The sequence below is a fragment of the Pristis pectinata genome, chromosome 32, assembly GCF_009764475.1.
Source record: "Pristis pectinata isolate sPriPec2 chromosome 32, sPriPec2.1.pri, whole genome shotgun sequence".
Classification (NCBI taxonomy): domain Eukaryota; kingdom Metazoa; phylum Chordata; class Chondrichthyes; order Rhinopristiformes; family Pristidae; genus Pristis; species Pristis pectinata.
In genome coordinates, this window is record NC_067436.1 from 18,200,193 (window position 1) to 18,344,371 (window position 144,179).

Here is a 144,179-nt window from a genome sequence, read left to right on the forward strand (position 1 = left end):
ATTGGGACATCTGGAGGTGAGATAAAAGTATTTCATGGACAATGAATTTAGTTCTGAAGTGTGGTCACTTGTAGGGAGCCGTGTGGTGACTGTGCTTAAGGGGAGTTGTTCTGCCTAAAGCCAGTGCTAAGGCTGGGCCTTACCTGGGTGCCCCGATGCAATTCCTGCTTTCCAGACTTGGCAGCTGTCCCTGGGCAGCTCCGGTGGACCCTCAAGGAGTCCCAACAGGACAGTGCGACTTCCCATAGGTTCTGAGCTCTCCAGGTGGGAATCTGTCCCTGACACTGTGCTGGATTAAACCTGGGGCAAGTACGGCAGCCCCATTCAACGAATGGGGTCAACAGTCCCAGAAGAAAGGTGACTTTATTTGTTATGTAAATTAACATTTAAAAACATAAAGTTAAATTTTTGTAGCAATACTTCTGCGAATTTCTTTTGCACGTCACGGGTGTAACTGTCAAGAGATGTCCACAAGCATTTGATTGCCCCAACTGCACTAAAAGCTCCCAACAGGCAGAGTCTGGGTGGGTGGGTGGCTCCTGCTATTCCCTGTAATAGCTTGGTGGGGCCTTTAACATCCACCTGAGAACCCAGGTCTTGATTTCATGTCCCATCCAAGGACAGCCCCTCCAACAATGCTGCACACTCCCAGATTCCTGTACTTAAGTTCCTGGGGTGGGCCTTGATTCTATAAACTTCTGTTGTGAGAATACCTTCCTCTACCAACATCTTGGATAGACAGATAAATTACACCTTAGTGTATATGACAATAAACTAATAACATTTCTTGTTTGCATGGAGCTCACAGAGTAAACAGTATATGTGGTAATAAATAGTGACAAGTGCCAAACAGCAGAATGCCGCAAAGATTGTAGTGCAAAAAAGTAATAATGTGACAATAGCTCTGTGTTTAATTGGCGTCTGGGTGAAAACATTCTTCCTCAAGTTCCTTCCAAGTTTTCTCTTTCTATGTACATCTTGGAACAGGAGGGGGTGAAGAAAGTGGACGCCCCTGAACTGTGAGCACCTCTCGAAGGCTACTGACTATTACTGATGCCATTAATCTGGTTTTCAAGTCACTGTGGCAGTTGCATTATAGAGACGGCAGAGGGTGTGCAATGCTGAAATACTGTTTGAGTAACAGTATTTACAGCTTTTAAACCTGCTGGAGCTTTAACTTTGGATATTTGACCTCAGGGTGCATCATAATTTCCAACACTGTTGGAGCTGCAGGTTAGTAATTGATCTTCATTACATTTCAGCCAAGGGACTTTTTTTTTGTTCTAATTGTGTTCTTTCTTCTCTAATTTTGTATAATTTATGGTTAATTTGTATTTTTCTTGTGAATGTTGTGTCTCTACTGCTATGTGATGCTGCTGCAAGTAAGTTTTTCATTGCACTTGTGCATATGACAATAAGCTTGACTTTGAGAGCAACAGGCTTTCCAACGTAAATAGGATGGCTTTGAAATTTAAGACAAAATCTGTTTTTCCTTCAGCTCTTAGTTCTGGAAGTCACAGTTCCTCATGATGTAGGCGGTAACTACTCAGCCCATTGAATTTATGTTGACTTTCAGAACATGCCCATCAGTCCCATTCCCTCACTTAGCTCCTTGTAACCTATTTCTCTCTCATGTACCCATCAATTTCCTGCCTGATAGACCAGGACGGAAATGCATCAAATCTCATTGTTATGTGTAAATAGCTTTGCATCTAAAATAATTTGTAAATCGTGATATGTATTTAATGCTACCAACTTTAGTCAAATATTAATGAGTAAGTAGCAACTATGTTCAGGTAAGTGATCCACCTCGGCTTCCTGCTGAGGTTCTCACCCTCACAGGAGCCAGGCTCCAGTCAATTCCATGAGAGCACTGGAGGCAGTAAAGCTGAGGGCATGAGACAACACAAGAAAAAAGGAGCAGGAGTAGGCCACCTTGCCCCTCAAACCTGACCCGCCATTCAATGTGATCACATTTGAGCTATGCTGGCCTCTTCTGTACCAGTTCCCCATAACCCTCAATTCTTCAGTCTTTCAAATATTTATCTTTCTCCACCTTAAATATCTAATGACCTGGCCTCCCCACCCTCTGGGGCAGAGAATTGCAGTGATTTACTACCCTCAGAGAAGAAGGTTCTATGTACCTCAGCTTTGAATGACTGACTCCCTATTTTGTAACTATGTCCCCTTGCTTGTGACTTCCCCATTACTGAAAACATCTCCACATCTATCCTGTCTGTCCCCGTTAAGATATTGTATGTTTGAATAAGGTCACCCTTCGTTCCTCTGAACTTCAATATCCCAGCTGTAGCACCGAAGACCCAGGCTCAGAACTAGCTGTGGCTCCAGTCTAAAGCTGTTGCAGCAGTTACAACACTAGCTTCCATCCAACAATGGGTCAGGCAGCCCACACATGCATCAAATCTGTGTTGATGAACACAGCTTTTTGTCTAATGTAATTAGTAAATTGCAATGTGTATTTAATGTTGTCGGCTTTAATCATAATTAAGATGGAGTTGTGTCAGGTTCCCCTCATCCTCGCCTTTCATCCCACCAGCCTCTGCATCAAGCACATCGTCCTTCATCATTTACACCAGCCGCAGTGAGTTCCCACTATTAGCCACATCTTCTCCCCATCCCTTTCCCACCCACTGCAGCAACCACTGATTTCCTGGTCTTCTTATCCCTCCCCACCCAACCCTCTTTGACCCCTGGCACTTTTCCCCTGTAACCACTGGAGGTGTAACACTTGTCCCTACACCACCTCCCTCACTACCATTCAGGGACCTAAACAGCCTTTCCAGATAAGGCAAAGGCTTACAACGTCGTATACTGCACTCGGTACTCCCGATGTGACCTCTATATCAACGAGACCAAATACAGATTGGGCAACCAATTCACAGAGCACCTGTGCTCTGTCCACAGTGGACATCCCGAGCTCCCAGTTGCATGACGTTTCAAATTTCCTTCACGTTCCCACGCCAACCTGTCCATCCTTGGCCTTCTCCATTGCCAGGGTGAGGCCCAATGCAAACTAGAGGAACAACACCTCATATTCTGTCTGGGCAGTTTGCAACCCAATGGTACAAACACTGAATTTTCCAACTTCAAGTAACCCTCATCTCTGGCTCTTCATATCACAGCTATCGTTCCTGTTCCTAACCTCATTGTAAGAATCACATCAAGGCTCCTACAATCTTCACCCTCTTGCTGGGCATCTGAACTCCAAGCTCAGGGTCACTGCAGACACAGTCTAAAACAGGAAAAGCTGGAGACGCTCAGCAGGTCAGACAGCAGTTGAGGAGAGACAAACAGGGTTATGTTGCAGGACCTTTCATCACAACTGGGTCCACCACATTTGCTGTTATTATTTTGGATTTACAGCAGCTGCAGATTTTAATTTTTCTATCAGCTCTTGGGAACCTATTTAAATTTTGCAGAAAATTCCAAGAAGTCCACACAAAAAGCAGCAAACCTAACTCTGGAGCACAAGCTGGTCCAACCTCCTGGACAGAACAAATTGATCAACCTCAAAAACAGAGAGTTGCAAGAACTCAGCCAGCCAAGTAGCATCCATGGAAAGAGGAACGAGTCAACCAGGCCTGGATAGAGTGGATGTGGAGAGGATGCTTCCATCAGTAAGAGTGTCTAGGATCCAAAGGACACAGCTTCAGAATAAAGGAATGTCCCTTTCAAACTGGGATGAGGAATTTCTTCAGCTGGGGTGGGGGTGGGGGGGTGAATCAGTGGAATTCGTTGCCACAAAGGGCTTTGGAGGCCAACTCACTGGGTGTATTTAAGACAGAGATTGATAGACTCTTGATTGGTAAGGGGGTTAAGGATTATGGGAAGAAGGCAGGAGAATAGGGTTGGAGAGAAAAAAAAAATCAGCCGTGATTGAATAGCAGAGCAGACTCAATGGGCCGAATGGGCTGATTCTGCTCCTGTATCACAGTTTTGGGTCAGTGACCCTTCCTCAGGAGAGCCTGTTCTGAGGAAAGGTTGCTGACCAATTTCTCTTTCCACAGATGCTGCTTGACTGGCTGAGTTCTTCCAACTTTCTGTTTTGGCTTCAGATTCCAACATCTGTAGTTTGATTTATTTTCCAAAAGGATCAACTTTCAGTCTTTCTACTGCAGTTCTGGCTCCTGACACAGGATGGCAGCAACGCTACAGCACAGCCACTCAGCCCATGATCTGACCTGAGTTCTTGCCTGGAGGTTGTTGCAATGAATTGAAGTTGAACCACTGTAATTGCCATTTTTAATGCTTTTCACAGCTTTTAAATAAGAACCATGGCCAAGGGCACAGTAAGTGAAAGTATGAGATTAATATTTGGAAGCATTTTCAGAGCTATGAAGTCAGAGATTTAACATGGAACAGTACAGCACGGGAACAGGCCCTTCAGCCCACGAGGTCAGTGCTGACCTTGATGCCAATCTGAACTAATCCCATCTGCCTGCACATGGTCTGTATCTTATTCCCTGCCTGTCACGTGCCTGTCTAAATGCCTCTTAAATGTTGCTATTGTATCTGCTTCCACCACTTCTTCCTGGCAGCATGTCCCAAGCACCTACCACTGTTTCTAAAAAAAACTTGCCTCACACATCTCAAACTTTCCCTCTCTCACTTAAACCTATAGTATTTGACATTTCCATTCTGGGGAAAAAGACTATCGACCTTATCTATGCCTTTCAAAATGTTATAAACTTCTACCAGGCGGCCCCTCAGCCTCCGACGCTCCAGAGAAAACAATCCAAGTGTTTCCAACCTCTCCTTATAGCTAACTCTCTCTAATCCAGGCCGCATCCTGGCGAACATCTTCTGCACCCTCTCCAAAGCCTCCACGTCCTTCCTGTAATGTGGTGACCAGAACTACACACAATACTCCAACTGTGGCCTAACCAAAGTTTTGTACAGCTGTAACATAACTTGTCAACTTTTATACTCAGTGCCCTGACCGATGAAGGCAAATATGCTGTACACGTTCTTTACCACCCTATCCACTTGTTCAGAGAGCTAGAACTTGCATCCCAAGACACTTCTATACATCAGTGCTCCTAAGGGTCTTTCCATTTACTGTGTACTTTCCTCTTGCATTTGACCTCCCAAAATGCATCACCTCACACTTGTCTGGATTAAACTTCATCTGCTATTTCTCCCCCCCATTTCCAACTGATCTATACCTGCTGTATCCTCAGTACCCACGGCTCCACCAATTTTTGTGTCATCTGCAAAGTTACTAATCAGACCACTTGCATTTTCATCCAAATCATTTATATCATCTGAAACAATAGAGAACCCAGCACTGATCCCTGTAGAACATCACTGGTCACAGACTACACTTTGACTTCTATGAGCAAGTCAATTTTGCATCCAACCTAGCAACTTACCCTGGATCCCATGGATCAGCCTACCATGAGAACCTTGTCAAATGCTTTACTGAAGTCCATGTAGACAATATCCACTGCCCTGCCCTCATCAGTCACCTTTGTCACTTCCTCAAAAAAAAACTCAAGTCAAATTTGTGAGACCTAACCTCTCGTGCACAAAGCCATGCTGACTGTCCCTCACAAGTCCATGCTTTTCCAAGTATGGGTAAATCTTGTCCCCAAGAATCTTCACCAGTAATTTCCCTACCACTGACGTAAGGCTCGCCAGCATATAATTCCCTGATGCCCTTCTTAAACAAAGGAACAACATCAGCTTTTCTCCAGTCTTCTGGCATCTCACCTGTGGCTAGAGAGGACACAAAGATCTGTCAAGGCCCCTGAGATCTTTTTTGTCACCTCAGTATCCTAGGATAGATTCCATCAAGCCCTGGGGACATCATTCTTAATGTTTTTCAAATCACACAATACCTCTTTTTTAATATTGACCTATGCTAGAATATCAACAAACCCAAGTCCTCCTCCTTGGTGAATATTGATCTGAAGTACTTTTCAGGATGTCACTCACTTCCTCTGGTTCCAGGCAGAATTTCCCTCCTTTGTCCTTGGGAAACCTACCCTTTCCCCAGCTACCTCTTATGTATAAACTGCCTTGGGATCCTCCTTAATCTTACTTGCCAAGGACATCTCATGTCCCCTTTTAGCCCTCCTAATTTATTAAGTTCTTTCCTCCTTCCTCAAATCTGTAGCTGACACACACAAATGGAGCTTGCAGCCAGGGATGGGGTGTCAGTGATTAAACTGATTTCATCCATGGGGCATGGGGGGGGGGGGTGGGGGAAGAGAAGGGAGTAACAATCATAACAATCATTTTAAATTAACTCTGCTACTGCTCCTCCTGCCAACACCACGGCTTGCCCTTTAATATACAAAGTACAAATCGAGCAGGAATGGGCTGCTTAGCCCCATGGACACTGCTATTTGATGAGATCAGTGCTGATTGGACAGTCACCCACAGCCCCTATCCCTGCTCATCAAGAATCTACTACCTGTGCCTTAAAAATATTCAAAGCCTCTGCTTCCCCTGCCCTTTGAGGAAGTTGGTTCTAAAGATTCAACCCTCAGAAAAAAGTGGGCCACCCTTTATTTTTAAACAGTGACCCCCCTGTTCTTGATTCTCCCACAAGAGAAAACAGTCTCCACTCCCACCCTGTCGAAACTCCTCATGATTCACTCAAGTCTCTTCTCCCTCTTCTGAACTCCAGCAGATACAAGACTAGCCTGTCTAACCTTCTGTCCGAAGACTGACAGCACATTCCAGGTATCAAACCAGTAAACCAGCTTCCAACACACATCCTTCCATTAAAGAGACCCAATGCTCTACGTAACTGCAGCATAACCACAATTCCTCTCACACTAGAACCTAGAACAGTACAGCACAGCACAGGAACAGGCCCTTTGGCCCACGATGTTGCACCAAACTAATTAAGCTAATGACAACTAATAACTTCTGCCTGCGTATGGTCCATATCCCTCTGTTTTCTGCCTGTTTAAGAGCCTCTTAAATGCCTCTATCCTATCTGTTTCCACCACTATCCGCGTGGGCTGGGGTGCGGACGGGCAGAGACATTCTAACCTTAGCTGATACATGAATAAAAACAGGCAGTTTTTTTAAATAAAAAAATTTAAAACTGACAGAAAGGCAGCGAAACCTCACAGTTTATTCTGTTATTTTTTAATAAAAATGAAACCAATAAAACTATGTACATTTTCATACATGCAGTTACAAACACAGACAGTTAAAAGCTTCTAAAATGTAAAACAACGGCACAATTGATTGGCGGTTGGGGGAGCGAGGGGGGGAGAGGTGGGGGTGGCACCAAGCACCCTCCTTTTAGCTGGGTTTGTAGGTGTGTTTGTACATGGGGTGGCTGTTCTGACTGACCCTCTGTCCGGTAACCAGGCTCTGGATGACCCACTCCTGTGAGACCACGGGCACAGCCAGTGACTCCGCACACTTCAGCAGTGATGGGGGGCAGGAGAGGTCGGTCACCACGATGTCAAAGATTCCCAGCGGGACGTCTGCAAGGTCAGAGGAAGAGAAACATCCAGTCAACAAAACACAGTCAGCCTCAACACCGCAGCAGGTGACTGCAAGCTGGGTTCTGTCCCGAAATTCACGGTGGGGCGACCTCTGAACTCAGGTCATCCCGAGCAAGGGCAGCACCCTGGGCAACAGGTGCTGAACTGTGGAAGTAGCACTAGGCTGGCTGAGCAACACGGAGAGGGAGCTTCACCCTGTGTCTGACCCCGGGAGCGCGTGATGGGACGGTGCGGAGGGAGCTTCACTCTACGTCTGACCCCAGGAGTGTGTGATGGGACGGTGTGGAGGGAGCTTCACCCTATGTCTGACCCCGGGAGTGTGTGACGGGACGGTGCAGAGGGAGCTTCACCCTGTGTCCGACCCTGGGAGTGTGTGATGGGACAGTGTAGAGGGAGCTTCACTCCGTGTCTGACCCCAGGAGTGTGTGATGGGACAGTGTAGAGGGAGCTTCACTCTGTGTCTGACCCCGGGAGTGTGTGACGGGACGGTGTGGAGGGAGCTTCACCCTGTGTCCGACCCTGGGAGTGTGTGACAGGACGGTGTGGAGGGAGCTTCACCCTGTGTCCGACCCTGGGAGTGTGTGACGGGACGGTGCGGAGGGAGCTTCACCATGTCTGACCCCGGGAGTGTGTGACGGGACGGTGCGGAGGGAGCTTCACCCTGTGTCCGACCCTGGGAGTGTGTGATGGGACAGTGTAGAGGGAGCTTCACCCTGTGTCCGACCCCGGGAGTGTGTGACGGGACAGTGCGCAGGGAGCTTCACCCTGTGTCCGACCCTGGGAGTGTGTGATGGGACAGTGTAGAGGGAGCTTCACTCCGTGTCTGACCCCGGGAGTGTGTGACGGGATGGTGCGGAGGAAGCTTCACCCTGTGTCTGACCCCGGGATTGTGTGACGGGACGGTGCGGAGGGAGCTTCACCCTGTGTCCGACCCTGGGAGTGTGTGATGGGACGGTGCGGAGGGAGCTTCACTCCGTGTCTGACCCTGTATCCGGGTAGTGTGTGACCCTGAAACTCAGCATCAACACAGCTTCCAAACCCCAACTCCTCCCCTCCCAGGGGCAGTGCAGCCCGCCGTCGGCCAAACTCTCACCCTTGCCGTGTGCGGTGGGGTTGTGCTGTCGGACTGATGTCGCCCCTCCCATCATCAGGATCTCCGGCCACAGGCTGAGGAAGTTCTCCTGTTGATCCGAAACCAGCAGCATCTTCATGTTCTTGAACGGGGTGGTCCGCGGGTGCCTGTGGAATTAGGGAGAAGGGGCAGGGTGAATGAATGGGTGTGGATTATATACTGGTGAAGAAGGTTTTTTTTCCCTTGCAGACCTGCTAGGCCGAGGGTGGTGGGAGATGAGGTGGTACAGGCTGCTACCACAAGGGGACGGGAAAGTACTGGGGTAAATGTTATGTTAGGTTTTTGAAGGATATAAAAAGGAACAACTTCTTGGTGCAAATTGAAATCTTCCCTTAGGGTGGCTCGCGACCCGTGCTAAGACACAGAGAGAAGGCTGTCGGACTCCTGAGCTTCCCTCCAGCATTATAAAAATTGATTGGTTGATGTATTGTTTCTTTTAGCCCTTTTTTCTTTTCTTTTTCACCTTTTTATTAATTTTCAAATTAATACAGATTAATATATAACATCAATGATTATACATGTGATACAAAGAGATCGGGAGGGCAATCATGACCTATATAATCATAAAGAATAAAAAATATACTCTAGACCCCACAGTCTACTAGTAAACAAATATAATACAAAAAAAATCAAAAGGGAAGGAAAAAAATTTATTGTATAATTAAAAAACCCAAATCAAAAAAAAATTATAAATAATAAATCGAACCAACTAAAAAAAATTTCAAAAGAGAAAAAAACTGGACTGATATTCCTCGATGAAAAAAAAGAGCATTGTTATGTCGTCAACTCCGATCCTCTAAATTCAAAGGTTATTGAAAAGGGATCTATATCATATGAAAACATTGAATAAATGGACTCCAAACTTCCTCAAATTTAAGCGAAGGATCAACAGTGCCACTCCTAATTTTTCTAAGTTTAAACATGATATAGTTTGAGAAAACCATTGAAAAGTAGTGGGGGGGTATTGGATCCTTCCACTGAAACAAAATGGATCGCTTGGCCATTAATGTGATGCAATCATACGGCAAGCAGAAGCAGATAAGTGGCCAGATTCCATCCTTGGTAGCCCAAAAATTGTAGTGATAGGGTGAGGTTGTAAATCAATATTCAATACAGTTGAAATAATGTTAAAAATGTCTTTCCAATATTTTTCCAGAAGAGGGCAGGACCAAAACATATGTGTCAGGGAAGCCACCTTCGACTTACATCTGTCACATATAGGATTTATATGGAGATAAAAACAGGCTAGCTTATCCTAAGACATATGGGTCCTGTAAACCACCTTAAACTGTATCGAAGAGTGTCTGGCACACACTGAAGATGTGTTAACTAATTGAAGAACTTTCTTCCATGTCTCTGTGGGTAAAAGTATCTGGATTTCTCTTTCCCATTCATTCTTAATGGACATATTTTCATAACTAGATCATAAATTATTGCTATCAAGCCCTTCTGACAGGGGTTAAAACCTAAAACTTTTTCCATAATTTCAATTTTATATGGAGTCGGAAAAGAAGGTATAGTAACTTTTAAAAAATTTCTAACATGTAAATATCGAAAAAAGCATGATCTAGGCAAATTGTATTTATTCGACAACTGTTGAAAAGATAAAAACCAGTTATCAATGAATAAATCACGAGAGCATGTTATTCCCTTCATTTTCCATAAAGAAAAAGCTAAGTCAATTCTAGATGGTTGAAAGAAAAAATGGGACTTGATAAATTAAATTTGTTCAATCCAAAAAATTTACGAAATTGAAACCATATTTGTATTGTATGTTTAACTATTGGGTTCGTCAAATGTTTACTCAATTTAGTAAGTGCAAAAGGGAGTGAGGCTCCTAAAATAGAAACTAATGAAAATCCTTGTACTGATTCATACTCAAGGTATACCCATTTGGGACATTGAATTACACCTAAATCTTGTGCCCAAAAAATTAAATATCTGATATTAATCGCCCAGTAACATAAAGTTAGGCAAAGCCATACCACCATCCTTTTTTAATTTTTGTAAATATTTCTTACTTAACCTTGGGTTTTTATTCTGCCAGATATATGAAAGAATTTTAGAATCAATAGTGTCAAAAAAAGATTTCAGGATGAAAGTTGGAATCGCCTGAAATAGATATAGAAATTTTGGTAAAATATTCATCTTAACCGCATTAATTCGGCCTACCAATGACAGAGATAATGGGGACCATTTAGTAAATAATTGTTTAACGTGATCAACTAAAAGTAGCAAGTTAACTTTAAACAAGTCCTTGTGCTTCTTGTAATTTTAACACCCAAATACATAAAATAGTCAGTTACTAATCTAAATGGTAATTGCCTATAAATTAGGGTTTGCATATTTAATGGGAAAAGTTCACTCTTATTAAGATTTAATCTATAACCAGAAAAAACACCAAACTGAGCAAGCAGTGATAATACTGCGGGGATAGATTCCTCCAGGTTAGAAATATAAAGTAACAGGTCATCTGCATATAGAGATATCTTATGAATCCCCTGTCCATGAGTAATACCAAATATGTTAGACCTTTTTTTTTATTATAGTGGTTAGTGAGTAGTCTATATATAATCCTAATAAAGTAGTTTTGAATAACCTTTAATATGTGTATAGTGTTTCCTTTGTTTGTGAATACCTCTTGCTGCTGAATCAGGAAAGAAGGAATGAATTTTAAAATATTTTTGTTACAGTGCGAGAGAGGGGGCAGAGAGAGAGAGGGGGGGCAGAGAGAGAGAGGGAGAGAGAGGGGGGGAAAGGGAGAGAGAGAGAGGGGGGGAAGGGAGAGAGAGAGAGGGGGGGAAGGGAGAGAGAGAGAGAGAGAGAGAGCAGGAGAGAACGCACAAGGGAGCACACGAGAGGGGGATTAGAACGGAGAGTAGATGTGTCAGCTGGGAGTGGAAGATTAAGACCAGACAAAGATTTAAATTGCTTTGATTAGGTTTGAGGTGTTGCCAAATGTCCCGGAACACCTGAGGGAGGTTTAGCCGAGGCACAATACGCAGGCTGCATTAGAAGGTTACTGGGTGGGTTTGCTCGGTCTCAGTGAACATCAGCGAGTACAATTTCTACTGAACAGGAGAGTAAACACGTCCTCTCACCACTCCAGGATGCGGTCTGCCTCGACGCTGTACCCAGCAGGGAGCATGTAGTTCTTGTAAGGCTGCAGCTGATTCGACAGGCAGCTGTCACGCACCCACAGGTTGGACACACATGGCACTCCGCTGGCAATACACAGGAAGTACTTCTTCGTTCGACAATGCTGGTCTGCGATCAGCACACACTGGTAGGCAGCCTTACACTGAAACACAACAGGCAACGAAAATCTAAACAGCCCCGCCGCTGTGGAAATAAAACACAAAAGCTCTGCAAACACTCAGCAGGTCAGGCAGCATCTGTGGAGAGGGAAACAGAGTCAAAGTGACTCCGGGTGGCGGACCGGTTGAGTGTAGACAACAAATGGAGAAGTTGGGTTGCAGGAGAAGAGTTCGAATGCTGGGGTGCAGCCCTGGGCTGGGAATTCTCATCCCTGTGCCAGACCCGCCTGCATTTGTGTTTGAGTAAAAACAGCACCGTAACTCCCCACCAAACCGGACAGTCTAGTCGTGGGGAGAGGGACAAGGATAGGGTCACATCGCACCGAAACAGGCCTCTCGGCCATCGAGTCTAGTCTGACCAACCAACCACAAACACCAATCCCATTTTACTCTCCCCACATTCCCATCAACTCCCCCCAGATTTTACCCCTCACCTACACACTGGGGCAACACACAGCAGCCAATTAACCTACCAACCTGCACGCCTTTGGGGTGTGGGAGGAAACTGGAGCAGATGTGTGCGGCAAGTGGTGTTTTATTTTTAAAATACACAGAGAGCGGTGGGTGCCTGGAATGTGCTGCCAGGAGTGGTGGTGGAGGCAGATACAATAGAGGTGTTTAAGAGGTTTTTAGACAGGCACATGAATGCGCAGAGAATGGAGGGATGTGGACCACGTGCAGGCAGAAGGGATTAGTTTAATTAGGCATCATGAGCTTAATTAGTTTGGCACAACATTGTGGGCCAAAGGGCCTGTTCCTGTGCTGTGCTGTTTTATGTTCAGCTGGGGGAAACCCATGTGGTCACAGGGAGAATGTGCAAATTCTACACAGTGCCGGAGGTTGGGATCGAACCTGGGTCGCTGAAGCTGGGAGGCAGAGGCTCTACCCATCGTGCTGCCCACTACCCATTGGTCAATGCTTTGTGACTCCACTCCAGGGCTGGCAACACCAAGTCACAGGTTTAAACCCCACCGCAGCAGATTGACTGTAAAACTAAAGGGAAGAGAGGGGTTTAAGAGAGGAACCCCAGAGCTCTGGCACTGCTAACGTGATCATTCCGATTAAAGCTGATGAAAAGAATGGGTCTCTCTGTGGCAGGGCCGAGAGGTGTTGGGTTGCCGCATCGTCCTGTTTGCCTTGTGGTCTGGGGGAAGGAGATGTGCAAATCCAGCCTAGTGTAGCCTGAAGGTAATGCCAGGCCAACAGCTGACTTTGTAGAGACCGAGTTCAGAGGCAATGTTCCTCCTGGCTGGAGAGTCCTAGAAACAGCGTTGCAGTCTCAGAACAGGACTGAGATGTGGAGGAAACCCTTGACCAAGAGAGTGGTGAACTGTTGGAATTCTCTCCCCAGGGGGTTCAAAAAACACAATCGACAGATTTCCGGACATTACAGGAATCAAGGGATATGGGGATAAGGCAGGAAAACCCGGGTAGGTGGTCAGCTATGACCCTGTGGACTAGGCTTGAGGGGCCGAGTGGCCTCCTCCTGCAGTTTCTTATAAGGGGCGGCCACAGAGGGCAGCCTCACCAGTGATACGCACGCACCCCGAGTGGGAGCAGAGGTGCTCGAGCTGCGGAGGGGAGGGGGGTACGGGGTCAGGGAATGAAGGGTGTTCAGTTCACCCACTGAGGGAGAGGGTTCACACTCCCCCTCTCTCCAACCAGCGCCTCACCGGGGCGTGACATTGCCAGGTGCTGAGGCCAACAGAGCAGTGGAGGTGGTGTGAGAGGTCACTCAAAGAGATTACTAGATAAGCATATGGAGAAATTTAAAATAGAGGGATATGTGGGAGGAAGGGGTTAGATAGTGTTAGGTGAGGTTTAAAGGTCAGCACAACATTGTGGGCCGAAGGGCCTGTATTGTGCTGTACTGTTCTATGTTCAAAGCCCAAACACACTATCACAACATGTAGGTTTTAGGGAGCGAGAGGTGGAGGGGTTTGAGGAGGAAATGAGGTGAGTTGGGGGACAGTTTAAAGGAGACATGCTGGATGGGATAAAGAGTGGTGGGTGCCTGGAACGGGCTGCCAGGGGTGGTGGTGGAGGCAGATACGACAGTGGTTCTAAGAGGCTGTTAGGTAGACACATGAATACGCAGGGAATGGAGGGAGATGGATCACGTGCAGGCAGAAGGGATTCTGTTTCATTCGGCACGGACACTGTGGGCTGAAGGGCCTGTTCCTGTCCTATGGTCCATGAAACGTCAGCCCGAGCACTCCCATCACACTTGGCAGAGCCCTGCTCGCTCCGCTCCCTCCCGTGTCGGATTCTGGCCAGCAGTGAGGTCCTCTACATCGCTGGGCCCCTCTCACCTGGGCTTCGTTGAAATCCTGGAGGATGTATCCCCCACCGGCTCGGAGCTGTGACTCTGTGTACTGCTTATTGTAGGCTGCAGTCTCCACGTACTCTAGGGTCAAACAGTGACATAGTAAGATCCCAGCCCATCATCCAGCATAGAGAAGACCATGGTGTCTTATTATACTCTTCCCATTCACTCTCCCACCGTTACCCTCTTCTCCCCGCCCCACCCCCCAGACCCCCCCTCACCATAATGCCCTCTCCCCAGCACTCGCCCCCGCACCTCCCCCTTTCTGAACCAATTCCCTTTCAACTTCTCAACCAATCACCTCTTTCACATCCCCTCCCGGTGGGGCTGCCACGTTCTTGGACCCTTAGCTCTACCTCTTCCGTTATTGTCACTTCAACATTTCGTCTGGCACTACTTCAGTGTGCGCCACCCCCCCGCACCGCCGCCGCGCCCCACACCGCCACCCCCTGCACCACCGTCCCGCACCATTCTGCTGTTACCGTGCCCGTTGCTGTATTTATTGCAACACGCAAAGGCGCTGGAGGAACCCGGTGGGTCAGGCAGCATCTGTGGAGGGAAATGGACAGTCGACGTTTCGGATCGGGACCCTTCATCGGGACTGCCGCAACAGGTTTGATCACAGCCTGTTCCCTCCCACCCCTTACAGCAGACTCTTCACCGAGCAATGCCAATAGTCCCAAATCTTGCACCCCAACCTGATGCCCTGCAAATCTTTCCATTTACAATATTTATCCACTTTGTTTTTGAATGCAATGTGGAGTTACTTTAAATGCATTATGTGTTCGTACATTATTTCTTCATGGAGTTACACAGCACGGAAACAAGCCCTTTGGCCCGACTCATCCATGCCCACCTGCCCACCAAGGTGCCTTCCTCAGCTGGTCCCATTTGCCTGCATTTAGCCCAGTCCTGAGGGTCTCGACCTGAAACGTCGACTGTCCATCTCCCTCCACAGATGCTGCCCGACCCACTGAGTTCCTCCAGCAGTTTGTGTGTTGCTCCAGATTCCAGTGTCTGCAGTCTCGTCTTCATTTCGCTGTATTTATTATTACTATGTACACCGTTTACTCTGTGAGCTTTGCGTGAGCAAGGAATTTCATTGCACCCTGGTTTATGTGACAATAAACTAATCCGAATCCCAATTTCTAAGCCCTCCCCTTCTCCTGTTCTCATCTCCGAGATCCCCCTAGTCCACTCCCAAATTCTCCCTTCTCCCGTGTTCCCCCCCCTCCCTGTGTTCCACCATGCACCCCATACTCTGCCCTGTCCGCTCCCCCCAACTGTGTACCCCTGGCTGCTCTGCATTCTACCCTCTCCCTCCTCCCCACATTCTTCTCCCCAGAGCCTGTACCCCTCCCTACACCCGCTCAGGGACTGGATTGGGGGGGGGAGGGGGGGGCGGGAGAGAGAGAGAGAGAAAGAGTTCCACTTACCCTCATCCTCCTCACTGCTGAGCGTTCCGTCGCGCTGGGCGGGTTTGTTCGTCTGCCGATCGGACTCGGTTGCCGCAGTGAGGATGAAGGCGTAGCCCACGAAAAGGGTGGGGCTTTTCGGCAGGGGGCCGTGCTGCACTTCCACTGAGGGGCCAGAGCCGCTGGACACATCCCCCTCCGAGGGGCTGGCAAACCCGCTCGGTTTCGAGCTCCCTGCGGGACCGACACCACAGCTCAGACACTCCCACAGAGCCCATGGCACAGAAACAGGCCCTTCGGCCCAACTCGTCCATGCTGACCAAGATTCCCATCTTGGCCAGTCCCATTTGCCCGCATTGGGCCGTAACCCGCTAAACCTTTCCTATCCATGTACCTGTCCAAATGTCTCTTAAATGTCATTATTGTACCTGCCTCAATGACTCTCTCTGGCAGCTTGATCCACATATGCACCACCCTCCAGCTCTCACCCCTCACCCTCTGCAATCCCACTGCTCCTCGGGGTGTGCTGCTTCTCCAGAATTCTCCCCTGGATCCATTCGGAACTGTCTCTCTCTCCCCCTTTGGCCAATAGCAAGATATCTTGCCCATGTCCACCCAATCCAACCCTTTCATTACCTTGCAGGCCTTCCATGTACTGCTGCCCAGGAAGCTTCTCAGTTCTGGCCAGATGTCCTTTCTCCATAAACAGGAAACCTGAAGCAGTAAGAAAAGGCCACTCGGCCCCTCAAACTACTCCATCATTCAGCAGGATCGGCTGCCTTGAGCCCACCCTTCCACCTGATCTCAGCGTCCCTCAGTCCCACTTCGTGTCCAAACCTCAGCCCTGATTGAACACAGCAGGGAAGGAGCCCAAAGATTCACGGCCCTCAGAAAAGAACATTCTTCTCACCTCAGTCCCACCTGGGCAAGCCCACAATCACTGAGTCATGCAGCAGAGAAACAGGCCATTCGGCCCCACCATGTCCACACTGACCAGTGGACCATCCACATTAACCCTCCATGGACTCTGATTATGCTGGCTGCTTCACCAAGGAAGCGAGAGGTATAGACAAAGACCCCACCCAGCCGGGTCATTCTCTCTTCTCTCCCATCAGGCAGAAGATACAGGAGCCTGAGGGCGCATACCACCAGGCTCAAGGACAGCTTCTATCCCGCTGTTATAATGGTTCCCTTATACGATAAGATAGACTCTTGACCTCACAATTTACCTTGTTATGACCTTGTATCTTATTGTCTACCTGCACTGCACTTCCCTGTAGCTGTGACAATTTACTCTGTATTCTGTTATTGTGTTACCCTGTACTACCTCAATGCACTGTGTAATGAATTGACCTGTACGATCGGTATGCAAAAGTTCTTCCACTATACCTCGGTACAAGTGACAATAATAAACCAATACTTGGCCTGTGACCTTCTCTGCCTGGGTGATTCAAGTGCCCATCTACACACTTCTTAAACACTGTCAGGGACTCTGCTGCCACCTCTCTCTGGCAGTGTGTTCCAGGTACTCCCCGCTCTCTGGCTGGAAAGGGTCCCCCTCAGATCCCCTCTTACCCTAAATCCACGTCCTCTAGTTCTATTCACCCCCGATAAGGGATTAGGTTTTGTGCAGCCTACCCTATCTACACCCCTCATAATTTTATATTCATCATTCAGGATCCCTCTTAACCTTCTCCTCTCCAGGAAGAACTGACCCAGCCGCTCCTCGTAACTAAACACTTCATCCCAGGGAACGTCCTGGTGAGTGTCCTCCGCACCCTCTCCTCTGCAATCACATCCTTCCCCATCCCGTGACCATGCCTCTGGCTCACGGTTCCCTGCTCAGAGAAGGCAGCTCAGCGGAATCAGAATTATCATCACTGACATATGATGTGAAATGTGTTGTCCTGCAGCAGCAGTACAGTGTAAAGACAAAATCTATAAATTACAAAAATAAACAAATAGTGCAAAAAAAAAGGAATAATGTCAGTATCCTGGGACAACCTCTGATATTGGATCACGTGACGAGCAACTGGACGGTTTTTTTGGATTGGATGCGTTTTGGACAACTACAAAAATTGGATGACTAATCAACAGGGAAACATGGGGAAGAGCAGAGGAGGGAGCCTAACTGGCAAGCTCCTCCAAAGGGCTGGCACAGGCTAGATGGGCCGAACGTTTTACCCTTCTGTGACAGTTCCCACAAACCCAGCTGGACTGCCGAACATCGAGGGCTGTTACCAGATTTCCCGGAGCCTGGCTTGCGTCCGCGTTTTGCCGGTGACCGTTCTTCGTCCGAGCTGAGGAGCTTCCTCTTCCCCGAGAGAGGTGGGGCCCGGGGGCTCTCCGCCTGCTTCCTGGTCGGGGTGCTCGCCCCGACGTTACTCCGTCGCTTTCTCTTCCCCTCCACCAGGTTATCTGTGGGCGCAAGTTCAATCTCCCGTTACTGCAAGCCGGGCAAACACAGACATGCCACCAAGAACCATCTGCATTCACGTAGCATCCGGCAGAAACCGACCAGGCCACAGGGCGAGACATTGGCACAGGTCACCAGTGTTTCAAGGAAGGCAGGGCTGCTGAGATCAAGGGAGGGGGTTCCAAAGCTCAGACCGGGGCAGACGAGGATAGAAAGATTAATACCAGGTCACAAAAACAAACTGCTGGAGGAACTCAGTGGGTCAGGCAGCGTCTGTGGAGGGAAATGGACGGTCAACGTTTTAGGTCGAGACCCTTCATCAGAAAAAACAGACATGTCACCAACATCCACAGACATGACGTCAGATGTGGTGTCTCAACCCAAAACGTCAACTGTTTATTTCCCTCCACAGATGCTGCCTGACCCGTTGAGTTCCTCCAGCATTTCGTGTGTGTTGCTCCAGATTCCAGCATGTGTAGAATCTCTTGTATCTCTGCAGGTCGAGCAGCATCGGTGGAGGCAGAGAGTGGTTGACGTATTGGGTTAGACCCTGCATCAGGACTGAGAACGTAGAGGGGAGATAGCCGGTATAAAGAGGTGAGAGGGAGGGGCAAGGCAGGGGCTGGTGGGTGATAGGTGGAAACTGCCCATCTCCCCTCTACACGCTCAGTCCTGAAGCAGGGTCTCCATCTGAAATGTCGACCATCCCTCTGCCTCCACAGACGCTGCCTGACCCGCTGAGTTCCTCCAGCAGTTTGTTCTTTGCTCCAGATTCCAGTGTCTGCAGTCTCTTGTGTCTCCATAACACTGGGTTATACCTCAAGTGGAGGAGCGCAGAGATTTGGGAGATCCGGATCCAAGGGAAATAACCGGGGATCAGGACACAAATCTAACAGTAACCATAGATTAACATTTATATCACAACACATGCACTATAAACATACGCAAATCTAGAGGAAGAAGAAAACAAGCAATTGTAAAACAGTAGTTAGCCTTCAGCCAGGGATCGGTTAGAGCACAGAGGCCTTGGGAGGAATATGAAGATTTAGCAATGACGGGAAGGGAGAGGGTTAACGGAAGATGCAAGAGTGATCAGCGTCACCAAGTGTTTCTGTTGGGTGGTTATGGGGACTGTTACCACTGCAGAGTGGGGCAGTAACCGGGGCCACACACTAAAGTTCAGTGAGTCTCCAAGGTGAGAAGTTGTTTAGATCTGGGACTTGCTGTCTGAAAGGACGGTGGGAGCAGATTCAACTGGAGCTTTCAAGCAGGGAAGAGCCGGTAACTTTGTCCGCAGAGTCGAAATGTCTAATAGTAGAGAGCATGCATATAAGGGGAGAGGGGTCAAGTTTGAAGGAGATGTGCGGGGCACTTTTTTGTAAACACAGAGAGTGGTGGGTGCCTGGAATGCGCTGCCAGGGGTGGGGGTGGAGGCAGATATAATAGAAGCGTTTAAGAGGCTCTTAGATAGGCACATGAATGTGCAGAGAATGGAGGGATATGAGCATTGTGCAGGCAGAAGGGACTAGTTTAGTTAGGCGTTTTAATTAGTTCAGCACAACATCATGGTCCGAAGACCCTGTTCCTGTGCTGTACTGTTCTATGTTCTGGGTCTAACCTTGCAAACCTAATCCAGTACGGGCAGTAAAGGTGTTTTCACCAAACGTTAGCAGCTGATGGCACTAGACATGCAGGGGCCATGGTGGCCGCTCCCTCTCAGATGGTACCTCCCCTCTTCTCTCCAAGGGATTTCACTCACCGCCAACTGAAGAGATGGGGCAGTGCCAAGTGCTCCCCAAGCCTGGCCAAGACATCCAGCCCCTGTAGCAACCTGCCCCGCATCAGGGCCAAGGGTTCAAGGACGTGCCTTGCCCACAATTCCCACTGCCAGTTCAATAGCCAGAGAGCAGTGACAAGACAGCACAATGGTGGGTGGTCAGTAAAACAGTGGTTAGGCTTCAGCCAGAGAGGAATGTGAAGATGCAGCAGTGACTGGAAGGGAGAGGGTTAACGGAAGATGCAAGAGTGAGCAGCGTTACCAGGTGCTTCTGTCGGGTGGTTATGGGGAGACTGTTGCCACTGGAGAGTAGGGCACTAACTGAGGGATCAGTGAGTCTCCGAGGTGAGACATTGCCCGTAGGTGTACAGAGAGTGTGGAGGGAGCAGTGCTGGGGTGATATTCCCCGCTTACCCAAGCTGATGTCGGCTGCCATAGCCAGGGTGTGTACTGGGCTCGCAGGGGTCGAGGCCGAACTGCTCCCGTAAGCGGTTGCCCTGCTCCAGCGAGAGGATGACCGCCATTCGCTTGTACCACTTCTGCACACCGTCCTTCTCGATGCAGTAGAAGAACTCGTCGGGCTCCTTCCGGTGGGCCCTCACAATACCTGCGGGTGACAGCGGGTCAGAGCGAGGGGTCTCTGCGAAAGTGGCATCGGCCTTTCACCCAATGGGCCGGAGTGCGGTGGGGTCTCGCTCACTTCCACTGACCCACACATCGTCCGAAGCCTTCACCCAACAAAAGCTCACCCTCACCCTGCGCAGTATCTCCCCCCACCCCCTCAAGAGCCTTCCCTTCCGTTCCCTCCTCCCCTCCCCACCTCCCAGACTTGCTCCATCTCCAACTTGCCCCCACTTCTGATGGTTATTGACCATGAGCCTCCTTTCTCCCTCCTCAGATGCTGCCTGACCCCAGAGTGTTTCTAGCACTTTCTGCTGCCACTCCCAGATTTCCAGCCCCTGAAGTTTTTTTCTCCCCCTTGACTTTGTAAATCCAAATGCCCTGAAGGTTTCAATACCATTTCCTGCTCAGGAGACTGAAGAAATTTGGCACGTCCCCTTTCACACTCACCAACTTTTATTGATGCACCATAGAAAGCATCCTATCCAGATGCACCACGGCTTGGTACGGCAACTGCTCTGCCCGGGACTGCAAGAAACTGCAGAGAGTTGTGGACAAGCCCAACACATCACAGAAACCAGCCTCCCCTCCATGGATTCTGTCTTTACCTCTCACTGTCTTGGTGTAGCAGCCAGCATAATCAAAGACCCCACCCACCCGGGTCATTCTCTCTTCTCTCCTCTCCCATCAGGCAGAAGATACAGGAGCCTGAGGGCACACACCACCAGGCTCAAGGACAGCTTCTATCCCACTGTGATAAGGCTATTGAACGGTTCCCTTATACGATGAGATGGACTCTTGACCTCTACCTTGTTGTGATCTTGCACCTTATTGTCTACCTGCACTGCACTTCCCTGTAGCTGTGATACTTTACTCTGTATTCTGTTATTGTTTTTACCTGTACTACCTCAATGCACTCTGTACTAATGCAATGTAACTGCACTGTGTAATGAATTGACCTGTACGATTGGTTTGCAAGACAAGTTCTTCCACTGTACCTCGGTACAAGTAACAATAATAAACCAATACCAAAAATTTCCTGCTAAGCCAAACCAAATGGGCTGTGGTGAGATTCAAACTGGCGCTCCCTGCCTCGGACTCCACCGACGTACCTGCGCTGAAGTACTCGTCGTCAGACAGGGCCGTCACCTCGGTCTCCACGGGGATGGGGTCACACAGCAGGATGTCCTTGCCCGGCACTTCGCACTCGTAGCCGTCGTCGAACAGCACCTTGTACTTGCCGTCACCTGAGTCCCGGGTGATGGTCCCCGAGTAGAAGTAGCCGTTGGAGGACCACTTGGCCACCACCCGCAGCCCCACGAAGCTGCTGCTCTGGGAGGCTGGGAGCTTGGGCTCAGCGGGCGACAGGGCCTGGAGGGGGGGGGATCTCGGGGGAGCCTGAGCGGGGCAGAGGGGGGGCGGTGGCCTTGTCAGGGGGCCGGGCCGCGATGCGGGTGTACTGCTCCTCCTCCGGGGACGTGGCGCTGGACACATCCTCCCCCCGCGCACGGTGCAGGGTGTGCATCATCTCCCGGGGGGAGAACGGAGGGAGGGCAGGGGGCAGGAGGGGGGATGGAGGGAGAGGGAGGGGGCAGGAGGGGGCACAGGGAGGGTGAGTGGGCACGATGGACAGAGGGAGGGTGAGGGGGACAGGGAGAGGGAGGAGGCACAGGGGGAGACGGAGGGTGAGGGAGGGGTTATGGGGGAGGGGTTATGGAGGGAGGGGGGATGAGGGCGGACAGAGGGAGAGGGAGGGGACAGGAGGGAGCATGAGGGGGACGGAGGGAGGGGGGGCACGAGGGGATGGGGGGAATGGAGGGAGAGGGAGGGGGGACCAAGGCAGGAGGGGGCGTGAGGGGGAGCGAAAGGAGACAGAGGGAGAGGGAGGCGGCGCAGAGCGAGAGGGCAGGAAGGGATGCGAGGGGGAGTGAGATGGAGGGAGCACAGAGGGAGGGGGCACAAGGGGGTCGGAGGGAGTGGGAGGGGGGTTTTGGAGGTGGTGGAGGGTGAGAGGGGTAGGAATGGTGCGGGTGGAGAGAATGGATACAACAAGAGTAAAAGGAACGAATGGAACTGAACACTTCTCCCTCCCACTCCCCCCAGTGCCACCACCTCCAACGTTCCATCATTCCCCCTCCCTCCTGAGCTGCCTGTGAGAACCTCAGTGGCCGGGATATTTTGGGAACTGGTTTCCTTGTCTGTGGGGCTTGGGCCTTGACAGTTCCCCTCTGTATCCCCGTGTCAGCCCAGTGGGCAGCTGTACTGAGGCAGTGATTAGGGCTGTGCCGGTGGGTTCAAGAACTGAATGGGTGAAGGGAAGTCGCTGTTCCTGAACCTGGTGGTGTGGGACTTCAGGCTTCTGTACCTCCTGCCCGATGGGAGCTGCGAGAAGATGGCACGGCCCGGATGGTGGGGGTCACAACCGTGAACTGAACCACCCTGCCTGGGACTGGAGGGAGCCGGAGACACACAGCGCAGCAAGCCGTGCACAGTAAAACTCCGATAATCCGCTATCCCACGATTCAGAAACCCCAGGTGGTTCAGCATCCAGCTCACAGGTAATGTCCACCTCCCTGCAAACTCACTGGGTTCACCGGAACCTTTATTGGAGGACTGCATGACTGTGTAACATCTATAGTGAACGTTGGGAATTGCATCCAATTGTCTGGAAAACCAGCTCACTGGGCACCACCGGGATTATCGGAGTTTTATTGAGGTTGATGGGGTGGGGAAGGCTTGTGGTTGGACGGAAGGCAGAAGGGGACCGTGTTCACTGGAAACATAGGAGAAATCAGCCAGGTGGCTGCTCGAGTCTGCTCGGCAATTCTACGAGACCTTCACTGATCCTGCATCTCGTCACTGTGGAGGAAAACAGTGCAGAGACAGGCCCTCCGCCCCACCCACTGTGTACAACCAGCAACCTCCCATTTACACCAACCCTACGTTCATCCCATTTTTTAAAACTGCCCCCCACACAGTCTCATCAACTCCCCCAGATTCTACCCCTCACCTACACCCTAGGGGCAATTTAAAGTGGTGCATCTTTGGGATGTGGGAGGAAACTGGAGCACCTGTGGTGGGGGGAACACATGCCGTCACAAGGAGAACATGCAGACTCCGCATGCAGACAGCACCGGAGGTCAGGATTGAACCTGGGTTACTGGAGCTGTGAGAAACTGGCACTACCTGCTGCGACAGTGCACCACCCATTTCCCCACGCTCCCCCCATTATCTTGGATGCTTTTCGCATCTAGAAATTTATCCATTTCCTTAACTGTATCCAGCACTTTGTTTTCCACAGCCCTCTTGTGTTGGAGAACTCCACAGCTTCACCCCCCTCTGGGTGAGGACATTGCTCCCCATCTCAATGTTAAATTCCCATCCGGTATCCCGAGACTGTGACCCCTGGTTCTCCACCCTCCATACAGGTGAAACATCCTCCCCACATCCAGCCCGCCTAGCCCTGACAGGATTTTGAGAGTGTAGATCGAATTGAGACTCGAGTGAAAATAAACCTCGTGAGTTGATGCCCCTTCGTATAGCAGACCCAACATCCCAGGAATTGGTCCGTGAGCCCAGCTTGCTGGCTCACTTTGTTACGGGAAGGATGGGACAGCGGAGGGGAGGGGAGGGGAGGTTTACAAGGCTGTTGCCTGGGCTGGAGGAACTGACCTGAGGAGAGACAAAGGGGGAGTGAATGGAGGGGTGTGAGCACCTTGAGTGGCCTGGACGGTTGGAGAGGAAGACCCAGGAAAGGTCACAATGAGGAGACACAGATTTACCGCCACTGTTGGAAAACATAGTGATGGGCTCCAATCCCGGGGCTCAGAAGGGCTGTGGAGACAGAAAGCCTCGCCTGGGGGACGGTTTGTGCTGGAATGCACCGCCAGAGGTGATGGGAGAGGTTGAAACAATGGGGACATTTAAGAGACTCTTAGATAGACACATGGATGTAAGAGAAATGGAGGATTATGGGATGTGTGGGAGAGGAGGGTTAAGCTTGATCAGTGAGTAGGTTTATATAGGTCGGCACAACATTGTGGGCTGAAGGGCCTGTACTGTGCTGTAGTGTTCTATTTATCTATTCTATACTGACTGACTGACAGGTTTACACAGCAACGGGTAGGGGAACTCAGTGGGTCGAGCAGCATCTGCGGGGGGGGGGGGGGGGGGGGGGGGGGGGGGGAGGAATTTTTGCTGTTTCGGGATGGAGGGTTTCAACCCAAAACGTTGACAGTTCCGTTCCCCTCCACAGACACTGCTCGACCCACTGAGTTCCTCCGGCACATCGTCTGTTGCTCCAGGTTCCAGCATCTGCCGTCTCTGGTGTCTCCCCGTTTTACTCCAGGTCTACAGACTGAGAGGAAGCAGAGGGTGTGGTGGGAGGCTAGTTTCCATTGGAGGTCTGTGGCCAGTGGTGTTCTGGAGGGACTGGTGCTGGGACTGCTGCTGTTTGTGATGTACAGCAGCAACTTGAAATGTGAATGTTGGAGATGTGAGCAGTAAATCTGCAGATGACACGGGCGTGGGTGGTGTTTTGGGCGGAAAGGATGTCCAGGATATAGATTGGAAGGCGGGCGGATGGAATCTAATCCCAACAAGTGTGAGGTGATGCATTTTGAGAAGTCAAATAGGAGTTGGACACATGCAGTAAATGATAGGGTGGTAAGGAATGTTAATGAGCAGAGGGACCTAGGAGTCTGATTCCATAGTTCCCTGGAAGTGCCAACACAGGTAGACACGGTGGTGAAGGCAGCATGTGGCAAGCTTGCCTTCACAGGTCGGGGCACGGAGTATAAATGCTGGGACGTTATGTTGCAACTTTACAAAACACTGGTTGGACCACACATGGAGCACTGTGTGTGGTTCTGGTCACCACACTGTGGGAAGGGTGTGGTCACGCTGGAGAGAGTGCAGAGGGGATTCACCAGGATGTTGCCTGGATTGGAGGGCTTTAGTGATGGGGAGGGACTGGACAGGCTGGGCTTGTTTTTCCTGGAGCAAAGGCGGCGGAGGGGTGACCTGACAGAGGTGTACAAGACAGTGAGAGACAGAGACAGTCAGAATCCTTTTCCCATGGTGGGATGTCAAAAACAAGAGGGCTTGGGTTTAAGGTGAGAGGAAGGAGTTTCAAAGAGGACCCGAGGGGTAAGTTTACACCAAGAGTTGTTGGTATCTGGAACACACTGCCAGAGGAGGTGGTGGAGTCAGATACAGTCACTGTGTTTAAGAGATATTTAGACAGGCTGTTAGATAGGCAAGGTATAGAGGATATGGTCCTAATGCGGGCAAGTGGGATTAGTGTATATGGTCAGCATGGACTTGATGGGCTGAAGGGCCTGTTTCTGTGCTGCACAAAGTCGGTGAGTCCTGGGGAGTGGGACATATCTGAAAAGCTTTCCTTTGGCTGGCAGGGAGATGATGGAACGAATGGACTACCATGAAACTAGGACTGATCTCCCAGGAATTTTCACCAGCCCCACTCACCTCCCAACTGTCGACCGGATAGGGGGCCGCCCCCTCTTCCCTCTGCCTCGGGGAGCTGGGCTTCGTGGTGTCGGTCTGGTGTTCACAGAGGTCTCGTCGCTCTCTGCCACGCCGGACAGCGGATGTTTAGAAGGTGACCAGTTGTGGGCTCCAACTCTCCGCGGGCTGACGTTAAACCCAGAAAAAAATAACACAGATCAAAAGTTCGGATGTAAATCATGAGCCAATCTAACCTGGAAACGTGGTCACCAACAATCGGACAGACAATGGAAGTCCCGACCACGCCAGGTCTGAGTTGGACATCAGACACTCGGGTATGAACCTGACATCCAGCTCTGGGAGACACAGAGAACAACCTGAGGCACAGGCCCAAGCTGGTGCAAGGCATAAATGATGCCACACTGCAGGGCACACACTAGCGAGACTGAGAACCACGGGGGTTTCACTCTGTGTAACTTGTACCATCCCTGCCCCAGGAGTGTGTGATGGGACGGTGTGGAGGGAGCTTCACCCTGTGTCTGACCCAAGCAGTCCCAATGCCAGATGTTACGAAGGTCTGGAGAGGTTGATCTGAGAGTCAGGGAATGGGGCTGTTGTTCCACGAACCCACCAGTGACCCGCGGACCCCATCGCTCGGCAACACGGGTGCCCCCACCTGAGCTTGGTCTGAGCGCCTCTGCCCACTGGCACGACAAACTCCCGGGGATCCGCCCCTCCGTTCCTCCCCCGTGTGGTGCCGGCACCCCTGCCCCGCTCGTGTGCCAGGGGTGCCCCGCTCCCGCTGCTACTGCTACTGTGTGCCAGGGACACGATGCTGCTCGCTCCGCTGGAGGCACGCAGCAGGCTGGAGGCCTTTGAGGAGAAGGAGCTGATATCCGCCAGGTCTCCCGAGGTCATGGAGCCGGTGGCCCGGGAGGGGGAGACCTCGTTCTCGTACTCCCGACTTTCCAGCACTGGATCCTCGCTCTCCTGAAACAAAACAGACAGCACACTGACACAACGGGTCGACGTTCCCACGGTTGGGAGATGAGGCTTGTGGTTCGTGGAACCTCGGGGCCAACCTCCTCCCAGTCACAAGGTCCACATGAAGAAGTGCGCCCAAGGATCCAACTGCGCACTGCAGAGAGCCCAGGGTGTGCCTCAGTATCCAACAGGCTGTGCCGAGGGAGCACTGCACTGCCCGCTAACGCTGGCTGTTAAACCGAGGCCCCTTTCTGCTTTCACAGATGTTGCAACGACATTACCTCAAAGGGTCCACCTTCCTCTTCCCAAGCCCAGCGTCCCAGCCAATGTCCAATTAGTGCCACCACACCCCTCCCACGGGGGCACTCCCTCCTCCCCGCCCCTCCCTCCCGCCAGGAGCACTCCCTCCCCGCCACATCTCCCAATCCCCCTCCCACGGGGGCACTCCCTCCTCCCCGCCCCTCCCTCCCGCAGGGAGCACTCCCTCCCCGCCACATCTCCCAATCCCCCTCCCACGGGGGGCACTCCCTCCACACTGCCCCCTTCCCTCCCCAGGGAGGGCTTCCTCACCTCCACCGCCACTCCCCCATCCATCCCACAGGGGGAACTCCCTCTGCACTGCCTCCTCCCCTCCCCTCCTGCAGGGAGCGCTCCATCAGCTCCACACTGCCCCTCCCCCTCCATTCCCATTGGGGGCACTCCCTCCCCTTCCCCTCAGGGTGCTCCCCCCACATCGCCACTCCCCCTCCCACGGGGGCACTCCCTCTGCACTGCCCCCTCCCCTCCCTAGGGAGCACTCCCTCACCTCCACACCGCCCCTCCCCCATCCATCCCACAGGGTGCACTCCCTCCCCTTCTCCTCAGGGTGCTCCCTCCGCACTGCCCCCTCCACTCCGACCGAGGTGCCTACCTGAGCCAATCCCGCTTCCCTGCCTTTGGCCCATATCCCTCTAAACCCTTCCTACCCATGGACCTGTCCAAGTGTCTTTTAAACACTGTAATTGTACCAGCCTCTACCGTGTCCTCCAGCAGCTCGTTCCACACACCCTCCTCCCTCTGTATGGAAAAAGTTGCCCCTCAGGTCCCCTTTTAAATCTTCCCCCTCTCACCTTAAACCTGCGCCCTCTAGTTTTAGACTCTCCAACCCTGGGAAAAAGACTAACTACTTACCCTTTCTATGCCCCTCATAGAACAGTACAGCACAGGCCCTTCAGCCTGTGCTGAGCACAATTCCAAATTAAACTAATTCCTTCTGCCTGCCCATAATCCATATCCCTCCATTCCCTGCACATTCAGGAGTCCATCTGAAAGCCTCTTGAACGCCTCGGTCGTATCTGCCACCACCACCTCCCCTGGCAACCCACTCCAGGCACCCACCCACCCTGTGTAAAAATACTTGCCTCATGATTTTATAAACCCTTCAAGCCGTGGGACAGAGTCACAATGCAGGGACGTCCATGAAGGACAGAAATGGGCAGGAATTTCTTCCCTTGGAAAGTTGGGAAGGTGGGGAATTCTCTCCCGGAGACCATCAGTGCTCCGGCATCGAGGTTTCGAAGCAGGGAGCGATAGAGACCCATGGGACGGAGCATCACATACTGGGTGGTCCAATTCCCAAGTGCCCCGCTGCTACTTACTCTCCCGGTCCCTCAGACCTGAGGAGCCTGTGAGTTCCCGTCAGCCTCAGCGAGCGGCATCTCCCACCCCTCCCTCCTCAATACTAACCCTCCACGCACAGCCCTCCCCCATTCTTCACCTCTGTCACCTTCCGGTCCACTTCCTTCCCGTCCACGTAGAAAACGTCGGTGATGACCCGCGTTATCATGGTCCGCACCTCCCTGATGGTCCGGACGTGTCTGCGCAGGAGGCGACCGGCTGGGGGAGCAGGTAGCTCGAAATCCTCCTCCTCCTTCACCAGTGTTTTGGGTGGCGAGGGGGAGAGATCAGAGGTTTAATGAAACTAAGAACTGAGGCAGACGCAGGGCAATGCCCAGAGCAAAAACCCACCTGGTTAAAACTCCAGGGCCACCAGGAACTAGTTTGGAGACAGAATTATTTTCAGCATAATAGTGTGTAATGGTTGCAACAAACTAAGGGAACGTTCAAAGTGCAACAGCAGAGTTACTGCTGTTGGAGGGACGGCTTTGATCTTACCTAGGGAGGGGCTTTGGGGGGGGGGGTGGGGGGGTGGAGTCGGTGGCCCGGGGTACGAGAGTTATCAACAACTTTGTTGAAGTATTCATAAAGCAGCCGGCAGAGCTGCTGCCTCACTGCGCCAGAGAGCCGGGTTCGATCCTGACCTCGGGTGCTGCCGCTGTGGAGTTTGCATGTTCTCCCCATCACCACATGGGTTCCCCCCGAGGTGTTCCGGTTCCCTCCCACACCCCACCCTTGGAAGGTTAATTGGCTGCAGTAAATTGCCCCTAGTGTGAGTGAGTGGCAAAATGAATCAAAGGGGGCAGTTGAGCATGAGAGAGCGAGAGAGAGAAATCTCTGGGCAACAGGGATATAAAGAGGGGGGAATGGAACTGATGGGATTGCTCCTCCTGGATCTGGCATGAACTCGATGGGCTGAATGGCTTTCCACATGTTCACAAGATAACTTGGGCCCCATTTACTCTCTGCTGCAGAAGTCAGATGTGGTCAAAATCTGAAGCAACAAACGATCTGCTGGAGGAACTCAGCAAGTTGAGCAGCATCCGTGGGGGGGCGAGAGGGGGAAGGAAGAACTATTGACATTTCGGGTCGAGACCCTGCATCGGGATGTTTCTTCCCCCCCACGGATGCTGCTCGAGCCGCTGAGTTCCTCCAGCAGATCGTTTGTTGCTCCGGGTTCCAGTGCCTGTGGTGCCCTGCGACCCCAGGGTGACAGTCTGAAGCTGACGGACAGCCTCCGTACCTGACTGTGAAGTGACTCCGTGTCTCGATCATCTGCTCCCTGCTTCACGTGGTAGGACGTGCTCCTCGATCGCATGTGAGGTTTCCCAGGCGACTCCTCAGTCTGCACCATGGCGTCCCGGGACAGGAGCTTGGCACGTCCCTCCTGGGATGAGGGGCCGATGCCGGCAGCAGTCTGGGTGCCTGTGTGCATGACGGTGAGGTCCAGGGGGCTCCAGGGGTGCCTGTCCCCGTGCGGAACCTGCCCGCCCACTTTGCCCTCAGCCGTTGCTGGGATGTCCGATATCTCCATCTCGTCCTTGAGCGCAGCCGAGGTGACCTCGTGGATCTCCAAAGCTCCCTCTCCCTTCCCTTTTCCTGCCGCTGCCTCTTGGCCGCAGCCGTCCAACTCCATGACCTCTTCCTCGCTCTCCCCCGGACTCCTGGCTGAAGGCTTGCCGGTGCTGGGGTCCGGCATGGACTCCTCGGGAGTCTCCCCGACCTCCTCCTCCTCCCCATCCGGGGGAGTCTGGGTGACGAGGACCCGACCCTGGGAACGTTGCTTGGCCCGCTGATGCCGCTGCCAGGTCACGCGCTCCCTGCAAAGTTCCTCGGATTCTTCCTCGGTGCTTGGGAGGGAGTACACGTCGCTGCTGGGAAAGAGATGGCGTACAGTCACCAGCAGAAGCCAATGGAGGGGGGAGTCTCACAGCACAAGACAGCACTCCGTGGAAACCTGCCACCCATCACCTTCGGAAGGGCAGTCACACCGGAGACGGTGTTGGAAGTGGAGGAGGGTGGTCTCAGGCTACGAGACGGTCAGTGAACAGACCAATGGCAGATGGGGTTTAATCCTGTGAAGTGCGAGGTGATGCACTTTGGGAAGGCAAATAAGGGTCAGACAGACACACCAAATGGTAGGGGCCCAGGGAGTATTGAGGAGCAGAGAGACCTTGGTGTACAAGTCCAAGGATCCCTGAAGGCATCAGCTCATGTAGACAAGGTGATGAAGGCAGCATATAGATATATACCTTCTTTAACCGGGATACTGAATGTAAGAGCAGGTACAACTTTATAAAACATTGATAATGCCATAAGCTGGAACACTGTGTGCAGTTCTGGTCACCACACTATAGGAAGGAGGTGACTGCACTGAGAGGGTGCAGAGGAGATTCCCCAGGATGTTGCTTGGGCCAAGGTATTGTTAGGAGGGGGGACTGGATAGGCTGGGTTTGTTTCCTATGAGCAGAGGAGGCTGGGGTGGGGGGTGGAGGAGGGGAGGGGGGGAAGAGATACCCTATAGAGGCGTACAGAATTGTGACAGGTATAGATTGGAGGAACTCAGCAGGCCAGGCAGCATCCGTGGAGAAAAGCACCTGAAGAAGGGTCCTGACCCGAAACGTTGACCGCCTGCTTTTCTCCACAGATGCTGCCTGGTCTGCTGAGTTCCTCCAGCACCAGTGTGTTTTTCATCCAGATTCCAGCATCTGCAGTCCTTAGTTTCTCACAGATTGGAGGAACATCTCTCCATAGCAAGGATATTTAAAACCAGAGGGCATGGGAGATTTAAAGAGGATTTTTACAAAAAAAACTTTTCACACAGAAGTCATTGGAGTTTGGAATGACCTGCCTGAGGGGTGGTAGAGGGAGGGACTCTCACAACGTTTAACAGGCACCTAGACGAGCACCTGAATCACCAAGACACAGAAGGCCACAGACCAAGTGCTGGTGGACGGCTTTAGTGTAGATGGGTATGTGATGGTCAGCACAGAGATGTTTGTGTGCTGCACGTCTCTACGTTAGTTAGCACCGGCAAGGTGGTTTGTGAAGAGCTGAGTTTAAATGCCGGCAGTTGCTGCGATCTGGAACACATTGCCTGAAAGCAGATTCAACAGGAACTTTCAGCATGATAAGCATTAGAGAAAGGAACATGGAAAAGGCAGGGGACTGGGATTAACCTTTCAAAGAGGCAGGAGGAGGAAAGAAACTCTGTCGTAATAGAGCGTGAGACAGGACTGGCTGTCTAGAGCAGATCTGGGAGTTGCTACTGATCTGGGGAAGGTGCAGAGAGGGCAGGAGAAAACATTCACAGTCCCTGTGCAGGCAGTGTTCATGTGTAAAGACAGGAGGGGGCAACAGGCCAGGTACTACTGATCAAAGGGCTCCTGCACAACGTCAGGCTTGGGTAGTATTCTCTCCAGATTGGCCAGACCAAACCCGGACCAGTCTCCGTCTCCTAGAGTCAACAGCGAAGATTCACTGAATCCCTGGCTGAGATTACAAGGAGAAATCAAACAAGACTTACAGCTGTACAAGACGTTGGGGAGACCGCACTTGGAGCACTGTGCGCAGTTCTGGTCACCCGGCTATAGGAAGGGTGTCATTAAGCTGGAAAGGGTGCAGAAAAGATTCACGGGGGATGTTACAGGGACTGGAGGGCTTGAGTTGTGAGAGGCTGAAACTTTTTTCCCTGGAGTGTAGGAGGCTGAGGGGTGACCTAATAGAGGTTTAACAAATCATGAGCAGCGCAGATATGGTGAATGGCCGCAGTCATTTTCCCCAGGGGAGGGGAGTCTATAACTAGAGGGCACAGGTTTAAGGTGAGAGGGGAAAGATTTAATGGGGACCTGAGGGGCACATCTTTCACACAGAGGGTGGTGGGTGTATGGAATGAGCTGCCGGAGGGAGCGGTTGAGGCAGGTACCATTATAATGTTTATAAGTCATTTGGACAGGTACATGGATAGGTGAGGTTTAGGAGGACACTCCAGGGAAATGGACCTGGCTCAAGTAGACAACTTGGTTGGCATGGATAAGTTGGGCTGAAGGGCCTGTTTCCGTGCTGTACAATTCTATGACTGTCTGAAGCTCACTGAAGTTTAGAAGACGATGAGGTTCTGGGGCAGTCTGACGGGGTAGACACCAGGAGGCTGTTTCCTCAGGTTGATGAGGCTGGAACAAGGTGCACTCCCTCAGAAGGGCTTGGGTACTTATTACCGAGATGGAGGGGTGGGGGGGGGGGGGGGGGGGGGGGGGGGGGGGAGAAGGTGGAGGGGAGGTTTCTTTAAGCAGGAGGGGTCGTGGTGCACGAAAGCAGGGAGAGGAAACTGCGGTGTTGGCTGGAGAACCCTGACCCAGAGGCAGGAAGCAGCGGGAGACACCAGCCCCCACACCGACTCAACAGAAAGAAATTACCGAAAGGGGACGGCGGACTCTTCTTGTGCCCTCGCCTCAGTCTCTCGCCTCGCCTCACACACCCGACTGAACACCGACTGGCTCTTCGCAGCACTGCGAGCAAAGGGATCGCTGAGAGTTAGATGCGGCCAAGCGGTGTTGCCCAGTCACCCCAAGCGCGCTGCAGGCACCCACACCAACCCCACGTTAACCCACTGACGGCACTTGAGAGGTAGCAGGGTATCTACAGAAAATGGAAGGCTACTGGCCCTCTTATGTTGGTTGATCCAAGTCAGAATTTGGTAGATTCAAGTTTCACTCCAGACACTCAAACACAGGACCAAGGTTGACACTGCACTGCAGGACTGAGGGAGTGCTGCCTTGTCAGAGGAGCCAGGCTTCCAATGATCAAGGCCCAGTCTGCGCTCTCTGATGGACACAAGAGGTCCCAGGCCACTGTTGAAAGAAGAACAGAGGCCTATTGGCCGAAATTTATTCTCAATCAACATCACAAACAGATGTTCTGGACCCATTGCAGCTTCTGCGATCTTGACTCTGTAGCCCACAACCGTGATTGCACGTCAAAAGAACAGAACTGGCTGCTAACACTTTGGGATGTCCCGAGGTTGTGGAAGGTTGCTATGGAGATGTGGGTCGTTGTTAAATACAGAGCAAAGGAGCGACTTGTTCTGACTGGGGACAGTCCAACTGCGGCCTGTGTTTCTGTATCACAGGCATCGAGAGGCACACGTACGACGTGCGGATGCCAAGGTAACAGGATGAGCAAGATCTCTCCCAAAGAGCCGGCGTCCTGTTCAGAGCACAATCTAGATGGCAGTGTGGGGAGAGGACAGATACCTCCCAGCAAGGCACCACTCCCTCCACACTGCAAGGGCTTGTGTTTGTGCTCTGAGGAATCGAGTGTGGTGGGTGGGGAACTCCTGACAGAAAAATACCAGTGCCCCCATCTCCACAACCAGAGAAACAGGTGGTGCCTAGGGGTCTTGATGGGGTGGATGTGAAGAAGACACCACTCTCATAGGAGAATCCAGGATGGTCACTCACAGGCGAATGTAAAATCCACTCTCTCAGGCATCATTTGGAACTCTTTCCCTCAGAAGCAGAGTCTTCAAGTGTTTTTAAGGCAGAAGTACATTGATTCTCCGTAAGAGGGTGCAAAGGTTATCAGGGATAGGTAGCCACGCTGAGCTGCAGTTACAGTCACAATGGCCACGATCTCAGCGAATGGTGCAGCAGACTAGAGGGGCCGAGTGGCCTATTCCTGCTTCTAATTTGTACGCTTGTACGAGAGGCACCAAAGGAGGCAAGGCTGAGGTCTTGAGGAGGCCATTACAATAAGGCGAAAGATATTTTGGGTGGGGAGTAGTATTGTCATTCCCAGGTGGAAGTGACAATAAAATTCCCAGCATCTGCATTATTTTGCTTCCACACAGGTGCTGCCTGGCCTGTTGAACATTTATTTGGAAAGACATTACATAGAACAGTCAGCACAGTACAGGCCCTTCAGCCCATGATGTTGTGCTGACCGATGTAAACCTACTCCACAATCAATCTAACCCTTCCCTCCTACACAGCCCATAACCCTCCATTTTTCTTACATCCATGTACCTATCCAAGAGTCTTTTAAATGTTCCTATGGTATTAGCCTCTACCACCACCCCTGGCAGTATGTTCCAGGCACCCACCACCCTCTGTGTAAAAAACCTACCTCTGACATCTCTCCTAAACTTTCCTCCACTCACCTTAAATGGATCTCCTCCGGTATTGACCACTGCCAACCTGGGGAAAAGGTGCTGGCTGTCCACTCTATCTATGCCCTTTATACACCTCTATCAAGTCACCTCTCATCCTGTGTCGCTCCAAAGAGAAAAGCCCTAGCTTGCTTACCCTTTCCTCACAGGACATGTTCTCTTATTCAGGCAGAATCCTGGCAAATCTCCTCTGCACCCTCTCTAAAGCTTCCACATCCTTCCTATAATGAGGTGACCAGAACTGAACACAATACTCTGTGGTCTAACCAGAGTTTTATAGAGCTGCAACATTACCCTGCGGTTCTTGAACTCAATCCCCTGACTAATGAAGGCCAGCACACCATACGCCTTCTTAACCACCCTATCAACTTGCTCGGGAACTTTAAGGAATCTATGGACTTGGACCCCAAGATCCCTCTGTTCCTCCACACTGCTAAGAATCCTGCCATTAACCTTGTACTCTGCCTTAAAGTTTGTTCTTCCAGAGTGTATCACTTCACACTTGTCCGGATTGAACTCCATCTGCCACTTCTCTGCCCAACTCTGCATCCTGTCTATATCCCGTTGCAACCTACAACAACTTTCTACACTATCCACAGCACCTCCAACCTTTGTGTCATCTGCAAACTTACTAACCCACCCCTCCACTTCCTCATCCAAGTCATTTATAAAAATTACAAAGAGCAGGGACCCCAGAACAGATCCCTGCAGAACACCACTAGTCACCAACCTCCAGGCAGAATACTCTCCAACTATCTCTGCCTTCTGTGGGCAAACCAATTCCAAATCTACGCAGGCAATGGACCCCAATGGTCCTCCATGGACCCCATGCCTCATGACTTTCTGGATGAGCCTACCATGGGGAACCTTGTCAAACGCCTTACTGAAGTCCACATACACCACATCCACCACTCTACCTTCATCAGTTTGTTTTGTCACCTCCTTGCAAATATCAATTAGGCTCGTGAGGCATGACCTGCCCTTCACAAAGCCATGTTGACTATCCCCGATAAGACTATACTTCTCCAAATGCTCGTTACTCCTGTCCCTAAGAATCCAATAGTTTACCCACCACTGATGCAAGACTCACTGGTCTATAATTCCCAGGATTATCCCTATTACCCTTCTTGAACAATGGAACAACATTTACCATCCTCCAATCCTCCAGTACAGGAAGGATGCAAAGATCGTTGTCAACGCCCAGCAATCTCTTCCCTCGCTTCCCGCAGTAACCTTGGGTATATCCCGTCCAGCTCCGGGGACATCCTAATGTTTTCCAGAAGCTCCAACACTAACTCTTTCTTCTCAACATGCTCCAGCACATTAGCCTGTTCTACGCTGACCTCACATCCATCAACGTCCCTCTCCCTGGTGAACACTGAAGCAAAGTGTTCATTAAGGACCTCCCCTACCTCCTCCACCTCCAGGCACACATTTCCCCCTTTATCCCTGAGCGGTCCTACCCTCGCCCTAGTCATCCTCCTGTTATTCACATATGTGTAGAACATCTGGGGTTTTTCCCAATCCTACTCACCAAGGCCTTATCATGTCCCCTTCTAACTCTCCTAAGTCCCTTCTTAAGCCCCCTCCTGGCTGCCTTATCATTCTCAAGAGCCCTGTCTAATTTTTGCTCCCTAAACCTTAAGTATGTTTCCTTCTTCCTCTTGCTTAAACCTCCCACCTCTCTTGTTAACCATGGTTCCTTCACCCAACCATCCTTTCCCTGTCTCAGTGGGACAAACCTATCCAAAACCCCATGCAAGTGGTCCCTAAACAACCTCCATGTTTCTGCTATTTCCCGAGAGTATCTGTTGCCAATTTGCACTCCCAAGTTCCTGCCTAATACCATTGTAATTAGCCCTCCCCCAATTAAATGCTTTCCCATATCGTTCTATGATACTTGATTCTATTTAAAAACAAAATGGATACAGAGGCACCGGAGAGGGAGAAAAGCAGATCGACAAGGACGATGACAGACTTGAGAGGTTTGGAGACTCAGGGAAGAACGAACAGGCCATGACTCCTTCCCTTGGAGAGAGACAGCAGAGGGCTGGCCTATTGTGAAAGGTTCCTTGGGGCAGGAGACATATCCACTCAAGGGTGACCAGTAGTAATAAGACACGTTTGCTAACAATTCCCATTGGGGATTCAGGAAAACCTTCTTTACACAGAAGGAGCAGAGAAGGTGGAACTATGTCCCACAGAGGCAGAAATGGAAGGGACAGCTGGACAAACACACACAGGAGAGGATTTCTGGGAAGGGTGGGGGAGAAGGGGGAAGAGCTGGCGAAGGAACTCGTGTGGAGTAGAGACACCAGCACAGAGCAGGAGGGCCAAATGGCCCACTTCCATAACTGATCTGATAGGTTAACCCCACGTTCTCCTGCGTGGGTGCGGGTCGATCAGAGAATGTTTCCAGCTTTTGCTGTTGCTTCAGAGTTCCAACATCTGCAGATGTTGAGCTCCTTCTGTGCTGTGAACTCCACCCCACAGATAGATCACTTTCAAGAAACCCGATTTGGATATGCAGAGCAATGAAAAGTGAAGCAAATAAACTCTTTGGGTACAGGCCCAGAACTGTCACAACACAAAGATTCCCCTCTCAAAACAAAACAAAAAGCATCTGCAGCAAATTCAGAACTCATTGTCTGTGCAGAGGATGGTGAGGAGCGAGACGGAGGTACAACAGAGCGGTTATTGTTCTGCAAGATTAGGGGGTGGAATCAGAGTCATGGTTACCTGGCAACCACATCAGCAGCAGACGTTGGTTCTCCGGACAACACGGGCTCTGTCAGAGGAAACGCAAGGGAACAGTATTAAACCAAAGAATACTGTGACTCAGAAATTACACACTGACTCATCTCTTTGGTATGAGAATGGCGAGGGGGAGGGGAGGTGCAGAGAGAGGAGGGACAGGGGGGAAGGGGGGTGCAGAGAGAGGACAGGGAGGGTGTGCAGAGAGAGGATTGGAAGGGGGTACAGAGAGAGTACGGGGAGGGGGTGGGTGCAGAGAGAGGACGGGGGTAGAGCGGGGTGCAGAGGGGAGAGAATGGAGAGAAAAGAGGGTGCAGAGAGACAGAGAAAGTGGGGTGCAGAGAGAGGAGAAAGAAAGGGGGGGTGCAGAGAAGTGCGGGAAAAGATGGGGAGGGAAACAGGAGACAGGAAAAGGCTGACAAAACCTGGGGGAGAAACGCGGGGTCTGAAGGCATCAGGAACACTGTCGTCCCTACGGGCTGCAAGTAGAAAACCAGTTCCAGAAAACAGCGAGCTGTGCACATCGAGAGGACGAACAGTCAGCTCTCGCACATTAATATTTCACAGGCAGATACAAATCACCAGCTGGAACCCCATAACACACAGGCAGCTCCCCCTCACCAGCCTGGGAGGGCAGGTGCCGAGGTTTCTCTCCTGATGAGACAGGCTCCTGACCCCTCCCTGTTACCATTGGGCACACTCAAAGTGACAGAATTAAACCTCCCTCAGACTAGAAGAAACGGATGGAAGGTGCCAACATCGTTGGGCATAGATAGGGGGGACAATCAGTCTTTTTCCCAGGGTAGAAATGTCAAATACTAGAGGACATGCATTTAAGATAAGAGGGGGAAAGTTTAGGAGATGTGCAGGGCAGGTTTTGTTTTTAAACACACAGAGTGGTGGGTGCCTGGAACAAGCTGCCATTAGTAGTGGTGGAAGCAGATACAACAGTGGTGTTCAAGAGGCTGTTAGATACACACATGAATATGCAGGGGATGGAGGGATGTGGATCATGTGCAGGCAGAAGGGATTTAATTTAATTTGGCATCGTGTTCAGTGCAGACATTGTGGGCTGCAGGGCCTGTTCTGTGCGGTACTGTTCTATCATGTCTGTGATATCCAATTCCCACCAACACCCCAAACCCTACAACTTGTGTATCTGCATGTGTTGCAGGCTGGTGTTTGCACACATGCAAGTTTATTGTGCTTGTAAATGCGAATACAACAGTGGCCATATGAATGTAAAGGCTGGTGCCTAAGCAGACAACATGTCCCTACACACAGTCACACACGTCCCTCTGTGTACAAGGGGCCCGGGACTGGGAGACTGGTCACCACAAGCCACCTTGTGTTGTACACCACACAGCGTTTGTTCCCTTCAGGGACAGAGGGACAGGAATGCCACGATGGGTGAACGTCCACCAACGCTCCTCGCTCCAGTCTTACTTTCCAGACTGAAGAGTCCCGAGTGGTCTCCCTCCTCGTGAACGGGGGTCTCCAGCCTCATCCGCAGGCAGAGTTTGCTGTCGACCGCTAAGACAGAGAGAGACTCCGGGCTCGAGGAGCCCCGCTGGCTTTCGTCTGCCATTACGTCGCTGGTTGCCATGGTGTTCCCCGGCGTGACATCGCTGGTTTCCATGGGACGGGCTTCAAGCTCTGCACAGCAAAGAGAAAAGGTTCTGATCTTAGTGAGATTAATGGATCAGTAGTTCCCGAGGTAAAATCTGGGCCAACCCATTGGTTCCTGAAATGAAGGATTTCAGCCACAAGGGTAGGCTGGAGAAGGTGGGATTGTCCCGACTGTGCTTGGAGGCCAAGAGGAGACTTGACAGAGGTTGGCAGGGTCCAGGTAGGTACACAGGGAGATACTGTCCCAGTTTCTAGTGTACTAAAGACAGAAAGGTCAAGATGGGGGTGGGGGTGGGAAGGGAGATTTTTAATTAAAATAAAACAGTGGTTGCACTTAAGAATTCACCTCCTGCAGGGAAGGTGGGAACAGAGTTAATTGGGTCTTTCAAAGGGAAATGGATAGACAGAGGAATGCAAGTTGCAGGGATTTGGGAAAAGAGGTGGGGACTGGGTCAATGGGAATGTTCTACCAGGATCCAGCACAGAGCTGACGGAGCGAACAGTCTCCCTACGGACTGTAATGATTCCAAGATTGTCGGTATTAATGTCAATCGGGACCCACAGTACTGTCGCCCTCAAGCCTAACCTCAAACTACGTGAACTATCAAGGGGGCTGGACCCTCACCTCCAACCCACAGGTGCATAGGTGAGGGGGTGCTGCACAGTCAGAGGTACCGTCAGCTGGATGGAGGCCCCTTCTGTGTAGATATAGAAGGTATTACTTTGGGAAAGAGCAGGGAACTCGTCCCTGGTACCTGGCCCTCAACCAACAGATGATCAGGTCATTATCACACCGGTATTTATGGGATCTTGCTATGCTGCATGTGGCAACAGTAGCCGCACTTCAAAGATCTGAAGCACATGCTGTGCCCTCTGCAAGATGAAAAAGCACGGATCAACTTGAAGGAAAACTGGATAAAGACAGGTAGGAAAAAGGCACAGAGGGATTGGGAAGTGGGGTAGGGGGGAGGAGATGGAGAGGAGGGGCAGCAGACACACCAGCTCAGAGCAGCTGGGCTGAATGGCCGGCTTCCTCGCTGCGAGCAATCGGCGAACCTACCGATCGGAGTGCTGTGTCGAGGACCTTGCTTCAACTTGCCTACGAGAGGTGGGGTGGTGCCACTGATGGGCTGGATGACATCATCTTCCTTTGGGAGCGTGAAGTGGAACGGAATTTCTGGAGCAGGGAAGTGGGGCGGGGGGAGGTGGGAAGAGGAACACAGAGCAACGGGAAAAGGAACATTAATTTAACAGGAGAAAATGGGCGAAGAGAGCCAGTGACAGCAACACCCCCCAAACATCTTCCTCCATGGAGTCACGGAATGTTAAGTGTGTACGGAGACCATTCAGCCAACCTGGCTTTTCCTGGCTCCTTGATTGAGCTCCCCAGCTCTTTCCGCACAGCCCCACAAACATTCCCATTCCTCTACTTATTCACTTCATTTGATGTTGACAAATCTCCGACTGCACACAGTCTTTTTCCCAGGGTTGGGGAATCATAAAACTATAGGGCAGAGGTTTAAGGTGAGAGGGGAAAGGTTTAAAAGGGACCTGAGGGGCAACTTCTTCGCACACAGAGGGTGATGTGCACGTGGAGGTAGTTGAGGCAGGTACAATAACAACACTGAGAAGACGTTTGGACAGGTACATGGATAGGAAAGGTTTAGAGGGATATGGGCTAAAGGCAAGCAAATGGGACTAACTTAGGTGGGCATCTTGGTCAGCACGGATGAATTGGGCCAAAGGGCCTGTTTCTGTGCTGTATGACTCTGTTGGAGACACTCTCCTCCAGTGAGCCAGCCTTGGGAGGCCAATCCAAACTCAATACTCAAATGCTCGCAGCCTCACATCAAGCAACCCTCACCCTTTCCCAAATAACCTTGCCGAGTCTAGGGTCCAGACACCCGAAGCACAGTTGGCTCATTACTTAACTATTTTTGTTTATATTAACAAAAATGGATTTTTAAAAAACATTGACGTCAAATCAGAATGTGGCTGACGTCAGCAGCCAATCCCATTGGGGTAGGCCTCAAACTTGGTGCCTACCACCCCCCAACTCCACTACCTACTCCGGCTCTCGCCCCTCCCTCCCCTCCCTCTCGGGCATCCAGCTCCAATGTTTCAGTGGAAGAAGGACATTCAGAACTATCGATGGGGTGGGGGGGGGGGGGGGTTTAAGAGCAGACACTCTAGGAAGCTGGGACATCTCAATTTTAACCCACCAACCAGGTGGGAACCCATGGGATTGGGATTAACGCAGGTTTTACAACCCAGTCAATAAGATGGGGCAGTTCCCAGTTCCAAGCCTGTCCGATTCCCGAGAGGAGCTGAGATAACGTCACCCCTTCAGCACCACATAGGCACCCAAGCCACCATCATCTCACCACATCCCTTTCCTTGGTTGAAAAGCAAAAAAACACAATCCTGAAAATCTGCAATAAGAACATAAAATGCAGGAAATACTCAGAAGGTCAGGCAGTATCTGTGGAGAGAGGCTACAGTCTCCGCTTCAGGTCAAAGGCTTCATCAGAACTAGCCATGTGAGAAGACAAGAATGTGTTACACTCCACAGAACAGGCATGAACAGAGGAGAGGGGATGCCTCCGGTGGGGTGGAGACCCAGGGTGACACAATTCCTTCTTGGTGCCGTCCTGGGGGGGGGGGGGGGGGGGGGGGGGGGGCGGGGAGCAGTGGGGGGTGAATGCTTGTTAAAACAGCCCATCAGCTGGAGGAGAGTAGCCAGTGAGAGACGAATGAAGGCAGCTCGAGAGAACAAACATCGCGCTGGAGCAGTGAGGCACAGAACGCAGCAGTCGCTGGGAATCTGAGCTCAAAGAGGACGGTGGGGAAAGATCTACTGGGAATGGTCGTCACCTGATCTACCGACTACCCTGGCCATTTTCTGTTTTGTTCCACCTTTCTTGCTGCCGGACTTGCTGAGTTCCCAGCAGTCTCCTTTACTTCAGATTCCCAGCGGCTGCATTCTGTATCCCACTGTTCCAGTACATCACTCGGTTTTCCTGCTCCTGTTCATCTCCTGCTACTTACATTCCCCCCGATCTCCTTAACTACACCCCCCCCCCACATCTACTTACACTCCTCACAATTACACCCCCTCCCGACATACTTACATTCCCCCAATCTCCTTAACTACACTCCCCCCATAAGATCATTGTGATAAACTCTCCGAGAAGGCAATGAACACACCAGGACACACTTAGAGTCACGGGTTGTACAGCACAGAAAAAGGCCCTTCAGCCCATCTGTGTCCATGCCGACCAAGATGTACACTCAAGCTAATCCCACTTCCCAGAACTCGGCCCATATCTCTTTAAACTCTTGTCATCCATATACCCGTCCACATACTTCTTCAATGTATCTGATGTACCTGCCTCACCCACTTCCTCTGGCAGCTGGTCCATACATCTACCACCCGCTGTGTAAAAGAGTTGCCTCTCAGTTCTCAATAAACCTTTCACCTCTGACCTTAAAACTATGTCCTCTAGTTTTCGATTCCCCAACCCTGGAAAATAAAACACTCACTCTATTTTTGCCCTTCATGATTTTATACACCTCTCTGAGATCACCCCACCAATGCTCCAAGGAGTCAAGGCCCAGCCTGTCGAACCTCTCCCTATAACTCAGTCCCTTGAGTCCTGGCAACAACCTTGTAAATTATTCTTGCACTCTTTCCAGTTAAATCACATCCTTCCTATAACAGGGCGACCAAAACTGAACACAATACTCCAAGTGTCGCCTCACCAACATCTTGTACAATCACAACATAACCTCCCAACTTCTATGTTCAGACTGAAGGCCAGCATGCCAAAAGCCTTCTTCACTGCCCTGTCTACCTGCAACTCCACTTTAAGGAAACCATGCACCCGTACTTCAAGGTCCCTCCGTTCTACAACACTTGCTCTCCACTTCTACACTTAGTCTGCACCCCATCACTGCCAGTCCTTCTGTTCTCCCCAACCCACCCCATCCTCTGCAACCTAATACATTTGTTTTCTCATCCCTCCCAGGTTTTACAGAAGCAGAAAGATGGATTCTTCCTCTAGCTTCTTCAGAAGTGGCTTGCATATTAAAGCCAAGCTTTGCTTCACCACTTCGAGGTCCATCACCAGAGGGGGACATACAGACGTCTTCATTACAAATAAACCATTCTGAAACATGCACGTTACAAACCACAAAGGGACCAGGGTGTGCACCCAGTGTTGCTGGCAGAAACCTCACCTCAGGTGGCTGGAGGTACATCCGATTCATGCCAAGGCAGAGGGTGAGGTTTCAGCTCCATCTCCTCCAGTCAGATACCTGACAACATGGGCTCCCACTCAAAGCTGCAGCAATGGATGTTTCTCCTTCTCCACATCCCAAAGTGAGGAGCTTGGAGGGGTGGGGATGGTGGGGGAGCAGAAACAAGGGGGCTGATATTGGTCCCTTTCACTTTTCCATGCCCACCTACAATTTCCATGCAGCACCCACCCACAAGTTCCCACCAGCCCTCCCACCCACAGGACCGCCTTACTGGGGCTGGGGGAGGTGGTGGGACCTCTGCTTCCACCAGAAGTTCTCAAAGCAAATCCATTCCTCCAGGTTACAACAGCCATGCCACCATAGAGCTGGAGTGTCTCAAGTTACCCACCACCAGAGCCATCCAAGAGGCTCTTCACCGACTGTTCCGACTGAACCTCTTCAGCTCCCTGTTTCTGGATTCGCCCACCTGGCTCTCCCTCACTTTCTTCCTTTGGGGTCGACGGGTCAACCCGACTGGGCCGTGGCAGTTCCTCAGTGGCCTTCCGGTGGTTCTGGGCTCCCACATTCTTTGGCTCTTGATGCGCACTCCCTGCACTCTGGCTGCCCAACTTCAAGGTGCCCTGATCTTCTGCCTGCACCTTCACCACCAGTTCCGCATGGAGATCCCTCCTGGGGTCTGTTGCCTCAGCATCTCCTACACCCAGCGGCTGGCAGTCGCCAGAGGCACCTTCCTGTCGTCCTGAAGGCACTGTGCGGATACCCGGCGAGGTCTCCAAAATCTGGTGGGACACACTGTCCCGCTCCTCTCCCTTGTTTGGATTCACACCAAGGACAACACAGCTTCCTGAAGAGGCTTCCTCCCCAGAGTGAGGACTACCTTTCTGCCTTTCGGAACCTGTAGCTAGAGACTGGGAGCTTTCTGAATTGGCAGCACGCGTCCTCCCTTGATGGGAGATTCCTATTAGCACGATGTTAGCTAATTCACTGGTCTCCTCCTCCATGGGTTCATCTTCCTTAGGTTGGCTCTCTTTGTTGATGGTTCCAGATTGCATTTGGCTTTGGGAAACCTGAAGGTTCCCAGAGTCTTCTTGGGCCCCTCCATCAGCTTCCCCTTTTGGAAGAACTTTAATGCCATGATCGGCAGGACGTGGGTGGTCCCATTTCTCGCTCTGGGGCACAGAGCCCTCCTCTACCTCATCCATTGGTGTCTCGTTAACAATCCCTTCTTTTGCCATTAGTATGTCCCTGGGCAAATCCGCCCCCTGCACGGAAGGACGGCCAGGCACGCCTTGAGACCGAGGCATCGGTGGGGCTGGGTGATGAGGTCCCTCTGACCTCTCAGACTCTTCACTTGTTCTCAGTTCCTTTGCATCACCTTTCTCTCTGGATTCAACACCAGGTCCTCCAAAGGCATCTCCACCAGGAACACCGGAGGCCTTTGCTTGGCTTTCCCCAGTTAATCGCGGGTGAAGATTCTGGGTTTCCTCCAACTGATCTTCCACGACGATTTCTGTGACGATTCCCTCAACCTGTGTCCCCTCGCTGTCCTCCAGAGCAGCATCTTCATCCGTTTCCATGGGCTGTGTCCACTGGCTGGTGGACAACTTCAGCTCAAATGCTTCCCCTGCTCCTTCGTCCGGCTTCCCGGATCCCAAAGCCTCGCTCTCCTTCGATTCCGATTGCTCCTTCGATCCCACATCTCCCTCCTCTCCCACGGGTACCTTTGACTGACACTCCACTTGAGCTTGTGTGGATTTACTCCCTCTGTCTCTGCTGGCATTTTCTTTCAGACTTGGAGTGGGCATAAAAATATCCTTTAAAAAAAATTGAGAAAAGATTTGTAGTTAGACGAATAAATCAACATCTTGGGGAGATCTTATCTGATGCCCAAATACAGCACAAAGCAGTAGAGGCAAAACTAAACGGAATCTTGCGGGATTCCTTTTTCTCAGTGGTCAGGGAAGATCCAACATCCATTCAGATCTGGAATTCTTTTCCCCCCCAAAGGACGTGGATGCAAGAGGGGATTGAGGCGGATGGATTGTCTCTGGAAAAAGGAGCACGGAGCAATGGTGGGTAACTGGAAGTGTGGGGATAAGCAGCCATAATCTGTGAAGAGAGTTAATTCTTCATCAGAGCTGGAACGCGAGAAAACGTTGCACTAAAATTAACTTGTTTCCCCCATTGTACCTCTCTACACTAATCCCAATTCCCCACATTAGGTCTGTAACCTCCTGCGCTTTGTCTAGATGCTTCTTAAATGTTCCAAGAGTCTCTGTCTGCACCTCCCCTCAGGCAGTGTGTTCTAGATTCCAACCTTCTATCCTGCTGTTGTAAGGCTATTGAACGGTCACCCAGTACAATAAGATGGACTCTTGACCTCACAATCTACCTTGTTATGACCCTGCACCTTAATGTCTAACCTGCACTGCACTTTCTCTGTACTATAACAATCTGCTCTCTGTTATTGTTTTACCTTAAACTATCTCAATATTATAATGAACGGTATGCAAGACAGGTTTTTCACTGTAGCTCAGTACACGTTACAATAATAAACTAATTTACCATCCTGTGTGTGAAAAATATCCTCCTCAGATCCCCTCTGAACATCTCACCTCTCACCTTCAACATGTGCCCTCTTGTGTGAAAGATTTTCACCATCTACCCCCCTCATTCTATACACTTTATCAGGCCCCTCAGCCTCCTCCACTCTAGGGAGAACAGAACCCCTGTGATGTGAGATGGGACAGTTGCCCGGGAAGCACAGGTTCCCGGCATTTGCACAGATTCACAGCCCTGTCCCTCATTGCTCCAGAGCTCCTGGCGAAGGCCAACATATTGTTCCGTTTAGAACACAGCAGAGCAACAGGCCCTTCAGCCCACAATGTTGTGCCGAACTAATTAAACGCGAAACTAATCCCTTCTGCCTGCACGATGTCCATATCCCTCCATCCTCTGCACATTCATGTGTCTATCTAAGAGCCTCTTAAACGCCCCTATCGTATCTGCCTCCACCCCACCCCTAGCAGCACATTCCAGGCACCCACCACTCTGTGTAAAAAAAAAACTTGCCCCACACATCTCCTTTGAATTTACCCCCCTCACCTTAAATGCATGCCCTCTGGTATTAGACATTTCGACCCTGGGGAAAAAAAAACAGCTGTCTACTCTATCTATGCCCCTCAATCTTAAAACTTCTATCAGGTCTCCCCTCAGCCTCCACTGCTCCAGAGAAAACCACCCAAATTTGTCCTCTCTCTCCTTATAGCACCTGCCCTCTAATCCAAGCAGCATCTGGTAAACTGGTAAAATTTTACCATCTTGGTAAGATAGTTGGAACTGGTATTTAATAGCCTAAGAATTCTTTTAAAAGGCTTGCATTTTTATGTGCCTTTCACATCCCTTTCAGGACAGTCCAACACTCTCCAGATGAATGAATTGAGGCCACTGTTATGATGTGGGAAACAGCTTATAGTCTGTGTTCAGTAAGCCCCCACAGCTATGAGATAATGATCAGCTGGGCTGTGTAACAGGGTAAGGTATCCTACATCTCGAGGAGAGAAACCATCCCTACAGCAGTCTGCAGACTCACGTGAGATAAGTCAGGCAGCGTTGGCACGGGAACCAGCTGGCTGGCAGTGAACACAGGAGCTGCGGCCGACACTGGGGTAGATGCCTGTGGTTGAAGAGGAGTTGGCTCACTCTGGTCCACAGGCTGGTCCATTTCCATTAGCTCCTCCCCCTCACATGGTGGCTTTCCTGATTGGTTGGCGTCTGCGAGTGGCACAGTTGTATCCATTGGCTCCTCCCCTAGAAACGTCAGAGCAAACATTTATCGCAGCTGTTCATGGCTCCTAAATACTCCTGTTCTCTGATTATACTGAGAACCTTTAAAAGTGGAAGTTTTAAATTTCAGATCACATGAGCATTCCTTGCACTCTCACTTAAAGAATCCTGACTGGTTGCAGAGGCCTGGTGTGCCAATTCTAACACACAGGAATGCAAGAAGCTGCAGAGAGTAGTGGACACAGCCCTCCCCACCACTGACGCATCTACAGGAAGCACTGCCTCAAGAAGGCGACGTCTATCGTCAAGGATCCCCGCCACGCAGGTCATGCCCTCTTCTCACAACTACCATCGGGCAAGAGGTACAGAAGCCTGAAGTCCCACATCACCAGGTTCAGGAACAGCTACTTTCCCACAACCATCAGGTTCTTAAACCGACTTGCACAACCCTAACCCTACCTCAGCAACAGAACAATATGGACCACGTCCTGCACTACCGTGGACTTGTCTCTGTGTATTTTTTTTTGCACTGGGGTCTTGTCTTGGCACATTTTATTTTCTCTCTCTTCGTTCTCTTGTATAATTTATATCCTGTGATTGTCTGTACCTACGTGCCTGTGGTGCTGCTGCAAGCAAGGTTTTCACTGTACCTGTACCTCACCATACTTAGGCAGATGACAAGTAACTTGACTTGACTAATACTGTCCCTGCCCTGGGAGTGTTTCACAGGATAGTGTACAGGGAGCTACAGACTGTACCTAACCCATCTGTTTTTACAGTAAAACAGCTCTAATTGGTACTCAGGATACACTCCAGCCCCCCAAGGCGCCCACCAATTGCCGATGGCCTCGTGCAAGCCAGCGGACATTGTGCTCCCTCTCCAGGGTCATCCAGGGACAAAGGTGAATGCAGGAGAGAGGCATGGGCACTCAGGATGGATATCCCCACCTTAGATGTGTGAATAGCCATCTCCTCCAGGCCCAGAATGACGAGCAGGTCCACCTGCCCCTCTCACCTTAAACCTATGCCCTCCAGCTTTGGATTCCTCTACTGTGGGCAACAGACTGTGACCATCCAGTCTTACATCACCGCAGGACTCCTCTCCCTTTCCCACTCTATTTCCTCCCTCGAGCCCTGTCATTGTTTTGTCAGTAATGCTGCAACCAGGATGCTCACAGCTGGCGAACCACTCGCCCACTCCATCCTTTCGGTGAACCTGCCTCCCTGAAAGACTCACAGCCCTGATCCCAAACTGTCCGGCCCCTTCAGCTCCCTCCTCGGGGCAGCCACCCAGTTTATAAGAGATGTTCTTCCTTTCAAGAATCAAAATTCTCTTCTTCCCCTCTTTCTCACTAGGAAGAGCACAAAGCACCAGGCTCGAGGTCAGCTTCTATCCTGCTGGTATCAGATCTCTTGAACGGACCTCTCATTTGCAAAAAGATGAACTTTTGAACTCCCCGTCGTGGCCCTTGCACCTTACTGTCTCCCTGCACTGCCCTTTCTCTGTTACTGCAACACTATATTCTGCATTCTGTTTACTACCTTGACATAATTATGCATGGAATGATCTGTTTGGATAGCACACAAAACAAAGGCTCTTCACTGTATCTCGGTACAGGTGACAATAATAAACCAATTACCAACACCAACAGCCTCCCCAAACAGCGCTCCAGCTTCTCTCCGCTCCAGTCTCCAACAGGCTAAGTTGCAGCAGTTCCAGCACCGATCACCTATGCTCCAAATCAATCAGTGCGGTCCCTGCCCTGGGATTGTGTGAGGGGATGGTGTAGGCAGAGCTTTACTCGGTATTTAACCTGCATTGCCCCAGCTCTGGCAGTGTTACGTGGAACAGTGTAGAGGGAGTTTTATTGTATATTTATCCTCATCTCTGCCCAGGGAGCTTTAACCTGTACCTAACCTGTGCTGCCCCTGCCCCAGGTGTATGATGGAAACAGTGTGGGGGAACCTTATTCTGTATCTAACCCATCCACACCGTAACTATGCTATTCAATCGTAACCACTTCTTATGGTAGGGAGGTCAATATTCTCAACACTTTCCAAGTTCCCAAAAGGATTTATAACTAATTTATGGTTTTGGATTCTCTGGCAAGTGGAAACATGTTGTGATCAAGTGTAAGACGAAATAAAAATAGAACTGAATAAAACGTACAAAGAAAGGAATTTTTCTGCAGGTCCATGGGCCAGAGCAGGGGTTGGGACTAACAGGGGGACCCTACCAAAGGACCATCAGAGACAAAGGCTGAATGGCTGCCATTTGCGATGTATCAATGTATGATAGTCAGGGATAGAATGGACGATGGGCCGAAAGGCCTCCTTCCGTGCCATCACGTCCCAGGCCAGCCTGACAAAGACCACTGTCCGGGTGACACAGCACTAACGGGCAGACTTCACCGCCATTACCTGACTCACCGCCCTGCTCGGTGGGGCTGCTGGGAACAATGATGGGCGTTGGTCCAAACGTCTCTTGTGAGGGGTCAATGATGTCGGAAGAGCTTCTGTAAGAAGAGAGACACATTATACAAGGATATCACAATGGAACAGTGCATGGCAGAGGTTCATCACTGCAGCCTCTCTCTCTGCCCCCGCACTCATCAGCCCATCCAGCCTGCTCCGCCAGTCAATTACAGAGGCTAATCCAAGACACACATTCCTGTCCATTCCCAAAACCAATTTGCTTTGTTCGCTGTAATGTGCAGTTCGGAACATCAGAGGGACAAGTGTCTGCGTGGTCACAACACAACCTCACACAACACGATCACACACCGTTGGTGGCACACACCATCCCTTCATGCATCCCTGCCCCAAATCTCACACACCTTTCCCCACACAGTTTTATGTACCGAGCCACAGTGCAGAGCTCTCTCAGTCCTGCCCTGAAGGGTCAGGCCAAGGTAATGTGCTCGAGTCTCGTAGCCAAACCTGCAACAAGAACTCATTTCACTCTCAGTAAACCTGCACCCAACTAAACATTAACCTGAGCTTCCATCCCAGCAAGCTGTGAGGAACCAGAGGGGCTTAAATGAACTTGTGAAACAGGCTTAAGGAAATGTTGGAGGAGCTATCCACAGAGTTAGAAAGGATGGAAGGTAACCAGATCACACAATACCCTGTTTTAGTTGGGATTTAACCATTTCCTTCCATGAACCCCTGCCGTCTGGCTGTTGGCTGACTAACAAATCCACAGGGCAGCAATAACCATAGTTTCAAAAGGAGACAAGATGCTGCAAAAATCTGGTGCAACAACCAATCTGCTGGAGGAACTCAGCAGGTTAGGCAGCACCTGTGGGGGAAATGGACAGTCAACATTTCGAGTCGAGACCCTTCACCTGGACTGGATTTGAGTACAGATGAAAAGTTTTCAACCTGAAACTGTCCATTTCCCTCCACGGATGCTGCCTAACCCACTGAGTTCCTCCAGCATCTTGTTTTTTGCTCCATAGTTTCAACAAGTCTGGATAAAGCCCTTGAAAATTTAAAAACTTGGATCTTTCCTGGAGTGAAACCCCTCTAACGTCTCTTCAAAATACCCCGACCACACATGCATGACAGCCGTGAAAACATCAAACAGGGTGACATTCCCTTAAGAGAACAATAAACTAATTTACTGACACAAGTGTAAGAGACAATTTCACAACGAGCAAAGAAACGGTACAATTGCAAGTGGGTGTGGAGGTCGGGGGGGAGATGGTGTCAAACAAACCGTCACAGGTGTGTTTGTCTAGCAGAAAACGAGGAAGGATTAGGGCAAACCGTGCCAATTTGCAATGGAACAGTGGAGTGCGGTGATCACCTGCACAGGTGCAAGGCGTTCCTTCAAGTGAATGTCAGAGTGAGCTGTGCTCTGAGACAAAGTTAGAGAGAACTACAAGGCAGCTGACGTTACACTTACAGTTAAGAGTTAAAGATTGTTAGAGAACTGTGGTCATATTACTCCACGACATTTCATAACCTCATGCTGTATAATCTTTCGTAGTTTATTGTAACATTTGGTTCTAGTATTTAAGATGCTTCTATGTTATTTGTAGCATTTATTCAGTCATAATAAACTTAAGAGAGTTCTGGGCTGTGGTGCTCTGAGCCTTGACTGGTTTTACCCCAGCCAAACAGAGAAATAAGGGCAGGCACGGTAGTGTAGCGGTCAGTGTAACGCTATTACAGTGTCAGCGACCCGGGTTCAATTCTAGCTGCTGTCTGTAAGGAGTTTGTACATTCTCCCTGTGACTGTGTGGGTTTCCTCCAGGTGCTCCAGTTTCCTCCCACATTCCAAAGACGTACAGGTTAGGAAGTTGTGGGCATGCTATGTTGGCGCCAGAAGCGTGGCGACACTTGTGGCTGCCCCCAGAACATTCTACACAAAGATGTGTTTCGATGTACATGTGACTAATAAAGGAATTTTAATCTAAATAAGATAACAACAGTAAAGAGTTGGGCTTGAACTGATGCTTATGTTAACACAGAACCTACGTGAAGCAACTTTAACTATGTGATCTCACAGAGACACCATCTCATAAAAACCACAATCAGTATATACATCTAACTTCCAAGTCACTCATTAGAAAATATAATTCAGAAAAGCTGTTCTAAACTGTAACAATAACCCACAGATTCCCCCTTTAAAGACCAGTCAGAATCTACCCCAGTGCCTTCAAGCGACAGGCAGGCGGGGATCCTCCAGCTGATCACCCAGTCTGTGCCAAGCAAGTTAACCCAACATAGCATGAGCACACCTCACTGCAAGTCAATGTTCAGTTACTCTGCCACATCGAACAGCACAGCCAAATGCCACACAGCCTGAACCTTAGAAGATTGCGAGGTGATGATTGAAACACAAGATCCTGAGGGGACGTTGGGAAGGGCGAACGTGGAGAAGACGTTTCCTCTTGTGGGAGAAACTAGAACTATGAAGATCAGTTTAAAACAATAACAGGTTGCCCACTTAAGGCAGATAAGGTGATTTTCTTTTCTCTCAGAGGGTCACAAGTCCTTTAAAATCTCTTCCTCACAGGACAGTGGAAGCAGGGTCTTTAAGGCAGAGAAAGACATCTTGTTGACTAACAAAGGGGTGAAAGGTAATTGGGGGGTAGTTAGCAGTCACGCGGAGTTGAACAAACAGTTACATCAGCCACGATCTGACTGATGCCAGAGCAGGCTCAAGGCGCTGAATGGCCTGTTATTTCTTACCTGGCCTCACGCCCAAGGAATAACATTGGAATGTGGAGATCAACACCATGCAGTAGGAGACCACGTCTGATAAAAGAAGGGGACAAGCTGAGATAGAAACCGAGGGATGTATTCAGTCAAGGGGGGATGCGAATGCCTGGTGTAATCCGAGATGGCCCTTTTCGCACATGAAGAGACAGCCCAGAGCAACAACACCTGGTGACGGGTTACATGTCTGCTGCTGTCACCTGCGCTCCATACTCCCGGCCCTCGTTTCAGCACAGCCGCTGAGGGTGGTCCCAAAAACCAGCCACGCAGGGAAGTCGGCAACCTAATCCCAGTCTGCACTGCAGAATAAACAGCGCGTGTCACTGAGCAAGCTGGGTCGTACAGCAACACAGGCAGGGAAATAAAAATCATCACGATCTGAAACTTGAAGCCACCTGGCAATGGGATTGCACAGAATTCTGCTTCTTAAGAGACCACTAACTGCCTTCAGAGGCTGAAGCAACCAGTGACCGCCATGCTGTGGTACCGGTTGATCACCTTGGTCCTGCCCCCGGCCTTTGCCGCCAAGATCCACCAGCAGAAGCAGCTGGTGGATATCTTCAGGGGCAGGAGGAAGCACTGGAATGGGAATATTATCATCACATGTACCAAGGTACATTGATAAACCTGTCCTGCATACAGATCAATTGAGGCAGTACAAGGGAAAACAATACAGAATGTAGAATAAAGCGTCACAGCTACAGAGAAAGTGCAGTGCAGGTAGACAATAAGGTGCAAGGTCATAACGAGGTAGATTGTGAGGTTAAGAGTCCATCTTATCGTGCCAGGGAACCGTTCAATAGTCTTACATAACAGTGGGATAGAAGCTGTCCTTGAGCCTGGTGGTACGCGCTTTCAGGCTTTTGTATCTTCTTCCCGATGGGAGAGGGAAGAAGAGAGAATGTCTGGGGTGGGTGGGGTCTTTGATTATGCTGGCTGCTTTACCATGGCAGTGAGCAGTGTAGACAGGGTCCAGGGAGGGGAGGCTGGTGTCCGTGATGCGCTGATCTGTATCCACAACTCTCTGCAGTTTCTTGCAGGTCCCGGGCAGAGCAGTTGCCGTACCAAGCCGTGATGTATCCGGATAGGATGCTTTCTATGGTGAATCTATTTCCTCGCCCTTGTCTGCCACCTGGACATGCTGTGGTGGGGAGGTCCCCAGTGGCGGTCTCTCCATGCAGGAAACCTTCCCCTTTATATCGGGGGCCTGGCTGGATGGTGTTGCACAGAGCAGGGACGTGCAACAGATTTTTAAAGTTGGTTCACAAACTCCCAGTTCTATGTACATACTGAGTGTGAGAGGTTGTAGCCTCTCTGAGTGTTTGAAGGGGCTGCTCCTCAAGTTCTGGTTGCACTTCAGCCCAACTCTCCTGACCTTCGGGCATCCGGCGCAGAGGGGGGTGGGTGGGTGGGTCGGGGGAACCTCCTCGTCGCTCTGCTCCTGGCCAAGGTGGCCATTTACAGGCCTAGGCAGGAGGCCCTCAAGGGTTCCGAAGTGGATTGCCTGCCCCTCTTCCGAGGATATGTCCGTGCCCAGGTGTCCCTGGAGAGAGGACACACACCACAGGGACCAGAGTGCACCCTGGACAAGGATGGTTGTGTTTTAATTTGAATTTTGTAAATGTTCTGTAAATAAACTTAAAAAAAGAGTCATTGTCAGCTTTGTTCATTCCTAGGAAGCAGTCCCTTTGGACACCAACTCCATTTTATCAATGATCAGTCCACACACACACACACACACACACACACACACACACACACACAGTAAACCCCAACTGAAGAGCTGAGAGCCCAGGGATGAGACAGTCTTCCCAAGACCTCCGGACCCATCCCACCGCACACTCGGCCACAGGGTGCCAGTGTTCCTGGTGTCTCTGCTAGCCGCCATCTTCAGAAGGAAACTAAAAGAGCACTCAAGAAGCGGTGTGGGTTTCTGAACCATGGCAATCTGTGATCTACCACAAGATCTGGTTTCAACTCAGCCAGCTGTTGGGATCCGATTGCACTGCCAATTCAGCAGGGAAGAAATTCCCGTGGCAACTTTGAAGAGAGCAACTGCATGAATACTTGACAGAAAATATTTACAGGGATAACAGGGAAAGAGCAGGGAAGTGGGACTGACCAAATACTCCTTCCACAGGTCTGGCACAAGAATGGATGTGACTAAACCCTTGCATGTACCTGGAGGCTAGGTGATAGCCAGTTCTCTTTCATCACTCCGCAAGCTTCCTCACACGGTCTGAAGCATTACCCAAGGAAACACTGCTCTAAGCAACCACAGCATTCCATCGGAATCAAGTCGTGAATTTGAACAGGCAGGGGGGAGTGAGGGGTTTGGTGCAACAGGGTTAGAGGGTTAAAGAGTTGAGAATATACCATCTTTGATTAGCTTCTGGTCTGTGTATCCCCCTCCAGCTCTCTGAAATCTCCTTTCTTACCCCCAACCTTGCTTGTGTCAAGTTTTGGTCTAAGGCACTTCTTGTAGATCAGAGGGGGAATTACACAGCTCGGACAAATGGGCAGCTCGAGGTCACCACCAATGTGATGTGAATCCAGAAGTGAAGCGGAGGGATGGTGGGGTGAGAGGGAGATGGAGTTGCAGGGCTGGAGGAAGCTCCAGACATGGAAGGAGGAACAAAGACCATCAGGGGAAGAATTTTAAAAACAAGGTGCTGATAAACCAGGAGTGTATAGTAGGGCAGTGAGTACAGGGATAAAAGGTGAATGGGGCTTGGTGCTGGTTAGGACGCAGACAGGGTAGTGGGTGCCTCAGGCTGACAGAGTGTCGATAGAAGGATTCGAGAACGAGGACAGAACGATTAAGCCGGTGGCAAGGTTGGACATCGACCAGATGTGGGGATCACAGTAGCATCAGTGCGTGTCTAACCGGATTACCACCTCACTTACTCTGAGAGACTCTCCTGTGCCTGCGTCTGGTGCCCAGAGAGGTGCAGAACCTGGAGGTGATCGACTCCGGCAGCCAAAACACACTTATTTCCCACCAGAGTTTCTGCACTGGGGCCTGAGAGCAAGAAAGACAGGAAGAGTTTAAGAGACGAGCTGTAAATCTGCACCAGGACAGTAATTGTGCAGCAAACAGCTCGAGCAAACCCGAAGAGGCAAAGGAAGCAATGGTTCATCTCACGTTTCAGTTCAAGGGGCCCCGTGGGGAAAGGAGCCTTGCACAGTAATCCCCAAATCCCTCAACTGTTCTCATTAACCTAACCTCTGCTGGAATTGTCACAGGTTCATTACAGTTCCAAAACAGCCCATGTGTCCTGGTGCTCCTGGTTCCCCTCCAGCCTGCTCCACCAATCCCCTGTCACCATTTCCTTCTATTTCTTTCTTTATCCAGCTTCCCTTCAACTCCAATGCTGTTGTTCATCTTGACTACTCCCTCTGGCAATGAGGTTAACGTTCCTGTCAACCTCTGGGGAAGGACGTTTCTCCCCAATTCCCAATCAGATGTATTGGAGCCAGTCTTACATTAACAGCTCCTTACTCTGCTCCCACCCAAAAGTGGGAACGTCTTTTCCTAGTCTATCCCACAACTTCCAACTCCAGGGACGAGAGAGCGGTCCGCTGGGCTAAATGGATGCAGGGCTTCGAATCCCGGATGTACCCACTCCTCACTGGCAGAAGACGCACCTGATCGGGTCGTCGCGAGCATGTCCTCTTGCGTGGAGACGATCTGGGAATGTTCAGGGTCAGGGTTAGGCGAGTTCTCCTCGATCCGGAGACCACGAGGCATCAGGAAGTGGACCACCACCTCCTTTCCGGCTCCCAGCTTCTCCTGCCAGGAAGGTGCAGGCACGCTCGATATGACCTCCGACCTGCAAAGTATTATGAGTTAAGCCTGGGTTGACCAGCAAGGTCAGAGGTCAGGGCATCTCTCCCTTCTGATAATTTGGTAGCAGCATTGTAGGAAACTGCAAATGTTGATGGGATTGGCAGACAGGTACATGTGAATCCAACAATCAATCAAGCAAAGCATCACCAACTGTACTCAGCTAACATCTTCAACAAGCAAAGGTATCAGGTCCCCTTAACTCCCATGCTGTTGCTCACCTTAATCATTCCCTCTGGGAATGAGATTCACATTCCCATCAATCCAAGTGGGACCTAGGAGTACAAGTGCATAGCTTGTTGAATGTGGCATCACAGGTAGACAGGGTGGTGAAAAAGGCATTTGGCACACTGGCCTTCATCAGTCAGGGCACTGAGTACAGGAGTTAGGACATTATATGTTGCAGTTGTACAAGTCGTTGGTAAGGCTGCACTTGGAGCACTGTGTACAGTTTTGGTCGCCCTGTTATAGGAAAGACGTGGTTAAACTGGAAGAGCGCAGAAAAGATTTACGAGGCTGTTGCCAGGACTCGAAGGACTGAGTTACAGGGAGAGGTTGGCCGGGCAAGGTCTTTATTCCTTGGAGCATAGGAGAATGAGGGGTGACCTTACAGAAGTGTTTAAAATTATGAGAAGCACAGATAAAATGGATGGTAACAGTCTTTTCCCCAGGGTAGGGGAGTCCAAAACTGGGGGGGGGGAGGGGGAGATTTAAAAGGGACTTGAGGGGTAAGTTTTTCCACGGAGAGGGTGGTGAGTATATGGAACGAGCTGCCAGAGGAAGTGGGTGAGGCAGGTACAACAGTATCATTTAAGAGGCACTTGGATAGGTACATGGAGGAGCGGGGCTTGGAGGGATATGGGCCAAATGCAGGAAATTATTACCAGCTGGGTTGGCACCGTGGTCGGCATGGACTGGTTGGGCCGAAGGGCTTGTATCCGTGCTGTAGCGTTGAACACACACTGTTGCCCTATGTCAATTAGGCCAGGTGACCAAAAGTTTGGTCAGAGAGGTGTTTTGAGGAGCATGGGATAGAGATGGAAAGGATTAGGGAGGGGATCTCAGAGCTCGGGACCCAGACAGCCAAAGGCTTGACTGCCAGCCGAGGAGCCATTAGACTCGAGGACGACCAGAGGTTGTTACTGGAGGAGCGGAGAGATCTGGGAAGGTTGCAGGGCTGGAGATTAGAGGTAAGGAGGGGACAATACCATCAGGGGGAAGAACTTTAAGAGCAAAGTTCTGGTTAAGGAGCCCACTGTAGGATGGTGAAGGCAGAGGTGAAGGGTGAACAGGGCTTGGTACCAGCCAAGGGCACGGGCAAGGTACTGGATGGTCTTAGGCCAGGGGAGTGTAGAATGAGGGAGGCTGGCTAAGCACAGTGGGACAGTCGGATCAACAGGCAGCAGAGGGGCTGATGAGCTAGGGCAGGACACAAGAGAAGTAGCCCACTCAGCCCCTCAAGCTGCCCTCACCATTCAATATGATCATGGCTGATCCACCTCATGCCTCATCTCGTCCCTCTGTGCCTGGTCCCCACAGCCTGATCTTCAAACATTTATCTACTTCCCCCTTAAATACCCCCACTAATCCAGGCTCCACCATGCTCTGGGGAAGAGAATTCTGGAGATTTACCACCCTCTGAGAGAAGTTTCTAAGCACCTAGGTTTTAAATGACGGCCTCTAATCTTGTAACCACGTCTTCCTCATTTGAGATTCTCCCACTAGTGAAACATTTTGCCATCCACCCTCTTGTGCCCCCGAAAGATCCCGCATGAGATCACCCCTCTTCCTTCGCAACCCCAAAGAACATTCCTTCAGCCACTGGCAGGAGCCGGGTCAGGAGATATCATAGGCCAAAGATGACCCTCAGGGTCATCCAGTCTCAGACCATGGGCGACGTTTACAGCCTCCCCCCCCCCCCCCCGCAGCATCTCAAAGGCAGCACAAGAATAAGGAGCTTGCATTGCCATAGCACCGGTTACAACCTCAGCATACCCCAGAGATGACTTGAAGAACAGTCGCTGCCAAGTCCCAGAAAGAGCATCTGCCAGTTTTATGCACAGCAAGACCCCACTCCAGGCAAATGAGGTAGATGACCAGGTGATGTGCTTCGGTGACGTGGGTGGAGGGGAAAATTCTGGACCCAGACATTGGAAAGAATGGCCTGCTTGCCTTCAAAATAACGGCTGAGGCATCTTGCCCACCAATAACCCCCATCCCAACACCACCATGACAGCTGACCAGACCTTGGCTCAATGGCTGATCTAAAAGACAGTGTCTCCAACAGTGTGGCTCTCCCTCAGCACAGCTCTCGCCACTGTGAGAGCCTGGTGTATGTGTGCTCGAGTCGCTGCAGTGAGTGCTGACTCAGGAGGCAGTCACTGCCCATCAGTGAAAACACCCAAGGTGGGGTTGATGAGCTCTCTTTGAACCACCAGAGTTCCTTCACAAAAATTGACAGGGAGAGACTCAAGAGCCCTGTCCCAGGGACGGTGCTGGATGAACGTGGGACCATACAGAGACCAGGGGCCACAAGCCCATTTCCCACTCACTGGGATCTGAGAATCTGTTCCCTAATCTGATGATCTGCCTTTGGTTCAAAATCCATTTCAAGCAAAGTTGCCCATCTGGTGCTTACACTCAGAACGTAGCAAAGCATTGACAATGCTGCTTCTGTCGCCTTGGTTACACACAACACAACCACTGACATCACACATTACAATACGCAAGTAAAAGAACACAGCAGTAAACGCAGCCCAGTCCATCACGCAAACTAGACTCCCCTCCACTGACTGTCTACACTTCCCGCTGCCTCTCCCAACGTAATCAAGGACCCCTCCCACTCCAGTCACTCTCTTCTCCCCCCTCCCATCGGGCAGAAGATACAAGAGCTTGAGGACACGTACCAGCAGGCTCAAGGACAGCTTCTATCCCACTGTTATCAAACTCTTGAACGACCTCTCATATGCTATAGATTGAAAGATCAAGAGCTCATGTACCTCATCACGGCCCCTGCATTTTACTTTGTCCACCTGCACTGCACTTTCTCTACAACTGTAACACTATATTCTGCATTCTATTTTCCTTTGTACTACCTCGATGTACTTACGTATGGAATGATCTGTCTGGATGGCAAGCAAACAAAAGCTTTTCACTGTATCTCGGTACACGTGACAATAATAAACCAATTCCAATTTGGCCCCTCTTGCCTGCAACAATGCCCTCAGTCCCATTTCTCCACATTTCCTTGTAACCCACCCTCTCTCACGTTTATAATCTCCCCCGCCAGCCCCACCCCGCTCGATTCTCCGATCACCCACCTGACATTAACTTACAGTGGCTAATCAACAGACCAGCACGTCCTTGGGAGAACGTGCAAACTCCACACAGACAGCACCCAAGGTCAGGATTGAACCTTGGTCTCCAGAGCTGAAATCCCACATCCCATAAATCTTTTGTGTGCCCACTCTAGGAACTTCACATCCTTCCTACAGTGTGATCAGAATTCCCCGCTGAGGTCTAACCCGTGTATGGTCAGTACTACTTCCCTGCATTTGCCCACACATTGTTACCCCATCAACCTACCTACCTCTCAGGAGGGTGTCCAGCCACAGTCCCAGCTAAGGGCTGGTCAACCGGGAGGTCCAAGGCAGCCCCAGTGTCCACAGCTGTAAGGAATCAGGAGACAGCAGGGTTAAAGGCCTGGTGTTTGGTGGGATCCTACTCTACTCTAGAGGAGTGCACAGGCCTACTGCCCCCCAACCCACTTTCAGAGGGCTCTCCCACAGACAGAACCCTGGTCAGAGACCACAAGGGTAATCCCTGTACAAGGAAAAAACCCCACGTGGTCAGGTTTCCCACCAGTGGTCACACTCCCCCAGAGGGATGCTCTGAAGGAAGCAAACTAGCATCCCCTCCATCGACCCCATCCACACTTCCCACTGCCTCGGGAAAGCAGCCAACATAACCAAGGACCCCTCCCACTCCCATCATTCTCTCTTCTCCCCTTGGGCAGAAGATACAAAAGCTGGAGAACATGTACCACCAGACTCAAAGGCAGCTTCTACCCTGCTGTTATCAAACTCTTGAATGGACCTTTCACACACTAAAGGTTAAGTTCTTGATCTCCCGATCTACCTCAATGTGGCCCTTGCACTTTATTTGTTTACCTGCATTGCACTTCCTCTCTAGCTGCTACACTATATTCTGCAATCTGTTTTCTTTTTACTACCTTGATGTACTTATATATGGCACAATCTGCCTGGTTGACATGCAAAGAAGATTTTTTTTCACTTCATTTCGGCAGACATGACAATAGTGAATGGATACAAACCCTTGCCAGTGTCTGTGACAGCCAAGAGCAGGTCACTCTCTCCTCCCACAGCATTACAGGGTTGCCTCCCCCACCCCAGCACTAGAGGAGATGCTCTCTCCCATTCCACTTGCTCATAAGCAGTGACAAGACCCAAGCCCCTAGCAGAAGGGCTGTGGTCTGGTCCTGGAGAGTCCACCTGTCGAAGGACCTCCCACCCAAACCTATCAAACGCAACAGCGGGGTCACCTGGGCTGACGCAGGGATGAGTTCAACTGGTGACATGAATGGCAGCGGAAACACCAATCACTGCTCTACACAGACATCAGCTGAGATCTCAGAACAACAGCCCATTGTTCTGGCACTCCCTCAGCTCCACCCCACCCTATAGGATATCACCCCCCCAAACCCAGCCTCCCTCAAGGCAGCACTCCCTCAGCACAGCACTGGAGTGTCACCATGTAACTTGTGGTCAAAGTCCCATAAATATGAAAACATGAACTGGCAAATGATCTGCTGGAGGAACTCAGCGGGTCGAGCAGTATCTGTTTGGAGGGGTCAGGAATCGTCAGGGTTTCAGGTCCAAGCCCTGCATCCGGACAGATCAGAGAGGGGAGATGGCCGGTATAGAAAGGAGATGGGGAGTGGTGAGACAGGAGCCAGAGGTGGACAGAGGGGGTGAGTGGAGGGGAAAAGACAAGGGGCAGATTGCATCAGGTAGGGGAGGGGAGAGGAGGGGGTGGAGTTGAGAGCGAGAGGCAGGTGGAGCAACACACACAAAATGCTGGAGGGACTCAGCGGGTCAGGCAGCACCTACGGAGGGAAATGGACAGTCGACGTTTCGGGCCGAGACCCTTCATCAGGACTGGGAAAGAAGAGGGCAGAAGCCGGAATAAAAGAGTGGGGGGAGGGCGAGGATCACGAGTTGGCAGGTGATAGGTGAGTTCAGGTGAGAGGGGGAAGGTAGGTAGGTGGGTGGGGGAGGGGGAGAGGTGGGAATGATGCGAGAACCTTGGAGGTGACAGGTGGAAGAGGCAAAGGGCCGAACATGATGGACTCAGAGGAGAGGACAGTGGACCATGGAATAGAGGGAAGGAGGAGAGGAACCAGAGGGCCAGAGGGAGGAAGGTGTTGGGTGAGGGACAGGGGAAAGAGAAGGGGTAAAGGGGCCAGAGGGATGGGAAACCAAAGGTGGGGGGTGGGAAAAACAGATGGTGGTTACTGGGTTAGAGAAAGTGATGTTGATGAGGTCAGGTTGGAGACTACCGAGGCGGAACATGAGGTGTTGGATGATAGATGGAGGCAGACAAAGAAATCAAAATCAGAGGCAGATGGAGTGAGGTGGGAGGAGGGGAGGGTGAAGGTTGGAGGGTGAGGCTTTAAAGACAGCGACAGATATTGAAAAGACTGTAAGAATTGATCCCGAGTAACCCCGTGATCGTTCAGTTGGCCACCTCTTACCGGGGTCGGGCTCCTTGCTGGGAGGGTCGGCGTCTACGTTCACCTCCTCCGGGTGACGCTCGCCCCCACCCGCTTCGTTGGTGGTGACGTCGGGATCAACATCCTGACTGTCAGACAGTTCCAGTGGTCCCAAACCTGCCTGAGAGGAGCCTAAATAAAAGACATGGCAAAGATCACAGAGCGAGGAAAGTCAAATGGTTCATCCAAGTTTATCCACCCTTATGAAGACCCGGGCTTCACATTTTGGGTCACTTGCTATGGCAAAGCCAGTGTTTATTGTCCTTCCCTCATCCCCTTTGAGAAGCTGGTGGTGAGCTCCTGCCTTGAACCACTGCAGTCTGTGTATTAAAGGTGCTCCCAGTGCGGCTGGGGAGGCAGTTCCTTGGTTTAGGTGAAGGTACGGCGATATACTTCCTCAGCTGGACAGTATGGGGTTTGGGAAGGTACTTGCAGGTAGTTGTAGACAGTCAAGAGAGAAAGAAAGAGTTAAGTAGAAGAATTGGAAACAGAGAGACCTGGTCAGCATGGAACGGGACTGCGTGAAGTGGGGTCACCGAGCACGCTAACAAACTTCTGCAGACGCACTGTTGAAAGTATCCCAACTGGTTGCATCATGGTCTGGTACGGCAATTTGAATGCACAGGAATGCAAAAAGCTGCAGAGAGCAGTGGACTCAGCCCAATATATCACGGGCACATCCCTCCCCACCATCGGTAGTATCTACATGAGATAAAAATCGCCACGATCCGGGCCGTGCCATCTTCTCACAGCTATCATCAGCCAGGAGGTACAGAAGCCTGAAGTCCCACACCACCAGGTACAAGAACAGCTACTTCCCTTCAACTGTTCAGTTCTTAAACCAACCAGCATAACTCTAATCACTACCTCAGTATAGCGACACTATAACCACTTGGCACTACAATGGACTTTGCTTTTATTTGTTCTAATTTGTTCTAATTGTGTTCTTTCTTGTATAATTTATGCTTAATTTGTTTTTCTCGTGAATGCTGCTGATCTGATGCTCTGTGCCTGTGATGCTGCTGCAAGTAAATCTTTCATTGCACCTGTGCACACATGGACTTGTGCACATGACAATCAATCAAAACCGGTTAGTGTCTGTGTGGGAGCAGAGCTGAGATGGCTTTAGAGCCCTGAGAACATCCCACTATCCCTGAACACAGGAAAACAGATACAGATATTGATATGTGCACAAACATTTTGGGATACTGTGTACCAGGAACAGTCCGGTAAATTGTACCGATAACTGCAGACCAGCAGCTGAGGTGATTATGGAAGCCAGTGGGAATTTAAAAGAATTAAAAAAAACAAGCAATTTAGAATGGGTTTATTATTGTCACATGTACTGAAGTACAGTGAAAAACTTGTCTTGCATACCGATCGTACAGGTCAATTCATTACACAGTGCATTGTGGTAGTACAGGGTAAAACAATACAGAATAAAGTGTTACAGTTACAGAGAAAGTGCAGTGCAGGCAGACAATAAGGTGCAAGGTCATAAGGAGGTAGATTGTGAGGTCAAGAGTCCATCTTATCGTACTAGGGAACCATTCAACAGTCTTATAACAGTGGGATAGAAGCTGTCCTCGAGCCTGGTGGTATGTGCTCTCAGGCTTTTGTATCTTCTTCCCGATGGGAGGGGCAGAAGAGAGAATGTCCAGGGTGGGTGGGGTCTTTGATTATGCTGGCTGCTTTACCGAGGCAGCGAGAAGTATGGACTGAGTCCATGGAGGGGAGGCTGGTTTCTGTGATGTGCTGAGCTGTGTCCACAACTCTCTGCAGTTTCTTGCTGTCCTGGGCAGAGCAGTTGCTATACCAAGCTGTGACACATCCAGATAGGATGCTTTCCATGATGCATCGACAAAAATTGGTGAGGGTCAAAGTGCACATGCCAAATTTCTTTAGCCTCCTGAGGAAGTAGAGGCGTTGGTGAGCTTTCTTGGCCGTGGCGTCTACGTGGTTGGACTTATAAGACGTAAAATTAAAGCAATGTCTGGAAGATATGTGAAAACATGTATAAAGGATGCCTCATAAGATAACCAGCTGTAATTACTCCGGAGATCGACAACAGCAGAGTCCCTGATTCGGAGAACTCACCGCATCAAACCCAACCAGGTTCATCAGAGGCAGTAATATCTAGATACAAGTAGTCGGGGTTTGCAAGTAAAGAGTTGTGTAATCAGAGAGTTAATGAGTGTAGTTTGAAACTACGTGGTGATTCTTTGAGTTATCTGAACTAACCACGATTAATAAAGTATACTTGTCAGGCAAAGTCATTGTCTGGTGTGTTTCATCTTGCGTTTCATCTTGTGTTGTATTTAATTGGCAATATTTGGTGTCCCTGGTGGGGTTTGATAAGAAGTGCTTCTAAAGCTGAACCACCCTTGTAAATTATTTAAATCTGTAGCAAATGCTGGGTTAGTCACACCACGGCTACCTGCCCCAGTAACGGCCACGAGCATCAGACGACAACGGAAGCTGAGGAATCATGGTGGATTAGTTCCTGCAAGACGACTTAAATATAAAATGGATAGAAACCTCGGTTAAGGATGGCCTGTCAAGGACAGGATCCCTGGGGGAGGTGCTCTGGGAACAGGTTCAAGTTACGAGGACAAAAGAGCCAAAGAATTAAGTAAATCAATGCCGTTGTATGTGTGTAACTAGAATGTGCAAAGAAGATTTATGAAATTGTAAAGTAGATTTACGAGGATGTTGCCAGAACTTGAGGGCCTGTGTTATAAGGAGAGGTTGGGCAGGCTAGGACTTTATTCCTTGGAGAGAGAAGACTGAGGGGTGACCTTATAAAGGTTATAAGATCATGAGGGGCACTGATAGGGTGAATGCACACAGTCTTTCTCCCCAGAGTAAGAAAGTCAAAAACTAGAGGGTGTAGTTCTAAGGTGAGAGGGGAAAAGATTTAAAAGGGACACTAGTGGCAAATTCTTCATGCAGAAAGTGGTGCATATGTGGAACGAGCTGCCGAAGGAAGTGGTTGAGGCAGGTACAGTAACAACATTTAAAAGACACTTGGACAGGTACATGGATAGGAAAGGTTCAGGGGAATATTGGCTACATATGGGCAAATGGGACTGGCTTAGATGGGTATCTTGGTCAGCATGGACCAATTGGGCCGAAGGGCCTGTCTCCATACTGTGTGACTCTAATTAGAAGTTAAAGAAGAAGGAATTAACAAGCTGAAGCAACAATTAGGAAAAAGTCAGGATGAGAGTTCAAAGTATAAACCCTGCTGGGAGCAGGAGGAATGATAGTGCATAGCAGGGAGATGAATGTATTGTATTCGAGTCAGCTTCAGGCTCAAGTAGAGAGACAGTCTCAAGAGGAACAGCTATCAGTGATAAAACAAAACGAATTAGAGGAAAATAAAACAATTAGAAGATAAATGTAATGATTTGTAAGCAGCAGGACAAGTCCTCCATAAGAATCATCAGGCTGAAAGAGAGAAATGGGTTGATCATTCTAAATGGCATCAGAAAAATGAAACAACAGCTTAGCCTCCAGAGGGGATTCACGTGTGCCTATTCTACAAAGACAGGGAAGACTGGAAATGGAATTGGTTTATTATTGTCAATTGTACCGAGGTGCAGTGAAAAACTTGTCTTGCACACTGTTCATACAGTTCAATTCATTACACAGTGCATTGAGGTAGTACAAGGTAAACAATACAGAATAAAGTGTAACAGCTACAGGGAAAGTGCAGTGCAGGGAGACAATAAGGTGCAAGGTCATAACGAGGTAGACTGTCCATTTTATCGTACTAGGGAACAGTTCAATAGCCTTATAACAGCAAGATAGAAGCTGTCCTTGAGCCTGGTGTTAAGTGCTTTCAGGTTTTTGTGTCTTCTGCCCAATGGGAGTGGGGAGAAGAGAGAATGCACGGGGTGGATGAGGTCTTTGATTATATTGTGATGTACAATGTCATAGAGCCATAGGGCCATAGAGTCTTACAGAATGGAAACTGGCCCTTCGACCCAACTCGTCCATGCCGACTGTGTTGCCCAGTGAGCTGGTCTCATCTGCCCATGTCTGGTGCTGTGACAGATGAGACAGCGAGTGGGTTTGGTCAGGATGAGGGTTATGAACATCTGGAGCCACTCTAACAGTATCAGGGTCCCGCTCAGACACCACCCACGTTGCCAGTAGCTGCATCGCAGCCTCAGCAGTTCCCACTACCTAGATAAATCTCTCGGTGACAACCACAACATTCCCCGATGCTGAGAAGGAGCAGCATGTTATGAGACCCCATTTTCAGTAACACAACTAGTGGAGATAGCAAAGGAAGACCCTGTCTTTGAGCTATACTGAAATCTACACGAATTATTGGATGCTGTGCACAGACAGCGAGTGCTACATGGGCTCAACGATGGGGAGGAGGTAAAATCGATAATGCCTTGTCTTAGTTAGCTGTGTTTTCTGCCTTATCCAACCCTCAGAACATGGGTGGAGGCTCCCAAGACGACATGAAAAATGCAGTTTTAGCATTTATGGTATTTAACAGGGGAAACTCAGTGACAGGGTTAAACAGGTGTAAACAGTGAAAGGGGGAGCATCCCACAGCACTTACAAACGGCTTGTGGCTTCAGTCTGAGGAAATTTATGGTCCACATTTAAACAGAAGAAGTTTATCGGAGGTAGAGAGATGGTGCTGGACTCATACTTTAATCTCACTTCAACTGAAGTGTTCCAACAGCCTTGTGATCATTTTGACTCCATTGACAAGACCCACAACAAGGCACAGGTATTGTGTGGAAAGTTCCGAGTGTGGGAGAAGGAAGTGCAGGAGTCAGGTTCGAAATCAGGGAAGGGTTCAGGAGCAGCCAGAATGTTTCCCCTTCGAGAAAATACATTGTGTAGAGAAATGAAGGTCCGGTAGAGGGCAACAGAGAGGTCACGGAAGGGGAAACATCACAACGCTGGAGTACTGCTTCAGTAAAGCAGCCAGCATAATCAAAGACCCCACACACACAGGGCATTCTCTCTTCTCCCCCCTCCCATCGGGCAGAAGATACAAAAGCCTGAACGCACGTACCACCAGGCTCAAGGTCAGCTTCTATCCCACTGTTGTAAGACTATTGAACGGTTCCCTAGTACGATAAGATGGACTCTTGTCCTCACAATCTACCTCATCATGGCCTTGCACCCTATTGTCTGCCTGCACTGCACTTTCTCTGTAACCGTAACACTATACTCTGCATTCTGTTATTGTTTTCCTTTCTACTACCTCGATGTACTGATGTGATGAAATGATCTGTATGGATGGCATGCAAAACAAAGTTTTTCACTATACCTCGGTACATGAGACAAAATAAACCAATTACACCTTCACCCTATCTAGATTGGTAGTGGGGGCTAACACCATAGTATGGTACCCAAATCCACTGCTTCAACTGTGATAATCTGGGTCTTTATGCCCAGAATTGTATGAAAAATAGGTTTTATAATCTCCAGCACTGTCAGCGTGGAGTTTGCACGCTCTCCCTGTGACCCTGTGGGTTTCCCCCGGGTGCTCCGGTTTCCTCCCACATCCCAAAGACATGCGGGTTGGCAGGTTAACTGGCCTCTAAATTGCCCATGGTGAGTCAATGAGGGGTAGAATCTGAGGGAGTTGATGACAATTAAAAAAAGTGGAATTAATGTAGGATTAGCGTAAATGGGTAGTTAATGGTTGGTGCGGACTCTATGGGCCGAAAGGCCTGTTTCGGAGAAGTATGACTCTATGACAGAGGTGGGGTGGAAAATTAAAGTGGGCCACCTTGTGCGACCAATGAATATAATATCTACAGAGACACTCAGAGCCCGACACAGGCCCTTGGTCACTTCCACACCCATCGTTAATACCCAACATCTACCTTCAACGCTGACGGAGTTGGTCGTGAGTTCTGTGACTTCAGCTTCTCTCTCGCGTGGGCTGGTGCAGGTGTTCCGAGCACTGCTGAAGCAACAGGCAGGACAAATAATGAGGTATGCACACGTCTGTATGATGTAACTATTCCCTGACAACATTGGAGACACAGCAAAACAAAATGTGCACACAGCAAGATCCCACAAGCAGGTATTTCTGTAAATCGGGCAAGGCACCAGCTATAACCACTCCTAGTTGTTCTTAAAAATCGCACTCCACCAAGTAGGTTGTTGGCAACTCATCTTCACCATGGCAACTCCCATCAACCGAAGCCCTTCTCTACTCACCCTGTACCTGGAGAACTCTGCACTGTATGCCGGGCGGTGGGAAGTCAATGTCCACTAGTGCTGGGGACATCTGGGAAGGTAGGAGTCAAGTGAAATGAAGGTTGGATCCCGACCTCTAGTGCTGTCCATGCGGAGTTTGCACGTTCTCCCTGTGACCGTGTGGGTTTCCCCCAGGTACTCCGATTTCTTCCCACTTCCCAAAGACGTGCAGGTCAGTAGGTTAACCGACTGCTGTAACCCACCCCTGGTGTGTAGGTGTTGGCCAGGAGGAGTCAGTGTATTATGTATATACGGAGTGTGAGAGGTTGCAGCCTCTATTTGAGTTTCTGAAGGGGCTGCTCTCCTCAAGTTTTGGCTGCATTTCAGCCCCATCTTCAGTCACCCAGTGCAGAGGGGGGGTGGGTCGCTCAGGGGATCTCCTGGTCAGTTTGCTCCTGGGCCTAGCCAAGGTGGCCATTCATGAGTCTGGGCGGTGGGCAGTCAAGGGTTCTGCCCGAGCCGATTGCCTGCCCCGCTTCCAGGGTTACGTCCCTGCCCGTGTCCCCCTGGAGGAGGAGCACGCGGTATCCACAGGTACAATGGGGGAGTTTCGGGACCGGTGACACCTCAGGAGCTCAAGTGCACTCTGGATAGCAATGACTGTTATAATCTGAAACTGTAGATAGTGTGTATCATGAAGTCCTGTAATGTTGTATTAATGTATTCTTGTAATCACCGAATAAACCACCTTTGGAAAGGGAATAAAAAGTGTGATAGAATCTGGGGGGAATTTATGGGAATGTGTGGAGAAAATGTTACTGGGAATGAGATTGCTCTGAGCCAGCATACGCTCGATGGGCCGAACTGTCTGAATTGTCTAAAGTGGCAGAGGTTCCTCTCCAGAATGCCCTTTCTCGTTACAATCCTTTACCATCACAAGTCTGGTCTCCAGCCCTCTGAAGCCTCCAAAGTGTCAGTCACCTCGATAAGATGGCGTCACCTACCTGGTCTGTCCATTTGGCCGCGGCTGGTCTTCAGCTGAGGAGGCGGACCGCTCATCTGAGCTGTGACCTGTCGCTGTCTCCATGGCACCCACAACTGTAGATGGGAGAAGAGGGTTGATCACACACGCACACCGCCTTGCACGCACCACCCTCGCCCCATCCACTACTAGCAGCCGTCCCGAAGTGACTGCTCAGTACAAGCTGAGGCTCCTCAAACAACCTCACAAATACACAGCGGCAACGTTCTCCGTGGCAGTTTAACCCCTGCTCCACCAGCTCTCACCATTGCCGTGTGATTCTCTCTGTCCCGCCTGCTCCTCACTGCCTCCTGTTGAGCCTTTGGCTGCCGACTGGCCAGTGATCAGCTCCTGAAAGACACAACACAGCAGCAGCTACGAATCTGAGTGACACAACTCAACTCCAGCCTCTCCTGCAACCCAGTAACCTGAACACCCCCGTCTTTCGGGAACAAATCCAATTGGGAACTCAGGAGAAACTCTGTTACTGAGAGAACAGGGAGGATGTGGAACAGATTGTCATGGGGATGGTTAACATGGGTGTGTTTAAGGGGAAACTGGATAAACAGGAGGGAGAAAGGAATAGAGGGATACGATGAAGGGGCAAGAAGTGTTGAGGAGAGGTGCCAAATGATCTACCTCTATGTTCCAAATTCAATGTAAAAGATATTTGAACACAAGTATTAAATGAGACAGAGAACTTAGACCTTGTGCATAGTCACAGCTCTCAGCAACAATTCCAAGTGCTTAAGGTTCAATGAATCTTGGAAAAGACTGCACAAACTTCAACAAGGAGTATCATGTTCAGTTTTGGTCACCCTGCTATAGGATAAGTGTTATTAAACTGGAAAAAGTGCAGAAAAGATTTATAAAGATGTTGCCAGGACTTGAGGGACTGAGTTATAGGGAGAGGTTGGACAGGTTAGGGTTGTATTCCTTGGAGTGAATGCACTCAGACTTTTTCCCAGGGTTGGGGAAATCAAGAACTAAAGGGCATAGGTTTAAGGTGAGAGGGAAGAGATTTAATAGGAATTTGAGGGGCAATTTTTTGTTTTACACAAAGAGTGGTGGTATGTATGTGGAACGAACTACCAGAGGAATTGGTTGAGGCAGGTACAATAACAACTTTTAAAAGATAGTTAGAAAGGTACATGGATTGGGAAGGTTTAGAAGATTATGGCCAAACGCTGGCAAATGGGACTAGCTTGGATGCGGCATCTTGGTCGGTGTGGACCAGTTGGTCGGTTGGCCTGTTTCTGTGCTGTATGACTCTATGACTGAGGGCTGCCATTGGGATGAAGTGGAGGATAGTGAGACTAGTGAAGGGTGAAGATCTGGGTTTTCTCACCAGGACGGGGCTCTGAGTGGGAGCCTGCAGATTCGACAGGCACCTGGCTTGTAGGTGACGGTAACTCCGCTCTGGGTCATCCTCCGACAGCACACTCTCCGGCTGGGAGTCTTCCACTATCAAGCACGGGGTGTCCTGCTGTGAGAAGTCTGCCTCCAGCTGTGTCCCGTTAGGGTCCATGTGATGTACTGCAGTGAAGCACAACACATAAATACAGGTAATCGGGCACAGGGCGATCCAGTGACAGCACGCACACACCTATGCACACACTTTCTCTCTCAGAATCCAAGAGAGCCATAATGAATCAGGGTTAGAGGCACAGAATGCAGACATTAAATGCGGCCAATACTATTTACATTATTAAATCCTGATTTCACAGGCACACTTCCATAATGCGTTGATTTTCTATTACTTGAAACTAAAAGGCAAAGATTACAGCTGATTGGAGTGAGCTTCTCTGCAGTACTGAGGTGCTGCAACCTGGTGATGCCACCACAGGTGTGGAGGAGTAATTATAGCGTGACAGGTTTACATACGATATTACCATTATAACTGATTTAGGAATCGGTAAAAGGCAAAGGTGCTGCACAAGTAGGACAAAACCTAACAAGCACCAAAAGGTTTTCTAACCAGGAGGCAGATGGAAACTTGCAATTTTTCTAAAACTAGAGGATTTAAGGTGAGCGGGGAAAGATTTAAAGGGGACCTGGGGGGAAAGTATTTTTCCCCCCTACACAGTGGCGAGTGTGTGGAACGAGCTGCCAGAGGGAGTGGTAGAGGTGGATACAATTACAATGTTTAAAAGACATTTGGTTAGAAAAGGTTTACATGGTTACATGGTTAGAAAAGGTTTAGAGGGATACAAGTCAAACGCAGGCAAATGGGACTAGCTCGGATAGACATCTTGGTTGGCATGGACTAGTTGGACCGAAGGGCCTGTTTCCCTGCCGTACAACTCTATGACTCAATGAATATAGTGCTGACATTGCAATAATACACGTATTTCCTACCAGATAAAACTACAAAAATCATACATCATTTAGGAGATAGGCTTAGATAAAGAAGGCCATATAGCCCATCTGATATCCTTTGACCATGATAACTGCATTTCTATAGCAACCTTCATAACCTCAGGATGTCCTGATTAAACTTTGCAGCCAATTAAGCTGCTCCTTGAAGTGTAGTGACAATTATAATGTACAAAATGCTGCACCTAAACTCAATGTGGTAACATCCTGATAACATTGGTTGGATGGGAGATTGCCAGCGGGTAGAACTCCACTGCTCTTCTTTGGAACAGTGACACGAGACTCTTTAAACAGCATTCATGACATCTTCATTGTATCTGACAGGCAGCACCTCCAATGGTGCAGCACTCACACAGCACTGAAGAGAAAATGTCAACCTGGATTAGCTTTTCGTAACTTCGATGCTCTCCCGACGACATTTGAAAATAAGGCCTTCCCTTTGATAATCACACAGGCACTCTTAGCCCATTATCCACATCAATTATTTGACATGCTGATTAAGAACCAGAATACCCTCAAGACAGAGTCTTTATGTTACTAAGACATAACCTGCCTGCTCTCCTGGGCTCACAGCACTGTGTGCCAAACATACAGAGCATCTCTCAGTCCAGCAACACCTCACCTGCTGGGGGAAGGTGGTTCCCACGCAATGGGTTGAGGGAATTGGATCTCCAGTGATAACCTTGCACATGTTCTTCATTCTTCTCCCAGAGAAATAATCAGGGGAAACTATTTTGTAGCAGATTTCTCATGGGAATCACATTGCCAGGATTCAGATTAAACTGAACATCAGAAAAACTGCAGATGCTGGAAACCTTAAACAAAAACAGAAAATGCTGGAAAAACACAGCACATCAGTCCTAACAAAGGGTCACGGACCCAAAACATTGACGGTTTCTCTTTCCACAGGGGCTGCCTGACCTGCTGAATTTTCCCAGCTTTTTTCTGTTTCTACTGAAGGTTACAGTGGTCTGTCAGCAGGGATAGGAAGCAACTATATGCAGGCACACAAAAGCTTTGCAAAACGACGGGATGGCGCACCGTCACGAGTTATAAGCCACCGTTGATCCAGCAGAACATGCTAACAAGCCCTAGGTGTGGCTACAGACTGTACCAGCCAGACACACTAATTTTACTAAACAAATATCTTCCCACTGTTCAGCAATCAAGGAAAGGAAGTACTCCCAACAAATTAAATAAAACATGTTATAGCCTAAATGTTCTTTAACATAATTTTACCAGCCAATGCACAGACAGGTTAAAGTTCTTGCACACAGACTCTTTCAAATATGCCTCGGGTGATCACAGGTACAACACCAGAAGAATTAACCAGCAGTGGCATGACTGAAACAGCATCACTTGTCAATTGCCTCTGGAGAATTTGCCAAAAAAAAACTTTTCCTTTGCACCTTCCTCATCCTCAGTGTCGCAAAATGCTCACTAGCCAATGTAGTGTGGGCACTGCTTAATGTTGGAAACGTTCACTCACAGCAAGATCCCATGAGCAGATAATGAACAAGCAGAGTAGCAAAGTGGAGACACAGAAGAGTGCAGATGCTGGAATCTGGAGAAACACACAAAACGCTGGAGGAACTCAGCATCTACGGAGGGAAAGGTACCCAGGATGGACACATGGCTGTGGCAAATTAGTAAGTTGGTTTATTATTGTCACATGTACTGAAGTGCAGTGAAAAAAATTGTCTTGCATACCGTCCTTACAGATCAATTCATTGTAACAGTGCATGGAGGTAGTACAAGGGAAAACAATAACAGAATGCAGAAAAAGTGTTACAGCTACAGAGAAAGTGCAGAGCAGGCAGACAATAAGGTGCAAGGTCACAACTAGGTAGATTGTGAGGTCAAGAGTCCATCTCATCATACTAGGGAACCATTCAATAGTGAGTCTGGGTGAGCACATGGTCAAAGAGCAGCAGAGATCATAGAGAGGGTTTCACAGAACAGGGGTAAACACTGGCTAGGGCACCACGGATAACTCCCAGCCCTTCTTTGAAACAGTGCCATTGGATCAAAGAGCACTGAGAGACGACACATCTGACGTAAAGCGCCAGAGCGTCAGTTTGAATTTCAGCCCAAGTACCCACAGCCTGCTGGTTAAACTAGAATACAACCACTCGGTCATGGGTGCCAACTCATCAGACCAGGATGCGATGGAGGTGGGGGAGTTTGGAACGGGGGTGGGGTTGGGAGGAGTGACAGAGGAAGCCCCATTTTGTTTGGACTGTGGTCTTTTCGCATTGTTTCTACATTTGCTGAGGCTGAAGTCAGACAAATCAGATATGTGGACCTGAGTAGATTCTTCCCCTCTCCCTGGGTGCTCCGGTTTCCTCCCACATCCCAAGTACGTGCAGGTTGGTAGGCTCATTGGTTGTTGTATATTACCCCAAGTATAGGTGAGTGGTAAGGAATCAGGGGGGGAGTTGATGGAAATGTACAAGGGTATATGTTGCAAAGAAATAAGTGGGGGAATAGGATTGATGTGGGTGTGAGCACAGACTTGATGGGCCAAATGGTCCCCTTCTAAGTCACAAGGAAGAATGATTAAGAGGGGACACATCTGCTCAGGTCCTGGGGCACAGTAAAAACATCATGAGATGCGGTACATTGACCAAATCTGGAACACACTGGCAGGGATTGTAGTAGAGGCAGTTTCAATGATACCATTCGAAAGGGACATGGTCAAGTACATGAGGTAAATGACCTGCTGGACTACTGGAAGTGGGACCATCTGGGTTGACCTTGGATGGAGCCAGTATGGACCAGATGGACCAACAGTGCTGTGACCTTTGTGATTCCACAATTCAATGCAAGATGGTCAGAACACGGACCAGAACAAAAAAAACAGTACATAACATTGCAAGGCTGTGGAATTTGTGTGGTTGAGGCATTAAGTTAATATTCAAGATTAAATTTAACTAATTGGGGTCCTAAAAGGGAACTGGATCAGTATTTGAAAGGAAATAAAAGTATTGCAGAACCATGCGAAGAGGGCAGGGGAGTGGGATTGGCTGTTTTGCTCTTGCATAGAGTTAGAATGGACTCAATGGGTATAATAGCCGATGTCCAATGTGTGAATCCTCTTCAACAGCAGAGCCTTGGGAGAGCCTGATATTTCAAAGACACTTCTGGATGGGCCTCCAGTTCCTCAACCTTCTTCCTCCACAGGGTCCCAGGAGAGTCCTGGGACAGGAACTACCAGCATTCTTGAACCAAGGATAACACTTGGGCCCAGTCTCAGCAGCTAGTCACTGCTGCGACTCAAGTGTCCCAGTAGTACAATAGATAAATGTAAACAATACCAAATCTATCAAAGATATTAGAGTCCAAAGTGGAAAAGGATGAACTCCACAAAAAATTGAAAACAATAGGAATTGGGCAACCTTTTCAGCTGGAAGTTTTACAGGGATCGGAAGATAAAAAATACAAAGTATTACAAAAAACTATTGTGCAAACCAACTGGACAAAATGAAAAGACAAACACAAGGTAACATCAATGCCCCCTGATTTGCTTACCACTCACCTATATTAGGGGTAATTTACAACAACCGATCAACCTGTGGAGGCAAGGGTATAGTTGACATTTCAGGTTGAGACCCTGCATCAGGAACCTAGTCAACCATCCCTTCGTCTCCACACATGCTGCCTGACCCACCAAATTCCTCCAGCAGTTCATTTTTTTCCCCCAGATTACAGCACCTGCAGTCTCTTGTGTCTCCATTGTGCAATCAATTAACCTCCCAACCTGCACATGTTTGGGATGAGGGAGAAAACTGGAGCACCCAGGGGGAATCCACACAGTTACAGAAACAATTTGCAAACTCCACCCACAGCATCGTAGGTCAGAATCGAACACCAGTCACTGGAGCTGTGAGGCATCAACACCATTTACTGAGGGAGATCACAGGGCCTTGCTACAAACATCAGATTATAGTATACATTAAACAGGCACTGGATACACAACTGGAGTGTGTGTGTGTGTGTGTATATATATCTCTACACACACACACACACACACACACACACACACACACACACACATATATATATAAATAATACGGACCAGTAATCTTTCCAAAGAACCTGCAGATGTTGGAAATCCCAAATGAAAACAAAATGCTGCAAATACTCAGCAGGTCAGGGAGCATCTGTGAAGAGAGATGCAGAGCTCACACTTCAGGTCATGACCTTACATCAGAACTGGCCTGATCAAAAGCAAAGAAATTGGCAGAAGGTAAAATAAGGTAAGACTGACAATGGCAAATTCACTGAGATGCAAGAGCAGAATTTCCACACAGTGAGCATTTGTGGGAAATAAGTGGCAGTAAATCAAAGAATAACAAACGCAAGACAGCATAGATTCTGCAGTCTGTGTGGCTGCAGACACCCAATCCCTGCCATGTGCAGATACACGGGACAGGCGCCAGACAGCCCATTTCTGCTGTGTTAAATACACAGAAGGAAGCCAGGACAGAAGTCAGACAGTCCACTGCTGATAGGTGCATGTACACAGTTCAGGCGCCAAGCAGTCCATTCCTGCTGTTAGAAACACAGGACAGACACCCGAGCCCCTATTTCCGTACAGGAACACCATATATTACAGAGAGGAGGCAGCCAGTTCTCATATTTACCACGTATTTGATGCCCAAGGTGTTTCACCGTTCCCTAATCCTGACCGGGCTTTCTTGCCTCCCCACAGCCGGTGGGATTTCTCCCGCTCCCGGACCCTGTGCACGTCACCATCTGCCGGGTGCAGGGTCACGGCTGCCCAGCCCGGATCGCCAGCCTCCCTGCAGCCGGGCCCGGGACTCCCCGCGGTCCGTACCTGTGGCCCGGCCGGGGATTCCCCGCTCGCAGCCCGGGATCGCGCGCGAGGATTCCCCGCTCCCCCAAATTGTTACACTCGAAGCGCACTGTATCCAAGCGGCCCGGCCCACCCTTCCCATTGGCCGGCTGGCAGGAACTGCGTCACTGATGGGCTGAAGCCTTCACCAATCACAAGGGCGATGGGGGAAAAGGCTGCAGGGAAAGTGTTGGGATGGCCCCTGCCTCTATTTACCCCAGGTCCTCTCTTCTGTCCCATCACCAACCCAACCCCACCCCTCTCACCCACCAAACCACACCCCTCCCCCCACCTCTCACCCCTACACCCACCCCTCCCCCACATCCACCATCCCTTCCCCCCACCCCTTCCCCCACCACTCCCCTCCTCCCACCACTCCCCTCCTCCACCCCTCCCCCACCCCAAACCCCTCTCTAACCCAATAACCTTCACCTGCTTACATCACTCCCTCCATTCATGTCTAATTCCCCCTGATCCTCCCCACACCCTCTCCCCTTTCCCACCCCTCCCTCACTAACCCTACCCTCATCCTCCCTCTTCCCCTTACCTTATCCTTTTTCCTCTCCTAACACCCTATCCTCATGACTCACTCTACCCCCCCTCCTGCCCTCAATCACTCTCCCTCTCATCTTCTTTCCCTCCCCTCCCCTTTTCCCTCACTCCAGTCCCTCTCTCCACCCCCAGTCACAGGGATAGTTGGTTCCTGGGTACCAGAGTTTTACCGTGACAGGTACATTGTTCAAGTAACCTTCCCTGTGAAGATATTCAACTGGGGGAGGAGGTTTACAACAAAACTCAATCGTAATCCTGCACTCAACTGACATCTTGCTAGGTAGGCTCTCCAGGCAGGGTTGGTTGAAGGGTGAGGTAAGTGGAGAGTGGGTGGGTGGGAAAGGGCACCTTTTGAGATGCAATGCTTTATTCTTTGGTGATTGGGCAGAAGCATTGTGATTACTTTCCCTGTGCTGTCGTCACTGAGCTCAGTTACACCATCCCTAGCTCTGTCCTGGCTGCAGCAGTAAGATGGCTTCACATCACTCCTGTGCTCTGCTGTTCTGCATCTGCATGTACTCTGAATCGGGTAAAAAAAACATCACAAACATTCTATGCCAATCACAACATTAATTACATCAATTTGTTTTTCCACTGAACGTCAGAGCCACAACTTTGTAAACGCTGTGGTCAGGCCCCTTGATCATTCCAAATTTTAATCTGCCCAACAACAACACCAGTGCCTTCAGCTCCAGGGACCCCTAGCTCTGGAATTATTTCCTAAACTTCTCTCTCACTCCCTTCCTTTAAAATGCCACCTCCTTAACCAATCTAGTGGGTCATTATCCACGTCATAAGCTTATGTGGACTGTCGTCAGTTTTGTCTCTGATAACACTCCAGTGAAGCACATGCGATGTTTTGTAGACCATGAGACATCGGAGCAGAATTAGGCCATTTGGCCCACTTAAACTGCTCCTTTTGCTGCAGTAAAGATGGAGATGTAGTCATGGGGTGACCAAAGGTGGGAACTAAATATTCCAGGGCATTTGACATTTAGTAAGAGAGACAAAAAGGACAAGAGATGGATTAATAAAGGAGGAGATTGAGGCAGTGGTGCAAAATGATCTTGGATTGAGAGGTCATGATGTAGAACTAGAATCATTTGGGGTCAAGAAATAGTTTAGTGTTAGAGCAGGAGTTATTTATAGGCTACCATTAGTAGCTGCAATATTGGGCATGGCATAAATGAGGAAATTTGAGATTTGTCTGAAAGGGGTCTGCTAGACTGCACAAACCAAATATGCTGTAATAAGATGGAAGATGAATTCATGGAACGTATACAAGATGATTTTCTACATGAATACATTGAGGCACCAACTAAGGAAAAGGCCATTTTGGACCTCATTCTGTGCAGTAAAAAAGGGTTAATTGATAATCTTATTATCAAAGGGTGTATGGGGAAGAGTGACCATAGGTAGAATTTAACACTGTTTGGAAGTGAGGTAGATCAATGCAAATCTGCATCTTCAGTCTAAACAAAGGCAACAATGAAGGTACGTGGGGAGAGTTGACTGTAACTGGGAGCATAATGGTAATTGGTTTATCATTGTCACATGTACCGAGATACAGTGTACAGGCAATGGTTAGTACTTAAAGAAATAATGTATAAGTTGCAAAACAAAAATCTTTAAAGACAGAAAAAGGCCGAAGGAAAAGTAATTCATCCACGGCTGGCAAAATAAGTTAAAGAAAGTATTAAATTAAAGGAATGGTATTTAAAGTTGGCAGAAAAATAGAAGTAGGCCTGAGGACTGGGACCATCTTAGAACTGAGCAAAGGAGGACCAAGAAAGGCAAAGTTGAGTATGAAAGTAGACTGGCAAGAAACATAAAAACAGACTGTAAGAACTTTTACAGGTACTGTACATACAAAGGAAAAAAACTAGTGAAGGCAAGTGTGGGTCCCTTACAGATAGAGACATGAGAATTGATAATGGGGAGTAAGGAAATGGCAGAGGAATTTACATGTCTTCATGGAAGACACACAAAATATATCAAATAAATGAGATAAGGAATGAGGAACTGAATGAACCAAGTATTAGTCAAAATATAGTACTAGAAAAGTTAGTGAACTTGAAACCTGATAATTCCCAAGGACCCGGTAATCTACATCCCAGAGTTTTCAAAGAGGTCACTTCAGAGATGGTGAACATTATCATCCTCTAAAATTCTTTTGATTCTGGAGTCTTCCTGTGGCCGGAGGGTAGCAAAACAACCCCACTATTTAAGAAAGGAGGGAGTGAGAAAACAAGGCTGACCTGTTACCCCAATGTAAATGGGAGGGAAATGTTGGAATTAATAATGAAGGGTAAAAAAATAATAGAACATCTTGAAAAGAATAGGATTGAGCGGAGTCAACAATGATTTATGAAAAGAAGATCATGTTTGACTAATCTGCTGGAGCTCTTTGAGGATGTGACTATTAGAATAGATGAGGGGAACCAGTGGATGGGGTGTATTTGAATTTTCAGAAGACTCACGATAAGGTTCCACACATTGAAGGTCAACGAAGGTCAGTGGTAATGCGCCAACATGGATTGAGTAGGGGTAATAAAGCAGAAACCAGATCATTGTTCTCAGGTTGGCAGGCTGTGACTGCTGGTGTAGGACACGTAACAGATCTCAGGTCCAGCTATTCACAATTGACGTCATCAATTTGGCAGAGGTGACCAAGTTCACTGAAGAAGCAGAACTATGTGGGGTTTTGAGTAGGAATCTGGAGTGGAACTGAACTGGAGTGACCCCAATATTCTTGTGGGCAGGTTTTGCTAGAACTGTTGGGGAGGGTTTAAACTAGTTTGGCAGGGGGATGGGAACCAGAGTGATAGGTCAGAGGTTGGTGCATTTAGTGTACAAGTAGATGCAAAGTGTAGAAAGACTGTGAGGAAGATAGACAGTTGAAAGGGCAAAATTGCAGTCAGTTGGATGGGCTGAGGTGTGTCTAATGTGAGAAGTATCAGGAACAAGGGTGATGAACAGAGCGTGGGTCAGTACGTGGAACTATGACGTGTAGCCATTACAGAGACTTGGCGGTCGCAAGGGCAGGAATGGCTGCTGGATATTCCAGGGTTTAGATGTTTCAAAAGGGACAGGGATGTAGGTAGAAGTGGTGGGGGAGTGGCTTTGCTGATCAGGGACAGTACCTCAGTTGTAGAAAGGGAGGATGTCCTGGAGGGATTGTCTACTGAGTCAGTGTGGGTGGAAGTCAGAAACAGGAAGGGAGCAATCACTCTATTGGGAGTATTTTACAGACACCCCCCCCCCCCCACTCCCAATAGCAGCAGAGACACTGAGGAGCAGATTGGGAGGCTGATTTTGGAGAGGTGCAAAACTAACAGGGTTGTTGTCATGGGTGATTTCAACTTCCCTAATATTGATTGGCACCTCCTTAGTGTAAAGGGGATAGATAGGGCAGAGTTTGTTAGGTGTGTCCAGCAAGGATTCCTGACACAGTATGTGGACAGGCCGACTAGAGGAGAGGCCATACTGGACCTGGGACTAGGCAATGACCCTGATCAGGTTTCCCATCTCTTGGTGGGAGAGCATTTTGGAGATAGTGACCATAACTTCTTGACCTTTACCATAGCCTTGGAGAAGGATAGGAGCAAATGATATGGGAAAGTATTTAACTGGGGGAGGAGGAATTATGATGCTATTAGGCAGGAACTTGGGAGTGTAAATTGGGAACAGATGTTCTTGGGGAAGTGCACAGTGGAAATGTGGAGGTTGTTTAGGGAGTACTTGCATGGTCTTCTGGTTAGGTTTGTCCCATTGAGGCAGGGTAAGGATGGCAGAGTGAAGGAACTGTGGTTAACAAGAGATGTAGAACATCTTGTCAAGAGGAGGAAAGAGGCTTACCTGAGGTTTAGAAAACATGGATCAGACAGGGCTCTGGAGAGTTACAAGGTAGCCAGGAAGGAGTTTAAGAATGGACTTAGGAGAGCTAGAAGGGGGCATGAGAAGTCCTTGGTGAATAGGATCAAGGAAAACCCCAAGGCGTTCTACACGTATGTGAAAAACAGGAGGATGACTAGAGTGAGGGTAGGACCAATAAGGGATAAAAGAGGAAAAGTGTGCCTGGAGTCGGAAGAGGCAGGGGAGGTCCTTAATGAATACTTTGCTTCAGTATTCACCAGAGAGAGAGACCTTGACATTTGTGAGGATGGTGTACAACAGACTGATATGCTAGGGCATGTCAATGTGAGGAAAGAGGATGTGCTGGAAATTTTGAAAAACATTAGGATAGATAAGTCACTGGGGCTGGACGGGATATATCCAAGGTTATTACGGGAAGCGAGGGAAGAGATTGCTGCGCCTTTGGCGATGATCTTTGCGTCCTCACTGGCCACAGGAATAGTGCCAGATAATTTGAGGGTGGCAAATGCTGTTCCTTTGTTCAAGAAAGGGACAACCCTGGGATTTACAGACCAGTGAGTCTTACTTCAGTGGTGGGCAAATTACTGGAGAAGATTCTTAGAAACATGATTTATGGGCATTTGGAGAAGCATAGGCTGATTAGGGACAGTCAGCATGGCTTTGTGAGGGGCAGGTCGTGCCTCACGAGCCTGATTGAATTCTTTGAGGATGTGACAAAGCACATTGATGAAGGTAGAGCAGTGGATGTGTTGTACATGGATTTTAGTAAGGTGTTTGATAAGGTTCCTCATGGCAGGCTCATTCAGAAAGTCAGGAGGCATGGGATCCAGGGAAACTTGGCTGTGTGGATTCAGAATTGGCTCGCTCATAGAAGATAGATGGTGGTGGTAGATGGAGCGTATTCTGCCTGGAGGTTGGTGACCAGTGGTGATCCGCAGGGATCTGGTCTGGGAGCCCTGCTCTTTGTGATTTTTATAAATGGCTTGGATGAGGTTGTGGAAGGGTGGGTTAGTACGTTTGCTGATGATACAAAAGTTGGTGGTGTTGTGGATAGTGTAGAAGGTTGCTGTAGATTATAACAGGATATTGATAGAATGCAAACCTGGGCTGAGAAGTGGCAGATGGAGTTCAACCTGGAAAAGTGTGAAGTGATACCCTTCAGGAGATTGAATTTGAAGACAGAATATAAGGTTAATAGCAGGATTCTTAGCAGTGTGGAGGAACAGAGGGATCTTGGGGTCCACGTCCATAGATTCCTCAAGGTGTCCGCGCAGGTCGATAGGGTTATTAAGAAGGCGTATGGAGTATTGGCCTTCATTAGTCAGGGTGTTGAGTTCCAGCCGCAAGATAATGTTGCAGCTTGGAGTATTGTGTTCCGTTCTGGTCACCTCATTATAAGAAGGATGTGGAAGCTTTAGAGAGGGTGCAGAGGAGATTTACCAGGATGCTGCCTGGATTGGAGAGCATGTCTTATGAGGATAGGTTGAGTAAGCTAGGGCTTTTCTCTTTGGAGAGAAGGAGGATGAGAGGTGACTTAATAGAGATGTACAAGATGATAAGAGGCATAGATTCAGTGGACAGTCAGAGACTTTTTCCCAGGGCGACAATGACTAACACGAGGGGGCATAATTTTAAGGTGACTGGAGGAAGATATAAGGGGGATGTCAGGGGCAAGTTTTTTTTACACAGAGAGTGGTGGGTGCTTGGAACGCACTGCCGGCAGAGGTTCTGGGGGCAGATACATTCGGGACATTTAAGAGACTCTTAGATAGACACATGAATGATAGAGAAATGGGCTACGCGGGAGGGAAGGTTTAGATAGATCTCAGAGCAGGATAAAATGTCGGCACAACATTGTGGGCTGAAGGGCCTGTACTGTAATGTTCTATGTTCTGTGAGGAAGGATATAATGAGGCTTCAGGGGATAATGGACAAGCTGAGGGAGTGGGGAGTACATGACAGGTGGAATATAACATGGAGACATGAGATCATCCACCTTGGTGCACTGTTAAATGGTGAGAGGTTGGAAGGTGCTGATGTTCAAAGGAACCTTGGTGTGCTCGTACACAAGCCAACATGAAGGTACAGCAAGTGATTAGGTGGCAAATGGTATGAGCAAGCAAGCAAGATAGTTTTATTGCCACTGTTGAGGCTCTCCCCTCCCCGGAGTACTGTGTACGGTATTGGTGCCTCTATCCAAGAAAGGATGTACTTGTCCCGGAGGAGGTGCAGTGACCATTCACCAGATTGGTTCCAAGGGTGGCAGTTTGGTCAATGTGGAGAGAGTTTGTGTAAACTGAGACTGTATTCTCGACAGACTAGAAGAACGTATAACATTCTTATAGGGGGTGGAAGCAGGGAGGATGTTTTCCCTGGCTGAGGAGCCTAGGACCAGGGGAGTCTCAGGATGAGTAGGACCTTTAGGACTGAGCTGAGCAGTGATTTCTTCACTCGGGGTGGAGAACCTTTGGAATTCTGTCCCCCAGAGGCTGTGATGTTCTTTCAAAGCAAAGGCTGATACATTTCTGGACATGAAGGGAATTAAGGGATATGGGGACAGTGCAGGAAATGGCACTGAGGGAGCAGATCAGCCACGATCATGATGAATGGTAGATCAGACTTGAGGGGCCCAATGTCCTCCCCCTGCTCCTAGTTCTTTTTCTCGTTAATAGTAACTATCCACAGGGCATCCCAATAGTATAAACTAAAACGTGATGCAGACCCTCATCTAATGATATCGGTACAGGTCATCAAAAGCTTAGTCAGAGAGATTGGTTCAAGGAAGCAAGTAAACTGGAGAGATGGAGAGGTTTAGTGAAGGAATCTCAGCCCATGTAGCTGAATCCAACTGAGAGACTGTATATAAACAGACTATCAATGGCTTCAGAGCTTGTGAGTTGAAAAGGTGAATGATCTACAGTTGCTGGTGCCTGCTGATGTGCAGTGACCTCTGCCGGCTGTAACTTCTGCGGGCAGTACATGTGTGTCTGTCAAGCAAAGATTGGACCAGGCTCAACTATGCTTCCCTCTACAGTCAAAAACCCAGCCGACTACACTGGGGTCCACCCAGCAAAACATTAAATAGATCTGAAGAAGAGGTTTAAACTCTGCAGAAGGAAAATAACTTACATAATAGAATCAATGAATGATAAATCTCTACAGAGACCAACTTGACCCATCATGGGTATTCTGGTACTTCGGTACAATTGTCCATTGGTCCCATCTCTGTCCCTTTCTCACACTTTTGAAGTATTTCCCTTCAAATTTATCTTTGAATCCAATCTATGGTCCTTTTTCATTGGGCAGGGTGGGGTTGCAAGGTGGAATTTAGGAGCTGAAGTCACAATTTTATCCTAACCTCCTCATGTTGTGTAAAATCAGGCTTTGCTTGTTTGGAATCAACAGCAATTTTTAACATCTGCAATTATCAATTTAACAGAGTTGTTACCACCCTGATATATCGCTTGCCTCACCTTCACTGTCAAACATCCTGCACTTCACACAGCTGGTCATTATGTTCTACTGACAATGCAGGCACAAAAAGATATTCCACTTACAGCCCAATTGCTTTGGAAGGAGTTTCTGTCACCTCTCATTGGATTTTTTTTAATGAAGTCACGTACGGTAGAGCAATGTCAGAGTCAACGGGACTGAAGGATACATTTCACCCAGACACGAAGCAGTGGCACAGCTAGTAGAGCACCTGCCTCCCAGTTCCAGTGACTCCAGGTTCAGTCCTGATCTCCGGTGCCGTCCGTATGGAGTTTGCAGCCTCTCCCTGTAAGCGTGTGGGTTTCCCCCGGCTGCTCCGATTTTCTCACACATCGCAAAGACGTGCAGCTCGGTAGGTTAATTGGCTGCTGTAAATTGCCCCAGATAGTGTAGGTGGGTGGTAGAATCCAGGCGGAGTTGCTGGGAATTTGGGAAGGATAAAGCAGGATTGTGCAAATGGGTGTGGAAGATTGGCATGGACTCAGTGAGCGAAGGACATTTTTCCGTGATGGATGACTATGTCCCTATGACACAGACACTTGCAACTTTACAGCACGCCACATCCAAGTGCCCCAAACTCTCCAGATAGTCAATTGGTCTTGGAAGATGGTGACTATTGCAAATGCAACAGGTTTGCAGCAACAATTGCATCATACCCAGTGAACTTCTTTGATTAAAAGTGGCCAGGAGAAATGAATGTTGTTGATCTTTGAAGTCTGCTGAACAGGCAGCTCAGCACCTCACTGTTCCTGGGGAGGTATGAAATCTAGGGCTCATCTGCACTCTCAGATGGATGTAAAAGATACCCTTGCTGTGAGTTCAAGGAGGAACAAGGAAGTTACCCCAGGTGTCTTGGCCCTATATCCGTCGACATCATTAGAAACCAGACTCTTGTTACCAAACTGGAGTCTGTGGGAGCTTGCTATGCATGAACTGGCAGCTGTGCTCCCTGCAGAACAACATTGATTGCCTGCAAAAGGATTTCATTGGCTGTAGAGCAAATTGAAATGCCTTGCAAGTAAAAAATCCAGGTACATATTTTCTCACCGCTGACAGTGTAGTACTCCCTCAGCTGAAGTCCAGTTGTGGGCTCGAGGCTTTCTGACCAAGGAAGTGTCATTTCAGATGAACGCAAGCCTCACTTGTAATGTCGCCATTCACCCATGCTGTGACTTTCAGGAGTGACTCTCCACAGTCCTGGAGCTTGGAGCCTTCCTTAGGAGACTGCAGATGCTGGAATCTGGAGCAACAAACAATCTGCTGGAGGGACTCAGCGGGTCGAGCAGCATCTGTAGGGAGAAAGGAATTGTTGACGTTTTGGGTCGACAATTCCCTTCTCTCCACAGATGCTGCTCGACCAACTGAGTCCCTCCAGCAGATTGTTCTTCCTTAAGGGGACTCTGGCACAATGTTCCTCCAGCTGGATTCAAGCCTGAAATATACTGCTCCATATTTGCTTGCTCAATTTCATTAGAAGACAAGGGAAGGTGAATGGATTCTAGTTCCCTCCTATAAGGCAGAAGGTTAACTCAGCTTCCACAGGCCAAGTATTAAACTAGATCATCTAAAATGTACGGTGGGTCCAGTGTTTCAGCTCTCTTTCTCTTTCCACAGACATGTGGCCAATCTTCACTGATCAGTTCCCAGCTGAGGTGCAGCACAGGCTCAAGGTTTGATGCATCACGGGTACAGACTCACAAGCCTCATGCCACAGATGAGGCTTTCCAGCATTCCTGATTGACCATCAGATAAGGCACCGTGGCTTCCACTGAGGTTAGTGACACCGGTAACCTGACAGCACACACCTTGAACACTTGGCCACTAGTAGAATCTCTGTATGGTCTGCTGCCTGCTTTAGCCGTGGTCTCAGCTGCCTCTTGGACTCTCGTACAACACGGAAACAGCTCCTTCAGCCCGCCATGTCCACACCAATCATTGCACCCATCTTTATTAATCCCACTCACCCACATTACGTCCATAGTCTCTGTGCCTTGGCAATTAAAGTACTTGTCTATATGCTTAAATGCTGTGAGAGTCTCTGCCTCCACCACCTCTTCAGGCTGTGCATTGCAGACACCAAACATCCTCTGTATGAAAAAAAATCCCCCTAGGATCCTGTCTAAGCCTTCTACCTCTCACCTTAAACCTATGCACCGGTCATGGGAATAAAATTGCGATCTACCCCTTTCATCAGTCAAATAATATTATCCCTTAAAAACAGTAAAATAAGATATACTTTGGTATGTAAATTGTGGGATGATTCTTAAGTCATGTGGTGCTACTGTTCATCTACAATGCAAATGTATGTTTCCTTCTCTAAACCAACAACATCGCTTTGGAAACTTTGCTCCTCTTTCCCAGTTCTCTTGATTTTGATTCAGTGTTGAATTTTGTTTGGTAACACACCTGCAAAGCACCATAGGATATTTTGCCTTGTTAAAGTCACTGTGTTGTTGGTGTCTGGCTGTGTAGTTACCCACAGAGCCAGATAAGGAGGTCCTGTTCTCCTGTACTTATCCAGTCAAGTACTAAAACATGATTTCACTTGCATAAACATCAAAGTAAAAATATTTTTCTTTATTGTAATGAATACTCCCAGTGTTCAACATGACAGAGGAATTGCAGATTTCAACTGCACCGCTCATTAAAAATTCTGTTGGAACTGCAATACATTTGGGATATTATTACAGTGGAGAGGTTGAACCCCCTCAGACTGGTCACAATGACATTGTCATCCACTCCTGCCCAGAAGCCACAGCTCTCCTACTTTCTCAGTGACTGTGGGTTACATTTAATGTACAGACAACATAGAAACAAAGGCTGGATTTCTGGGGCAACACAATCCGCTGGAGGAACTCGGTGGGTTGAGCAGCATCTGTTGGGGGGGGGGGGCGAAGGAATTGTTGACATTTTGGGTGAAAAACCCTGTACCCAAAACATTGACTGTTCCTCCCCCCCCCCCCACCCCCACAGATGCTGCTTGACCCACCAAGTTTCTCCAGCAGATTGTTTGTGGCCCATATACCAGCATCTGCAGTCTCTTGAGGCTGGATTTCTGGGTTGTTTTGATTCTTGGGGATGATGAGGGCAGAGGGGAAAGGGGAAGGGATAGTGATTACACTAAGTCTCAGCACCCTGGATTAGAGAGGTGCCTCAGACTGCCCTCTGAGTCACTGCCACAAACTCTGAAAGGGACTTGTATTTCTAAAGCACCACTTACATCCCTCTGAGGACGTCACAAAATACCTTGTATCCAATAAAGCTTGGTGACTGGTCTAAAAGAATAATTATCATGGGGAGATCCTGCAGTGTTTCTTAACTCTTGGGGGCAGTGCACATTATAATTGGAAAACAGGTTTATTGTCACTGACACATGTCGTGAAATTTGTTGTTTTGCAGTAGTAGTACAGTGCAAGAAATAGAAATTACTATAAGTTACAAAATAAATAGTGCAAAAGAGGAATAATGAAGTAGTGTTCATGGACGGTTCAGAAATGTGATGGCGGAGGGGAAGAAGCTGTTCCTGAATCATTGAGTGTGGGTCTTCAGGCTCCTGTACCTCCTCCCCAATGGTAGCAACACAAAGAGGTCATGTCTCAGATGGTGAGGGTCCTTAATGATCTACAGCGTTACTGGTTCAGTTACTGGAGTAGCAGGTAGAATTCTAGACCACTGGTCCAGAGACATGAGTTCAAATCCCACCATGACAGGATGGGGAATCTAAACTCAATTAAATGTGAGATTAAAAACAGTTCATCTCAACAACGGTGACCACGAACCTACTGGACCTCAGTAAAAACAGGTTCATCTGGTTCACTGATGCCTTTCAGAAGGGGCCTGACTGGTTGCATCACTGTCTGGTATGGCAGTTTGAATGCACAGGAACTTAAGAAGCTGCAGAGAGCAGTGGACTCAGCCCAACACATCACGGGCACATCCCTCCCCACCATCGATAGTATCTACAGGAGCTGCTGCCTCAGGAAGGCAGCATCTATCAGCAAAGATCCCCACCATCTGGGCCATGCCATCTTCTTGCAGGTGCCATCAGGCAGGAGGTACAGAAGCCTGAAGTCCCACACCACCAGGTTCAAGAACAGCTACTTCCCTTCAACCATTTGGTTCTTGAACCAACCTGCACAACCCTAATCACTACCTCAGTATAGCAACACTATGACCACTTTGCACTACAGTGGACTTTTTTTTGTTCTAATTGTGTTCTTTCTTGTATAATTTTGTGTAAGTTATGTTTAATTTATGTTTTTCTTGTGAATGTTGTGTCTCTGATCCTATGTGCCCGTGAAGCTGCAGCAAATAAGTTTTCCATTTGCAATTGTGCATACATGGACTTGTGCATATGACAATAAACTCAATTTGACTTGAGATCTGCTGTTTTTACCCAGTCTGGCCTGTGTGTGACTCCAACCCCGCCAACATTAATTATTTCCTCTGTTCTGGGGCAATTAGCAATGGATAGTAACGGCCAAGGCCATGGACATGCTGTGAACAAAGGAATCGAATCAAAATTACAGGCACAGTACAATTTGCGAGCATCTCAATGACAGCTTATGAATCCTCCTGTTGCACCAGGACCCCCCAAGAGCTTTACAGCCAATGAAGTCCTTCTTGACGTGTACTTACTGTTGTAATGTAACAGATAATGACCAGTTACTCTGTTCCTTAGTAATGCTGAGTGAGGGATGAATATTGGCTTAGGCACCCAGGAGTATGACCTTTCTTCTACTGGCCCTGAGGTCTCAAAGTTCCATCCGGGAGAGCCGACAGGGACCTCATTTTGATGTGTCATCTGAAAGGTGACACCTCTGACTGTGCAGCACTCCATCAGTAATGCATTGGAGGAGCCAGCCTAAGTTTTTTGTGCTCGAATTTCTGGAGTGAGACTTGAGCCCACAATCCTCTGACAAGAGTCCTACCATAACTGACGTCTTAGGAGAAGAGCTTGGGGCCCAGGGTGTTTGAAGCTTGACTCCCAAAGTCAAATAGCTCATGGTTAGGGACCAAAAGGCTGCTGGTGCCTTTGGAACTAAATCCTAGCATGAATCAGCACTTTGACAAGATGGAGGCAGAAAAGGCACAGTCCGAGCCTGTGATCATAATTACTTCACCACAATCTGCTGGATGTTTTAAGTGTCCACATATGTAGAGTTAAAGGGTAGATTCCCCTCTTTATCCAAGTCTACCTTGTATGCCCCCTTTAAATTTCAACCCATATTCACAGTAGGATAAATTCTCAGACAGCTCTCCCCATGCATGTCCCACTGAACTAACACTGAAAGACGATCCGATGGTCTTCAGGCATCACTGTCATCCAAGGTGGGTCAGAAACCCTTGCCAGGAATCGATTTGTACCCTCCCTCCATTTGTCCAGTGACAGGTACTCAACTGATCATTAAACAGTGCAGCTCATGGTGGGTGGGTAGACACAGGCTGGAAACAAATTGATTGTGATCAATGATGTGTGTTATTTAAACACACTGATTACCCACATAGATGTGTTACATACAATCTGCATTGCCCCAGTATTCACTTATAAAATTTGTAGCCGCTTCCCCAAAAGGCAAAGCCTTCTCCATTAGAATTCATTGTCATTGTAATTCCAATGGAACATCAACAGACACTGATTTTAAAAACCTTAGTCATTCGCTTTGCTGTATTTAAGCTGCGTTTTTTAACACCGTACATCTGCCCGGTACATTACATTTCCAGATGCGTATTTTTCAACATCCCCTTTAACTGCAAAAAAAATTGCACTCAATGTAATTGTAGGGTGATTTATGCAACATCACACTAAACCCTGCGTTACGTTTTAATTCCCTATTTTAGATATAAAATGTGCAAAGTCTATTTACATAAGCACGTAAATTGCAAAAAGGCGGCGAATGAAGAATGCAAAATAAAATTATTGCGATGAAGGCATTGCGCAGCCAGAAACGGCGTCTTTTTAACATATAATTCTTAACGACGTTTTAATGATTCACATCTTCTTTTAATTATTGACATTAAGTAATGCCGATAAAACCCCCTTTTAAAACATGCAATGCAAAAGAAAAGCGTTATTTTTTTCAGCTAAGATGCATGCATAAAGCGAAAGGGATGTAAATGCAGTTTTTTGTTTACCTGTTTGATGTGAAGCAGGGTGATTGAAAATCAGATGAAATTCGCTGCAGTGTTCCCGACTCATAGCCTGTCCTGACAGCGCCTCGCCACGGCGGGCGCTGTAGGACAAACTCCCAGGACATCCAATATGGGTGTGGAGCCGACATTTCTGTATTAAATGGAAAGGTAAACTCAGTATAGAAGTTGCATTTTAACATGTAATAAACATTTACAGCTACGTGTCCTCGCCTCACTTTATATAGCACTTCTATATTACTTGCACTGATGTCGTTATGTTTATTTTGTTGTTTTAACTTGTGTATAATTTATGTTAATTCAAGTTTATGTTAACTTATGTTTGTAATGTGCTGTGCTGCTGCTGCAAAAGCTAATTTTCCTAACATTTATACCTTGGGTACGTATGACTATGACAATAAACTTGAACTAGTACCTTAAATATAATGCATCAGAGGATCAGATGGATCTTGGGGTCCGAGTCCGTAGGACGCTCAAGCAGCTGCACAGGTTGACTCTGTGGTTAAGAAGGCATACGGTGTATTGTCCTTCATCAATCGGGGAATTGAATTTAGGAGCTGAGAGGTAATGTTGCAGCTATATAGGACCCTGGTCAGACCCCACTTGGAGTACTGTGCTCAGTTCTGGTCGCCTCACTACAGGAAGGATGTGGAAGCCATAGAAAGGGTGCAGAGGAGATTTACAAGGAATTTGCCTGGATTGGGGAGCATGCCTTATGAAAACCGGTTGAGGGAACTCGGCCTTTTCTCCTTAGAACGACGGAGGATGACGGGTGACCTGATAGACGTGTATAAGATGATGAGAGGCATTGATCGTGTGGACAGTCAGGGGCTTTTTCCCAGGGCTGAAATGGTTGCCACAAGAGGACACAGGTTTAAGGTGCTGGGGAGTAGGTACAGGGGAGATGTTAGGGGTAAGTTATTTACTCAGAAAGTGGTGAGTGAGTGGAATGGGCTGCCGGCAACGTTGGTGGAGGCGGATACAATAGGGTCTTTTAAGAAACTTTTGGATAGGTACATGGAGCTTAGAAAAATAGAGGGCTATGGGTAAGCCTAGTAATTTCTATGGTAGGGACATGTTCGGCACAACTTTGTGGGCCAAAGGGCCTGTATGTGCTGTAGATTTTCTATGTTTCTATGTATCACCAACTAGAGGGCCTAGGTACAAGGTGAGAGGGGAGAGAGTTAATAGGGACCTGAGGGGCAACTTTTTCACCCAAAGGGTAGTCAGTATATGGAATGAGCTGCCAGAGGAAGTGGTCCAGGCAGGTACATTAACAACATTTGAAAGGAACTTGGACAGGTACATGGAAAGGAAAGGTTTAGAGGGATATGGGCCAAATGCGGGCATATGGGACCAGCTTAGATGGGCATCTTGGTCGGCATGGACTGTTTCTGTGCTGTGTGACTCTATGACTGCGAAGATGGCACTGAGCCTTTCAGGAAATAGAGAAGGGGACCAAAATCTTGGTGGAGGAGGAAGATTTTCAGGAGCAAACCTGGAGGAGGGCTGAGGCTGTTGCTATTGGTGGATTCACCTCGGGGCCAGTGTAACGGTGTGAGAGGAGTATAGTGACATAGGAGAGCTGTAGGACTGATTAAATGCAGATGTAGGAAATCTGTGATAAAAACAGAAAATGCTGGAAACACTCAGCAGGTCAGGCAGCATCTGTGGAGAGAGAAACAGTTAATCCGATCTGATGAAGGGTCCTGACCCTGAAACATTAACTGTTTCTCTTTCCACTGAGGCTGCCTGACCTTTGAATGTTCCAGGCACTTTCTGTTTCTGCTGGTATTGGTTTATTATTGTCTTGTGTACCGAGATACAGTGAAAAACTCTTGTTTCTGGTATCGTAGGGCTGATTAGGTGGTTGCAGAGGCAGGAAGGGGCAAAGGGTCTGAGAACAAGGGTGAGAATTGGTTGTTGCTCAATCAAGAGCCGGTAAGCATAGGGTTTTGGGGTGATTGGAGGTCAGGACAGAGGCAACTGAGGAAGACCCTCAAGTTTAGTGAGGGAGGCTGGCTTTGGGAGGTTTTACTCAGAAGATGCGGGGGTCTGAAGCTCATCCAGCATTTATCATGCACTGAGGGCAGTGAAGAATCCATCACATTGCTGCCAGTCTGGAGTCACATATACACCAAACTGGGTCAGGGTAGCAACACACAAAGTGCTGGAGGAACTCAGTGGGTCAGACAGCATCTATGGAAGGAAATGGACAGTCAGCGTTTTGGACCAGGACACTTCATCTGGACTGAAAGACAGAGGGCAGCTGATTACCTTCCCTGAAAGTCACGCATGAACCCATCAGTTTATAATAACATCCAAGTAAATCTATGGTTATCATCATTGTTATCAGTTTTGTTTTATATCAGAGATTTATTTAGTTACTTGCCAGGTTGGGATTGGAATTCCTGTTCTCCAGACAAATGTCAAGGACTTCAGAAACTAGTTCAGGAACTTAAAACATTATTCTACCATATCCTCCGTGTTTGAGTAGAGTCATAGAGTCATACAGCAGAGAAACAACTGGTCCATGCTGACCAAGATGCCCATCTAAGCCAGTCCCATATGCCTGCATTTGACCCATATCCCTCTAAACCTTTCCAATCTGTGTACCTGTCCAACTGTCTTTTAAAAGTTGATATTTTACCTGCCTCAACCACTTCTTCTGGCAGCTCATTACTGACCATGATTTGGGGTGAAATAGTTTCCCCTCAGGTTCCTATTAAATCATTCCCCTCTCACTTTAAACCTATGCCCTTTAGTTCTTGATTCCCCAACCCTGGGCAAAAAGACTGAGTGCATTCACCCTCTCTATATCCCTAATGATTTTATACACCTCTATAAGATCACCCCTCAGTCTCCTCCGCTCCAAGGAACGAAGTCCCAGCCTGTCCAACCTCTCCTTATAATCCTGGCAACAGTCTTGCAAGAGTAGCTAACTCTTGTAATAATAAAGCTGTGGATGGGGGTTTCAGCAAAGGATGAGCTGAGCATTTACAGAGTTGGACAGTGTTTTGGAGATGGAGATAGTCAGTGAAGGCCATGATGTATGGTTCGAAGCTCAGCACAAGGACAACTAAGACGCCAAGGTTGCAAACAGCCTGGTTCAGTTTCAGACGGTTGCTGGAGAGAGTGAGCAAGGAAGAGAGTTTTTGACAGGGACCAAAACCTTTGGTTTTCTCAATGTTAAATCAGAGGTGGTTCCTGCTCTTCCTGAATTGAATGGCGGACAAGTTGCTTGACAATTCAGGAAGATTGTTGGTTGTAGGTGGAGGTGAACTGGAACAGAGAGTGTAAACCGAAGCTGTGTCTTCAGGTGATAGTCAGGTAAAGATAATATAATGCTGGTATATATGGGAAATGTGTAACATCCATTAAAATAACCTTGCTTTCACAGCCACTGGACATTCCAAAGTAATTTGCGGTCAATTAAGTAATCCTGGAGTGCAGCCACTGTTGTTTTGCAGACAATGTGTCACAGGATTTGCCTTTGTAAATGGCAACTGTTCCCACCATCAGCAATGCAATAGGCCAGATAATCCACTTTGGGTATATTACCTTAATATTGATTTTCCAGATTGCACAGTGGTAGGCTTCTACACAATGGGCTGGATCGTACAATTCACAGAAAATCAAAACAATTGCAGATGCAGGGAATCTGAAATAACGGAAAATTCTGTAAGCACTCAGCAGGTAAAGCAGCATATGTGGAGAGAGAAACAGAGTTAACTGAATATCCCTTTGTCCATACATCAACCTAAGTACAGTTCTGAACACAGTACAGCAAGAAACTGCAGAGGGTTGTGAACACAGCCCAGCACATCACGGAAACCAGCCTCCCCTCCATGGACTCTGTCTATACTTCTCGCTGCCTTGGTAAAGCAGCCAGCATAATCAAAGACCCCACCCACCCTGGACATTCTCTCTTCTGCCCCTCCCATTGGGCAGAAGATACAAAAGCCTGAAAGTACTATCACCAGGCTCAAGGACAGCTTCTATCCCGCTGTTATAAGACTATTGAATGGTTCCCTAGTACGATAAAATGGACTCTTGACCTCACAATCTACCTCGTTATGACCTTGTACCTTATTGTCTACCTGAACTGCACTTTCTCTGCAGCTGTTACACTTTATTCTGCATTCTGTTATTGTTTTACCCTGTACTGCCTCAATGCACAGTTGTAATGAATAGATCTATATGAACGATTTGCAAGACAAGTGTTTCGCTGTACCTCAGTACATGTGACAACAATAATAAACCGATTCCAACCTCCTGAAACATAAAACGAACTTGTTTTCTCTTTCCTGGTTCTGACAAAGAGTCTTTGATCTGAAACATTAATTCTGTTTCTCTCTCCACAGATGCTGCCTGGCCTGCTGAGTGTTTCCAGCATTTGCTTTTTTTAGTTTTGTTCAACTCTATTATTCTTGAGGTTTTCTGCACACTCCCCCCCCCCCCAACCCCTGTTGGCCATTCCAGGGTCTTTTGCCTTCCTCTTGCCCCTCTCGGAGTTTCCAAGGATTTATTGTTCTTTGAAGAAGTAACATGCTGTTCATTAAGAGGAACGAGTGGATGAGTCGAGCTTAGGTTTGCAGAAGGAATTTGAAATGGGATTGCATCAAAGATTATTACAGAAGATAAAACATGGTTTAAAAGTATAATATTTTAGTGTGGATAGAAGATTCACTGGGTAACGGGTACAGGGAGTAGGCAGATGAGGGACTCTTTGGAATTGGTTTATTGTCTTGCATACCATTCATACAGATCAGTTTATTACACAGTGCATTGAGGTAGTACAAGGGAAAACAATACAGAATGCAGAGTAAAGTGTAACAGCGGCAGAGAAAGTGCAGTGCAGGTGGACAACGAGGTACAAGGTCATAATGAGGTAGATTGTGAGATCAAGAGTCACCTTATCATACTAGGGAACCATTCAATAGTCTTATAACAGCGGGATAGAAGCTGTCCTTGAGCCTGGTGATAGTACTTTCAGGCTTTTGTATCTTCTGCCCGATGGGAGAAGGGAGAAGAGAGCATGTCCGAGATGGGTGGGGTCTTTGAATATGCTGGCTGCTTTATCGAGGTAGCGAGTAGTATTAGGCGGAGCTGTAGTCAATAAACAATAGTCTAACATTGGTGTCTTTCTGGTTGGTAAGATGTGAAGATTGATGTGCCACAGGAATCTGTATTGAAGCCACAAATTGTTGCCCCATAAGTAGTTTAGATGAAAGAACAAAGGTATGGCTATTAAATTTACTGACACAAAGACAGGTGGGAAAGGAAGTTGTACTGAAGAGGTATGGAGGTTACAAAGGGATATAGATAGATGAAGTGAATGGGCAAAGATCTGTCAAATGGAGTGTTATGTAGAAAAATGTGACATTGAACATTTTGGCATTGAAACCAAAAAGAACAGCTCATTTTCCAAATGGAGAGAGGTTGCTGAGCTCTGAGATACAGAGGCCTCAGAGTGTCCCAGTGCATGATTCACAAAAGGCTGGTATGCAGGTACAGTGAGTAGTTAGGAAATCTAATGGAATATTACTGTTATTGTGAGGAGGCTTGAAAACAAAAGTTGGAAGGTTGGGGTTTAGTTACACAAGGCACTGGTGAGACCACATCTGGAGCACTGTGTACAGTGTTAGTCCCCTGGTTCAAGGAAGGATGTAAATGCATTGGAAGCAATTTGGAGAAGGTTTACTAGACTGATACCTGGCGTGGAGGAGTTGCCTAGTGAAGGCAGGTTAGACAGGCTCGGCTTGTATTTTCAGATGTATAGGAGAGATAGGCACATGAATATGCAGAGATGACTTGATTGAAACATATAGGTCATGAGCGGTCTTGATAGGGTGGATGTAGAGAGGATGTTTACTCGTGTGAGAATCCATGTAAGACGGAGATCAGGTGAACTTTTTTCTGTCAGATGGTGGTGAATCTTTTGGAACTCTTTCCTTAAAGGAGGGTGAAATCAGAATCTTGAGTATTTTTATGGCTGAGGCATGCGTATAGTTGACAGGCAAGGAGTTGAAAGGTTACCGTTGGTAGGCAGGAAGGCTGAATCAGGGTTATAATAAATCAGCCATAATTTTATCAAGGAGCTAAGTGACTGCTGCTGCTAGTTTTATGATCGTATGTACTGCCTCCATCTCGGCCACTCCTGGGGCTCGGTATTTGCCCCCCCCCCCCCCAATCTGAGACCTCAGACATCTGTTCCTTCAGCAACCGAACCACATTGAGTTTTCCAATTTTAGGTAATCCTCCCATCCTGTGTTTTTTCCTCCCCCCTTCTGATGGTCCTCCCATTTTTGTCCCCTTTCCCACCCCTCCAGCCCCCCATCACCCATCTGTGTCTCCTTCCCCCTCCTGTTCCATCCACCCACCTCACCCACAGGCTCCCCGCCCCCCACCTGGTTCTGGTTCCATTTGCCATACACCTCTCCCCTAATAGTTCCCATTATCACCTCCCTTATCCATCAGAGTCCAGCACTGGTAACCCTGATAATCTTCCTCCAGCAGCTGCCTCCAACCACCTCCCCTCCCCCTACCTCACGCCACCTGCCTCTCCTTTTGTTTTCATTGTTCTTTTCTTTGTCTGTCACCACCTATTGTTCACCTCTCACCGTCTCCCTACTCCATCCCGGCTTGTCCTGCCCTACACACCTCCTCAGTCGACCAATCACCTCCAGCCCTAATCTCACCACTTCCCCCTCCTCTTTATACTGGCTACCTCCCCTCTCCAATCTCAATCCTGATTCAGGGCTTTGACCCGAAACGTCGACAATTCCTTTCCTTCCACAGATGCTTTTGACCCGATGAGTTCCTCCAGCAGATTGTTTGTTGCTCCGAATTCCAGCATCTGCAGTGTCTTGTGGATGGATTTCTGGGTTGACTTGATTGTTGGGGATGGTGGGGGGAGAGGGGAAAGGGGGAGGGAATAGTGACACTTGATTGGAGCATTGAACTGTAGTGCACCAAAGGATGTTTATTGCAAAAAGAAAATGATAATTACTGAAATCACCAATTTAATGGCATGATTGAAATATTTTTAAAGGAAATATAAAATATATTTACGACGTCCCCAAAGGAAAATACTACTGACTTTTTCAAATTGCTGCAGTTAATAAAAGTAGCTATTATTTTTATGTAAGTTTGTCTGTCTTGTCCATAACTCATCAACATTTTTGAAGCTCCTCCCTCCATTTAGGTAGCACCTTCTTTAGTGATGAACCATACATTTAGGCTCTGGACAACCCTGATCTCCCTCATCCACCTGAAAGGCAGGTGGCTCATCCTATGACTCCCCCAGTCCCTTGTTTTCCCTCTCCCCTTCCAGCAGTCAGAGGTAGGATAGTATAGTGGTTAAGTTATTGGACTAGTGACCAACATTCTGGAACATTGATCCAGAGACATGAGTTCAAATCCTACTCTGCCAGCTGTGGAATTTAAATTTTAAATTTAAAACAAATATTTCAATAACTATGAAATTTAAACAAAAATGTCCTGTCTCAGAAATGTAGTCAATTAACAATTGATTGTCACAAAAATAAATTTATATCACTAATGTCCTTCAGGGAAGGAAATTTGCTGTCCTCCTACAGTCTGGCCTGTCTGTGACTCCAGACCCACAGATGTGCTTGTCCTTTAAGTGCCTCTCCGGTTCAGAGCCAATAAGATCGAAAATCAGCCCTGATGCAGGGTGTTGATCTGAAATGTCAACAATTCCTTTCCTCCACAGACACTGCTTGACCCGCTGAGTTCCTCCAACAGATTGTTTGTTGCTCCAGATTCCAGCATCTGCAGTCTCTGGTGTCTCCAGGGGCAATAAGAGATGGACAATAAATGTTTCAAGTGCTACTCACATTAAGAGTCAGAATCAGGTTTATTATCACTGACGTATGTCGTGAAATTTGTTCTTTTGCGGCAGCAGTACAGTGCAAGACATAAAAATTACTATAATTTACAAAAATAAATAAATAGTGCAAAAGAGGAATCGTGAGGTAGTGTTCATGGACCGTTCAGAAATCTGATGGCAGAGGGGAAGAAGCTGTTCCTAAAACATTGAGTGTGGGTCTTCAGGCTCCTGTACCTCCTCCCCGATGGTAGTAATGAGAAGAGGGCATGTCCCGGATGGTAAGGGTCCTTAGTGATGGATGCTGCCTTCTTGAGGCACCGTCTCTTGAAGATGTCCTTGATGGTGGGGAGACCTGGCTTATAAATACTAATTCACATTAGTATAAAGAATAAATAAACCATTAATTAACCCTCCATTAAATGCCACAGCCAGTAGAGCCTCACAGTTCTGGCAACCCTGGTTTAATCCTGACCTTTGGTGCTGTCTCTGTGGATTCTGCACATTCTCCTTATGACCGCATGGGTTTCCCCCGGGTGCTCCAGTTTCCTCCCACATCCCAAAAAAACATGCAGGATGGAAGGTTAATTAGCCACTGTAAGTAGTCCCTGGTGTGTAGGTGAGTGGTAGAATCTGAGGGTGGAGGAGTTGATGGGATGTGGGGGGAATAAAATGGGATTAGTATGAATGGGTGCTTGGTGGTCAGCGTGGATTGAGTTGGCCGAAGGGCCAGTTTTCTTATCTTCTCTGGGCTGTAAAGGCTTTGTAATATAAAACATATGATAGTAAGTGACAAAGAGATGCTTATCAGTTGTGTACTATGCCAAGGCAGAAGTCTGTAGCCTCCACAAGATCAACAGCTGAGCAGCAACTGAACTGCAATGCTACAGCACGCAAAATTGGTGGTCATCACCCTTGCCTTTAGGTCGGAAGGCTGCATTTGTCCAACTGCAGAGAAATAAAATTCCTTTATTTCTCTATGACCCTACCTCAGCACAGAGTTTGGCATTTGAGAGGAAAGAAGGGTGGTGAAGAGACGTGGCTCAAGCTTTCCTCCTGGCATGAAATCTCTTTGCATTGTTATTGCAGAAATAATCCCACACTAAGCAAGGGCCAATCTCTGGAGCAGACTCCCAGGGGAGATGGTGCTAGCATTTAGTATTGATCGATCCAAATGCAAATTAATGAAGTTTCTTCCAGAAAATAACATTTAGGATGCAGAAAGTAGCACAGTAAAACTCCAATAATCCAGTATCTGATTGTTTGGAAATCTAGTTATCTAGACTGTGAGGTGGGGTCCAGAGTGCCAGAGCTGAGACTGGAATCTGGAACACCAGAGGTCAGGGATGTGGGTGGGTGTGCATCCGTAACCAGGGTCCAGAGTCCTGGTATATTTCCCACTCCTTTCTAACTCTGGATTCACAGGAAAATGTATTATACTACTGTGAAACATGTAAAACAAAATGAAATCAAAGTATGTTGGGATATTACTAGCAGTCACATTCAGTAGTCTGGAAAATCTGCTCGTGCAGAGGGTGCTGGGTTATCCAAGTTCTGCTGTAATTGGAGATGTGGTAGAGTTGGCATGGGGGGAGGGGTGGGGGGGAAGCAGGGGCTTGAGCTCTCCCACCACCAGGGACATGCCTGCCCATGTCAGTCTGAGGTGGATTCATTACAAAAAGTCACTTTTCTGTCATCTTTTCATGATGTCCCAAAGTGCTTTATCCTGATGCCTTTTGGTCACTATCATCATGTGTGAAAGCAGACTGCGCACAGCAAGCTCCCACAAACAACCATACGCTCATGGACAGATATTCTGTGCTAATGATGCTTATTGAAGGTCCACTATTAGTGAAGACACTGAGGAGATCTCCCCTGCTGCTCTGTGAAGTAGTACAATGGGATCTTTCATGTCGACTGAGAGGGCAGATGGGACTCGTTTAATGTCTTATCCAAAAGGCTGCACCTCTGACAGTGCAGCATTTCCTCAGTACTGCACTGGAGGTTAAGTCTAGATTTTTGGGTGTTGGTCTCTGCAGTTGGACAAATGCAGCCTTCTGACCTAAAGGCAAGGGTGATGACCACCAATTTTGGATGCTGCAGCATTGCAGTTCAGTTGCTGCTCAGCTGTTGACCTTGTGGAGGTTACAGACTTCTGCCTTGGCATAGTACACAACTGATAAGCATCTCTTTGTCACTTACTATCATATGTTTTAGATTACAAAGCCTTTACAGCCCAGAAACAGGCCAGTCAGCCCCTCTGTACTGTGCTGCACACCGACCTCCTCCCATCCTCTCTCTGTCCCCAACACTCCACCTCCTTCCATTCCCTTCTCCCTCGTGACCTTCAGTTTCCCCTCAAACACATCTATTTAATTTGCCTCAAGTGCTCCATGTACAAGCTGTTCAACATTCCCACACAATTCTGACCGTAAGAAGTTTCTCCTGAATGTATTAATAACTATCAATATTTATGGTCCCCAAGTCTATGTCTCACTCACAACTGGGAACATCGTCTCTACATTTACTGGTTGGGAACACAATTGGGAACATCTCTTTTGCTTCACCCACATCTCTATTTTCCATACTTCTGCCCTCACCGCCCCCCCCCCCCCCCAAGGCAGAACTGGGATAGAGTTCTCCTGGTCCTTACTTACCATCCCACCAGCCTACACATCCAACATCTCATTCTTCACAACTTCCGCCAACTACAACGGGATCCAACCGCCAGCCACATCTTCCCCTCCCCTACCCACTCCAGTTTCTGCAGGGATCACTCTCTCCATGACTCCCTTGTCTGCTCATCCCTCCCCACCCACACCTCTCCCTCCCCAGGCCCTCCCTCTGATAACTTCAGGGGGTGCAACACCTGTCCCTACACCTCCACCCTTACCACCATCCAGGGCCCTAAATAGCCCTTCCAGGTGAGGCGGCCTTTCAAATGCGAATCCCACTGCATTGTTTATTGCATCCGGTGCCCCCGTTGTGGCCTCCTCTACATCGGTGAGATCGGACTCAGATTGAGTGACTTCTCTTGTGCCTCTTGTTCTCTACATCTACCCTACCAAGCACCTTCATCATTGTAAAGACCTTCACCAGCTTGTTAGAGCTGGGTAACTGGGAAACTCCATCTAGAGGACATATCCTCCTTCCAAATTTAGTGCTGACAGGGATTGTACAGAAGCAAACAACATCAGAGGACAATGCTAATGAATAATACACAGAAGTAGATTCCCTCATAAATCACGTGGAGCTGACCAACACTGGCCTGCATTAATGACCAGCTGAGTGAAATCTGGTATTGCTATTGATTGGCCGGAACATTTCTCAGTCCTTTTACAATTTAGGAACAAGAGTGCAACATTTTTATTTGCCGATTGAAAAGGAATAATCTGTCCCTTGCAAATGTTTCCAACCAGTAACATTCAACTGTACCAATCCCGGGTCTGAATCTGGTCTGGGACTATTACCTCACCCAGTCTGGTGTGGGTAGAATTATTCCCAGCAGCCCTTGAACTCATCATTCTGTGGTGCCTGTTATAAACTCAGGATGGCTCAAAGCCCACCACAGCTTCTATCCCACTGTTATAAGACTATTGAATGGTCCCCTAGTATGATAAGATGGACTCCCGACCTCAAAATCTACCTGGTCATGACCTTGCACCTTATTGTCTGCCTGCACTGCACTTTCTCTGTAACTATAACACTATACTTTGCATTCTGTTATTATTTTCCCTTGTACGACCTCGATGCACTGATGTGATGAAATGATCTGTATGGACGGCATGCAAAATAGTTTTTCACTGTACCTTGGCACATGTGACAATAATAACCGATTTACTAAGTACTTTTGAAGTGCAGCGATTGTTTGTAATGGATGGAACTATCCAATGTGATCAAGATTTTGATTGACGCATAAATATTGCCAAGGACACTGGGGAGAATTCTCATGCTCTTCTTCAGTATATTGCTATGTGATCCTTTGCAAGTGGACAGGATCCTGACAAAATGTTTTAGTTTTATTTATTTTTTCCTGATCTGGGTGTCAATGCAAAGCCTTTGGAAGGATGGTGGTGATCTGCAACCTTGAACCAATGCAGTCCTTCTAGTGAAGGTACTCTCAAAGTGCTGTTGGGGAGGGGGTTCCTGGATTTAGACCCAGTAATAATGAAGATATGGTGATATACCCCGCCCCCAAATCAGGATGGTGTGCAACTTGGAAGGGAACCTGTAGGTGGCAGTGTTTGCCTGCATCTGCTGCCCTTCTCCCTCTTGGTGGTAGAGATGACAGGTTTGGGTGGTGGTGTCAGAAAAGCCAAGCAGAGTAACGGCAGTGCATTTTGGAGATGGTGCACACTGCAGCCTCTGGCACTGGTGGCGGAGGGAATGAACGTTTAGCATGGTGCAGTAAGTTCCAATCAAGTGGGCTGCTTCAACCGAGATGGTGTTGAGTTCGTTGGGAGTGGTCAGAGCTGCAAGTGGGGAGAGTTCCATCATGTTCCTGATGTGTAGACAGCGGAAAGGCTTTGAGGTGTCCGGATGTGAGTCACTCACCACAGGATTCCCAGTCTCGGACCTGCCGTTGTAGTCATACATTTATGTGGCTGGTGCAGTTGGGTTTCTGGTCAATGGTGACTCTCAGGATGGAGGACTTAACACCAGTAAGTTCACTGAATGTCAAGCAGTGGTGGGTAGACCCTCTCTTGTTGGAGATGGTTATTGACTGGTACTTTAGTGGCACGTGTTAATTGCCAGTTATCAGCCAATGCCTGAATGTTGTCTAGGTCTTCCAGGCAGGGGCTGCTTCATTTGTCAAAGAGTTGTGAATGGAACTGAACATTGTACAATAATGTTCAAGTATCTTCACTTCGGACCATTTAGTAAGAGGAAGGTCATTGATGAAGTAGCTGAAGATGGTTGGACCTAGGACACTGCCCTGAGGAACTGCTGGGGCTGGGATAAATTACCTCCCAGAACAACAATTATTTTCCTTTCTGAGGTACAACTCCAACCACTGGAGTGTTTTATCCTTAATTCCCATTGTCTTCAGTGTTACCTGATGCCACACTTGTTGAATGCTGCCAAGATCAATCAACCTCACCTCACCTCTAGAACCCGTGTTTGGACCAAAGATGAGATGAAGTTTGGAAAGGCATGATCCTGGTAAAACTCAAACTGGGCAGCAGTGGGCAGGCTCTTGGTAATTAAGTGAAAATCAGAAAAACTGCAGGTGATGAAAATCTGAAATAAAAACAGAAGGTGCTGCAAGTACTCAGCAGGTCAGGCGGCATCTGTGGGGAGAGAAACAAGAGTTAACATTTCAGGCTGGAGACCCTTCATTATAATGACCAGAAACATTAACTCTGCTTCTCCTTCCACAGATGCTGCCTGACCTGCTGAGTGTTTCCAGCAATTTCTGTTTTCATTGCTGTTAATTAAGTGCCACTTGATAGCACTGCCAATGACACCTTCCTTCACTGTACTGACGGTTAAGAGGAGAACGATTGGCTGGTAATTAGCTGGATTAGATTTGTCCTGTTTTTGTTGTGAACAGGACATACCTGGTTAATTATACCAGGTATGTATAACTATACCTGGTCATTTGATGCAGGGTTTCGACCCAAAACATCAACAATTCCTCCCCCCCAACAGATGCTGCTCGGCCTGCTGAGTTCCTCTTGCAGATTGTTTGTTGCTCCAGATACCACTATCTGCAGTCTCTCGTGTCTCCACAAGGTTACCTGGGTAATCTTCCACATTGTCAGGAAGATGTCAATGTTGTAACTGGAATAGTGTGGATAAAGGCACAGCTAATTCTAGAGCTAAGTCTCAAGTACCACAGCTGGGGATGTTGTCTGCTCCCATGCCCTGTGCTGTATCCAGCACTCTCAGACATTTCTTGATATAACATGGGGTGAATTGACTTGGCTGAAGAATGCCTTCTGTGAGGGTGGGAATCTAAGGTGGGAGCTGAGATGGATCATCTAGTTTTCCTTCTGGATGAACGTGGTTGGAAAAGCTTCAGCCTCACCTGTGTTACTCAAAGGCTGGGTTCCACCCAAATCACCATCTCATCCAGACGATAGCATCCCTACTGCCTGGGAGTTTCTATGTGAATCATTGGGGTGGGAAATGTTGGAATATTGGTTAGAGCTGGTGCCTTGCGATCTGTCCAGTCACTACTGTGGACAGCGAGCTGGATCAGTGGTTCACTTTAACCCCTTCCACCCAGCACGTGGTTGATACTGGGTGAGGAAATGGAATGGGACATGGCAGCTGGACCCATGGAGATAGCCCTGAGGTGTATATGGGGGGGGGGGGGGGGAGCCTTCTGGAGGAAATAAAAGAAAACAGAGAGAGAAAAAGACTCAGAAAAAAAACTGTCCTTCCTTTAAAAGGGCAAACATGCTGATCTGGCATAAAAGCATATGCTGAATCATTGGGTAGATGGTCTGGAAAGTTTTATCTTGGGTTCTGGCCTCCTGCTTCTGGTAATACACTAACAGTGCTGAATTGCACAGTGTGATCCAGTCTCCCCATTCCACTGCATTCTGTTGGCTTGTCAGAAATATTGAACCATTCTTCATCCTCGGCTGGTATCCTGAAATAAACCAAGAGTCATGGAAAATGTTAGTAATTATGGATTGCTATAATTTCAATATATTATTAAAGGCTGTACTGATTTCTTAGAATGTATTGTTCATATTCTGCCTGCACATTGAGCAGTAAATGCAGGAATGTGATCAGATCAATAACCCTGTGATTTGTGAACTCTAGACGTTTCCTCAATTTCAGTCTTGCTTCAACCAACATCTTGCCAATTCGACAGTCTAAAACAAGGGGATGTCGTGTGATGAAGATGGATGAGATTTGGGGGAGGGAAGTAAAGTAAATAAATATACCATTTGCATCTGTAGCAGAAGTTTATTAAAATGAAAATTCAAGTCATTGCTTTGTTATCATTGGACTGACCTTTGAGCACCAATGTCACCAACTTCTGGCGATCTTCTGAGATGATGAATGCTCTTTACTGACCTGCCAATATTCTATACTTAAAAAGCAGCCAAATCCCAGAATTTTTGTACGGTAGGGAATCTGATTTAGAACATGCTGGAAATGCATTGTAGGTCAGACAGCGTCTGGGGAGACATAGCTTCACAGTCTGGATGTACATTCCCCTTTCTGAAGAAAGCGACACTGTTGCATTGACATCATCTTCTGTTTTGCTTAATTCATCAAACATTGTAAAAGGTTAGAGGCATGCATCGTATCCTTGTCGACTGCATCAAATAATGCAGAGGTTCCACTAACATATTATTAGAAGCAATAATACAGCAATACTCCTCAAACCCGTTATTTAATGTTAAACTTGGAATCTATGCAAGTGTGAGAACTGAAAGTTGTTGTTTGTCTCCGACTTCAGTAAAAAGCTAGTTAAAATGCAGACTGTTATGCTTGTAAAGCGCATTGAACACGCCCATCTACATTCACACTGCACCACGATCATTCTCCACTTGCACTGACGCAGGATTTTAAAAAAACGCTTTGCACTTTTTCTCTCGCGTGTGTGAGTGTGCGCACACCCTCACCAAGTCCCGCCCATCGCCAGCTTGCATAGGCTCCAGTTGACATCACCCCAACGCCTGTCAAGAGCTCTGGCCAATGAGGCTTCAGGCTGACTTCCTTAAGAAGGTCCAGCGGAGGGCGGCTAGCAGCTGATTGACGTGGTTGCGATGGCGACAGCGGCCGAGTCAGCCACGCTCCCCGGCGTCTGCGAGGTCCCAGCGCCGGGGCAGCTCCAGGATCAGCACCAAGGACAGCGGCATCCCGCACCAGCCAGCCACCAGAGATACTACATTCTGATAGTGATCGGAGAGATCAGCACCGACAACCAGTTGCGATCAGCAATCCTCCATGTTGAGCAAGGTGAGGATAAAACAGGATGGAAACATCAAAATCAGCTGCAAAAAAACCCTGTAATCTTCCACAACCCTGGGATGTTGCTAGAACTGCAGGCGAGGATAATCTCCGAATTATGTTTAGATTTAATATATAACTCTGCATGTTTTCTAAATGTTGACGGTGCAAAGCAAGATTTACATTTATTTAGCACCTTTGCGAACGTCACAGGACAACTCTACAGCCAATGAAATACTTTTGCTATTGTTTTAATGTAGGAAACTCGATAGGCAATGTGTGCACTGCAAGTTCCGACGAACAGCAAGTGATAGTGGCTAGATTTTTCTTTCAGTTGTGTTGATTGAGGGATGAATTTTGGCCAGGGCGCCGCGAAAAACTCCCCTGTTCTTCTTTGAAATACTGCCCGTGGACTCATTGCCATCGACTTGAGAGGTCAAACCGTGTCTCGATTTATCGTCTGATCCCAAAGACACGCCTTTCATGTTTGTATCACGTTAAAATTGTCGCAGCTTCTGAATTAATCAAGGTGGTGCAATGTTGCAATTAAAGTACCTCCTCAAACAGACGAATGTCGGTGCACGCTCTTGTTATAGTCAAACGCTTTCCTAAGAAATGGTGTGATATTAGTCAAAGGCCGGAGCAAGGATTACCTGTGGTGAACTGTTCCAATCGGTTATTTCTCTCATTTAAAAAAAAGAATGCTTTTAAAATTCAGTAGGTTGGGCAGCATCTGTGGAAAGAGAAAACGGTTAATGTTTCTGGTCTGACACAGTTCCTTGAACTTGCAGCATCAGCAGATTTTTTTTGATAAGTCATTTTGTTCATGATTATTTTCCCATCAGATATTGGTTTGCTTATACAGTAACTAAATTGTTTGTGAGATATATTGAAGTGGTTGAAACCATTAAAATATTTTAAACTGAAGAGGGTTGTCCTCCCCTTATGATGGGCTTTAATAACTACTCATTTATTTTCCTACTCAGTCTCTATTCCTGAAGCCCAAAACTACAGATTTCCTACTGCTTGGCATTGGACTCCAGCACGTGCTAATGCACCGGACTGGACAGCTGCTGCTGTATAATCAATAAAAAATATTCCTTCCAACTATGTTAGCAGAAACCGTGGTTTGCAAATTGGAATAGTGAGCCAAGTATGAGCATTGGCATTGTTAGGGGAAGAGGGTATCAGTATTGATAGAGGACCCACAGGACTGTGTCAGTATTTACAGGAGGCCTTTGGGAGGGTTTAGAATACTAAAAACGAGGATAGGAATAAGTTACTTGGCCTCTTAAGCCTATGTCACTATTCAATAAGATCATAGCTGGTCTCGGCTGTGGTAATTCCCCAATCCTTCAAGAATTTATCTACCTCCACCTTAAATACCTCTAATGATCTCGATTTGACCGTTTATAGATTGTCCGCAGGAGTGAGACTGTATCTGCAGGGGTCAACTAGGAGTATCGGAATTTAAAGATGTTTCCCAGAGTGAAGCATCTCTCCGGGGTCTTGGTGGTTGTGACTGCATGGGTCAGATGCTCATTTTGCAGGGGTAACCTTACTGCAGCCTGTCCTGGAGTGTAAGAGTGTTTGGATGCAGTTCATGGTGTGTGTCACTGCCTGGCAGGATCCCTGAAGTGGAAAGTGAATCCTATACTGTCAGCGTAGATTTGTGCAATGAAAATAAGAAGCAAATAAGACAAGTTTTTTTTATCAAAATGCAGGCAGACATAAAGTGACATTTTAGAGGATCAGTTATGGATGAGCTGGGGTGAGGAAAATCTCTGGGATTTGGAGTAAACCATCAGTTATAGCAAAATGAGAATAAAGAGACAGTCCTGAAGAAGGGTCCTGACCCAAAACATTGACCGCCTGCTTTTCTCCACGGATGCTGCCTGGCCTACTGAGTTCCTCCAGCATCATCGTGTTTTTCATCTGGATTCCAGCATCTGCAGTCCTTTGTTTCTCTCATATACTCATGAATATAGTTGGATGTGCTTGCTACTAATTCTATGGGAAAGTAAATAGTCTTTAACTTTTCAACAGAGAGCTAGGCTCTCCAATACATGCAGAATGGACACAATAGTTCCCACAACAGGGGGGAACACAGCTGATAGGATTGCTTCAGGTAATGAAGTGAACCTATTGCAGATTATGAAACACAGTGTATTACAATAACCTGCATTCATGTAGCACCTTTAATACAGCAAAATACCTGAAGATGCATTAAAAGCTTGATATCAGGCCAGAATTGACACCAAACCACACCAGGAAATATTGGGTAAGATGAGCAAAGAGCACGTCCAACTGTACTCGTATGTGAGGAGGGACCAGATGAGGCTGGCTTGTCCTTATTAAGGAGAGTCTTTAACGAAGGAAGAGGCAGATTGGTGAAGAGTTCAGGGAAGGAATCCTGAAGCTCACTGCTTGGCATGTGAGGCATGGTTACCAATGTGAAGTGATTAAATTCGAGATTGGGCAGGAGCCCAGAACATTTGATGTGCAGCAAACTGGTGGGGTCATAGGACAAGGAGATTAAAGAGCTAGGGAGGAGGGAGGCCATGGAAAGATTTGGTAACAAGTGTGAACACTTTATAACTGGGGCTTTGCAGGAGTATGAACAGAGTAAGCTACTGAGTACAGGGGGAGTGGGTGAGTGAAACTTGGTGCAAGATGGGTGACGGTGTCTTCAGCAACGGCTGGGTCAAGGCAGGGAGGGAGACTAGTGACATTGCAGAGGTGGAAGCAGATGGTCTTGGTGGTTGAGAGGGCATGGGTCAGATGCTCAGTTTGGGGTCAGGGAGAGTGCAGAGATGGTGTTCAGTCAAGGCGCCAGGGAGAACGATGAGGTCAGTAGCGGTGGGATTGTGCTTGTGACATCTGAGGAGTGTCCTCAGCCCAACCTCTTTTGCATCAGCCCCCTTGGTCCAATGTGTGCAGCTGAAAGCAAGACTGTGGAGAAACCTGGCAGAAAGGGTGTTGGAGAGCGTGACATTTGTGTGAGTCAATCGTCAGGAACTGGAGTATGATCCCTTTGTAAGAAGGTTGCTAGCCAATTCTCTGATCTGCCTCAGGAAGTTGGGGAAAAGGTGGGACTCTATTGGTCAATATGTGCCTTGCAGTGTTTCTTAATGCACCTTTGCTAGCCCATCTGTCAATACTCAATGGTCATTAACAGCAATGCTTTTGGAGAATGGGCTATCAGCTTGTCGTGCTGGATTTACAGAAGGCATGCTTTTGTCTGTACTGAGTTCACCAGGGAACACCAAGCAGCTATAGAACGGCATCAGGGCTGCTCCACAGGGAGCAAATTCAAGGCTTCCCAGAGCGTTCACCCAAAGGGAGACATCGACGCCTCAACAGAAAATGCTGGAAACACTCAGCAGGTCAGGCAGCACCTGCGGAAGAAGAAACAGAGCTAATGATTCAGACCAAAAACCCTCCATCACAAGTGAATCGTTAATTCTGTATCTCTTTCCGCAGATGCTGCCTGACCTGCTGAGTGTTTCCAGCATTTTCTGTTATTATTTCAGATTTCCAACATCTGCAGCTTTTCTGATTTTTCAGAAGTGTCAAATTCCTGGCAAACCACCGCAGAGTATGGGAAGGCAATGGTGTCATGACCAACCCCCAGTTCATGTTTTCTTAAGACAGGGAAAGAGGCCATTTGGCCCATAGAGTCTATGCTAGCTCTCGGCACAATTATTTCCCTGTAGTCATTCTCTCTCAAATGCCCATCAACTCCACTCACCTACACTGAGGCCCAATTTCCAGTAGCCAACTGACGTACTAACCAGCATATTTTTGGCGTATGCATGGAAATCCACATGGTCATAGAGAGAATGTGCACCAGAGGTCAGGACTGAACCTGGATCATTGGAGTTGTGAGGCTGCAGCACTCCCCGCTGAGTCCCTGTGCTGCCCAGTTGTCTTGGGATTGGTCAATGGATTTTGGAGGCCTCGCCTCCATTTCATATGGAGCAGGTCCAAGTTCAGGTTTATTGTCACGGGCATACATACCCAGGGTATAAATGCCATGAAAGTTAACTTTTTGCAGTGGCATTACAAACATGACAACATAAATTAATAAACTTAAATGAACATAAATTGTTCATAACTTACACAACAAAAATAACATAACAACATTAGTGTAAACTGAGGGAAATATAGTCCCAAGATTACTAAGGCATTTATCCAAGAAGCATCCAAGTTCCAGAGAAGAGTTGTGAGATCCAGCATGATGTATTCCCAGTGCAACAGTCGCAAAGCTTTAATCTTCTGTTCACCATTGGGAATCTCTATCACCCTTCATTGGCTCCAGGCCTCTACTGTTCCTTGGTTGGGTCCCAAAGGCTTTGCTTTGTCCTGATTCCAAACCTAGGTCTCTTTCCAAGCTGGCCAAATCTTGGCTCAATGCAGGTGGTGAAGTGGGGCCCTTTGTAACTCCTGGAAGCCACATACAGTCAGTGATGTGTCGGATGGCTCCCCGTCTACCCATTCCTAATGTTCATTCAGGGGTGATGGAACTTGGTATTTCTTGGTCTCCAGTGTTGGTAGGTCTGTACTTGGTCTCCATTGAAGGTGGTATTTCTTGGCCCCCAGTGTTGGTAGGTCTGCACTGATAAAGAAAAAGAGACTTGAAGTTCCACAGCCCCTTTCATCTCTCTTTGTAGCCTGATGTGTGGTGACTGTGGTAATGTAGAATACACAGCTAGACCCAGGCAGTGACCTGATAATCTGTTTTAGTGATGCTGGTTGCCTGGACTCCAGTATTAAATTCCTTGCCTGAATTCAAAGATGCATCACAGGACATTTGTCATCTTTCCAAGAAAGAAGGCAAGCCCTCGATTGAATGTCTCAGCCGAAAGTCAGCCCCTCCAACAGTGCCACACTGCCTCTGGGTGTCAGCCTGTACAAACACATGAGGTCTCTGGAGTGGGACTTGAACCCACAACCTTCTGACTCCGAGGGAAGAGAGAGATGCTCAATGAGCCACCGTTAATTATTCTTTTAAACCTTACCTTGCCGCTTGGCATTTCCATCACAATTTGCACTTCCATTTCCATCTCTTTCTGTTCTGCGTTTTTTTTTAACCTTATTCAGGATGCCATGTTCCTTCACATAGATTTCTATTAATATTTTTTTTAAAAATGGACCAGTTGCAAATATCACTTGAGGTCCTGTTAAATTATGCATCAGATTTGATTTTCTGTTACTGATCTTAGACTCTGGCACCATTAGCGAGGAACGCTTTGCTCAGTTTGGTAATGAGGGGCTATTAAGACAACAGGACATCATTTTAGATCCGTCCACTTTGCCAGAAATCTAATCTGCTCAGAGTGGTTCTGAGTCATGGAGCGATACAGCACAGATACAGGCCCTTCAGCCCAACCAGTCCATGCTGATCACAGTGACCACCCAGCTAGTCCTAATTTCCTGCATTCAGCCCATATCCTTCTCAGCCCCACCCCTCCATGTACCTATCCAAGTGCTTCTTAAATGATACTATTGTAGCTGCTTCAACCTCTGGCAGCTCGTTCCATATACTCACCACCCTCTGCATGGAAAAACTTGCCCCTGAGGTCCCTTTTAAATCTTTCCCCTCTCACCCTAAATCTATGCTCCGTAGTTTTGGACTCCTCTACACTGGGAGGGAGAAAGACTGTTACCATCCACCTTATCTACGCCTTTTATAATTTTAAATACTTCTATGAGGTCATTCTCCCTCCTTCTCCTACGTTCCAAGGAATAAAGGCCTCGCCTGGCCAACCTCTCCCTATAACTCAGGCCCTCGAGTCCTGGCAGCATCCTCGTAAATCTTCTCTGCACTCTTTCCAGTTTAACCATGTCTTTCCTTTAACAGGGTGACCAAAACTGTACCCAGTGCTCCAAGTGGGGCCTCACCTCCCTTGTCCCTGACACTCTGGGTCCCAAAAAACAGTACTATATCTTGGTTGATGCTCCCTTCTCTGCACAGATGAGAACTTAAATCCAAAGTCTTGCAATGGTGGTTGAAATTGGTGTCAGTTTTGCAGTTGTCAGAGGCAGGTTGGGGACACAGAGCTTGTTGAACCACCACTAAGGCAACAGAATCAGATAGCTATTTAAGAATCGCATGGTAGTAGGGAGAAACAAGAGAGGTGGACTAGCGAATGTCCTTCAGAGAATCGGACTACTCCCTGAGCCAAAGGCTTAGAGCTTCTTTAATGCTACGATCACGTAGAGGAGAGAGTCCTTGACTTTATGTCTTGTGTTATTTCAAAACCTTTACCATTTATTTCATTTTATTCCTGCAACGGAACGTGGGTTCCGAGAATGGCAGCATTTATTGCCCATCTCCATTTGCCCTAAACCGAGGCAGCAGTTAAGGGTCAGTTACGGGTCTGGAGTCAGGTGTAGACCAGCCCCACTAAGGACGACAAATTTCCTCCCCTGAAATGCATTAGTGATCCAGATGAGTTTTTTTGCAACAATTCAGTAGTTTCATAGTCATGGAGTTACACAGCAGGGAAACAGGCCCTTCGGCCCAACTCGTCCATTCTAACCAGAATGCCTGTCTAAGTTATTCCCCATTTGGCCCATTTCATATCCATGTACCTGTCCGAATGTCTTTTAAACATTCTAATTGTACCCACCTCTACCACATCCTCTGGCAGCTCGTTCCACGCACCCACCGCCCTCTGTGTGGAAAGCTTGTCCCTCAGGTCCCCTTTAAATCTTTCCCCTCTCACCTTAAACCTGTGCCCTCTAGTTTTAGACTTCCCTACCTTGGGGAAAAAGGCGGTGACCATCCACTTATCTATGACCCTCGTGATTTTATAAACCTCTATAGGGTCACCCCTCAGCCTTCGCTCCAGGGAAAACAAGTCTCAGCCTATCCAGTCTCTCGTCGTAACTCGGGTGAAAAGGAAACGAGGGACGAAGGGAACATTCCAAGAGCCAGATTGATCAGAGGGGCCAAATGGCCTCCTCCTGAGTCATGAAGGGTATATGAAGGTTGCTGATATCAGCAGCTGTGGCTGTGAAATCACTGGATTGTCAAACTAACCACCTGGCTCACCAACGTCCTTCAACAGAGTCACTGTTACTGAGCCTGACTGCTTTTCTAATTTCAGATATATATACTTCTTTGAATTTAAATTCCCCTGCTGTGCTGGTGGGCTTCAAACACATATGGCTGCTGTCTGGTCTGATAATTTAACCATTTACCTCCTTATTAATTAGATTCAGCTTACTTTATCAAACACCTTTTAGGTATTTTATGTACACTATTAGGGAAAGTACGTAGAAGGCTTTATGTTGTAAGGTTACTCCTCCAGAATTGCTCCTGGCAGCTCCTTGCTGAATGTAGGTTCAATCAATAGGTCAATATTTGATAAAAACACTCACCACATCACCATGTCAGGGGAGTGAGGTACAGGCAAGGCCCAAGAATCTGATGTGCATTCAGTCATGAGCATCAGCTAGGAAAGCCAATGAGAGGGAAAGTCAAATGTGTGGGAATTAACAATGCAGCCAATTCTAACAGGATGGTTGCAGTTAGACTTCTCCGGGTATTGAAGGCTTTGGACAATTACTGCACAGTTTTTTTTTGTCCATTTCAGCTGAATGTCAATGTGACTGGCTACTGCTGTCCTTCCCAGTTACAGCCAATGGACTAAAGGTGGAAAAGTGATGCAAGACGTATCACATGGCAACATCTGCCTCCTTTATGATGTGGCTGGAGGCTCTTGGTCCATTTGATAGGGATCAGATTACGCGGCATTGCAGCCCAGGGATTCAGGGAGGAAACTCGATCCGGATGGATGGATTCCCAGATATAATTAAGCGGGGCTCATGTCTCTGAGGTCACCACCATCTGAAATAAGTGATATCAAACTAAAGCATAGTGTGTTCTTTCTTCGCGTTGTTTGACTGTTATCTCATGGGAATAATTTTGAAAGCTTTGCAGGTGGAAGTATTTATAGATACTTAGGCAAAGAATGGCTTTTCAACCACAAAATATATATAATGTGTGGAAGAATTATAGTGATTCTAATAGAGCACCAGGGAGGATAATTGGAATTGGCAATGTAGTAACCAACCCATTTGCATAATTTAGTTTTGCACAGGGAACTCCTAGTTGTGCATTCAAATCCCACTCCAGACACTTTGGCACAAAAGTCTTGGCCAACACCCTTACTGCAGTACTGTGCCACTGTCTCTTGGATGAGACGTTAAACTGAGATCCCTCTGTCAAACTGATGCAGGTAATCCCATGGCCACCATACTGAAGAACAATAGGGGTGAACTCCTCGATGTTCTGGCGAATACTTACCCCTCAGTCAACATAACTCCAGATCAACATCTGGTTGTTGCTTCATTGGAGATTGCTGTAAACAAACAGGCTGCTGCACTTCCACAGTGACGTGAAGAGTTTTATTGGCTATAAGGTGCTTTGGGATATCTTGCATGGGTTGTGAATTGCGCAATATTGTATTGGTTTATTATTGTCACTTGTGACCGAGGTACAGTGAAAAACTTGTCTTGCATACTGTTCATACAGATCAATTCATTACACAGTGCATTGAGGTAGTACAGGGTAAAAACAATAACAGAATACAGAGTAAGGTGTCACAGCTACAGGGAAGTGCATTGCAGGTAGACAATAAGGTGCAGGGTCAAACAAGGTAGATTGTGAGGTCAAGAGTCCATCTCATTGTATAAGGGAACCGTTCAATATTCTTATCACCGTGGGATAGAAGCTGTCCTTGAGCTTGGTGGTATGTGCCCTCAGGCTCCTGTATCTTCTGCCTGATGGGAGAGAAGAGAGAATGACTCAGGTGGGGTCTTCGATTATGCTGGCTGCTTCACCAAGGCAGCAGGAGGTATAGACAGAGTCCATAGAGGTGCACTGCCATTTTTTCTAGCTTTCAGTCCTAACCTAGTCTTTCTAACCTTTTGAGATCTGCCTGTCTCTTTAAACCCATAAGTGGGGCTCATTCTTTTGTATCTGTTTGCCTGGCATCTCCTGGGGTTTGGTGTCCATTTCCCATCTCACTGTGCTCCAGTGAAGTCCCTTGGTCTGCTGAAGGGTCCACACTGATGTTTTTGCTGCTCTTCTGATTGAACCAGTTTCTCTTCAATACTTGTACAAGTTCCAATCCCATCTTAATTTACCATCAATCTATATAGTAAATCAGGTTAAATCTTCCAATTATCTCCTGCACCTGAATTGGATCAGTCATAACATTTAAGAGGATTTCTAGTCTGGTTTCTGTAGCCACTCCTTGCAATTTAACTCATTAAGCCCTGGCACCATTCTGGTGATTATGCCATTAAATTCTCTTGCCCAGTACAGAATGCAGGTAGGGTCACCAGTGCCTTGTACACTGGTGATATAACCCTGCGTGTGCTTCTTTAAGATAAAACCTGATGTTATATTAATCATTTCAATTGTTTTAGTTCCTGTGCACTAGTTTGTTTCTTCTTGACATTTAGAAATTATTCAGCTCCATCTGACACTGTTTTGCCTACTCAATTTATCAGTGCTCCACTACACCATACCACCTAGTGTGTGTGGTTATAAACTTGGGGGAATGGTGAGGTGTTTATCCAAGACTCTACAAAATGAGGTGGAAAACAGGGTCAGGCCAGACCCCTGGGGTACAACTAGTCATATCCTGCACTTCTGTTCACAAATAGACTGCCAGGTTACCACAGTGACTCCACATCGAACATATCTGAGGATGAAACAGGAACTATAGTAATGCAAAGCCCTCCATTTCCATTTATGTCAACTCTCACTGCAATTTCAGAGCCAATAACATAGTTTGTTGTCAGGTGTAAGCATCCGTCCATTGTACCTTGAAGTCCTTCACACCCAACAAAGTCCTTTCAAAGTGTTGTAACACAGGGATCACACAGCCTGTTTGCATCCCACTGGTCACAGAAGGTTAACAGGTGCTGAAGTGCATATTATCCTCTCCCCTCAATTGTTCTGTGCAAGGTCCTGATCCCGGAGTTAGCTCATCCCATACAGAGCAGTGTTAAAGGGGTTGGACTTGTTCTCAGAGCCAGTTGACCCACTGGGCTGCAAGAGAGCCTGTCTCATGGTCAGAGGCCAGCCTGGGTACAGAATTAAAACTCCACCCAACCCAAGACCTGTCTGAGTCACAAGACCCATCAATTTTTTCCATACTCAATCTGACCATCGCCTTAAAAATAACAATCTTACCAATTTTCACAGATGCTCCATAGAGTGCATCCTATCCAGATGCATCCGGCTTGGTATAGCAACTGCTCTGACCGAGACCGCAAGAAACTGCAGAAAGTTGTGAATGCAGCCCAGTCCATCACACAAACCAGCCTCCCCTCCACTGACTCTGGCTACACATCCCACTGCCTCAGGAAAGTAGCTAACCTAATTACGGACCGTTCCCACCCCGTTCATTCGCTCTTCTCCCCTCTCCCATCAGTCAGAAGATGCAAAAGCTTGAGAGCATGAGCCAGCAGATGCAAGGACAGCTTCTATCCCACTGTTATCAGACTCTTGAACGGACCTCTCATATGCTGAAAACTGAACTCTTGATCTCCCAGTCTACCTCATTGTGGCCCTTGCACTTTATTTGCCCACTGCACTGCTTTTTCTCTGTAACTGCAACACTATATTCTGCATTCTGTTTGTCTTTTCACTACTTCAAAGTAATTACGTGCAGCATGATCTTTCTGGATGGCATGCAAACAGAAGCTTTTCATTGTATCTCAGTACGTGACAATAATAAACCGATACCAATCTCGAACACCTGCTATTCACAGGTGTTACCAAACGAGTCATCCAGGCCTGGATAAAGTATTGAGCTTGGCTGGTGTAACCTGACCCCACCTGACCCCAAATGGTTTATCAGAATGTACACCCGACCTCACCTGAACCCAACACATGGTCAGGTCCCATCAGGCTCTGATCAGGTAGCCAGGCTCCGTTTGTGATCCCCATGCGCAGGTTATGGTTAGCCGGAGGGAGAATATCTGTTTTGTCTGTGATGGTGTCCACAGTCAAATAGCCTGCATTGCAACGTGCATGTAGAAATAAGCAAAGGAGTTGGGGCAGGCATGAGATTCTGGGGGGTTGGGGGTGAATGGGCAACATCCCCAGTATGAGGTGTCCATCCCGGGGAAAGGGGAGAGCACTCTCACCATTTTCCTGTCCTCACTCTGCCAGTGCAGGAGCATTAGTAGGCAACGCGCCTCCCTGTCACTGCCCACAGAGCCTCTGCAGTGAGATGGAATTCTGCGCAGAGTAAAATAAAAATCCTGCATCAACAGCAAGACTTCGGATGGACTTGTCATAATATCGCTTTGCACCAAGATTGGCCCCAGCCCATGTGGGGTTTTGTTCTGTGCAGGGAGATTGTCAGAGGGAGCCAGCCGCTGTGTTCAGTAAAACAATCGATTTCAGCTGCTCTCATTCTGTCTGTCTGCTGCAGTCACTGTTCAAATTACCTCTATATATTTACCGCAATTAATTCATTGCAGAGACAGAAATATTTTCACCCATCTGGCAGCCGAGTCATCGTGTTACTGAACTGTTAATCCAGAGATTGTCGGCTCAAACCCTGCCTGGATCTAACTCGCTGAAACCCAACCAAACACTGAGGACTCTTCGTGGGAAATCTGACATCCTTACCTAGTCGGGGCCTGTCAGCGTCATCGAAATGTTGCACTTAGATGGAGACCTTGCAGCCTGCCAAGGCTATGCTAGCTCCAGCTGCTACACATCTGGCCTGTCCATATCCAGACAGCACCCTCACCACACCAACTGCAGCAACTCACCACCATCTTCTCAAGGGCAATCAAGGATGGGCATTAAGTGCTGGCCTTGCCAGCAGTGCCCACATGTCCCGTAAGAGAATCTAACACCTCAGTCCCATCCCACTGTGACTGGCCCTTAGCTGTCTGACCAGATAGTCCACTGTATCAAACTGGTTGATAGGAGGGGAAGGCCTTGAATAACAAGCGCAGCTGGGGTATGGACTATCAATGCCAGCAGTATCATACTGTCTCACAACATAGGAGGCCATTCTGCCCAACGAGATATCCCGTCAATCCCCTTCCCCTCTTTCATCCTAACATTGCCTTGCACGTGACAATCAATTCTCCCTGATTCTCTTACCACTCACCTACACAAGGGGTAATTCATAGCAGCCAATCAACCTACCTGCATGTCTTTGTGATGTGGGAGGAAACTGGAGCACCTGGGGGAAACCCATATGGTCACAGAGAGAATGTGCAAACTCCACACAGACAGCACCAGAGGTCAGGATCAAACCTGGGTCACTGGAGCTGTGCAGCAATATCAGCACCATTTATTTCTCTAATTCTGCCTTGTGGAGCCTTCTGGCTGGTGCTATTTTCACTTGTACTCCAAAAGCCCTGAACACAAAACTACTGGCAACCATGACTGACTTAAAAGGGGCGCTGGAGGAACTCAGCGGGTCAGGCAGCATCTGTGGAGGGAAATGGACAGTTGATGCTTCAGGTTCATCTGGTCCTGATGAATGATCTTGACCTGAAATGTCAACTGTCCATTTCCCTTCACAGATGCTGCCTGACCTGCTGAGTTCCTCCAGTGCCTCTTTTGTGTTGCTTCAGATTCCAGTATCTGCAGTCTCCTGTGTCTCCATGTCTGACTTGGTGGGTTTATGTTGGAGACCTACATCCAGTAACATTGTTTGTAAAGTGCCTCACAGTTGGGTGGCTTATAAGATCACCCAGTGGCTGCAAGTGTCAGGTGTGGCTCAGTAGGTAACTCCAAAAGATTGTGGGTTCAAGACCCACCCCAGAGTCTTGAGTACAGAAGTTTAGGCTGAGATTACAGTACCCTATTGTTGGAGTGCTGTACCATTTACGATATTAACTCTAGCCTCTGAATCTCAAATTTATTTGGATATTGAACAGATATGCTTTCTCGGATATAAACAGTGATAGGTTAAAACCACCATCAAGTTACGATTTTAAAGATGTATATAATCCCAATATTTTATCATCATCCCAGTCTTGTAGCTGATTCTCAAAACATTCTGATCAAAATGGGTTACACAATTAGGAGTGCAGTTCAGAGTTTCCTACATTTCCTCAACTTTATTTTGGGTACAAAATCTCGTGTGTGAAACTTATGCCGAGCTAAATTGGAGATTTAAATATCAACAGCTTTAGTTAAAAGATTGACTGCGCTCTCCTGGTGATCCACAGTACCAAGTGTATTAGCGATGAGTCCTAATTCATGTTGATGAGCAGGGGAGTTATATACATAGTATCCTGGCCAATAATAATCTTTGACTCACACCTAAAAATAGTTGTTGTTTAAGGGAATCTACCATGCTCAAATTGGTTGCTCTGTTTCCTACATTAAAGCAGTGACACAGTGGATGCAAAACACATTAGGACATCCAGAGGTTGTGAAAGGTGCTATAGAAATACACATCTCTTTGTGAAGACAGTCAGGGTTTGTTACGTCCAGATACACATGGGCGAGGGAAGATGAAAGGGTAAGAATGGTGAAATAGCATAAGCCCAAAGGCCTTCGGCAAGCAAACCTGTCTGATCATTTTCCTAATGGATATTAGGAACAGTGTGAAAAGTTGCATTTGTCTGGCATCTCCTGGCATGGGATCACCTAATTTTTGAAGTGCAGTTATTATTGTTAGTTATTATTGCATAATTGTTATTGCGCAAACATATCGCACAAGGTACTGCCTCCTATACAGCATCGAGATAAATTCCAAATGGGTGTGCCGTCCTCACTGGCATTTGTTAAGGTTGTCTGGGACAATTCCCTTATCCTTACACATGTCAAACAATGATAGGTGATCCAATTAGTCCTTGGCATGCAGGAACAAAACATCCTTGAAAAGAAGGCGGCCACTGGGGGGAAGACAAAACGAGGTATAATAGAGCTATAATTTCTAGTGCGGCTTCCCTCTGTGTGCATTGACCCAGATGAGAACGTAACCACTGAGAAGTGTCTCTCTCTCTACAAGGTCACAGACCGTTGTCATTCCACCTCCAAATAACATAATCTATTGAACATCTACTTCTCACTCGTTATCCTCTGCTTGTAAAATCCGGTCTGGAATCACTGCAGTTTGCCTCCTCGTTTTTCCCTCTATGTCCCTCCCCTAAATCATGAGGGGCAGAGATAGGATGAATGAACTCAGTCTTTTTCCCAGGGTTGGGGAATCAAGAACTAGAGGCATAGGTTTAAGGTGAGAGGGGAAGAGATTCAACAGGAACCTGAGGGGCAACTTTTTCACCCAGGGGGTGGTCAGTATATGGAACGAGCTGCCAGAGGAAGTGGTTGAGGACAGTACTTTAACAACATTTAAAAGGTACATGGACAAGAAAGGTTTAGAGGGATATGGGCCAAATGCAGGCAAATGGGACTAGCTTAGATGGGAATCTTGGTTAGCATGGACTAGTTGGGCCGAAGGGCCTGTTTCCGTGCTGTATGACTCTATGACTATCTCCTCAAGCCCCTGCAACCCATGCTTGTTACATTTCCATCAATCTGCTGCTGGTGTGAATGCCTTCAGCTCTTGTGGCACTAAGCTCTAGAATTCCCTCCCTAAACCTCTCCATCTTCCTGGAGATGTCCCCTGAAACTTCCCTCTTTGGTCGTGTGTTCCAATAGTTCCCTGGCGTGGTTCAGTGCAAAGTTTTGCTCGGTAATGTTCCTGGAAGTACGTGAAAGGTGCTGTATGAATTCAACGGCTGAATGTTCACTGGGCCTCAGACCCAGGCTACCTGTCCTGGATGTCGAAGTAATTGCTCCCACTTCATCTGGAGGTCCTGAGCGGCAATCCCACTCCAGAGCTTTGTACACAAGGTGCAGGATGGCCCCCTGGGGTGGTACTGTCAGAGCTGTTGTCTTTTGGGCACTCAAGCAGGTCTTCTGTCTGAGGCCAGGCTGATATTTTGGAGATAATATGGCTGTCCTCCTTGATGTCTTCACATTAGTTATCCTGAAACAGTTACTGTTATCACACTGCTGTTTGTGGGAGCTTGCTGTGCACAAGTGACCAGCTGCTTCTCGTCCAGAAGACGGCACCTCCTGCAGTGCAGCTCTCCTCCAGTACTGCTGTAGCGGTCGGCCTAGATTTGTCATGGAGTCACAGAGAGCTACGGCCCAGAAACAGCCCCTGTGGCCCACTGAGTTAGCACTGACCCATCAACAACCCACTTACACTAATCCTATATTAATCCCATCTTTTATTCTCCCCACATTCCCCTCAACACCTCCCAGATTCCAGCACTCACCAACACGCCAGGGGTGTGTTACAGCAGCCGGTTAACCCTGCAGCCAGAATGTCTTTGGGATATGGGAGGAAAATGGAGCACCCAGGGGAAGCCCTCACAGGAGGACTCCACACAGATAGCACCTGAGCTCGGGATTCAACCCGGGTCTCCGCGCTATGAGGCAGCAACTCTACTAGCTGCGCCACTGTGCCATCCCGCGTGCTGAAGTCCCCAGAGTGGGGTGCAAACCAACAACCTCCTGGTGGGGCGCAAATCAACAACTTTCTGATTCTGAAGCAAGACTGCCTTACGGGGACATCAGAGGAGGTTTGCAAGAGGTTTTGTTATTGTATTTTCTTCAGTTATTGCATGGAGTGAAGAGCAGTCGCTCCTGACAGTGACTCAGCAAACACCAAATCACTGGCTGCTCGGGGTGGGTATGCAGCCTTGGGGCTGCTGGCTGGGAACAGAGAGCCGAACAACCCTTGCAGTAAGGTCTCCAGGGAACCAGTAACCACTGTTTTTTATTCCATAGGCAGAGCGGGCTTGGTTTCAAGGGCAACGAGATGAGACAGAGGGAACTGGATGCAAGCAGTCATTGCTGGTTACCTGGGGTGTTATCAGCTGATGTCAGATCGATTGTGGCAGGACTCTTGCATTAATTCCTTGTCCTGCTTCACCAGCTGACTGTGGCAGAGAACAGCAAGATGAAGCTTGCGATCAGCATCAACTGCTGACATGTCATTCCTTCCTGTTTTTTTCCCCTCTCTCTCTGTTCCCCCTTTCCTGTGGTTCCACTGGGGACCCTGGTTCCCCTTGAAGAGCATTCACCCGAATGCTGAGGGTTGGCAAGCTATTCACCCACCGAAGACTTCACGATCAAGTTTTTGCTCATGGCAGTGCCTCCCTTCTGAGGTGTTGAAGCCAGCAGAGAAGCACAAGCTTGAGATTGGCCATGCCGCAAAGTTCAGGCCTTTTGAGCTGTATGGAGGTGGTAAAAAGACTTGCAATTCTATAGCGCCTTTTACGTCCCTTACAGAACTTCTCAAAGTGCTTTATGGCCATTCTGAAAATGTATTTCTGAAGCGTTGTCACCAAAGTAGGAAATACAGTGAATAGTTTGTGTACAGCAAGGTTCCACAAGGGGCAATAGTCAGTTAATCTGGTTTGACTTTTGTACTTTTGGTCGCGGAAACTGGGGCGAAGTCCACACTTTTCATCAAGATCGTGCCGGGGATCCTTTATGTTCACCTGAGAGGGCAGATTCGAAGGTTCATCTGAAGTTTACCCAGCTTTCCTGGTCTGTGTTATCAAAATTCATTGGACAGTGCAATCATCCTCTGAGTCAGGGCTCATGGGTTCAAGTCCCCGTATAGAGATTTGAATTCAAGAATCTGGGCAGATGTTCCAAGTGCAAAGGTCGTTAAGTGCACCCTAAATGCACCCCTGACCTTCCAATTTAGGTGTACTAAGTTTACTTGTCTATTATTGGTCAGTATTGGTGTTGGTATTGGTTTATTATTGTCACGTACCGAGATACAGTGGAAAAACTTGTCTTGCATACCGTTCATACAGATCAATTCATTACACAGTGCATTGAGGTAGTACAGAGTGCACTGAGGTAGTACAGGGTAAAAACAATAACAGACCACAGAGTAAAGTGTCACAGCTACAGGGAAGTGCATTGCAGGTAGACAATAAGGTGCAAGGTCATAAGGTAGATTGTGAAGTCAAGAGTCCATCTCATCGTATACAGGAACCGTTCAATAATTATCACCGTGGGATAGAAGCTGTCCTTGAGCCTGGTGGTGTGTGCCCTCAGGCTCCTGTATCTTTTGCCTGATGGGAGAGGAGAGAAGAGAGAATGACCCAGGAGGGTGGGGTCTTTTGACTATGCTGGCTGCTTCACCAAGGCAGCGAGAGGTAAAGACGGAGTCCAAGAAGGGGAGGCTGGTTTCCGTGATGTGCTGGGCTGTGTCCACAACTCTCTGCAGTTTCTTGCAGTCCCATGCAGAGCAGTTGCCATACCAAGCCCTGATGCATCCAGATAGGGTGTTTTCTATGGTGCATCAATTGAAGTTCTCTCAATACTGTTACCACAATACTGTTTATGGAAGTTTATGAACATTACAGCAGTTGACCATAGAAGTATCTCAATGGCTACAGATCTTTGAGATGTCCTGAAGCTATAAAAGATCTACAGTAATGCCAGTCTTTTTATGTAGTGGTTTTGTATATCTATGAGTATGGAAGGTGCATAGACAGCTATGTCCTCAGCCCTGAAAAATAGTTAATTTTCGCCATCTTATGACTGTGTCACAAAGTCATACATCATGCAAGCAGGCCCTTCAGCCCATAAGTCTGCGCCATCCATCACCCAGTCGATAGGGAGTCTTTGGCATTCTCTACTCAGAGACTCAGTCACTGACTGTGTTCAAGATGGAGGTCATTAGAAATTTTGATGTTAAAGAACATAGAACAATACAGCACAGGAACAGGCCCTTTGTCATACTCTGTTGTGCCAAACTAATTAAGCTAATGAAACTTAATCACTTCTACCTACACAATGTCCATATCCCCCCATTCTCTGCACATTTAGTGCCTATCTATGAGCCTCTTCAACAACTCTGTCATATCTGCCTCCACCACCACCCCTGACAGTGCATTCCAGGCACCCACCACTCCCTGTGTGTAAAAAAAAAACTGCCCCCCCCCCCCCACATCTCATTTGAACTTTCCCCCTCTCACTTTAAATGCATGCCCTCTAGTATTAGATATTTTAACCGGGGGAAGAAAAGATACCGGCTGTCTACCCCATCTATGCCTCTCATAATTTAATAAACTTCCATCAGGTCTCCCCTCAGCCTCTGCTGCTCCAGAGAAAACAACCCAAGTTTGTCCAACCTCTCCTTATAGCTCATGCCCTCTAATCCAGGCAGCATCCTAGTGAACCTTTTCTGCACCCTCTCCAAAGCCTCCACATCATTCCTATAATGGGGTGACCAGAACTGAATGCAATACTCCAGATGTGGTCTAACCAGAGTTTTATAAAGCTGCAACATAACTTCCTGACTGTTGAACTCAGTGCCTCGACTAATAAAGGCAAGCATGCCGTACGCCTTCTTTACCACCTGATTGACTTGTGTGGCCACTTTCAGGGAGCTATGGACTTGGACCCCAAGATCCTTCCTTAAAGAAGTGCAGGGACACCAGGTTATTGTCGGGAAGTGTTGCTGAGGTAGAAGATCACCCGTGTGGAGCAGGCAGGAGGGGCCGAATGGCCCATTCCAGCTTCTATTTCTTATGCTCTTTTGTTGCATGATTCTTGTTTGTAACAGATGTACCAGAGTAGCTGACGGTTGCTTTTCCTGTCTTTAATTTTCCCCAACACAGGTATCCGCTCCTGGGATGTTGACCTCACTTCCTTTGACCTTGACCAGCAGCTAAGGCTCTTTGTGACCAGACACTCTGCCCAGTTCTCCAGCGATGTCAGAGGTGAGTCCAGCACCGGGAGGAGGCATAGGATCCATGGTCACACCCCAAATCCTAACTCCACAGCAGTGGCAATCTTTGGCGACCAGCTCTTGGTGTTAACCCCATACCTACACTGCCTGAGTCTCGACTGCTGCTTGTGCAGAATTTTATCTTTGGAGATCTTGCCTATTTATTCATGCTCTCCTAGAATCTGAAATTGTTTATTGTTAACGATCACTCAATATGGAGTTAATCTTGAGATGTATTTTAAATAAAGATATAATTAATGGGGCAGTGACAAACAGAAACTACTGGCAATGCTCAGCAGGTCAGGCATTGACCTGAAACATTAACTCTGTTTCTCTCTCCTTAGATGCTGCCTGACCTGCTGAGTGTTTCCAGCATTTTCTTTTAGATTTATAACATCTGCGATTTTTACTTTCCAATAATTAATGGGTGCTTGTTTCGAGATGGGAGGATGTTGTGTTGTGATAGAATTGAAGAGGTTTCATCTCCTCCTGAAGCACTCTGTGTTTAATGTGAGACGATTAATCCCTTTGACTTAATCCCAACCTGTTTAATGAAAGCATCGTTTATGGGCTGTGGGGGTTGTTGGGAAAGCCAGTATTTCCAAATTGCTCCTGAGAATTTGGGAGCCATCTCCTTGGAAAGCACTGTAGTCATTGTGTCAAAGGTGCTGTTGGGCAGAGAGTTCCAGGATTCAGACCCGATGACAATAAAGGATGTTCATGCAAAGGAATTACACAGTGAGTACAAAGAGATCTTATTCTCCAGAATACAGTGTCGCAGCACCATATTTAGAGACGCGCTTTAATATGAACACTTTGATTTACAGAACAAGCCAATCATTTCCACTGGAGTGTTTTCTCCAACTAGTTCAAGGGGGAATTCATTTATTTTGAAGAACTGTTTGTTCTGCTGAGGTGATTGATGTGGTTATTGATCGGCCTGTCTACACACACAGTCAAATCAACCCCAGTGTCTTCGGACTGTCAGTGACTCGAGGGTTCGGTTCTGCTCTCCTGGCATGAAATGGTTGGTTTGCCAGCACTACAAAACTGTCGAGGTTTGTCGAGGATGGTTGGTTTAGGACGGCTTCTTGGTTTAACATAACTTGACACTTAATGCACAGAGTCTGGAAGTCAAATGGAATGGCACAGTCATTGTGTGGAGGAGGAATTAAAGCAGGAAATAAAATCATAGAAGGAGCAGGAGAAGCTCATTCTGCCCATCAAACCTGCTCTGCATTCAATACAATCATCCATATTCACTCCTCTATTCCTGCTTTCACCCCTAGTCCCTCAAGCCCTAAGAAGGATATCTAACTCCTTCATGAATACTGGATAAATTGGTTTATTATTGTCACATGTGACAAACTTTGTTCTGCATGCCATCCATGCATATCATTCCATCACATCAGTACATTGAGTTAGTACAAGGGAAAACAATAACAGAATGCAGAATATAGTGTTACGGTTACAGAGAAAGTGCAGTTCAGGCAGACAATAAGGTGCAAGGCCATGACGAGGTAGATTGTGAGGTCAAGAATGTATTTAGTGATCTGTTTCGCCTGCTTTCTGTGGGAGAGAATTCCACTGCTGCTCTATTCTCTGGGAGAGGAAATTCCTCCTCACCTCAGTATTAACCCTTTCTCCTTGTACTCTGCTGATCCTGGATTCCCCAGCCGTTGGGAACATCCCTTCCTGCATCTAATCTGTCCAGTCATAGACTCATAGAATTATACAGCACTGGAACAGGCCCGTCAGCCCAACTCCTGCTGACCAAGTTGTCTACCTGAGCCAGTCCCATTTGCTTACGTTTGGCCCATATCCCTCTAAACCTTTCTTATTATGTACCTGTCCAAATGTCTTTTAAGCTTTGTAATTATATCCACCTCTAACCACCTCCTCTGACAGTCCGTTCCATACACCCACTGCCCTCTGTGTGAAAAACTTATCCCTTAGGTCCCCTTTAAATCTTTCCCCTCTCACTTTAAACCTCTGCCCTCTAGTTTTAGACTCCCCTATGCTGGGGAAAAGACTGACCATTCACCTTACCTATGTCCCTTGGGATTATATAAACCTCCTATTAGACTTTGGTAGGTCTTTATAAGATTCCTCTCAATCTTCTAATCTCTCCTTGCATATCAGACCTGCTGTCCCAAGGAATCAGTCTGCTGAACCTTTGCTGAACTCCCTCCAAAGAAAGAACATCCTTCTTTCAGATAAGGAGACTAAAACTGCACACAATAATCAAGCTGCGGTCTCCCCAAGACCTTGTACAATTGCAGCAAGACATCCTTGCTCCTGTCCTGAAATACTCTCACAATGAAAGCCAACATTCTAAAATTTGCCTTCATAATTGCCCGCTGCACGTGTGTGCTTACCTTCAGTGACTGGTGCACAAGGACACCCAGGTCTCGTTGTACTCTTCCTTTCCCAATCTATTGCCATTCACATAATAATCAGCCCTTCCTGATATTGCCACCCTTGCAGACTTGACTCACCAGCTGATGTATTACCAAGCTGCAAGGGGCTGAATGGCCTACTCCTGCTCGTATGCTTCCTTCATCGAAGAGGTCCAACGTCATGCCTGCTAACTGACGTGACCCGTCTCCAATTCCTCACCCAAGGGCAGCTATCAGCAGCCTTCTGTAAGCTTCATTACTGCAGACAGAGGCCGGGATGAAGGAGGGTTTATAAATCACTTTGAACAGAATAAGAAAAACTGCCAGTTGCTTGACAGCAGAAATTCTTCAGATTAAAAGATCTGAGGGAATTGTGCCATATTGATTTGTGCGGTTGTGCCTTTCTGAGGAGCTAATGGGAGATCTTGAGTAAATGACTTGCTCGGTGCTGTACTTCAACATCCCATGTAGGGATGGGGGTCTTTCAGTCCTTGAGCCTATTCTGCAGGTCAGTGAGACAGTCTGATCCACAGCATTACACCTGCCATGACTCTGTATCACCTAGTGCTCTTGGCAGTCAAACCCCGCAGATATAACATTCATCATTTGGTTTGGTTTATCATTATTGTCACGTGTACCGAGATACAGTGAAAAGCTTTTGTTTGCTTGCCATCCAGACAGATCATGCCATGCATTGAGGTAGTAAAAAGAAAAACAGAATGGAGAATATAGAGTGGCAGTAACAGGGAGAGTGCAGTAATAGATCGACAAATTAAGTGCAGGGGGCATGCCGAGGTAGATTGGAATATCAAGAGCTCATCTCTTAGCGTGTGAGGGGTCTGTTCAGGAGTCTGATAACAGCGGGATAGAAGCTGTCCTTGAGTCTGCTGGCTCATGCTCTCAAGCTTTGGTATCTTCTGCCTGACAGGAGAGGGGAGAAGAGAGAATGACCGGGGTGGGAGGGGTCCTTGATTAGGAGGCAGCAGGAAGTGTAGATAGAGTCAATGGAGGGGAGGTTGGTTTGTGTGATGGATTAGGCTGTGTTCACAACTCTCTGCAATTTCTTGCGGTCTCGGGCAGAGCAGTTCCATACCAAGCTGTGATGCATCCAGATAGGATGCCTTCTATGGTACTTCTGTGAAAATTGGTAGACATGTCGAATTTCAGCCTTCTGAGGAAGTAGAGGCATTGGTGTGCTTTCTTGGCATTTGCAAGCATCTACTGCTTCATTTGTGGACAGTAAAGCAAGTCCTATGTTTTCTAATGAATGACCTCATTTTAGATTATAATCTAACATAAATGATTTGGATGAAGGCAGCAAAGGACTGGGTGCTGAATTTGCAAAAAAAAATTTAAGAAAGTGGGTAGTGAAATGTTTATAAGAGGCTACAAAGAGATATAAAGGTTAAGCAAGTAGACAAAGATCTGCCAACTGGAGTATAATGTTGGAAATGAGAAATTGTCCACTTTGGAAGGAGAAATATAAAAAAAGACCAAGCCTATTTTCTAAACGGTGACAGATTGTAGAGTCTATGATGCAGAGGGATCTGGGTGTTCTAGTGCATGATATGCAGGTACAGTAAGTAATTGGAAAGCTAACAGAATGTTATCTTTTAATGTAAGGGGAATTGAATGCAATAGTAGGGAGGTTATGTGTCAGTTATATAGGACAATGGTGAGAACACATCTGGAATATGTGCACAGTTTTGGTTTACTTATACAAGGAAGGATTATAGATGTGTTGGAAGCAATCCAAAGGAGGTTTGCTAGACTGGGAGTTGTCTTGTGAGGAATGGTTGGATAGCTAGGCTTATCCACTGGAGTTTAGAAGGATGAGAGGGGATGATTAAAACATGAAAGATCCTTGGGCAACTTAACAGGGTTGATGTGGAAAGGATGTTTCCTCTTGTGGGACAATCCATTTCCACAGATGATGCAATGTTTTCTCTCTCAGTGAGTCTTCGGAGTTCTCTTCCACAAAACATGCTGAAGATATGTCTTTGAATATTTTTATAGCAGATGTAAATTCATTCTTGTTAATCAAGAGGGTGAAAGGTTATCGGGGGTAGAAGGGAATGTGGAATTGCGGTTACGGTCAAATCGACCACGATCTCATTAAATATTGCAAGCTTGCTGAGACAAGTGGCCTGTTCCTGCTTCTGGTTCCTCTGTCCATGTGTCACCCATCAGTGGTGTAGAAATTCATCTGTGGTAATGTCTTGGTGCTGAACACAGCTTGTGACCACAATTCAGAAGTAGGACATGAATACCTTTACATTACTGCATCATATGTACAAGGGGACAAATCTCTGTCCCTCCCCCCTCTCTCTCTCTCTCTCTCTCTCTCTCTCTCTCTCTGCCTCCCTCTCTCTCTCTCTGCCCTCTCTCTCTCTCTCACTCTCTACCCCCTCTCTTTCCCTCTCCCCTCTCCATATCTGCCTATTTGTTTCCAAAAACAAAAATAAAACTTCAATCAAATCCCCCCAGATGTGTTTGACATGGTGCTTTGTCCAGTTGTGGGTAAATTTCCTACAACTCGGCCAGTAATGTAGGGGATCAAGTCGCCTGATATTAACTGGGATGTAATCAGTGAGAAAAGTCACAGAGCACATGGTTCCTAAATTACAGTCAGGGCAGGACTGCCAAACCCAGAGCCCTGGTGCCAAGATGCACAGAAGGTCAGATAAAACCAATAAGAGATGTTTATGTCAAGTTCCAGGAGCTTAATCTGGAAAGCCAGGAAGAAGATTGAAAGTGTAGGAGTGGAACTGAGAGGGAAATTAAGAAAGCAGAGAAGATATGAAAAGATATTGCCAAGTAAAATCAAAAACAGTCCTGAAATGTTTTGTGTGTACATAAACGGAATAATTTGGGAACTAGTGATGATTATATAGGTAGCCTGTATTTGGAGGCAGTAGATATGTTAAGGTTCTCAAGAATATTTTGTGACTGTTTTCACAAAGTGGGGGGCTTTGGGGGGGGGGGAGCCGTTTGTGATGATGTAGTTAAGGAGGACGTGTGTAAAGTATTGGGTGGGATAAACATAGTAAAAGAGGAGGCAGAAGGGATTTATCATCTTTGAAAGTGGATAAATCACCAGGCACAGATGAAATGTAACCCAGGCTGTTAAAAGAAACAAGGGAGGGAATTGTGGTGCTGTTGACCACAGTTGTTCAATCTTTCTCAGCTCCTTGGGTAGTGCCAGAAGGTTGGACGTCTGTTAGTGTGGTACTGCTACTCAAAAAAGGAGGAAGGGAGTTGAGTAATTGCAGGCCAGTTATTTTAGTTCTGGTGGTGGGCAAATATTGGAATCCATTTCTAGGGAAACACTATGAACCTTAATTTGAAATGGTACAAATGAATTGCGGATAGTCAGCATGGATTTGTCAGGGGAAAGTTGTGTCTGACTAACTCAAATGAGTATTTTGAGGGCGAGTGAGAAAAGTTCATTTGATGTAGGCTTTGTGGATTTCGTCAAGGGCTTGGGCAAGGTCCCACATGGCAAGCTGGTCAAAAAAGGTAAAAGCCCACAGGATTCAAGACCAGGTGGCAAGTTGGATCCAAATTGGCTCAGTCACAGGAAAGCAAAGGGTCATGGTTGATGGGTGTTTTTGTGTCCTGAAGGCTGTTACTCAGAGGAACAGCACCTCATATTCCCCCTTGGTAGTCTCCAACCTGATGGCATGAACATCGAATTCTCTAACTTCCGGTAACCCCTCCCCTCTGTCTTCCCCCCCCCCCACCCCACCCTTTTTCCCCCTGATCTAACTGGCCCCCATCACCCTATCTCTTTCCCCTCCCCCACCCTCTCCATTTGCCCCTCATCCACACACTCCTCCCACCCCCTTATTCCATGGTCCACTGTCCTCTCCTATCAAACTCCATCTTCTTCAGCCCTTTGTCACTTCCTCCTATCACCTCCCAGCTTCATACATCATTCCCGCTCTCCTTCCTCCTTCACCTGCCATCAACCCCCCCCCCTCACCTGGATCCACCTGTCACCTGCCAGCTCTTGCCCCACCTCTTCCACTCCACCTTTTCACACCGGCTATCTCCCTCTTTTCTTTCCAGACCAGATGAAGGGTCTCAACCCGAAACGTCGACTGTCCATTTCCCTCCACAGATGCTGCCCGACCCACTGAGTTCCTCCAGCACCTCTGTGTGTTGCTCTAGTTATGAGGAATGGTTGGATCAGTTAGAACAGAGGAGGCTGAGGGAGACAATTGAGGGACCCACAAAGAGTAAGTAGAAAGAACCCGTTTTCCCCTTGCAGAGGAGTCCAGATGTTATCCCAGGGTAGGGGAGTCAAAAGCTAGAGGGCATAGATTTAAGGTGAGAGGGGAAAAATTTAAAGCAGACTTGAGGGGCAACCAGAGGAAGTGGTAGCGGTGGGTACAATTACAATGTTTAAAATACACTTAGACAGGTACATGGATAGGAAAGGTTTAGAGGGATATAGGACAAGTTCCACTTGATTGGCCTGGTTGAATTGGGCTGAAGGGCCTGTTTCTGTACTGTAAAACTCTGTGACTGTACAACTTAAAGCAATTGTTAGAAGGATTAACGGGGAGGCAAAGAAAAATATCTTCACCCAGAGCCTGGTGGGAGTCTGGAACTTGCCTGAAAGGATGGGAGAAGCGAAATCCTCATCACACTTACACGGTACTTGGATCTGCTCATGAAGAGCAGGGCCTCTGACCCATTGCTGGGAGTAAACTGGGTAGCTCTTTTCTCGATCAGTGCCGGTACGATGGACCCAATAGCGTCCTCTGATTTGTAAATCATCTGTGATTCTGAGGTACATTCTGACAGGTTTATGTACGAGGTTGATTATTAATCTCAACTCCTATAGAGGGCACTGCTGCCTGCTTAATTATCTGAATCAAACCACCGACATTGGAATGAGTCAACGGTTTAAACACCAGCTCATTCCTCCTTATAAACACCTGCTCACAGCAACATCTTAGATGCTCTGCAAATAGTGTGTTTCAATATGACTCTTCCCTGTAAATGACCTGAATTGCCTGCCACATCTCTCGGTAATAACACAAAGTGAAGAATCACCAAAGCCATAAATTAAACAGCTCTGGAAACCTTTAATACAATACTGATTCTGCCCTCTCGCTGAGTGGGTCATGCATCAAGGTGACATTGAGCAACCAATCAATTTCCCCACTAGAACACTGAAGGCGGACATTTTGTGTTACTTTCTTTTAACTGCCCACTTTTATTTTAATTTTCTTCCCTTTTCCTTTCATCCCACCCCTATTAATGTCTCTGACTCATGAAATCAACCCGACCCCTCAACCCTGATCCAGCCTCTTGATCGGATCCTCATCTAGGGTCATAACCTTGACTCAACCTCCCAAACCCAAACAGGACTCCTGACCTCCCAACACCTTGTCCTGACCTTCCAAGTTGACCCAAGCCTGACATGACCCCCATCCTCAGACAGCCCTGCTGACAAACTCATGAAAATCCCCCTCTTCCTGAAATACAGGTAAAATCATGACTGGTGAACCTAGATGCTGCTTCACCGTGCTGTACCCCAGATCTGTGCCTGGCTAGCTGACCCAGGTCTGATGGGTCCAACCGCATGGTTTGGGTTTGAGTTGGGTTTAAAAAAAATTCTATCGATTATTCCAAACCCAGCTCAGGCTGGGTTTGGAATAATCGATGGAATTTTAATTTTATACCCCAGCAGCCCTCTACCTTGGAGTGCTGCAAGATCAATCAGGACATCAGGGATTTATGGGAAGCTGAGGTTGAGGTGTAGCTATGATGTGGTGGGCTCAAGAGGCAGGGTGACCTCTGTTTCTCAGGATGAGAATGTGTCTGGAGTGGACAAGGGGGACTTTGGAATGTTAACTGAGGGAGGGAAGTTTCCGGGGATAGATTGGCAGTAATGGGGAACACACACCTATAAAATAAGGGTCCTCCCATTGTAGAGAGCCTTCCCCATCCTCAGCACATCCTGAAGCCCTTCACAATTAATGAAATACATTTTCACAGCAGGTAGTCTAGTGATCGCACACAGAGGGTGGTGGGTGTATGGAACAAGGTGCCAGAGGAAGCAGTAGAGCAGGGTATAATTACGTTTAAAAGCATTTGGACAGGTACAAGGACAGGGATGGTTTTGAGAGATCTGGCCAAGTGCAGGCAATGGTGCTGGCTTCAATAGGTCAGCAAGGATGAGTTGGACTGAAGGGCCTGTTTATGTGCTGTTTTGCTTTATTACTATGACAGGCAATCTGAACACAGCAAGCAGGAATGGGATTTCTTTATATAATTTATTAATCTGCAGTATGTGGACTTCACGGGCAAGGACACCATTTAGTGGTCATCCCTAACTACTGCCTGAACTGAGTGACTCACTGGCTCTTTCAGGGGCAGTTAAGAGACAACCACGTTGGTGGGTCACATATACGGCAGACAGGGTAAATACAGCAGATTGCCTTTCCTGAAGGATATTAGTGAACAAAGTGGATTCATCTACAGAGACTGGCTTCTTAATTCCAGATTTATTTAATTGCCTGAAGTTAAATTCCCCAGCTGCCATGGTGGGATTTGAACTCATATCTTTGGACACTGGTGCAGGCTCTGGGCACTAGTCTAGTGACATAACCACTATGGTGGGACCTACGCTTTTATAGTGACTTTCACAATCTCAGGTCATGACAAAGCACTTGACTCACAATAGTACTTATTAAAGGTCTAACCCCTACTGTAATGTAGTAGTGAAGGAAGCTGAGGGGTGACCTTACAGAGGTTGATAAAATCACAAGGGGCATAGATTTGTTAGATGGTTGCAGTCTTTTTCATAGGGTAGGAGAGTTTAAAACTAGAGGGCATAGGTTAAAGGTGAGAGGGGAAACATTAAAAGGGGACCTGAGGGGTAACTTTATCACACAGGGGGTTGTGGTTATATGGAACGAGCTGCCAGAGGAAGTGGTAGAGGCAGGTACCACTACAACATTTAAGAGATATTTGGACAGGTACATGGATAGGAAAGGTTTAGAGGGATATGGGCCAGATGCAGGCAAGTGGGACTAACTCTGGAAGGCACCTGGGTGGGCATGGACAAGTTGGGCTAAAGGACCTGTTTCCATGTTGTATGACTCGATTTGTGCACAGCAAGCTCCCACAGATGACAGTGACCAATACTTTGTTTTAGTATTGGACTAATATTGGTCCCAGGCACTGGGTGTTGGGGAGAGGAGGAGGAGGAGGAGGAGGAGGAGGAGGAGGAGGAGGAGGTGGTGGTGGGGGAACTCAATTAATGTTCTTTGAAATAAAGCCAAGGGATCCACCTGAGCAAACAGATGGTTTAATGTCTGAACCAGAATGCAGCCTTTCCCCACCTCCCCCAGCCCCCACCAATGCAGCAGTAAAGTCTTTGCAAGGTTCAAACCCACAACCTTCAGATGCAGGGGTGCTGCACAGTGAGCTGCTGCTGTACTGGGGAGAAGGGTGATGCGGTGAGGTGTGAGGACGTATGTTAGTGATTGCTTCCACTGCACAATGTGGGCTCACTGTGGGGGGGGGAGGATTGCTGGCAGGAGGAACATCTCCCATTTTACATAGGTCTGGGCAAATGTTCAGCAAAGGCAATTGAGCACACACACGGCCCTCCCTGGCAATCCCCACGTGGATCATTGCCATGAAAACGTACAATTATTCCATGTGCCAACAGTGTCGGTCACAGCCAATTTTTCACCGTTCTCTCCCAGTAATTAGCAGAGTTATTCAGAAGTGGTGGCCCAAAGTGATAATTAGACGCTTTCCTTCACATGTCTGAGCAGGCGTGATTGAAGTGGGGAGTCAGTTTATTCCTAACGGCATCACCACAAGTAAGTGGGATCGGAACCTGTGGTCACCTGACCCAACAAAGTGAGAAAGTCTGTAAAAGAGAAAGGAGCCAACTGTTGGGGCTCACTCCTAAAGGAATAAAATTGGAAAGCAGAGAAGTCACATTTAACCAGTATCAACCGTATGTTGGTCACAGTACCATGGACAGCTCTGGATAAGAACAGATAATACCAGGATGTTGCCTGGACTTGGGAACCTGAGTTACAAGGAGAGGTTGCATAGACTAGGGTTTTATTCCCTAGAACATAGGAGGTTGCGGGGTGGCCTGATATAGACCATGTGGGGCATAGACAGCGTGAAAGCACACAGTCTTTTTCCCAGGGAGAGGATGTTAAAAACAAGGGGGCATAGTTTAAGATCAGAGGCGAGAGATTTCAGAGGGACATCGGGGCACAAAGGGTGGTGCGTATTTGGAATGAGCTGCCAGAGATAGTGGTTGAGGCTGGCACATTAGCAACATTTAAAAGCCATCTAGATAAGTGCGTGGATAGGAGAGGTTTAGAGAGCTATGGGCCAAACATGGGCAGATGGGACCAGCTCACTGGACAACACAGTCGGCATGGACGAGTTGGGGCGAATGGCCTGTTTCCATGCTGTATGACTCTAACTCTATGACTATCCCCTAGTGATGTTCTTATGATCAGAAGGAGATAGTGGGCATAAAACCTATCAAATCTGCCTCTCTGTTCAATAAGATCATGGCTGTTGACATTCCTGCCCAATTCCCATAGTCCTACTGACAAAAAAAATCCATGGATCTAAGCCTTGAATGTACTAAATGACTGAATGTTCACAACTCTCAGGTACAGGGAATTCGAGAGGTCACAATCCTGTATCAAGAAGTTTCTTCTCATCTCAGTTTTATCCTGAGACCCTCTCCCCAGATCTTGATATCAGGGGAAAAAAAATCATAACAAGACTCTGGAGAGGGTGGGTAAAAGAATAGCAAGGCTGATGCTGAAAGAAGGGTTTTAGCGATCAGAAAAAGTTAGACATCAGACCTTGTTCTCTGAGGGAGTGACATGACAGAGGGATTTAAAACAAGCAAGAGATTTGATAGGAGATTGCTTTCCAGAGGGGGTGGCCAATCAATATAAGAAAGTCCCTGATAAATCCAATTGGGAATTCAGGAGAAATTCACCTCCCAGAAGGTGGTGGGAATGTGGAATTTGCTTCCACGGGCAGAGGTTGAGGTGAGGGGCAGAGATGGGTTTATGGGGATGCTGGAGAGGGAGAAAAGGAGGTGATGGAGTGGGGGAGAAGAGAAGCTGGTAGGAGCATAAGAAATTAAGAAACAGGAACAGGCCATCTGGCTCCTTTAAGACTGCCCTGTCTTTCATTAAGATCATGGCAGATCTGTACTTGGCCTCAGCCTCCCTTCCTCGCTGATTCCTATAACCCCTGATTCTCCAATGACTCACAGACCTGTCCATCTCGACCTTGAACACATCTACAGCTCAGTGGGTTGGAGAATTCCAAAGACTCTCAAACTGCTAAGAGCAGAAATCTCTCCTCATTTCTCTCTTAAATGGGCACCTCTTACTCTGAACTCATCCTTCTAGTTCTAGATATACTGTCTAGGGCAAACACCCTCTCAGCATCCATCTTGTCAATCTTCTTCATTTTATTATAATGTTTCGTAAGATCACCTCTCATTCTTCTAAACTCCAATTAGGGTGAAGTCATAGAGGGATACAGCACAGAAATCGCCCTTCAGCCCAGTCAAATCAAGCACCTACTGGTCCTACCCTAACACAATTCTTTCCCCAAATTCCCATCAATTCCTCCCTAGATTCCGCCACTCATCTACACATTAGAGCCAATTTACAGCAGTCGATTAACCTACTGATGCACAAGTCTGTGGGATGTGGGAGGAAACCGGAGCGCCCAGGGGAAACCCACACCAACACTGGGAGAACGTGCAAACTCTACACAGATAGAACCCAAGGTCAGGATTGAACCCACATAACAATCCCAAGTACCGACACAGAGCAGCAGGGCTGAGTGGTCTGTACCTGTACTGTAAACCCTGGCTTGAGAGAAAGTATTCAGTCTTATCCTAGGGTTAAACCATCTGTCTTCACACACTGTCCCCAGTGAGACAGACCCCCAGCCATGAGCAGGCTGCACCTCACACATCATTGGCAGCTCACCTGCATCTGCAGTTGAAATACAGGGGAAAGGTGTGAATCCATGAGAGTGTTGGTGAGACAACATCCTGATCTACAGCCAGGCTGTTTACCATCTAGAGGGGAGGGCAGAACGCGCTGTCTGCCCACATCTAAAGCCACTCCCAGTGATGGAAGCAGCACGGGTGAGTGGAGATGTTCCCGTGTTTCGTTTGGGTAGTTGGCTCCCTGCCTTTGCCCACCTGTCCAGTTTCACTGTGCTCTGCTCCACACTGCCCTTCATGGCTGAGCCTGGTCTGTGGAACTGGGCAGAACATCACGTGGTCTGGGCTCACTGGGCAATGGTGAGGAGCAGAGTCACCTTCCCCCGACTAGGAACACTGGCATCTCCTTCACCGACTTCTTATTGGCCTTGAAATTCTTGACTGGTTGGTAACATCAAGCACTCAGTGGAGTAACACCAGCTCCTTGTACGCTACCTCCACAGACCTGATGGAATAAACTTAGAGACAGTGTACCACTGCCTCTCTCTCTCACTCTCTCTCTCTCTCTCTCTCTCTCTCTCTCTCTCTCTCTCTCTCTCTCACTGTCTCTCTCACTCTCTCTCTTTCTCTCTCTCTACCTCTCTGTCCCATTCTTTATCTTTGCCCCACTCCCTCTTAGACTTAGACTCTGATCCTAGTCCCAGACCACCCAACCCTTGGAAATAGTTTCTTCCTCCCTACCCACTCAGTTCCCCTTAAATCACCCTTTAGTTTTCTAAATTCCAGGGAATACAACCCCAATTTGTAACATAACCTATGGAGTCCAGGGATCATTCTGAGAAATCTATGTGGCTGCTCCTCTGAAGGCAACATCTCCTCCCTCAGAAGCAGTACCTCGGACTGTCTCATTTGTCCTTTCCCCACCCAAAACCCTTCACTATGAGCTGTGACCTACTTTGGTTGAACTTTGCTCAGATCCAGCCACCCCACACCTGTGAACAGCCATCCCTCGTGTTACTGTGACTAGCGATGGAGATCAATGGAAGAGATTGAGGAAATCAAGCACTTTAATTTAATGCCTTGTGAAGTTTTGCTTAATGCAGTGTCGAGGAGACCAGTCTTTAACTCCTACGTCCCCCAGTGCGGTCCTGGAGAGTTAGCATCTCCTCCAGGGGGCTCGCCTCCGTCAGGGAACCAGAATTGTGCCGACAGAGAAAGGGACTGTCACTTTAAGTGGGCTTGTTCAGTGTGTCGGCACTTAAGCCGTCTGCAGCCTCACAGCGTCTGGGGCAGCTGCATTTTGCAGATGGCAGACGGCTGGGGTGTGAGGTCATTCATGTTGCCGGGTTACGGAGGCAGGAATGTTTCAGTGCGCAGTGTGGGGTGGTTGGATCTCAGGCTTCTGCATAGAGTTACCAGCGTGGAGAAGCAAAGATGAGGGGCTAGGAGGGACTGAGCAGTGTGTGGGGGGGGGGGGGGGGGGGGGAGCTGGCATTGTGTGCTGGGATCCATCTTCCAGCTTTGCCATGACTCAGGGCTTCACTGTGAAAATGGTTTCTTAGAGAAAGCTGCAAGTAGCTTTCAGGTGTCTGAGCTGAGAAGCTGCGGTACTTGGACACAAAAGCGAGGCTCATTAGCTACTGGATTCCATTTGGTCCATGACAAACACAGAGAGAGGCCATTCAGCCCATTGAATATGCTTCCTCATTCACTCCGTAGCCCTCTAAAAGTTCCTTAAAAATGTCCTTAGCTACCTAAGATCTATCACCCCATTTTACGAATTTTCCATATTCCAGCCCCTCCATGCCTCACCACTGCCGAAGTGGGAATGAGAAATCTGAAGTTCCAGTGGCCTCCATGTGAGGAACAACTTCCTGACATCACCCCTGAACTCTCAGGTTAGGCTTCCACCTCCTCCATCGGAATCAACTCTGCCTGAGGATGTGGTTACTCCCTCCCTTCACCCCCTGCACGTCTTTACCACCGCAACTAGGTCAACCCTAACGTTCCACCGTGGAGGGAGACCCGAGTGCGGCTGTGTTTGAGGAGTGGGATAGCAAGTGACCTCTGGAGTGGTCTCACCTGACCCATGATTCCCTGCTCAATGTTTTGTGTGGGATCTACCTGTGCGCAACTTTGCAGGATGTCCTAAAGAAGGAGTACTCCAGCTGAGAGGGGAGTTGAGGTGGAGGGGGTGGGGAAGATTTGCCACCTCTGTGTGGTGAACCTTTGGGCTTCTGTACCTCAGTCACTGATTGCGTTCGAGATCAATAGATTTCTGGATATTAAAGGAATCAAGAGATATGGGAATGGGGCAGGAAAATGGGGATGGGGGCAGGAAAAGGGTTTTGAGGTAGAAGATCAGCCGTGACCTTTTCTAATGGTGGAGAAGGCTTGAGAAGCCATGCGGTCTACTTCAGCTCCTGTTTGTTTTTTAAGCGTGTGACACTTGGGACGACACAGGTTAGATGATAGCCACACACAAGATGTTGGAGGAACTCAGCAGGTCAGGCAGATCTATGGAGGGAAATAGACAGTCGACATTTCAGGTCGAGACCTTTCATCTGGACTGGCATCTGGATCTTGACCCACTGAGTTCCCCCAGCGCCTTGTGTGTTGCCCCAGATTCCAGCATCTGCCGTCTCTTGTGTCTTCAGGTTAGACGTTACTCTTCTGTGATTCTATAACCACAGCTGAGGGATTGATGCTGGTTGCAATGGGACTCCTAATTCAAGCATTAAGGTAATTCCACTGATTATGTTGTCCATTCCTTCACTGGCCCAGTTGGTCAGAACCTGACTGATCACTGATGTCGAGTAAATGAAGTCTCCCTGTGAGCTCACTGTTGCTCTGGAAACCACACTCACCACTCCATTCTCAAAGGTGAATGCAGACAAGTAGCGAACCTTTGCTGCATAACTTAACCCCTAACTTTCAGAGGTGGAAAAGTTTTAGTTCAGTTCGTTCAGTTTATTGTGACATACACCAGGATGCAATGAAATTCCTTATTTGCATGAAGCTCACAGAGTAAACAATATATCTGGTAATAATAAATACAGCAATAAATAAAGCGATGAACACAAAACAGTAGAATGGTAAATGGGTTTATTATTGTTACATAAACCAAGGTACAGTGAAAAACGTTGTTCTGCATGCCATTCATACAGATTATTACATTACAACAGTGCTTTGAGGTAGTACAAGGGAAAGGCAGTGACAGGATTCAGAGTAAAGTGTTACAGTTACAGAGAAAGTGCAGTGCAGGCAGACAATAAGGTGCAAGGTCATAACGGGGTAGATGGTGAGGTCAAGAGTCCATCTTATCGTACTAGGGGACTGTTCAATAGTCTTATAGCAGTGGGATAGAAGCTGTCCTTGGGCCTGGTGGTACGTGCTTTCAGGCTTTTGTACCTTCTCCCCAGTGGGAGGGGGAGAAGAGAGAATGTCTGGGGTGGGTGTGGATTACATTGGCTGCTTTACCAAGCCAGTGAGAAGTGTAGACAGAGTCCACAGAGGGGAGACTGGTTTCCATGATGTGCTGTGCTGTGTCCACAACTCTCTGCAGTTTCTTGCGGTCACGGGCAGAGCAGTTGCCATACCAAGCCGTGATGCATCCGGAGAGGATGCTTTCTTTGGTGCATCGATAAAAATTGGTGAGTGTCAAAGGGGACATGCCAAATTTCTTTAGCCTCCTGAGGAAGTAGAGGCACTGGTGGGCTTTCTTGGCCGTGGCATCTACGTCGTTGGACCAGGACAGGCTATTCAGGTGATGGTCACTCCTAGGAACTTGAAGCTTTTAACTCTCTTGACCTCAGCATCATTGGTGCAAAGATTGGATTGCAATCTGAAGTAGTGCAAAAAGAACTGCTGAAGTGACAATAAAGGAATAACCAAGAGAGGTAGAATTAAAGTCCAAGAACATGGCAGCACCACCGGGAAAGGGATGTGAAAGTGGTGATTGGTTCACAAGTCTATGGTAGTTGGTGAATGGAGTGAATGGAAACCAAGACTTGGATAACCCTCTCAGTATTGTTGGGAAAGTGCTTATTGAAGGAACCCTTTGTCCCTTTGGTGTAAATTAAGCACCAATTACTCAAAATTGTGTTTGAGCACTGGTTGTGCTAAGCTCGATTATTCCAGCTTGCTCTGTGTATTTCCATACAATGTAGAAGGCCATTTTGTCCCATTGGGTCCATGCCAGCCGACAGAGCAATCCCATTTCCTACCAATTTTCCCTGTAACCTATTCTCCCCACATTCCCTTCAACTACTTCGCTTCAACCATTCGGTTCTTGAACCAACCGGCAAAACCCTAATCACTATAGTTTCACAACACTATGACCACATTGATTACTTTGCACTAAAATGAACTTTGTTTTTTTTTGTTCTAATTGTTTTCTTTCTTGTAAAAGTTGTGTATAATTTATGTTAAGTTTGTGTTTTTCGTGTGAATGCTGCTTATCTGATGCTATGTGCCTGTGATGCTGCTGCAAGTAAGTTTTTCATTCACTCTACCCTTCTGGAATTTCCTTCCTAGACCTCTCCAACTTCCCCTGATGCTCTTGGCTGTCAGAGGAGGCTTCTTTTGTATGAGGCATGAAGCCAAGGCTCCCCTCTTGCTCTCTTGGGTGGATGTCAGAGATTCAATGCTGTCATTTAAACAAAAGCAAGGGAGTTCTGCCCAGCCTCATGCCCCAATAATGATCCCTCACTCAACATCACTAGAAAAAAAAACAGATTATCAGGTCTTGCTGTGCACTTCTGGGAAGCTCAGAGTGTCCCACAATTGGTGTTGGTGGTACTAGGTCTATGGCCATCTGGCCTTCAGTGGGTCCTCATCAAAGCTTGCTACCTGACACTCCAGTGAAGTACCATGGGACTAAGTTAAGGGCACTACATAAATGCTGATTGTTGTTGGGCCCCCACTATTCTTTCCCCACCGCGCCCCCCCCCCCACCGACCAGGTGGGAAAGAGCATTTAGTGAGCTTGTACTTTCCAGAGTCAAACAGGTTGCCCAGAGTTCCTAACCAGGCTTGCATAAAGAACATCTGCTTGGAAGGGTAAAGTGACTGGGCTCTTGGGAACAGAACTCTGGCTGGGAACAGACCTATTGGAAGAAGAGGGACACGTTAGTAGTTCACCCCCACCAACCCAGCAAAGATCCCCACTGCTACTGGTGTTGCCCACTGACCTTTCGTTAACTTCAAGGGTTGAACAAGTTTGCAATGAGGAAAGAACTTTGTGTTTGTGAGTTCTGATACAGGGTTTCGACTATTCCTTTCCTCCCCACAGACGCTGCTCCACCCGCTGAATTCCTCCAGCAGATTGTTTCTTGCTCCAGATTCCAGCATCTGAAGTCTCTTGTGTCTCCTGTGTTTGGGGAATGCCTGGTCATAACCTCTAGAAAGCCCCAAAGCTTTGACCAGTCAATTATGTACTTTTTTGGGGGGAATGTGGTCACCCTTGTAATGCAGGTGAAAACATTACCTTCTTTGAGTAGTCATGTGTTGTAAAGTTTCCCCTGAAGGGCCCGACAAGATTGCAACAAAAAAAACTCCAGACATTTCTGTGCCACTTGCAGTTGGGCATTTTAGTAGCTGGCAAAAAGCCAGTGCTCTGCATTGGGTGAGTGTGTGGTGCAGATGCTCTTAAACTGGGCCACAGAACTAAAATAGGAGCTCTGGGGAACTGGCAGTTGAAAGTGGGCCAGTCTGTTGTTTTGCAGGAGATGGCACAGGGTACGGCTGAACTTTCTTCACCATCCTCTGCTGAAGGATTTGAGTACAAGAGTCTTACTGCGATTATAGTAAGGGTTTGGTCACACTTGGAGTATTGTCATAGAGTTATACAGCACGGAAACAAGCCCTTTGGCCAAACTCGTCCATGCCAAGCAAGTTGTTTACCTGAGCTAGTCCCGTTTCCCTGCGTTTGGCCCATATCCCTCTAAACCCTTCCCATGTATGTACAAGTCCAATATTGTAATTGTACCCGCCTTTCAAACATTGTAATTGTACCCGCCTCTACCACTTCTCTCGCAGCTCATTCCATATACCCACCACCCTCTCTGTGGAAAAAGTTTCATCTCAGGTCCCTTTTAAGTCTTTCCCCTCTCACCTTAAATCTCGGCCCTCTAGTTTTAGACTCCCCCACCCCGGGAAAAAGACTGTGACATCCACCTTATCTACACCTCTCATGACTTTATAATCCTCTGTAAGGTCACCCATCAGCCTTCTGCACCCCAGCCTATCCAGTCTCTCCTTATAATTCAAGTCTTCTGGTCCTGCGTCGTGCACAGTTTTGTCTCCTTCCCTAACAAAGTATATACGTGTTCTAAACGGAGTGCGGTGAAGGTTCAGCAGACTAGCTCCCAGGATGGCAGGTCTACCCCATGAGTCGGCCAGGCTCTAGAGAGTATAAAAGCTGAGAAGTGAATTGATTGACAAATAAAATACTGACAGGACTCAACAGACAAGGGTTGTTTTCCCGGCTGGGGAGTCTAGAACCAGGGGTCATAGTTTCAAAATAAAGGCTAGGCCATTTAGGATTGAAATGATTCACTCAAAGGGCAGCAAATCTTTGGAATTCTCTAACCAGGAAGGCTGTGGACGCTCAGTCATTCAAAGCAGACATCAATAGACTTCTGGATATCGGAATTACAGGAAGTGGGGACGGTGCAG

The 144,179-nt window shown here is 47.9% G+C and overlaps 1 protein-coding gene across 1 annotated transcript; it reads right to left on the minus strand.

The window, feature by feature from the left end:
• Nucleotides 1–7,115: 7,115 nt before the first annotated feature.
• Nucleotides 7,116–76,588, minus strand: tp53bp1 (tumor protein p53 binding protein, 1). Its single transcript, XM_052042646.1, is given in 31 exon segments — nt 7,116–7,472; nt 8,587–8,732; nt 11,727–11,926; nt 14,255–14,349; nt 15,705–15,917; nt 17,925–18,101; nt 20,291–20,321; nt 20,323–20,483; nt 21,610–21,877; nt 21,879–22,028; nt 25,984–26,149; nt 26,640–26,953; nt 28,704–28,856; nt 29,847–30,477; nt 33,019–33,111; nt 37,509–37,557; nt 38,970–39,179; nt 40,213–40,329; nt 43,801–45,226; nt 47,005–47,222; nt 49,620–49,714; nt 52,401–52,466; nt 55,335–55,449; nt 56,076–56,260; nt 59,864–59,942; nt 62,048–62,197; nt 67,933–68,015; nt 69,256–69,349; nt 69,539–69,623; nt 70,621–70,808; nt 76,489–76,588. Coding segments are annotated over 30 exon segments (6,138 nt in total). The 5' UTR covers nt 70,801–70,808; nt 76,489–76,588; the 3' UTR covers nt 7,116–7,284.
• Nucleotides 76,589–144,179: the final 67,591 nt, after the last annotated feature.